The sequence below is a fragment of the Amphiura filiformis genome, chromosome 10, assembly GCF_039555335.1.
Source record: "Amphiura filiformis chromosome 10, Afil_fr2py, whole genome shotgun sequence".
NCBI lineage: Eukaryota > Metazoa > Echinodermata > Ophiuroidea > Amphilepidida > Amphiuridae > Amphiura > Amphiura filiformis.
The window spans coordinates 7,995,385-8,122,689 of NC_092637.1; the positions used below are offsets into that span (position 1 = coordinate 7,995,385).

A 127,305-nucleotide genomic window follows, 5' to 3' on the forward strand; every position below is an offset into this window, starting at 1 on the left:
CCCACATACCATCCATAAATATATATAACCACCCACCCCAACATACACACACCTCTACACCTCGAGATGTAACGAGTTAGGTCATTTCATGGTCGAGTCGAGTCATTTCTAGCAATAGTTCGAGTCGAGTCAAATGACTCGAATCACTGTACAATCGCTATGGGGAAAATGTCAAGATCCGAGTCGAGTGATTAAATTTTTGAAAAGTCGAGTCTCCAGTCATGACTAGTTACAAGTCTAACTACACCTGATAATTGATATTGGTTAATAACAATTTTGACTTTTATCCGAATAACCTGTTCAGTGATCCATTTCATAGAGTGGTGCAATATATAGAAATATATAGCATTGTTCGCTCTTTGTCAACTGAAATTCAGATCGTATGATACATTTGTACATGTGCACGACGTTTGCATTTTTGCAACTACGTAGTCTTCCATTGGCCCGTGCAGTAAGCAAAGGTAAGCTTATACCGTAAAAAATCGCCTATGGGGCCAATTGACATTTTAGGCACAAGCTTAAAGTGATCTCCCGTAAAATTCACACCAACAAATAAGGGCACGGAACCTTAATTCTTGTTGGAATTTCAGAGGAGGGAGCTCTCTATTTGCACATGCAATGTACGCTAAGCCAAAGGAGCCCAAGTGCGCCATTAGGCGCATCTTTACGGCAACATATTTGCATTTGCATGTTTGTTTCACACATCAAAAAGTGAAAATAAGGTCAATGGTATTACCCTTACCGCGTTTACCCTCCTTCTACTTAGACAAATAACTACGTGATAAATAGTAATTAAATGAATACTCTAATACAGTTCTTGATCCAAGATCCGGCAATGTTCAAGATTGTATACTCAAGGGAAACCCCTTCACAGAGTTCCCTCTTAGAACTTCATTCAGCTTATCTAGATAATTTCCTATACAGGCTTTATATATCATTTCGTATCATTCTAGAATAATCTTAGCTATTTATGGCATATTACAGCATTTAATCATCCCATATGTGGCACATTACATTATTTCTTAAAATAGATCATTATACATCACCGCAAGCCAATCAGACTCATGACTCTGTATACATCAGTTCTAAAAATAGCACATTGTTAATGTTCAAGATCATGTATACCCAAGGGAAACCCCTGGTCTTCCACAGTCTCAGTCCAAAGTCCGGATGACTATGTTTTCACTATCCTAGCTGCTACGTTAGCGTCTTCCAAATTGTCTTCTATGTTGACCGTAAACTCCTCTCTCGGGAGATCTCTTGAGCAAGTTTTCTGCTCCACTTGACAGACAGATAACAGACTATGGAGACTATTTCAGTCTGCCGCTTCTTTGAGTCGACAGCTCAATCAAGCACTATTGGCTTTACTACAGCCTTTGGTGTATGTATTTTCTTTTCTCCAAAACAAGAACCGAGAACCGAAGTTTGAAGACTTCAATTATGGTAATTTTTGTACCAATACTGGCCTACATAAATTTTACAGAGTTCCTCTTAGAATTTCTTACAGCTTCTCTAGATTATTTCCTATCCAGGCTTTATATATCATTTCTTATCATGCTAGAATAATCTTAGCTATTTATGGCATATTACAGCATTTAATCATCCCATATGTGGCACATTACATTATTTCTTAAAATAGATCATTACATCACGACAAGCCAATCAGACTCATTACTCTGTATACATCAGTTCTAAAAATAGCACATTACCTCAACACAACCCAATCACCATCATTTACCTGTGTATTGTGATGTACCATGATTATTGGCATAGCCCCAGCACTTGCTACTGTGGTAATCATGACCATTCTATTCGATTCCCTTATGTTCCAGATACTTCTACACATTACTAAATATGGATTTCTTGTTCAATTTAATCATTAGAATTCCAGAATATTCCCTTTTACAAACAAATGGAAATAAATATCAAAACAAGTGAAAACTAATGTCTGATAACAAAATAATTAGCTTTTAATATTATGTCAATATCACTAAATAGATTCATCAGGTTTGTTGGTAAACATTCTAAATGATTTCATTTGAACAAAACCAAAAAGTAACTCACTATTGACGAGGGTGTTTTATCAGACAGGAGAAGATCATACACGTGACTAAAGAAGGAAGTCTAACACCAAGAAAGACAGTACAAATCAGACAAAGGGACTTGTTGTGATCCCGTACGTAGGGGGATTCGCAGAGAAACCAATCGAATCTTCAGAAAGCACGGTATAGCGACAGCCATGAAACCGAACACCACTCTCCGTAAAATGCTAGTGCATCCAAAAGACAAAGTTGACCCACTCAGCACCACCGATTGCGTATAATGAGATTCCATGCACTAACTGTAAACACTCCAACGTCGGGGAGACGGGCCGCAAATTTGAAACTAACTGAATGAGCACCAAAAAGAAACGGCTAGGATGTCAAAGACCAAAACCAACTATACCCGACAATCTCGCAATTCCGCGCAAGCAATCAGCGAGTGAACAGTCTAAGTGCGCCATTGCGGACCATGTGGACCAGCAAGACCATGTCATCAATTGGGACAATGCTAAGATCTTGTGCAAAAAGTGCGATGCAAATACAAGTAGAATCAAAGAATCCATTTGGATCAGGAGAAGAGGCCCGAACGTCATGAACAGAGACGAGGTGGCCCACTTCCTTAGTCACGTGTATGATCCTCTCCTGGCTGATAAAACACCCTCGTCGGCCGGGATACGTCCAACCGGAAGTAAGGATCAACAACCATCATTCTGATGATGCATACCGACCATGATAGGCGAAACCGTCAATAGTGAGTTACTTTTTGGTTTTGTTCAAATGAATTCATTTATAATTATGTCAATATTTTTTGGGTGGGGGGTACATAACAATAATACATAACTAAGGCTAACTTTCAGGCCTTTTTGGTCTTCCAGCCTTTTCCTCCATATGTATCGTGTTTGTATTTTTTTGATGTAATGTAATGTAATGTAATGTAATGTAATATAATGTAATGTAATGATTTTTATGGAAATAAATATGAATGAATGATCATAATAAAGAATAATGATAATACATGTACAATAATAAGTGAAGAACTTACAGTTAAAGCCTGGAAAGCATCAATTTTGGAAAATGCGATTATTTTTGACTAAAAGAATTGTTTTTGGAAATTAAACAACTATGGGAGGGTTGAAAAACGATTCTTCTATTCACAGAATTTTGAATTTTTCAAATCAAAAAAATGTATGTCAAGTTTTACAAAGAGAAAAGTTTAAAATGTTTTTTTTTTGGGGGGGGGGTGAACTCTGTATGGAGTTGTATGTATATGTAATTTGAAATGATTAAACTTCGTACTACTGAAAAAGCGCACATTTTGTAACATGAATACTTAATTTACTGCTATATAAGGGTAAATGCTACTAATAATAACGCACGCATCACCTAATAAATAATGTTAGCTTCACATAAATTATACTGATTTTATTGTGGTATTATAAAAGGGTATAATTCTGGTATACCATGCGCACATGTGTTTTAGGGTTAGGATTAGGGTTAGGGCTAGGGTTAGGTTAGGGTTAGGATTAGGGTTATGGATACAATTAGTGTTGGTTAGGATTAGGGTTAGGGTTACAATTAGGGTGGGTTAGGATTATGGTTAGGGTTACACGCAGGGTATTCCAGAATTATTCCAGAAAAACAAGAGCAGAAAAAGAAAGGTTATATGGTTTAATCCGTCATATAATAAGAACATTAAAACAAATGTAGGAGGTACCTTCGTACGCCTGATAGATAAGCATTTACCAAGAGAGAGTACCCAGCAAACACAAAAACGTTTTAAAAACGTTTTAAATAGGTTATATTTTGGATTTTGGTTTAGGTAAAAACGTTTTAATAACATTAAAATGTTGGGTTATATAAAGGTGAAGATAACGTTTTAAAACGTTTTGTATGAAAACACACTACAACAATATTTTTAAATGTTTTCAAACAATGTTATTGTAAACTATTTTTGCAAACATTTTTGCCAAATATTGTGTCAATACTTAAATAACATTATGTTAAAATATTTGAACCCAGCAAACACAGAAATGTTCTTAAAATGTTCTTTTCAAAACCTTTTAATAACATTTAAATGTCGGGTTATATAAAGGTCATGAAAACGTTTCTAAAACGTTACTGAAAATATTTTGGGCAAACATTTTTCGCAAAATATTTTTCAACTCCCCAAAATAACATTCTGTTTAGAATGTTTTGTATCAAGTTTTCAAGAATGTTTTTGGAATGTTATTAAAACGTTTTTATACCCTTTATATAACCCGACATTTAAACGTTTTCTGTAAAACATTTTTGTTTGCTGAGCAGTAGATTATCAAAAATGTTTTTAAGGTTATGAAAACGTTTTATACTCTTAATATACCCTTTATATAACCCGACATTTAAACGTTTTCTGATAACCTTTTATAACCTTTTGCGAATGATGTCGAAAACGTTTTGTGTTTGCTGGGTAAGCTGTTTAAAATATTCAACAAGAACAGTGTCAAAGTAAGCTATTATAGTTGTATTAGAAATATATATAGGCGCGATCATGAAATCCCGCAACCTGTAAATACCAAACGTAACGCCAGTAAGCCACCCGAAAAGGAGGGTATGCAATGCAACCAGGTAGAGGGCAAAGCAGCACAGTAAACTCACTTCAGAAGAACCAAAGACATACCAAACAGCTAAGAAGAAAAAACAACAAATATTTGGACGAATAAATCTTGAACAACAGTGAAACGTATGGGGTACTTTCCGTTAGACAAACGATCAAGAACTTCAATATGTGTTCTAGAACAAATAGGTCAAAATCAATCAATCAAAATTTAGCCTTATTTGGTCAAAACAATTTTTAAACACAAACAAACAAACAAAACTCGCATTAACTTCTATAGTGTGTTAACAATTATAGGCATATGTTTGTGTGTGATGTTATCAAGAAACTTTTTCACATCACATGTGTTTTATATTTGCATTCATATTCCTTTTTACTAATTTCTAAATAATATATTTACTTTTATACATGAATAATTAAGAAGTTTAGAATGTTTGGATTAGTCATAATTGAGTTTAAGATTGCCATTTTGTCTTCTTAAAGCGGAATCAATACATCTGGAAATGTACCATGTTTAAATCCATTTAATCCAGTAACATTATTTTTATGAGGACAGATTTGTGACATTCACCCACATATTATATGCAGCAAAATAGCCACAATTTCAAACCAGATTATTGTACAGAAATATTTGACAGGAGGGTTTTCTGCAAAGTTGAAGCTGAAATAATGTTGTACATTTGAAATAACGTCCACTTCATATTTTGGGGAGGGGTAATAAATACATGAATAGATTTTATCTTTATACAAGAAATAAAGACATATAATTACTGGCAAATTGAAAACGCTCGAACATCAGTATGAAAAACATGCAAAACACAAGACCCTAACCTTAAGCCACCTCGGTCGCTGTGTAATCCCTATGACGTTAGGGGATGTCATTTTCTTCGGAAGGGGGAGGGAGTCATGAATATGATTCCGTAGTGGTGAAAGGTGACCTGAAGTACGCCAGTATGACGGGCAATGTTTGTACTTTTTGCCGATATTTCTTAGTCTGCTAACTACTAAATTACAATTATAATTAAATTGTAATCAATTGAATATATGAATACAAAACCCACCCAAGTCCATACTTCTGCCAAATTGAGTTAAGCATGGGAAACTATAGACTATGCCATAATCAATTTTTGATAAATCAAAATACCGTAAACGTTCCCCTAATGGCGCACCTGGGCTCCTTTGCCTTGGGGGTAAATTTCATGTGCAAATAGAGTGCTCCCCCCTCTGAAATCCCAACAAGAATTAAAGTTCCGTGCCCTGTTTGCTAGTGGGAATTTTACGGGAGGGCATTTTTAGGTTGTGCCTAAAATAGTCCACTTATGTCAAGGGAGCTCATAGCGCCATTAGGTGAACGTTTACGGCATGTTATTAATCATGATGAACGCATTCAGTTGAACTCGAAATTATACTGATATTTATTACATCAAAATACTAGTATAAAATGGTTATGAAAAAGTTTATATAATTATATTTGTGACAGTAAAAGTAAAGAATACACGTGTAGGCTTGTATTATTGAATGCAACATATCATAATGGCATAACTAGAATGGTACTTCAATACTGATCAATTCTAATTTTAGAATCTGCCAGTTTATTAAACGCGAAAGCCCGAGTTAAAAATCGACTATGTACTTTTAATTTTAAACGGGACTTTGAACGTGCAAAGTCCCTAACACACATACTGTGAATCAAGTACAAGACGCGCTCATGCACCTACTTAGAGTTTAATATTCCCGCCAACACAAAGGGCGGTATAGTTGTGTACCATGTAGTTATTTATGGTAATGGCAGGTGCCCGGAGGATTTAAACCATAACGAGATCTGGGCGACCAATCACAAGCCAGATCCATTTAAGATGCATTACATCATGGCCAATTTTAGTAGGCCAGAAATCCGACAATCTCATCCATAGACAACCGAGTTAAGCAAGTTAACCACAATCCAAAGTAAGTAGTCCACTTGGGAAGCTAACAAACAGAGGGAGTACGGTGACTGAAAAGATCAGATGTGAAAATCTATCAATTGTGCACAAATTAATTGAATCAGAGTTTTAATGCAATAGCCAGAGTATGCACAATTGGCAAGTTGACTACGGAGAAGTCTAAATCAAGGAAAGTGTGTGGTTTATATTACATGGCAGTATGCTTATCAACATTATACATACATGTGTGCTTTATTTTGTATCATTTTACTAGTGGTAATCTCATTCCAACATTGTTGTCTTTGTATATGATTAAAAAACCCACCGAAGTCCAGCATTTAAAATGTACCCCCACGGAGTCCCTGAAATGCTAATCGTCATACCTAAATTAATACAGTTTAACACACTCATTTGCACGTAAAACTTACCACATTGACTAGGTCAATGAAGGAATTAAAATGATACACAGGTTTTTTTTCAAAATCACTTCCCATGGACTTGGGTGGGTTTTTAATTCATGTATTCAATTAATTAATTAATTGATTCATTATTAATTGCTAATTTTGGCTGCTGAGACTTAGCAAAATGAAAGCGAAAAAATAAAAAAAAAAGAATAATAAAAATTACCTTACGCCACAATACAATGAAGCCGGCGAACTGCTCTGCTATCCTTCAGACACAATTAATTTGATTTCATCTTATAAGTATGCTCATTCTTTTGTGTGTTATTATCATTTACAGGACGATGGATGGATTATTATGCTCCATTATACTCGGTTTTCTTTTGTCTAGCTCTCAATACTGGCTTCAAGCAGCAGGACAAGGTAGAGGTGACCGTCCAGGAACAGCACCAGGTAGTTTCTAGTTTTCATCATATGGTAAAAGTAACCCCTTCATAATTATGTTCATTTTGTTTTTAGCATCATTTACCATTACAATGGGTGGATTATTATGCTCCATTATACTGGGTTTTCGGTTGTCTAGCTCATTATCGGAAAGACCAGGAGGGATTTACTAGGTATTTTCTAAATTTAACTAATCTAATCTAAATATCAAGGATCATCACATTCTTCTTATGAAACATATGAAGCGGAATATCAGGTAGATTCTAATTTTATCGGATTATTGGTTAAATGTGAAAGGAAATCAAAATTCTAATATAAATTTACTCTAAAACAAACGTAAACACTTAAACGCATTTATACGGATATGTTAAAATCACATTTTCACCCTTGTGACCCTCAAATGACCTTTGACCCGATCATTATTACGTGGCATGTGTTGGGATTGATTGGTGATTATTGTAGCAAGATTCAATTAAAATCGGACAAAGTACGACAGAGCTACATTATCAAAACAATAATTGGATTAATAAATTGATAAACACTACATCGCGTTGAAGTGTTTATTAAGTGTTATCAACAACGCGTTTATGTTGCCAATATAAACATTTTTGGTGTGTTTATATCGACAACATAAACGTGTTGTTATATGGTTTTCACAATATAACAGTAATGGAAAGAAAAGTGCAAATGTTCGTTCGTCGGATGTTTGACGAAGTGACCAGCTCTAATGACTTCACTGTATAAACAACGTAGAGGTATTATAAAATAATTAATTAGGTAATACCAAATATGGAGGTATCCAAAAGCTAATTAGAAGGTTCAACGAATCAGAATACGATCCTGGTATCCAAAATTAAGCAAATGAGTTGAAGGCGGTTACGTGAACATGTACATTCTGAAGTGAATTTGGGTAAAAGATGTTTTATGCCTTGAGTCATTACGACTCGTAACAGTATTTTGTAAGAGCAAAAACAATATTACCAATCACTGCCTCCAAGTAAGGTGGTTAAATTGAACACAATAATTGACGGTGTTTTCATTAGCCTACGTCATTTGGGCGTAGCCTACGTCATTTGGGCGTAATATGGCTGTTTTAGTGCACCGGATACAAGCTCTGTTAGAGAGGTTGTATTGTGGGAACTCTACACCATCCCAGCCTGGCACCACTACTGGTGACAACACGATTATTATTTTTGGCGCCCGTAATAAGTCTCTGTCACAGATATGGCTTCATCAAATGACAGAAATGATGATTACGCGAAATTCATGTCGAAATGGGGATACAATGTCATGTAGACTACTAGTACATATATGTCCTGTTGGGTGGAGTGAATATAAGTTGAATTGAGAAATTGTTCCCAAAAAAGTACAAAATGTGTTTTGATGTCTTTCAAACCTCCGATGTGCAGACGGCGCCGTACTCCTCGAGGCATCGGTGGAGGACATAGAAAGATTGGCGACAGCAATAGATGTAACTGGCAAAGACATGAATTGAAACTCAATGTGAAGAAAACAAAGCTTCTGGTTGCAGAGGCAGAGGGAAAGGAGAGCAACATCACAATAGATGGAGAGGATTTTGAACAGGTCAACCACTTCAAGTTGGGCTGAGAACATCCAGTGCAAATTGCGCGAGGTATGGTTGATTTTCAGGATCTGTGAAATGAGCTGAAAATGAAACTGTCAAAAATACTGGTGTTTTTTGTAGTCCTTTGTTTGTAAGGGCTGGACTGGCCGGGTGCTTGCTGCTGAGATGTGCCTCTGGAGAAGAATGCTGGACGTTAGTATGTTGATATCAGTATATCCAAGTAAAACATGTAATTCATTGGTGATTAAAGGAGACAGATGTGATGTGCTGCTGCAACAATAGTGATGAGATTGATTGTGAGTGTAATCTGAAGACTAAGGATGCATTACTGCTGATCAGGTTTGTGATGACAACACAGATTGTATTGATGGCAGTGATGAAGAATTATGTGGTGAAACTACTGACACATAATAATAATGATGACAAGGCCCAAGAAATTATCAACAACCATAGCACCAAGAATATATTCGGCTTTTGTATTCTGTATACTATTATACGTTAATTTGATTGAATACTGGCACATTCTCCGATAAAGCGTTCAAGTTTGGTCTCGGGAATTGCAAAATTCCAACCACGAAGAATTCATGAAAATCATTCAGAATCGTAAACGTTCATAGTTTCAGAGCACAAAACAATGCATGGGTGATTTTTCAACAATACTTCATTTTTGAGCAATATTACTTGTACGCATTGGGGGTAACGTATCAGTGGTAACGTATCTGTGAAGCCCTTTCACACTTTTGTCTTAATCGTGCAAGTGTAAAACGTACTGACTTAATACCCATATTTGAGCAGTCCTCACCCAATGTATAAAAGTATGTTATGGTATTTGGCTTCATTTATCACAGCGTTTTTTCCGAGGGAGTAGAATTTAGGTAACGTACCTGTGACGACATGAACGTAACGTCAGGATTTTTGCCATTAATAGACCTGATTTTTTTACTTTGAAACCATTGTGTTATGTGCCACATATATAATATAACTATGGAGCCTGCCTGATCCATCACATATGAGAACATTCATATAGCTAGTTATTTTGACAGATTGCTATCCATTAGAAATATGGTAACGTATCTGTGAACAATATTGGCGACATAGTCTCAAAGACCTGTTGGAATAATTTAATAACCTGCGTTGTGATGTTTTATACTTTATAATAGGGCATGATACCAGCTAATGAAAAGTACCTATAATCCATTATTATGCGCGCATGTATAGCGAACAGGGACACATTATACGGAACGCACCTTGGCTGGCGACATGGAGGAAAACAATGGATATGCACAATCAGCTTTATTGTTTTATACTTTCTAGGCATGTTACAACCTCTAGCCCCACACATTTTATAAAGCAACTCCTAAGTATTAGTTCTATTAATAAAAGTCATTCTGACGAAACAAGTCTGAATACGACTTGAAACTATGGGCGACACAGATTTGGCTTTTTGAACACTTAATCGGAGAATGTGCCTACTAGTATGACATCATAATATGTACTTTTTAATAGTTGACACTTGATTTCCCGTATACTTGTTAATACACAAATTCCATTCACCTTTATAGTGTAAACGGATGGTTTTATTTTAGAGTCTGTTTTCTCACTTACAGTTGTGTGTGCTGAAGATGAATACATGTGTGCTGATGGACAACAATGTATTCCAGAATATTATAGATGTGATTACTTTGATCGCGACTGTGATGACAATAGTGATGAGGCTGATTGTGCATGTGAATTCATGTGCACTGATGGTGGATGTATCCGTGCTGATTGGGTTTGTGATGGCTATACAGATTGCATGGATGGCAGTGACGAAGATTTATGTAGTCAAACTACTGAAACACCAATGATGACAACACCCATGGAACTATCAACAACCACAGAGCCAGGTGAATATGGTTGACTTTGTATTCTGTACATAACAGGCCTATGCGTTAACTTTTTTTAATAGCTGACACTTGATTTCCTGTATACTTGTTAACTCTCTTCACGCGGGTGTCGACTGCAGACGATATGTTTCAATTTTTCTTTTTTTAATTAAAAATTTCAGAAATGTAAATTTTCGTGACCATATTTGGAATCAGCATGAAAATTGCATTAACAAGAGTAAAAACAAGCCTAGTATTGGCTGAGTAGTTCTTAAGATAGCTCTTGATATTTTGAGAAAAATGTCAAAACTTCAACTTTTTCCGTTGAAGCGCATGGCTAGCAGGCAGAGCATTAATTAATACACAAATTCCATTTACATCTTTGAAGTGTAGCCACACTACTGAAGCACCAATAATGACACTATCAACAACCATTACACCTGGTGAATATTTGACCTTTGTATTCAGTATAATACTTTTGTCTAGGTCTAAACCCCATCTTTCATGGCATGGTGTTTACTAATCATATGATATGTGGCAAATGGTAAAATAATACAAAGAATCATTTCCTGACATTTTTGGCTGTGAGTGATAAAATGTCTTGTGACTGTTGTTTAAATCTACTACTGTACTATTTTAAACTTATTTCTTACATCACTCTAACACCAGGTGTGACCACCGCTACTCTAGCGGCAACCACTCTGCCATCAGATGTGATAACTGCCGCTCCAACGACAACCGTTCTACCACCAGATGTGACGACCACTGCTGCAGCAACAACTGTCCTGCCACCAGATGGGATGACCACTGCCCCACCAACAATTGCTCTGCCACCAGGTAATCAATCTGGCACGCGATTAAAATTACAGAATTCGGTTAAAAACATGTTGAGTACGATAATTTGGAGTTTGCATATTTCAAAACCAAAATTTTGACACTGACCTGACAGTTTCGTATGTCTTGGACGACATACTCTTCAGAAGAATTGGTATCCCATAATCCTCTGTGCTGGTAGTAACACAGCTCAATCCCTTTGGGGCGTGGTCTTGAGGACAGGGTCATACAAGTGACTTAAATGGTAGGCCCCTCGTCTCTGTTCATGACGGCAGGACCTCTCCTGCAAATCCAGATTGATTCTTTGATAAAGCTAGTACTCGCATCACACTCCTTCTGTAATCTGGATTCGCAAGAATCCAGATTCAAGGAAAGGAACAACAAGTGCACATTCTAAACTTCTAATTTGGTGACAAAACTTTTATATAGTAAATGAAAAGAATGAAATATAGCTAGTTGAAAACTATTGCAGCCATACGGCACTAGATGGACTATCTAACCTGGGTACCCACAGAAATATGTGTATTCGTTATTTTATATGATAAAGACGTCATGACCTATATTTCAGGTATCACTTGATTCCAGTAAAGTTTTGAGAAATTTTCTTTTTCTACAAAAGCATTTGTTGAAAAATTGTACAATTAAGTGTACATAACATAACATCACATAATTTATTTTTCCTCAGATGCAATTTACAGAAACAATACACAGTAATGGTAATGTACAAAAAATATTAATTACATATTTTACAACTGTACAGTTACATATTTTATTTCATATATTGGCAATGGCGGACTTATGTTGTGAAATATAACTTAACCATTTCAGAAATATCGGTAATTTACGGTATGTTTTGAGTCATCATTTACACCAAACTTGATATCGATTTGAGAGTAGCCGCACATTCATATCACTTCCAAAGTCATAAGCCCCTACCAGGGAAAATCTACTACTCTTTATACAATATGTTAATTTATTGTCTCTTTCTCTTTTTAGATAACTACGTCTGTGAAGGTAGTAACTTTCATCTTGAATGTCCCACTGGTCAAAGGATTTCTGTTTCATCTGCATTATATGGCCGTCAAACAGCCGATATATGTAGAGGACCCATTAGAACAGTTAACTGTGCTTCCGACAATTCACTGGATGTTGTTCGACAACGATGTGAGGGGCAAGAAGCATGTGACATTCAGGCAAGCGATTATGTATTTGGTAATCCATGCTATGGGACTTTCAAATATCTGGAGATACAGTATTCGTGTGAAGGTAAAAAAACTAATGTGGAGCTTTGATGGCCTATTGTTAGTTCACCAAACAGGGTGTCCCGAATAATTAGTACCCAACCACTGGACACTTGAATTGTTATCTATAGCCTTTTACTACATTTATATGATAAGATGAATAAATGAATGAATGAAAAAATGAATGAATGAATGAATGAATGAATGAATGAATGAATGAATGAATGAATGAATGAATGAATTTCCAAAAGTGTAAAATGTGACATGGAAAAACATTTGCATGTTCGACGGAATAACAATTATTTATGGAATTAACTATATATTATTTGCGACGGCGTGTACAGCTTGTTTCATTATCAGGATATAAACTACACCCCTCCTAACATTGAAAAATATTTGTCTGCATAACTTCATATACAAAGCCAAACTTTTCCTGTTTCAAAGCATTCCAAAATGCTGTATTAAGAATTTCAGAATTTGAGGGGTTTCTCTCAGATTTAATTTAACAAATCAAAAGCTAGTTCAACGGTTTCAGTACCACTAGCTTCAACAAAAGTGGACACTAAGACAATTATGTATCCATTTTGATAAAATCGCAATCAATGTCATATAAATTATTGAAAAAGGAGAGGAGTTATTCATTTTCTTTACATGTGTACTTACAGACCCAATGTATCAAATCACGTAAACTTGTAATTTGTGAATATATTTATGCTAATTTATTATACCAATTGTTGGTCAATGACAGGAGTGAAGTTCGAGTACATGACAAGTAAATGGGGATTAAAATCGATTGTATTTCTTTCATGCCTGTAAACCAATCATCACTTTTCAAAGACAAGCTAAACGTGTTTACTAATTACATATATGCCTAACGCATATGTATGCTTTATACTCTTAGCAGCAATCGGACAAATCACATTGAATTACGTGTGGACAAAGTGAATTTTGACCATCGGAAGTAAAACTAGCACCATTTTGTTAATTTAGCTCCTTTTGCTTTCATTTCTTCATCACATACTTTTAGAAAGATATACATTTAGAATATGTAACAATATCATGAATAGCTTTTCTACAATTCGAGCAACTACCCTCTGAAATTGGGTAAAGTTGTTTTGGCCCACACTGTAGGTAATTACCTATTACTACAGCTATAATACAGAAGCAAACATTTTAAATTTAAACATTTTAAAAGTACTTAAAAGTAGCATAAGCAAGGCCTCTAAGACAAGTCTCCACATATATAAATGATAGTATTTGAACCTGGGACCTTGAAAGTATATTTCAGTTTGGTATTTTGGTAAAATGGCCAACTTAGTGTGTGACTCGCGTTACGCTCGATCATTATTTGATAACATGGCTCCAATTTTAAAGTTCTAAACATGCTCAATTTAATTTCAATTGTGGTAAGTTATATTTTAATATAACAGTAATGTAATTCAACTTTAAATGACCTTCTGTTCTGGAGTGGGGAAACTGGGGTGGGATTGTGGTGGTGGTGGGTGTTAATTATGGAAATTCAAACTTTGAATTTGAAATTTGAATCAGGAATATAATTTTCATAAATTTTATCTATAATAACTTGCGTATAATAATGCATGACACTTCATATTACATTTAACAGGTATATCAATCATTTTCTTGCATTTTAATAAAATATATTGTTCATCACTATATTGTTCATCACTATGTTGTTCTTCACTATGTTGTTCATCACTATGTTGTTCATCAAATCATCCCATTTATATATATAATATAGTCTACAGTTCATCAACCATAAGATTTTTCTGAATGCATCCGTAACGTTACACGCAACATGGATATTCCACTCCTTATCCAGTAGTCCGGTAGATAGGGACAAAAATGGTTTCAATTCCTGCAACTTGCTAAGGGATGTATAATTAGTATGAGCCTTGGGGAGGGTAAAATTGTGAGGCGAAATGTTTTGGGCAAGCCATAAGGGAGGGAAAGCAATTTTGGCAGGTCAAAGGAGGCAGGCAGGCTATTTTTGGCACACATTTATGGGGCAACTTTTAAATAAAATAAAATAAAATAAGAAATGCCGAAATGTTCCAATAATACACAATATATCTAGGTTGACAAATTGGGTTGACAAATTGGGTTCCTAAAGATTTTGCATGTGCTAAGGGGCTAGGATTGTTTGACAGGCCAAGAAATTTTTCGCAGGCTGAAGGAGGGAAACAATTTTTGGCATGTCATTTGGGGGCCCATAACTATTTCACAGTTCCTTAGCAAAATATGTCGAGCATTATTTAGACAATAGTTATTTCAAGATGAATTTTATGTAAGTTGTACTCTAAGTTGTTTGCCAGTACACAACTCAATATCCACATATTGTATTCTTTGCTAAACCCTTACTATGACTATCCATACATCACACAACATACACACAACAAATATAGCATTTTGGTGTCGGTTTATTGCTGCCAAACGAGAAGCACACACTGTGCCATGCTATACAGAACTAGGATATCATGCCTACGCTAATACAATAGGGCAGCCTACCACAGGAATCAACGTGATAACTAGGGGCTGCGCAACCTCAAAAAACTTGAACGCAATTTTTTATTTCTTATTTTTTATTTTTGTTGAACAAGAAAAATCTGAGGGCATAGTACTTGGCTCCTGCCTAGGCTATCCCATGCCAACGTGGTGTTGATTCCTTCCTTCCCGCTATAAACAGTCTTAATCGACCAAAATCCCACCCGAGACTAAAACTGGCTTTAATAAAATATTTACTAATGATTCTAAACAATCATGCTTCTGAGAAGAAGCAACTTGACACACACTACTTAAATTCAACTGCGCAACAGAATAGAACGTGTTGCCGTGATAGAAACCGAACCTGAAGTGAGGTTACTCACGCACTCTCCCACACAGGTATAGTCATACTATTACGTAACGCAAAGAACATCAATATATTCTTATTCGGGGGCTCTCAACCGAATATATTTTCATTTCTTTGCTAAACCCTTACTATGACTATCCATACATCACACAACAAATATAGCATTTTGGTGTCGGTTTATTGCTGCCAAACGAGAAGCACACACTGTGCCATGCTATGAAGTCCAAAGTCAGGGCTGCTGGCAAAAAATACCATAATCGTGGAAGTCAAATCCACCGTGCATTCCAACAGTTGGAACCACATCAGAGTCGTCACTCTTTACTAAACTTTACATATGAGCCAAAAATGCCAATCTGGTTAGTCGCTTTGATTAATACTTAGATTAACCCAAATCAAATTTGTGAAAATGGAATGGGCCTATTATTAAATTAAGAAATGTCCATATTGCAATCCTCGAATCGCCATGCTTCACAGTAACATCTGCAAGTCTTCCGCACATACATATCTGCAAAAAAATACACAAATCTGTGAGAAACTTAATAATGTCGTAAATGCAAATTTTGCGACTTTGAGTCTACAATCCTTACCATGCAGAAAAACACAACCCAACTCATGAATTATTGGGATGAGAACTCCTAATCCCTCCGAGTGATGAAGATAATAAAATCAAATTTCAAAATCTTCAGATCGGAATTGTCATGACTGAAATTATTGTCAGAAATAAGAAATTCAGCTCGATCAATCATACTGCCTGATATGACACTATGACCAATATTATCTTGACAAACTATATGACACTGCGCCTTAATACTTGTCTATATGACACTTTGCCATAATACCACATATACTGAATGAAGACCAGTCTTCTGCCTTATGTGGACCATATGCCATGCTAAGAGCTCAGAACTGACAAACCAAAAGTTTGCATAAGGGAACTTCTATTAAATATAGAAGATTCTTAAAAAGAAATAATAAAACGACATATTAGAAATGTACACTATTAACGAACAGTTGTAGCTCTAATTGCAAAGTATGACAACTTCTAAGATATCAATTAATGACAATCCAGGATAATGACCCGATCTTAACATTTTTGACGAACCATATACCAACCTGCTTGAAATTTGGAAATGAATATCAATCTTTGCTCCTTAATCCTTTAAAAAAAGTCCTTTCTCTGACGCTATTATGCGCAAAACGAAACTCCCTTAGGCACTAAAACGTTGACATAGACTACTGTATGACAACCAATCATATTACACGACTTATATAGCATTGATCCATTATATCATCTTGAATGAATTTATATGACAAGTGGGTCACAATACCTGCCTTATAAAGCACATTGTCATAATAACCCGTCATACTGTATGACTACCGGCCTCCTGCCTTATCTCGGACTAGATGCCACTAACATGAGTACATGACAGGATCTATGTCTCTAACTTACCTTGCCATACTGAATGACGATTAGCCATATAGAGCTCGTCTTGATTGTGAACACACCATTATTGATATCAATATCTTAGCATAATAGAATTGAAGTCATAACCTTAATATTATCTGGACTACGACACTATAATAATCTCAGACAAGAATACCAAATGATCGAGACTCCATCTGCCTTACATGGCACTAGGCCTAAGCCACAACCATTAGTAGATGGCAGCCATTCATATGAAGATATTACCCGTCTTTTCTGCCACTACAATATCTTGCTATATCGAATAACGACCAGCCAAAGAGCCAATCCTGTTTACCGTTAGGGCCTACCATTATTATGATCAATATCTTACCATAGTAACTGAGAAGTCATGGCCAGGATATCTGCACTGGGCCACTAATATCTTACCAAATGACCGCAATCTGCTTTAAATGAAAGTATAAGCCACTAGCATCTTATGATACTAAATAACAACCATTCATACCTGTCTAGTATTATAGCATTTAGCCACTAAAATAATGCCATATTAAAATCTATCTTTTCTGTCAGTTTAAACCATTATTAAATATCTTACCAAAGAAAAAGAAAAGAGCCAAAATATCGGACTTAATTGCCCTATCCAAGGACAACCAGTCACAATATTGTTGCATAGGACTATATCACAATATCATTCAAAAATGTGTAAATCTATTTTACAAAATGACAACCAGTCCTAAATGACACTGTGCTACTAATATAATGGCTTAATAGTCTGCACCACTATATAAACTCATATCAAGTGACCACCGGTCATAGAGCCCAACTGTTAATTTATTTTATAAGAATTTTGGTTACAGTAAAATTACACTGTGTGTCTTCTTTGACAATTATGCTGAAAACCAACCCAAAAACGAGGATCAGAAGTCATACAATCAGTATAAACCGCTTATACTTCACATAGGCCTACCTGTTATTTCTGTTTTCTGATAACGACCTGCTGTCTGAGAGCATCGATATAATATGATTACTAAAAACTCGTCAACTGATTGAGCTTATCTCGGTATCCAATAGTGATTGGATAACAACATCGGCTGTATGACATGTCTGACAGCAATAATTTTGCCGAAAACCATGACAAAACACTGATCCAAACTGTTTGGGAAAATCTGCCGTCCGACATCATTACTATTGCCATTAGACCATGACAAAACACCCCGGCAAAACACTCATCCAAACTGTGTGGATAAACCTGCTGCCTAAGAACATTACTTTTGCCATTAGGCCATTACCAAACACCCTACCAAACTGGCTGGAAGGAAAACTTGCTGTCTGACAGCATTACTATTGCCATTATGCCATGACAAAATACTCGTCCAAACTGTTTGGGTAAACCTGCTGCTCGAGAGCATTTACACTTCCGCCTTTATACAATGACCAAACACCCTTCCAAACTGTTTTGAAAAACTTGCTTTCTGACAGCATAGTAAAAAACAACAACTTTACAGATCTACTCACCAGAAACAAGACAGCAATATTTATCATTAAATTCGTGTCAATACATTATGTAGATTGTATGCCAGCTAATGTGGCTTACCTGTTAACACCGGGCTGTTAACTAATCCGAGGAATACACCTCTGCCTATTTCTTTGTTTTACAAATTTAGCATTGACCCTTCTACGAGGCTGAAACATAATTTCCAATGAAATATTGCATTTCCTGAATTACCAGGATTCCTGTAACTCTAGTATAATCACCGGGACATATTTAAGTCCATTTGGTACCGAATACCACTAGGGGCAAATCAAAGTCCCTGAACAACCAATTTTTATCGGATTGACTATCACCGTAGGAATTAAGCTTATTGGTGATGCTAACAATTTTTACTTTATTTGAATATGATGACCATCATGATCAAAAGAGAACACATCTATACCGTCTAAATCTAGAATCCAACTTAAAGGACCCAAGCGTGTCTCCACACAGATCGACCGTTTAAACAAACAAACAAAACAAACAAAACTTGGAATTTTATTATAAAAACTAGGAACATGGTCTAAGGTATGCGATCCTTATTGAAAAAATGTTTGACTCATCAAAACACTAATTAGATTCTGAAACTCATCGCATTCTAGCACAAAATAATAAAAACAATATCTAACAGATCGGGTATAAAAACTACCGCCTACACTTCTAAAATCTACTACTGTGATATTTTTCCAAGTCCTAAAACAATCATTTCTTTGGTTAACTCACCTCTTAATATTGGATTCCACTTAGAATTTGATCAATCCAGATTAAAACGTATTTAATAAATTATTGATCTCTACAAGAGTGACTAAAATGATTGATGCAAGAACACATCAGTGATTATGTAAATTATAATCATTCACTTAACTTGCTCAGTCCCCGGAACATTGTTCCGTCTTTGCTTCGTTAGCTTCGTAATCAACACTCGGTGATAAAGATCACGCTGTTAATTCCACCATCTCATTCTTCATTGTGTACAAACAGCTATCTGTCGTCTTGTATACTGTATGGAAGATAAAACCAACAATCATGAATGAAAATCAGAACTCTTAAATGCATTATTGATGCTGATGTGAGACCTACCTGGCATCTCAGTGGTGAATGCGAATAGTACATGCATTTTTTCCGAACAGCGCCGGGCAAACCTATATTATTACGGAATATTACCGACTTCTTATCCCTTCTCGCCTTATCTTGACTTTCTTGTTACTACAAATCGCCTGTTATGTCGATTAACGTACACATCATCATGCATCGTGTTTGTTAACTGAGATTTTTGTAACTAATGATATATACCTACTCCTTGAAATCTGATCGAAAATAAACCTAAATTAACCATAGGAATGCAAGTAGTTGCTCCATAACAACTGATCTCCAACTACTGTCGAGCCATAATAGCTCATAATAACGGTTTAAATAATACAGATACACCAGTAATTACTGCTATTAAAATAATTACGATACTATGATCCCAATTTAAAATACAGGGATATCGAACTACTTAACTTAATCACGTGAAATCGGAGCGTCTTCTTCCAGCCGCTTCTGAGTAGGCCTACAATGATGAACCAAGAAACTCATCGCAATGTTCAGGAAAAACACTATAAATATAGCGCTAGCTCTGTGGATGTACACCTTGCGTACTTGCAAAATACAGAAATGCTGCACATTTAATGAAATATACAGATGATATCGCCATAAAAACAGTCAACTATGGAAAACCTTTGTAGTGTAAATCAGCGGGAAAAACAACTGCGCAACAGAATAGAACGTGTTGCCGTGATAGAAACCGAACCTGAAGTGAGGTTACTCACGCACTCTCCCACACAGGAATAATCATACTATTACGTAACGCAAAGAACATCAATATATTCTTATTCGGGGGCTCTCAACCGAATATATTTTCATCTATTACAAGTTCGGGTATAGGTACAGTACTGCTTTATTACACAGACCCTAAGGAGGTCAAGGGTCTGTGTTTATAATATCCAATATAGGGAAGTTTTTTGACCATTTTGTATTAAAGTTGCTGATATCCAAAACTGAAATGTAGGTTTAAAACAGTTACATAATTATAAATATTACGATATGTAAAATACTCTTTTATTTGCTTGGACATAGTGAGTGTTATTTTGTAGAGGTAAACGTCAGCAGGACACCGGTCGACATTCGGACATTCAAAAAAGTGCATGTCTAACACATTTCTTTTGAAAACAGAGAATGCCAACCACAAAGAGGTATCTCTTGATAATACTAAAAAAGAACCTGACTATTTTCATGCCTACATGCACAGTGTCGCAGACAAGCTAGGGCAGTGTTATTTTCCAGCTTTCAAGCCCTACTGTACAGTATAATACATGTACATGCGACACTCATTATAATATCGTGACTCGCATTACACTGTGACTCGCGTTACAATTTTGAATAGTCTCTCTCTGGTGGTATAATACGCGGATTTAGGGTTTCTTTACCGGAAGTCAATTTGTGCCGAAATTCCTTCCCAAATGCAATATGCGTATTGCATAACAAAGAATATTGATTAACCTCCGAGCTGTATCTATTGTTATGCAAAAAGCTTATTGCATTGTGGGAAGGAATTTCGGCACAAATTAACTTCCGGTAGAGAAACCCGAAATCCGCGTATTGCAGCGAACCAAAAATCTTTATGAAATACTTATGAGTTATAGTCAGGCGGTTGTTCTTTTGTGACTTGTGTTACATGTTTCCAAATTTGTCATTTTTTATTTTGATAAGCTACGTATCAAACAGCCCTATCACAAAAAAGAAATGTTTTTTCTCATATATTAAATTTTTTAAATCGATGGAAAAAATACTACAGCTGATATTCAAAAAAAAAAATCATTGTAAATTACTCCAGCTCCAGCGACAACCGCTGTACTACCAGATTTGATGACCAACACTCCGTCAACAACTGTCCTGCCACCAGATGGGATGACCACTGCCCCACCAACAAATGCTCTGCCACCAGGTAATCAATCTGGCACGTGATTAAAATTACAGAATTCCGTTAAAAACATGTTGAGTACGATAATTGGGAGTTTTCATATTTCAAAATCAAAATGTTTGACACTAACCTGACAGTTTCGTATGTCTTCGGCGACATACTCTTCAGAAGAATTGGTATCCCATAATCCTCTGTGCTGGTAGTAACACCGCTCCATCCCTTGGGGCGTGGTCTTGAGGACAGGGTCATACACGTGACTTATAGGCCCTCGTCTCTGTTCATAACGGCAGGGCCTCTCTTGCGAATCCAGATTGATTCTTTGATGAAGCGAGTACTCGCATCACACTCCTTCTGTAATCTGGATTCGCAAGAATCCGATTCTAGGAAAGGAAAGCACATTCTAAACTTCTACTTTAGTGAAAAAACTTTTATATAGTAAATGAAAAGAATGAAATATAGCGAGTTGAAAACCATTGCAGCCATACGGCACTAGATGGAGTATCTAGCCTGGTTACCCACAGAAATATGTGTATCCGTTATTTTATATGACAAAGAAATCATGACCTATATTTCTGGTATCACTTGATTCCACATTAGAGAATGAATTTGGAGAAAACCTTCTGATAATTACAAACACTCGCTGAGCAGCAAGACCTTCCTTCTAAGCTTTTAATCCGATAAGCTGATTATCTATTTGTTTTCATGAATTGGAAGACATTCTTTGATGTATTACTGAGCTCAATCATCTGAAATTACTGGAGCGTGAGCCACCCAGGCTGGTGGCTCAGCATAGTATTTTATTAACAGAAGGTTTTCTCCAACTTCATTTCCTAATGAGTAAAGTGTTTTGAGAAATGTTCTTTTTCTACAAAAGCATTTGTTGAACAATTGTACAATTAAGTGTAGCGTAAACGGATGGTTTTATTTCACAGATTCATTTCCTACTTTACAGTTGAGTGTACTGAATATGGCTATAAATTGTCTAATGGAAAAATATGTATTCCTGAAGTCTGGAAATTTGATTACTTCAGTGACAGTGCTGATAACATAACATAACATAACATAACATAACATAACATAACATAACATAACATAACATCGCATAATTTATTTTTCCTCAGATGCAATTTACAGAAACAATACACAGTAATAGTAATGTAAAAAAATATTAATTACATATTTTACAACTATACAGTTACATATTTTATTTCATATATTGGCAATGGCGGACTTATGTTGTGAAATATAGCTTAACCATTTCAGAAATATCGGTAATTTACGGTATGTTTTGAGTCATCATTTACACCAAACTTGATATCCATTTGAGAGTAGCCGCACATTCATATCACTTCCAAAGTCATAAGCCCCTACCAGAGAAAATCTACTACTCTTTATACAATATGTTAATTTATTGTCTCTTTCTCTTTTTAGATAACTACGTCTGTGAAGGTAGTAACTTTCATCTTGAATGTCCCACTGGTCAAAGGATTTCTGTTTCATCTGCATTATATGGCCGTCAAACAACCGATATATGTAGAGGACCCATTAGAACAGTTAACTGTGCTTCCGACAATTCACTGGATGTTGTTCGACAACGATGTGAGGGGCAAGAAGCATGTGACATCCAGGCAAGCAATTATGTATTTGGTAATCCATGCTATGGGACTTTCAAATATCTGGAGATACAGTATTCGTGTGAAGGTAAAAAAACTAATGTGGAGCTTTGATGGCCTATTGTTAGTTCACTATGGTGTCCCAAATAATTAGTACCCAACCATTGGACACTTGAATTGTTATCTATAGCCTTTTACTACATTTATATGATAAGATGAATGAATGAATGAATGAATGAATGAATGAATGAATGAATGAATGAATGAATGAATGAATTTCCAAAAAGTGTAAAATGTGACATGGAAAAACATTTGCATGTTCGACGGGAATAACAATTATTTATGGGAATTAAGTATATATGTTTTTGCGATGGCGTGTAAAGCGTGTTTCATTATCAGGATATAAAAGATTGACTAAAAACGACACCACCCAGCAAACACAAAACGTTTTCGACATCATTCGCAAAAGGTTATAAAAGGTTGTCAGAAAACGTTTAAATGTCGGGTTATATAAAGGGTACATTAATTGTATAAAACGCTTTCATAATATTAAAAAACATTTGTTCATAATTTACTGCACAACAAACACAAATGTTTTATAGAAAACATTTAAATGTCGGGTTATATTAATGGTATAAAAACGTTTTAATAACATTCCAAAAACATTTTTGAAAACTTGGTGCAAATCATTCTAAACAGAATGTTATTTTGGAGTTGAAAAATATTTTGCCAAAAATGTTTGCCCAAAATATTTACAATAACGTTTTAAAAATGTTTTCATGACCTTTATATAACCCGACATTTAAATGTTATTAAAACGTTTTGTAAAAAACATTTAAAGAACATTTTTGTGTTTGCCTGATGCAAATATTTTAACATAATGTTATTTTAGTGTTGACAAAATATTTGGCCAAAAATGTTTGCAAAAATAGTTTACAATGACATTTCGAAAACATTTTAAAAATATTGTTGTAGTGTGTTTTCATACAAAACGTTTTAAAACGATTTCATGACCGTTATATAACCCGAAATTTTAATGTTATTAAAACGTTTTTACCTAAACCCAAACCCAAAATATAACTTATTTAAAACGTTTTAAAAACGTTTTTGTGTTTGCTGGCACTGCTAACATTGAAAAATATTTGTCTGCATAACTTCATATACAAACCCAAACTTTTCCTGTTTCAAAGTATTCCAAATTGGTGTATTAAGAATTTCAGAATTTGAGGGGTTTCTCTCAGATTTAATTTAACAAATCAAAAGCTAGTTCAACGGTTTCAGTACCACTAGCTTCAACAAAAGTGGACACTACGACAATTATGTATCCATTTTTGATAAAATTGGCACATTCAATGTCATATAAATACAATTGAAAAGGAGTTGATTTATTCATCTTCTCTTTCCATGTACTTACTGACCCAATGTATCAAATCACGTAAACTTGTAATTTGTGAATAACTCTATGTAACATTTATTGGCAAAAAATGTGGTTATGACTCGCGTTACGAAAAATTACCCCTTCCAAATTAGGCTTTTACTTTTTCAATATTCCTCCTCAAGAAGAGGCTGCACACAAAAGTTGATACCACTAGGCAATTACCTATTACTACAGCTATACTACAGAAACAAACATTTTAATTTTAAACATTTAAAATACCAAACTGAAATATACTTAAAAGTATATTCAGTTTGGTATTTTTAAAATGGCAAACTTAGTGTGTCACTCTCATTAAGCTCGACCATTATTTGATAACATGGCTCCACTTTGAAAGCTTTAAACATGCTCTATTTAATTTCCATTGTGGTAAGTTATATTTTAACACTATACAAGAGTAATGTTATTCAACTTTAAACATGACCTTCTGTTCTGGGGTGGGGAAACTGGGATGGGATTGTGGTGGTGGGTGTTAATTATGGAAATTCAAACGTTGAATTTGAAATTTGAATCAGGAATATAATTTGCATAAATGTTATCTATAGAGGAATCCAAATCCACGCATTCGGCTACAATGCACCCAAAATGTGAAATGATTCGGCCTTGGCGGAAATTTTAAACTGCATTCCATCACCCGTTGTATACCTTCCGCGAAAACACAGGTGGACAAAAGAATGATTACTGAGTTTACAACACAATACAGTTCCCTTTGTCAAAACACACATATTATCTGTTGAAGTGATATAATAATCGGATTAACTACACGCGGTATCTCTATGCATTGATGGACTTGCGAACAAAAGGAGTATGTATGAATAGATGCGACGAGATTACCTGCGGAATTATCTATATTGTATATATTATTATATAACACTATCAACAACCGTTACACCTGGTGAATATTTGACTTTTGTATTCAGTATAATACTTTTGTCTAGGTCTAAACCCCATCTTTCATGGCATGGTGTTTATTAATCATATGACATGTGGCAAATGATAAAATAATACAAAGAATCATTTCCTGACATTTTTGGCTGTGAGTGATAAAATGTCTTGTGACTGTTGTTTAAATCTACTACTGTACTATTTTAAACTTATTTCTTACATCACTCTAACACCAGGTGTGACCACCGCTACTCTAGCGGCAACCACTCTGCCATCAGATGTGATAACTGCCGCTCCAACGACAACCGTTCTACCACCAGATGTGACGACCACTGCTGCAGCAACAACTGTCCTGCCACCAGATGGGATGACCACTGCCCCACCAACAATTGCTCTGCCACCAGGTAATCAATCTGGCACGCGATTAAAATTACAGAATTCGGTTAAAAACATGTTGAGTACGATAATTTGGGTTTGCATATTTCAAAACCAAAATTTTTGACACTGACCTGACAGTTTCGTATGTCTTGGACGACATACTCTTCAGAAGAATTGGTATCCCATAATCCTCTGTGCTGGTAGTAACACAGCTCAATCCCTTTGGGGCGTGGTCTTGAGGACAGGGTCATACAAGTGACTTAAATGGTAGGCCCCTCGTCTCTGTTCATGACGGCAGGACCTCTCCTGCAAATCCAGATTGATTCTTTGATAAAGCTAGTACTCGCATCACACTCCTTCTGTAATCTGGATTCGCAAGAATCCAGATTCAAGGAAAGGAACAACAAGTGCACATTCTAAACTTCTAATTTGGTGACAAAACTTTTATATAGTAAATGAAAAGAATGAAATAGAGCGAGTTGAAAACTATTGCAGCCATACGGCACTAGATGGACTAACCTGGGTACCCACAGAAATATGTGTATTCGTTATTTTATATGATAAAGACGTCATGACCTATATTTCAGGTATCACTTGATTCCAGTAAAGTTTTGAGAAATTTTCTTTTTCTACAAAAGCATTTGTTGAAAAATTGTACAATTAAGTGTACATAACATAACATCACATAATTTATTTTTCCTCAGATGCAATTTACAGAAACAATACACAGTAATGGTAATGTACAAAAAATATTAATTACATATTTTACAACTGTACAGTTACATATTTTATTTCATATATTGGCAATGGCGGACTTATGTTGTGAAATATAACTTAACCATTTCAGAAATATCGGTAATTTACGGTATGTTTTGAGTCATCATTTACACCAAACTTGATATCGATTTGAGAGTAGCCGCACATTCATATCACTTCCAAAGTCATAAGCCCCTACCAGGGAAAATCTACTACTCTTTATACAATATGTTAATTTATTGTCTCTTTCTCTTTTTAGATAACTATGTCTGTGAAGGTAGTAACTTTCATCTTGAATGTCCCACTGGTCAAAGGATTTCTGTTTCATCTGCATTATATGGCCGTCAAACAACCGATATATGTACAGACCGACGCATTAGAACAGTTAACTGTGCTGCCGACAATTCACTGGATGTTGTTCGACAACGATGTGAGGGGCAAGAAGCATGTGACATTCAGGCAAGCGATTATGTATTTGGTAATCCATGCTATGGGACTTTCAAATATCTGGAGATACAGTATTCGTGTGAAGGTAAAAAAAACTAATGTGGAGCTTTGATGGCCTATTGTTAGTTCACCAAACAGGGTGTCCCGAATAATTAGTACCCAACCACTGGACACTTGAATTGTTATCTATAGCCTTTTACTACATTTATATGATAAGATGAATAAATGAATGAATGAAAAAATGAATGAATGAATGAATGAATGAATGAATGAATGAATGAATGAATTTCCAAAAGTGTAAAATGTGACATGGAAAAACATTTGCATGTTCGACGGGAATAACAATTATTTATGGGAATTAACTATATATTATTTGCGACGGCGTGTACAGCTTGTTTCATTATCAGGATATAAAAGATTGACTAAAAACTACACCCTCCTAACATTGAAAAATATTTGTCTGCATAACTTCATATACAAAGCCAAACTTTTCCTGTTTCAAAGCATTCCAAAATGCTGTATTAAGAATTTCAGACTTTGAGGGGTTCTCTCAGATTTAATTTAACAAATCAAAAGCTAGTTCAACGGTTTCAGTACCACTAGCTTCAACAAAAGTGGACACTAAGACAATTATGTATCCATTTTTGATAAAATCGCAATCAATGTCATATAAATTATTGAAAAAGGAGAGGAGTTATTCATTTTCTCTTTACATGTACTTACAGACCCAATGTATCAAATCACGTAAACTTGTAATTTGTGAATATATTTATGCTAGTTTATTATACCAATTGTTGGTCAATGACAGGAGTGAAGTTCGAGTACATGACAAGTAAATGAGGATTAAAATCGATTGTATTTCTTTCATGCCTGTAAACCAATCATCACTTTTCAAAGACAAGCTAAACGTGTTTACTAATTACATATATGCCTAACGCATATGTATGCTTTATACTCTTAGCAATCGGACAAATCACATTGAATTACGTGTGGACAAAGTGAATTTTGACCATCGGAAGTAAAACTAGCACCATTTTGTTAATTTAGCTCCTTTTGCTTTCATTTCTTCATCACATACTTTTAGAAAGATATACATTTAGAATATGTAACAATATCATGAATAGCTTTTCTACAATTCGAGCAACTACCCTCTGAAATTGGGTAAAGTTGTTTTTGGCCCACACTGTAGGTAATTACCTATTACTACAGCTATACTACAGAAGCAAACATTTTAAATTTAAACATTTTAAAAGTACTTAAAAGTATTATAAGAAAGGTTTTTAAGACAAGTCTCCACATATATAAATGATAGTATTTGAACCTGGGACCTTGAAAGTATATTTCAGTTTGGTATTTTGGTAAAATGGCCAACTTAGTGTGTGACTCGCGTTACGCTCGATCATTATTTGATAACATGGCTCCAATTTTAAAGTTCTAAACATGCTCAATTTAATTTCAATTGTGGTAAGTTATATTTTAATATAACAGTAATGTAATTCAACTTTAAATGACCTTCTGTTCTGGAGTGGGGAAACTGGGGTGGGATTGTGGTGGTGGGTGTTAATTATGGAAATTCAAACTTTGAATTTGAAATTTGAATCAGGAATATAATTTTCATAAATTTTATCTATAATAACTTGCGTATAATAATGCATGACACTTCATATTACATTTAACAGGTATATCAATCATTTTCTTGCATTTTAATAAAATATATTGTTCATCACTATATTGTTCATCACTATGTTGTTCTTCACTATGTTGTTCATCACTATGTTGTTCATCAAATCATCCCATTTATATATATAATATAGTCTACAGTTCATCAACCATAAGATTTTTCTGAATGCATCCGTAACGTTACACGCAACATGGATATTCCACTCCTTATCCAGTAGTCCGGTAGATAGGGACAAAAATGGTTTCAATTCCTGCAACTTGCTAAGGGATGTATAATTAGTATGAGCCTTGGGGAGGGTGAAATTGTGAGGCGAAATGTTTTGGGCAAGCCATAAGGGAGGGAAAGCAATTTTGGCAGGTCAAAGGAGGCAGGCAGGCTATTTTTGGCACACATTTATGGGGCAACTTTTAAATAAAATAAAAGAAAATAAGAAATGCCGAAATGTTCCAATAATACACAATATATCTAGGTTGACAAATTGGGTTGACAAATTGGGTTCCTAAAGATTTTGCATGTGCTAAGGGGCTAGGATTGTTTGACGGCCAAGAAATTTTTCGCAGGCTGAAGGAGGAAACAATTTTTGGCATGTCATTTGGGGCCCATAACTATTTCACAGTTCCTTAGCAAAATATGTCGAGCATTATTTAGACAATAGTTATTTCAAGATGAATTTTATGTAAGTTGTACTCTAAGTTGTTTGCCAGTACACAACTCAATATCCACATATTGTACTATTACAAGTTCGGGTATAGGTACAGTACTGCTTTATTACACAGACCCTAAGGAGGTCAAGGGTCTGTGTTTATAATATCAATATAGGGAAGTTTTTGACCATTTTGTATTAAAGTTGCTGATATCCAAAACTGAAATGTAGGTTTAAAACAGTTACATAATTATAAATATTACGATATGTAAAATACTCTTTTATTTGCTTGGACATAGTGAGTGTTATTTTGTAGAGGTAAACGTCAGCAGGACACCGGTCGACATTCGGACATTCAAAAAAGTGCATGTCTAACACATTTCTTTTGAAAACAGAGAATGCCAACCACAAAGAGGTATCTCTTGATAATAATAAAAAAGAACCTGACTATTTTCATGCCTACATGCACAGTGTCGCAGACAAGCTAGGGCAGTGTTATTTTCCAGCTTTCAAGCCCTACTGTACAGTATAATACATGTACATGCGACACTCATTATAATATCGTGACTCGCATTACACTGTGACTCGCGTTACAATTTTGAATAGTCTCTATCTGGTGGTATAATACGCGGATTTAGGGTTTCTTTACCGGAAGTCAATTTGTGCCGAAATTCCTTCCCAAATGCAATATGCGTATTGCATAACAAAGAATATTGATTAACCTCCGACCTGTATCTATTGTTATGCAAAAAGCTTATTGCATTGTGAGAAGAAATTTCGGCACAAATTAACTCCCGGTAGAGAAACCCTAAATCCGCGTATTGCAGCGAACCAAAAATCTTTATGAAATACTTATGAGTTATAGTCAGGCGGTTGTTCTTTTGTGACTTGTGTTACATGTTTCCAAATTTGTCATTTTTTATTTTGATAAGCTACGTATCAAACAGCCCTATCACAAAAAAAGAAATGTTTTTTCTCATATATTAAATTCTTTAAATCGATGGAAAAAATACTACAGCTGATATTCAGTTGAAAAAATCATTGTAAATTACTCCAGCTCCAGCGACAACCGCTGTACTACCAGATTTGATGACCAACACTCCGTCAACAACTGTCCTGCCACCAGATGGGATGACCACTGCCCCACCAACAAATGCTCTGCCACCAGGTAATCAATCTGGCACGTGATTAAAATTACAGAATTCCGTTAAAAACATGTTGAGTACGATAATTTGGAGTTTTCATATTTCAAAATCAAAATGTTTGACACTAACCTGACAGTTTCGTATGTCTTCGGCGACATACTCTTCAGAAGAATTGGTATCCCATAATCCTCTGTGCTGGTAGTAACACCGCTCCATCCCTTGGGGCGTGGTCTTGAGGACAGGGTCATACACGTGACTTATAGGCCCTCGTCTCTGTTCATAACGGCAGGGCCTCTCTTGCGAATCCAGATTGATTCTTTGATGAAGCGAGTACTCGCATCACACTCCTTCTGTAATCTGGATTCGCAAGAATCCGATTCTAGGAAAGGAAAGCACATTCTAAACCTCTACTTTAGTGAAAAAACTTTTATATAGTAAATGAAAAGAATGAAATATAGCGAGTTGAAAACCATTGCAGCCATACGGCACTAGATGGAGTATCTAGCCTGGTTACCCACAGAAATATGTGTATCCGTTATTTTATATGACAAAGAAATCATGACCTATATTTCTGGTATCACTTGATTCCACATTAGAGAATGAATTTGGAGAAAACCTTCTGATAATTACAAACACTCGCTGAGCAGCAAGATCTTCCTTCTAAGCTTTTAATCCGATAAGCTGATTATCTATTTGTTTTCATGAATTGGAAGACATTCTTTGATGTATTACTGAGCTCAATCATCTGAAATTACTGGAGCGTGAGCCACCCAGGCTGGTGGCTCAGCATAGTATTTTATTAACAGAAGGTTTTCTCCAACTTCATTTCCTAATGAGTAAAGTGTTTTGAGAAATTTTCTTTTTCTACAAAAGCATTTGTTGAACAATTGTACAATTAAGTGTAGCGTAAACGGATGGTTTTATTTTACAGACTCTTTTCCTACTTTACAGTTGAGTGTACTGAATATGGCTATAAATTGTCTAATGGAAAAACATGTATTCCTGAAGTCTGGAAATTTGATTACTTCAGTGACAGTGCTGATAACATAACATAACATAACATAACATAACATAACATAACATAACATCGCATAATTTATTTTTCCTCAGATGCAATTTACAGAAACAATACACAGTAATGGTAATGTACAAAAGATATTAATTACATATTTTACAACTATACAGTTACATATTTTATTTCATATATTGGCAATGGCGGACTTATGTTGTGAAATATAGCTTAACCATTTCAGAAATATCGGTAATTTACGGTATGTTTTGAGTCATCATTTACACCAAACTTGATATCGATTTGAGAGTAGCCGCACATTCATATCACTTCCAAAGTCATAAGCCCCTACCAGGGAAAATCTACTACTCTTTATACAATATGTTAATTTATTGTCTCTTTCTCTTTTTAGATAACTATGTCTGTGAAGGTAGTAACTTTCATCTTGAATGTCCCACTGGTCAAAGGATTTCTGTTTCATCTGCATTATATGGCCGTCAAACAGCCGATATATGTAGAGACCGACCCATTAGAACAGTTAACTGTGCTTCCGACAATTCACTGGATGTTGTTCGACAACGATGTGAGGGGCAAGAAGCATGTGACATTCAGGCAAGCGATTATGTATTCGGTAATCCATGCTATGGGACTTTCAAATATCTGGAGATACAGTATTCGTGTGAAGGTAAAAAAACTAATGTGGAGCTTTGATGGCCTATTGTTAGTTCACCAAACAGGGTGTCCCGAATAATTAGTACCCAACCACTGGACACTTGAATTGTTATCTATAGCCTTTTGCTACATTTATATGATAAGATGAATGAATGAATGAATGAATGAAAAATTGAATGAATGAATGAATGAATGAATGAATGAATGAATGAATGAATGAATTTCCAAAAGTGTAAAATGTGACATGGAAAAACATTTGCATGTTCGACGGGAATAACAATTATTTATGGGAATTAACTATATATTATTTGCGACGGCGTGTACAGCTTGTTTCATTATCAGGATATAAAAGATTGACTAAAAACTACAACCCTCCTAACATTGAAAAATATTTGTCTGCATAACTTCATATACAAAGCCAAACTTTTCCTGTTTCAAAGCATTCCAAAATGCTGTATTAAGAATTTCAGAATTTGAGTGGTTTCTCTCAGATTTAATTTAACAAATCAAAAGCTAGTTCAACGGTTTCAGTACCACTAGCTTCAACAAAAGTGGACACTAAGACAATTATGTATCCATTTTTGATAAAATCGCAATCAATGTCATATAAATTATTGAAAAAGGAGAGGAGTTATTCATTTTCTCTTTACATGTACTTACAGACCCAATGTATCAAAGCACGTAAACTTGTAATTTGTGAATATATTTATGCTAATTTATTATGCCAATTGTTGGTCAATGACAGGAGTGAAGTTCGAGTACATGACAAGTAAATGGGGATTAAAATCGATTGTATTTCTTTCATGCCTGTAAACCAATCATCACTTTTCAAAGACAAGCCAAACGTGTTTACTAATTACATATATGCCTAACGCATATGTATGCTTTATACTCTTAGCAATCGGACAAATCACATTGAATTACGTGTTGACAAAGTGATTTTTGACCATCGGAAGTAAAACTAGCACCATTTTGTTAATTTAGCTCCTTTTGCTTTCATTTTTTCATCACATACTTTTAGAAAGATATATCAATTCAATTCAATTCAAGAAACATTTATTTCACAACTTCAAAAATACATAGTATAAATGACAAATGCCATAATTTTCAAACCAATTACATACAAAGCAAATATATACATTTAGAATATGTAACAATATCATGAATAGCTTTTCTACAATTCGAGCAACTACCCTCTGAAATTGGGTAAAGTTGTTTTTTGGCCCACACTGTAGGTAATTACCTATTACTACAGCTATACTACAGAAGCAAACATTTTAATTTTAAACACTTTAAAAGTACTTAAAAGTATTATGAGAAAGGTTTTTAAGACAAGTCTCCACATTTATAAATGATAGTCAGTGAAAAATTTTCACTGACCATCCAGGATTTGAACCTGGGACCTTGAAAGTATATTTCAGTTTGGTATTTTGGTAAAATGGCCAACTTAGTGTGTGACTCGCGTTACGCTCGATCATTATTTGATAACATGGCTCCACTTTGAAAGTTCTAAACATGCTCAATTTAATTTCAATTGTGGTAAGTTATATTTTAATATAACAGTAATGTAATTCAACTTTAAATGACCTTCTGTTCTGGAGTGGGGAAACTGGGGTGGGATTGTGGTGGTGGGTGTTAATTATGGAAATTCAAACTTTGAATTTGAAATTTGAATCAGGAATATAATTTTCATAAATTTTATCTATAATAACTTGTGTATAATAATGCATGACACTTCATAATACATTTAACAGGTATATCGATCATTTTCTTGCATTTTAATAAAATATATTGTTCATCACTAAAAATATCTTGTTCATCACTATTTTGTTCATCACTATGTTGTTCATCACTATGTTGTTCATCAAATCATCCCATTTACATATATAATATAGTCTACAGTTCATCAACCATTAGATTTTTCTGAATGCATCCGTAACGTTACACGCAACATGGATATTCCACTCCTTATCCAGTAGTCCGGTAGATAGGGACAAAAATGGTTTCAATTCCTGCAACTTGCTAAGGGATGTATAATTAGTATGAGCTCTGGGGAGGGTAAAATTGTGAGGCGAAATGTTTTGGGCAAGCCATAAGGGAGGGAAAGCAATTTTGGCAGGTCAAAGGAGGCAGGCACATTTTTGGCACATATTTATGGGGCAACTTTTAAATAAAATAAAAGGAAATAAGAAATGCCGAAATGTTCAAATAATACACAATATATCTAGGTTGACAAATTGGGTTGACAAATTGTGTTCCTAAAGATTTTGCATGTGCTAAGGGGTTAGGATTGTTTGACAGGCCAAGAAGGGAGCAAGCCATTTTTCGCAGGCTGAAGGAGGGAAACAATTTTTGGCATGTCATTTGGAAATCGGGGGCCCATAACTATTTCACAGTTCCTTAGCAAAATATGTCAAGCATTATTTAGACAATAATTATTTCAAGACGAATTTTATGTAAGTTGTACTCTAAGTTGTTTGCCAGTACACAACTCAATATCCACATATTGTACTATTACAAGTTCGGGTACAGGTACAGTATTGCTTTATTACACAGACCCTAAGGAGGTCTAGGGTCTGTGTTTATAATATTAAATATAGGGAAGTTTTTTGACCATTTTGTATTAAAGCTGCTGATAGCCAAAACTGAAATGTGTGTTTAACAGTTACATAATTATAAATATTACGATATGTAAAATACTCTTTTATTTGCTTGGACATAGTGAGTGTTATTTTGTAGAGGTAAATGTCAGCAGGACACCGGTCGACATTCGGACATTCAAAAAAGTGCATGTCTCACACATTTCTTTTGAAAACAGAGAATGCCAACCACAAAGAGGTATCTCTTGATAGTTTAATAATAAAAAAAAACCCTGAATATTTTCATGCCTACATGCACAGTGTCGCAGACAAGCTAGGGCAGTATTATTTTCCAGCTTTCCAGCCCTACTGTACAGTATAATACATGCTACACTCATTATAATATCGTGTCTCGCATTACACTGTGACTCGCGTTACAATTTTGAATAGTCTCTCTCTGGTGGTATAATACGCGGATTTAGGGTTTCTTTACCGGAAGTCAATTTGTGCCGAAATTCCTTCCCACAATGCAATATGCGTATTGCATAACAAAGAATATTGATTAACCTCCGAGCTGTATCTATTGTTATGCAAAAAGCTTATTGCATTGTGAGAAGAAATTTCGGCACAAATTAACTTCCGGTAGAGAAACCCTAAATCCGCGTATTGCAGCGAACCAAAAATCTTTATGAAATACCTATGAGTTATAGTCAAGCGGTTGTTCTTTTGTGACTTGTGTTACATGTTTCCAAATTTGTCATTTTTTATTTTGATAAGCTACGTATCAAACAGCTCTATCACAAAAAAAATTGTTTTTGTGCCGTATATTAATGAGAAAAAAGTCGATTACTTTTGATTATCTGCTGTTAACAAAATGTAGGAAAATATATTAAATCCTTTAAATTGATGGAAAAAATACTGCAGCTGATATTCAGTTGAAAATTTCTTTTTTGTTAACTTTAAAGCGTATTTATGCAAAATATATCATCAATCATTGTCAATTACAAAGATGATATTTTTCAAAATATTAATTTTAACATGGAATTGCCCATAACAATATGTTTTGAATATACTTTATCTTCGTTACAATAGTTTAAACAACCTCTGGATGTAACCCCATCTTCATTTGTGTTTACTAACAACATAAATGACAAAAATGATATATTGCAAATTATAAAAGATTACAAAGAATAATTTCCTGGCATTTTTGGCTGTGAGTAATAAAATGATTGGGCTGTGTTTATCTTATTTCTTACATTACTCTACCACAGATGTGACGACCACCGCTCCAGCGACAACCGCTCTACCACCAGATGTGACGACCACCGCTCCAGCAACAACTGTTCTACCCCCAGATGTGATGACCACTGCCCCAGCGACAACCGCTCTACCGCCAGATGTGACGACCACCACTCCGGCAACAACCGCTCTACCACCAGATGTGACGACCACCGCTCCAGCGACAACCGCTCTACCACCAGATGTGACGACCACCGCTCCAGCAACAACTGTTCTGCCACCAGATGTTACGACCACACGTGACTTAAATGGTAGGCCCCTCGTGTCTGTTCATGATGGCAGGACCTCTCTTGCGAATCCAGATTGATTCTTTGATGAAGCGAGTACTCGCATCACACTCCTTCTGTAATCTGGATTCGCAAGAATCCAATTCAAGAAAAGAAAGGAAATAAACAACAAGTGCATATTCTAAACTTCTACTTTTGTGGAAAAACTTTTATGTAGTAAAAGAAAAGAATGAAATATAATGATTTGAAAACTATTGCAGTCATACGGCACTAGATGGAGTATCTAACCAGGTTACCCACAGAAATATTTGTATCCGTTTTTTTTATATGACAAAGACATCATGACCTATATTTCAGGTATCACTTGATTCCACATTAGAGAATGAATTTGGAGAAAACCTTCTGATAATTACAAACACTCGCTGAGCAGCAAGACTTTCCTTCTAAGCTTTTAATCCGATAAGCTGATTATCTATTTGTTTTCATGAATTGGAAGACATTCTTTGATGTATTACTGAGCTCAATCATCTGAAATTACTGGAGCGTGAGCCACCCAGGCTGGTGGCTCAGTATAGTATTTTATTAACAGAAGGTTTTCTCCAAATTCATTTCCTAATGAGTAAAGTGTTTTGAGAGATTTTCTTTTTCTACAATTTGTTGAACAATTGTAAGTGTAGCGTAAACGGATGGTTTTATTTCACAGACTCTTTTCCTACTTTACAGTTGAGTGTACTGAATATGAATATAAATTGTCTGGATATTTGATTACTTCAGTGACAGTGCTGACAACATAACATAACAGAACAGAACAGAACAGAACAGAACAGAACAGAACAGAACAGAACATAACATAATGACTTAGGTAGTTTTGTTATGAGGGTAACGATATTGCATTTGGTTGCTTAGTTCTGGAGTTATAAACATAGGAACTCCTGTACAACACAAACGGCAACCTTGAATCTAATGGAAAAACATGTATTCCTGAAGTCTGGAAATTTGATTACTTCAGTGATAGTGCTGACAACATAACATAACATAACATAACATAACATAACATAACATAACATAACATAACATAACATAACATAATTTATTTTTGCCATAATTCCAATGCTGCTAGAACATTTTTTGCAAGTTCATCAATATGATTTTTCCAGGATAGATTTTGGTCTATAGTTACACCTAAAAATTTAAATGCAGTTACATTCTTTATTTCATATATTGGCAATGGCGGATATATGTTGTGAAATGTAGCTTAACCATTTCAGAAATATCGGTAATTTACGGTATGTTTTGAGTCATCATATTACACTAAACTTGATATCGATTTGAAAATGTGGATGGATTTTTTTGAGAGTAGCAGCACATTCATATTACTTCCAAAGTCATAAGCCCCTACCAGGGAAAAATCTACTACTCTTTATACAAGATGTTAATTTTCTTCGTTTATCGTTTCTCTTTTTAGATAACTATGTCTGTGAAGGTAGAAACTTTCATCTTGAATGTCCCACTGGTCAAAGGATTTCTGTTTCTTATGCATTATATGGCCGTCAAACATCCGATGTGTGTACCAATGGACCCATCCGAACAGTTAACTGTGCTGCCAACAATTCACTGGATGTTGTTCGACGACGATGTGAGGGCAAGAAACATGTGACATCCAGGCAAGCAATCGTGTATTTGGTGATCCATGTAGAGGACCTGTCAAATATCTGGCGATAGAGTATTCGTGTGAAGGTAAGAAACCTAATGTGGAGCTTTGATGGCCTATTGTTAGTTCACCAAACAGGGTGTCCCAAATAATTAGTACCCAACCACTGGACACTTGAATTGTTATCGGTAGCCTTTTACTACATTTATTTGATAAGATGAATGAATGAATGAATGAATGAATTTCCAAAAGTGTAAAATGTGACATGGAAAAACATTTACATGTTCGACGGAATAACAATTATTTATGGGAATTAACTATATATTATTTGCAATGGCGTGTAAAGCGTGTTTCATTATCAGGATATAAAAGATTGACTAAAAACGACACCACTGCTAACATTGGAAAAATATTTGTCTGCATAACTTCATATACAAACCCAAACTTTTCTTGTTTCTAAGTATTCCAAAATGGTGTATTAAGAATTTCAGAATTTGAGGGGTTTCTCCCGGATTTAATTTAACAAATCAAAAGCTAGTTCAACGGTTTCAGTACCACTAGCTTCAACAAAAGTGGTCACTAAGACAATTATGTATCCATTTTTGATAAAATCACAATGAATGTCATATAAATACAATTAAAAAAGGAGTTGATTTCATCTTCTCTTTACATGTACTTACAGACCCAATGTATAAAATCACGTAAACTTGTAATTTGTGAATAACTCTATGGCAAAAAATGTGGTTATGACTCGCGTTACGAAAAATTACCCCTTCCAAATTATGCTTTTACTTTTTCAATATTCCTCCTCAACAAGAGGCCGCACACAAAGGTTGATACCACTAGGTAATTACCTATTACTACAGCTATACTACAGAAGCAAACATTTTAATTTGAAACATTTTAAAATACTAAACTGAAATATACTTAAAGTATATTCAGTTTGGTATTTTTAAAATGGCCAACTTAGTGTGTGACTCATGTTACGCTCGATCATTATTTGATAACATGGCTCCACTTTGAAAGCTCAAAACATGCTCAATTTCATTTCCATTTTGGTAAGTTATATTTTAACACTATATAACACTAACAGTAATGTAATTCAACTTTAAACATGACCTTCTGGAGTGGGGAAACTGGGGTGGGATTGTGGTGGTAGGTGTTAATTATGGAAATTCAAACTTTGAATTTGAAATTTGAAATTTGAATCAGGAATATAATGTACATAAATTTTATCTTGAATAACTAGTTTATAATAATGCATGACACTTCATTTTCTTGCATTTTAATAAAATATATTGTTCATCGCTATGTTGTTCATCACTATATTGTTCATCAAATCATCCCATTTATATGATATAGTCTACAGTTCATCAACCATCAGATTTTTCTGAATGCATCCGTAACGTTAAACGCAACATGGATATTCCACTCCTTATCCAGTAGTCCAGTAAATAGGGACAAAAATGGTTTCAATTCCTGCAACTTGTTAAGGAATGTATAATATCCAATATAGGGAAGTTTTTTGACCTTTTTGTATTAAAGTTGCTGATGTCCAAAACTAAATCTACATCTACATCTATCTTATACTCAAAAACGTTGCCGAAGCAATATCTAATTGATAAGCAGTGCGGTGGCATTGCATGAAAAAAACACATAAACATATAGACACTAATAATCTTACAAAAATATTAGTTGTAACTTAAAGCTCTTTTGAAAGCTGAAATATTGGTGATGTTGAGAGTATTTGTATTTACTACTGTACTATTTTAAACTTATTTCTTACATCACTCTAACACCAGGTGCGACCACCGCTACTCTAGTGACAACCGCTCTACCACCAGATGTTACGACCACTGCTGCAGCAACAACTGCTCTGCCACCAGATGTGACAACTTCACCTCCAGCGACAACCGCTCTACTGCCAGATGTTACGACCACCGTTTCAGCAACAACTGTCCTGCCACCAGATGGGATGACCACTGCTCCACCAACAATTGCTCTGCCACCAGGTAATCAATCTGGCATGGCACGCGATTTAAATTACAGAATTCCGTTAACATGTTGAGTACGATAATTTGGAGTTTTCATATTTCAAAACCAAAATTTTGGACACTGACCTGACAGTTTCGTATGTCTTCGGCGACATATTCTTCATAAGAATTGGTATCCGATAATCCTCTGTGCTGGTAGTAACACAGCTCCATCCCTTGGGGGTGTGGTCTTGAGGACAGGGTCATACAAGTGACTTAAATGGTAGGCCCCTCGTCTCTGTTCATGACGGCAGGACCTCTCTTGCGAATCCAGATTGATTATTTGATGAAGCGAGTACTCGCATCATACTCCTTCTGTAGTCTGGAATACTCCGATACAAGGAAAAGAAAGGATATAAACAACAAGTGCACATTCTAAACGTCTACTTTGGTGAAAAAACTTTTATATAGTCAATGAAAAGAATGAAATATAGCGACTTGAAAACTATTGCAGCCATACGGCACTAGATGGAGTATCTAACCAGGTTGCCCACAGAAATATTTGTATCCGTTATTTTATATGACAAAGACATCATGACCTATATTTCAGATATCACTTGATTCACTTGAAATTTTCTTTTTCTACAAAAGCATTTGTTGAGAAATTGTACAATTAAGTGTAGCGTAAACGGATACATAACATAATTTATTCTCAGATGCAATTTACAGAAACAATACAAAGTAATGTACACAAAATATTAATTACAGATTTTACAACTATACAATTACATTGTGGAGGAAAACTGAGAAATAAGACCATTTGCCTGCCAAGTCCCAGACTCCAAAATTAATTCTCAATTGTAACATGAAATAAAAGAGCATTTATAAGTATCCTTAAGGGAGGGGGAATGGGCAGACTCCAAGACCCCAATAAGTTTGTCCAAACAAAGTTTTTGGTCATATATTGATGAAAGAAATTGTAAGCTATCGGGTCAACCAGATAACATTGGAAATTTCCTCCTCCAAATGCCAATTTCATCTCTTTCATTATTGCACTAACGCGTTTTGGATCGAATGGCTTGCCATACTTGAAAGTTTTTGAATTTTTGATTGACACCATAATATTTAAATATTTAGCTTCATTAAAGGTCCGTAACCCGATCGACAGCATCATCCCCCCGATATTTTTCATTGTTGATGAGGTTTTGGTATCACATAATAGATACTATTTTTCTCATTACTATCCTGAAATTTGACGCCCCAAGTCGATGTATTTCCGGAGAAATCATGAAAAACATCGGCCTTTACAGGCTACCAATTTCTAAATAATAAAAAGTACTTTGGATTTCTGGGTAGGGAATTATGAATGAATAATCAGTCTCCTCAACAGCTACTTTTGTTTCGCGTCATTCACATTCTGTGAAAAGAGCGAACCACACTAACTGCTGAGGGGACTCCCTGGGAGACTCCAGCTTTACGGCGATAGTATAATAGCTCCAAAAATTCCGTCATGTAGGAAGCGGGTTAAATAGCTCAATTGGTTAGCGCGTTATGTTTTACCCATGAGGTACCCGGTTCAATACCCGGTAACAGTTCTCTTTTACCTCTCCATTTTTAACCCAAAGTTTTTTACATTCATTTGAAATGTACATATTGCAAGAGGAAATATATTTTGTTTCCTTTTTTTCTGAAATGGTACGAAAAAGAGTTAAAAACAAAAAAATCCGTTCAATATATGTGCATTTGCAGCATTGTCGTCAGGTTTGTTTTGTTTTCGTCGATAATGGCATGGCTATTGCCATGATTTATACACAAAAATATATCATGAACGATATAAAGACGAAACTGGTTGTGGTTAGTGGTAGGCCTATTATAATTATTAAAACTAGTGTCACAACTTAGCATTTGCTTTAGTATCGGAACGTGACTAGTGGAGCTTGATTGTCATGTCAGTGCACCGCACGCACGCACGGCACATGACGAAGGGAATTACGGCACATGTTGTTGTTGCTTGCCTGCCCAGAATGCAATTCACGCATACCAAGGTATTGGATTGCGAATTTTGCTATTTATTCACATTTACGCTGAAAATGCTCTCGTTTTTTCACGAAGCAGCATAAAGGGGACGATATTTGATATTATTATGTAGTTTTAAAGACAATCTATATCCAAAACCAATAGGGTTACCCCCCTTTAACAGTAAAGTCTAATTTAAAGACTATGCGCACACAACTTTACTGCTTTTCCCGGCTGCTTTTAAAGCTTTCTTCATAATATGGACGGTTTTCCATTGTGCAACGTGACATCTCACCATCTGATCGGCACATTGATCATGAATTTGCTCTGTGAATTTTGTAAACACAATCCAACAGCTGTTTCCCACTTCCGGGTCAATCAGCATAAAATTCATAAATTAGTCGCCCACCTCATTTTAGTATTTCAATTGTACAGGTCCACTCATATGGATGTAAGCTATAGATAGTCGTCAATCACAGGACGGCTATAAACTAGCGTATACACGAGACTAATTTTATAACCATATTGGGGGACGATATAGAAGAAGATAGAAGAAGAATTATGATTGGTGGAATATTTCTCAATTAACCAAATTGACCAATAGAGAAGCAAGTCTCATCGAATCTGGCCTGGCATGAAAAATGGATAATGGCGTGGTGTTCAAAACATTGTGGACAGTTTTCCGACAAGGATTAGCCTCCAAATAAGGCAAAAGGCAAAGTCAAATCATACAATGAAATAATCGCAAGATTCCACGTCTCATGCAGTAACAACAGGGTAAGTAAGAAAACGCGAATAAACAAATTGGCCTCAGAAATCTAGGTTTTAATCCAATAAGTACAACCTCGGGTTTTTCGAAATATGATGTTATATACTGCGCCAATAAAGTATCCTTACACTTGGGAAAATAATCACAATTTCAAAATTGAACAATATTGGGATAAATTTGTTTTTTTTATAGATGCACTATCTAATCCTGCACATTATGACACCACATTGAATCCAATGTAACCTCAAGAAGTAAAGTTACAAGCAATTGAATAGACGAAGGTCCAGTTTTAAAAGTGACAAACTGGCCTATACAAGGCGCAAAAGATTCCAACAAGCGAAACAAAGAGACAACACAGTTTCTTCAATGAAGCGTTATTTAAAGCAGTTTTATTTCAGTTTTACTTCTCTGTACTTTTCATAACTTTCATTTTATTTGTCAGTTCTTTTGTTTCAGTTTTCTTTTGTTCCTTTGTTTTTAAATTAAAGCCAAACGCATAAATTAGCCATTCACCACTCTCAAACCAAATGTCTAGTCTGCGGAGTTATGAATAGGCAGGTTTGTCACTTTTAAAACTGGACCTTCGTCTAATCAAATGCTTGTAACTTTGCTTCTTGAAGTCACATTGGATTCAAAGTGGTGTCATAGTGTGCAGGATTAGATAGTGCAGCTATGAAAAAAACAATTTTACCCCAATATTGTTCAGTTTGGAAATTGTGATTATTTTTCCAAGTGTAAGGATACTTTATTGGCGCAGTATAGCTTGTACTCGTTGTTTTTATCACTTGCAAACTTCGATAACAACCAAAGTGTACTTGGAGAGTGATTTAAAATAAATGCGCATGTAGTCAGCATAATGTTTTCAAGAATTTCTGACGGTCAAACCAAAATTTTGAGCATGCCATTGTGAAAAATGATTCTTAATTCAAGTACACGTGTAAAACCGTCAGAAAACAGTGACATGGGAAGACAAATCAAAGTGTAACAGTAAATTGGGAAACGCACAGCTGCTGAAACCATACTGAAATTTTGTGTATATGTATGTATAACAAATGCCCAAAAGCGATTGTGTCTGACATTTCTCTTGTTTGAAAAATGTGCAAAAACCCGATTTTTCACTAATTTGCCCCCAAAATCTTACCAGATACAAAAGTTAGTAAAAAAAGAGTACACATGTCATGTACTGACCCATGGTACTTCTCACACTAAATAGTAGGTGTAGGTCATGCGAAATTTGGATATCCAACTAGATTGCCCCGCAGAGCTACAAAAACCACAATCATTAAAACATAATTATCTTGCTAAGTCGTGGCACTTAGACGCTTCCGTAGTATAAGCCTTGCTACATATACGCGCATTTCTCAGATACAGGGATCTACTGAATGAAGCCAAGGCTTCCTATCATCGATCGCAAGTTGAAGACACTGATCAACGCAACTTGTTCCGCGTCATCGACAAGCTTTCGAAGCCAAAGGTAGAACAAGTTCTTCCATCGCATGAAAGTCCAAAAATATTGGCTAATAACTTTGCCATGTTTTTTGATGACAAAGTCAAAAAACTGCGAGCTGGCCTTGAAAATAAGATCTTCACACCAGTTTACATCGAGATTGGCGAGAAATGTTCCAGTTCTTTCTCTGAGGACGATGTTTTGAAAGTAATGAGGTCTTCATCCGTAACATCTTGTGGACTCGATCCTTTACCATCTAAGGTGTTTAAGATGTGTATGGGGGAACTCGTACCAATCATCAAAAGGATAGGAAATACATCATTGTCCTCCGGTAACATGCCTGATACTCTCAAACACTTAAACATTGTGCCACTATTGAAGAAACCTGGACTTGATCGAGACGAGTTTGCCAACTATCGTCCCATTTCCAACCTCTCCTATTTGAGCAAGTTGGTCGAGAGAGTTGCCATTTCCCAGTTTCAATCTTATCTGACGATCAACCACTTCCACGGACGCACACAATCTGCATACAGGCGTTACCACAGCACGGAGACGGCTCTTTTAAGGGTACAAAATGACATCCTATGTGCCCTCGACAAACACAAGGAAGCGCTGTTAGTATAGCTGGATTTTTCAGCAGCGTTCGATACCATCGAGCAAACAACTTTACTCGAACGTCTTGCCACTCGTTATGGTATTACTGGTACAGCTAGTAAGTGGATCAAGTCTTATATGAGTGACCGAACGCAATACGTGTGTGTCAGAAATGTTGAGTCTGACAGCTTGCCTCTAGTCTATGGTGTTCCTCAAGGGTCTGTCGCAGGACCTCTCCTGTTCACACTATACAGTGCTCCCCTTCAGGACATCATCAACGCTCATGGCATCAGTAACGTTGTTTACGCGGATGATACACAGCTGTATCTAATGTTTGAGCCAGGAGAATGTGACGCTGTACTTAAGAAGATGGAAGCCTGCATCTGTGATATTAAATCCTGGTGTTCTTCAAACAAATTAGTTCTAAATGACAAGAAGACAGAACTCCTGCACTTCTCATCACAATTCAAAAAGTCTACGCTACATCCTACCCTGACTATCGGCGATTCGGTAATTTCTCCATCTCCGCGTGCTCGAAACCTTAGTGTCATCATGGACTCCTCTTTGCGTATGAGCAAACATGTTGATAGTGTCTGCAAATCTGTCTTATTCGCAATGAGGAAAATCGGGCAGATCCGCCAGTACCTGGATAGCAATACCACTCAAACGCTTGTACATGCCTTCGTAACATCCAGACTTGATTCCACCAACTCTCTACTGTTTGGATTGCCACAATGTGAGCTCGCAAAGATACAACGCGTGCAAAATACTGCTGCCCGTCTTGTTTTATGTGTACCCAGGCGTGAGCATATAACACCGTTCCTCCGCCAACTGCATTGGCTTCGAGTTGAGTACAGAGCACTTTATAAGATCTTGCTCGTCACTTACAAGGCTTTAAATGGCATGGCACCCGTGTTCATTAGCGATCTTGTTCACCGGTATGCTCCAAAGCGGACCTTAAGATCATCTTCTGAAAACTTGCTTCAAGTTCTCCGTTGGTCCACACAATCCTACGGTGCTAGATCTTTCACTGCGGCAGCAGCAATCGAGTGGAATAGTCTACCAAGTGAGATTCGACATGCTGAAACATTATAAATTTTCAAATCGCGTCTCAAAACGCATCTTTTTCGCAGTTGCTACGCTTGAAAGGCTTCTTGAATCCTTAGCATATCTTGGGATACTGTTCCAAATTTTAACACCTTGGTAGCAGATTGATTTGTTGCCAAGTTGAAGTTTGCCATCAGTATATTCAAAATCAGACGCAAATCTGGTATTATAATTATGATTTTCTGCATTGGTAGTAAACATGCTTATTTTGAGTTGACTATGGTTTATAAATAATGGATTAGAATTACTTCTGTTCTTGTTATTACTATAGAACATTCAACTACGCTTATTACTCCGCGACTAATCATGCTAACTACACGCGCATACAACGCTGCTCTACGCGTCCATATTAGCGAGGCTATCTGCGTACAACTGCTTACTACGCACAGCCACACAAAGAGTATGTTCCACGATGTACACGAATTTGATAATTTTTCTGCCCGTAGGGCACTTTTTGTAACACATGAAACGTATTTTTATCATTTCTACCTCACTGCTCCATTATACGATGTATTGTTGGTCGAAGCGGCAGAAAAAAAGTAGTTCACAGCATCTTGCGAATGATGAGCTTTAGCAAAAATTGCATAGCTCAATTCATAGCGAGGGTGTAGAAGAATTCAATTATCACAGATATACTTTTGTATGTCCTGTGGTTCTTGAGTTATGTAGTAAAGAGGGCTGAAACAACAACACTTTTGTAAAACGTACATAACTCATTAACAACAATAAATTAAGTAAGTTTTCAAAGTACATGATTTGTAGAATGAACTTTTGCAAAACACCGGTGTGTTATTTTTCAATAATATATTGATTTAGATAATGAAAATCGATTTTTTGCTGCTTCGACCAACAATACCTCGTATACCCTTAACATGTAAAAGGAATAGTGTGTTGTAAAGACTTATAAGTGCAGTTTCTGGAAGCCTGGAAGGTAATTTTTAATTTCGTATAAAATTCCAATGCTGCTAGAACATTTTTTGCAAGTTCACCAATATGATTTTTCCAGGATAGCTTTTGGTCTATTGTTACACCTAAGGATTTAAATGCAGTTACATGCTTTATTTCATATATTGGCAATGGTGGACTTATGTTGTGAAATGTAGCTTAACCATTACAGAAATATCGGTAATTTATGGTATGTTTTGAGTCATCATATTACACCAAACTTGATATCGATTTGAAAATTGCATGGACTTTTTTAAGAGTAGCCGCACATTCATATCACTTCCAAAGTCATAAGCCCCTACCAGGGAAATTCTACTACTCTTTATACAAGATGTTAATTTTCTTCGTTTTCTTTTTAGGTGACTACGTCTGTGAACATGGTGAACCTAATAACTTTCATCTTGAATGTCCTACTGGTGAAAGGATTTCTGTTTCTTATGCATTATATGGCCGTAAAACATCCGATATATGTAGAGGACCCATTCGAACAGTTAACTGTGCTGCCGACAATTCACTGGATGTTGTTCGACAACGATGTGAGGGACAAGAAACATGTGACATCCAGGCAAGCAATGGTGTATTTGGTGACCCATGTATAGGGACTTTCAAATATCTGGAGATAGTATATTCGTGTGAAGGTAAGAAAACTAACGTAGGACTTGGATGTCCTATCGTTAGTTTCAAACAGGGTATCCCAAATAATTATTACCCAGCCACTGGACACTTGAATTGGTATCTGTAGCCTTTTACTACATTTATATGATAAGATGAATGAATGAATGAATGAATGAATGAATGAATGAATGAATGAATGAATGAATGAATGAATTTCAAAAGTGTAAAATGTGACATGGAAAAACATTTACATGTTCGACGGGAATAATAATTATTTATGGGAATTAATAGGTAATTACCTATTACTACAGCTATACTACAGAATCAAACATGTTATTGTCAATATTTTAAAAGTACTTAAAAGTATATTTCAGTTTGGTATTTTTAAAATGGCCAACTTAGTGTGTGACTCGCGTTACGCTCGATCATTATTTGATAACATGGCTCCACTTTGAAAGCTCTAAAAAGGCTCAATTGAGGTTAGTTATATTTTGACACTATATAACAGTAATGTAATTCAACTTTAAACATGACCTTCTGTTCTGGAGTGGGGAAATTGTGGTGCGATTGTGGTGGTGGGTTTTAATTATGGAAATTCAAACTTTGAATTTGAAATTTGAATCAGAATATACAGCCTGTGTCAAAAAAAGTGCAAGTAAAAGCGCTCTCTATGGCAATTACGAAATACCGTTGTGACATGTTGCTTACATCACCGTCAAGGGCGCAGTCTTAGCTCTTAGATGCCGTTTGTTCTGTTGAATTTGCTTGTTTTAATCTCGAGATATGTTTAGTTAACCACGATAGGGTAAAATCACAATTGTGCCACTTTTACTAGGGAAGAGGGCTACACAAGTAGACTCTAGATCAATGATGATAGCTGATGTTGAAGTGTCTAATGCACTCCCCTTCGGGGCTCGTGCATAAGACGTATCAACCTCAGCGCACATGCATTATTTTGTCTAATTTATCTCCCAAGAAATAATGCGCGTTCATTAACCTATAAGTTTGCAATATTTGTTCGTCTATTAACATGTCTTGAGTGACAATAGAACAGTGCTATCATCGATTTACATGTACAGTCCTCTTGATCTTCCCTAGTAAAAGTGGCACTATTGTGATTTTACCCTTTCGTTGTTAACTAAACATATCTCGAGATTAAAACAAGTAAATTGAACAGAACAAACGGCATAAAGAGAGCTAACACTAAGCCCTTGATGTTAATATAAGCATCATGTCACAACGGTATTTTCTAATTGCCATAGAGCCTAGAGAGCGCTTTTCACTTTTCACTTTTTTTGAGACAGGCTGTAATTTACATAAATTTTATCTTGAATAACTAGTGTATAATAATGTATGACACTTCATAATACATTTTCTTGCATTTTAATAAAATATATTGTTCATCACTATATTGTTCATCACTATATTGTTCATCACTATATTGTTCATCACTATATTGTTCATCACTATATTGTTCATCACTATTTGGTTCATCACTATGTTGTTCATAACTAATGATCCCATTTATATAATATAGTCTACAGTTCATCAACAATCCGATTTTTCTGAATGCATCCGTAACGTTAAACGCAACATGGATATTCCACTCCTTATCCAGTAGTCCAGTAGGTAGGGCCAAAAATGGTTTCAATTCCTGCAACTTGCTAAGGGATGTATAATTATTATGAGCCCTGGGGAGAGTAAAATTGGGAGGGGAAATGAAATAAGGGAGGGAAAGCAATTTTGGCAGGTCAAAGGAGGCAGGCAGGCTATTTTTGGCACATATTTATCAGGCGGCGAATGGCATGATAGAGCCGGCAACTTGTGAAACCGCCCGGCCGTATGGCATTTTCCATATACTCAGTTAGTTTTGTGGGGTTCATTATCGAACCCCAACGGTTTTAGCATGTATTTATATTATTTATTAACATAGGCCTATTTGTTTTTGATATTTCAAGCGTTTTAAAATATCAAAATAATCCCATTCAATTACACGGTTGACGATGAAAATTTACTGAATTTAGAGAATGCAATGCGACCACCACCTGATATTTATGGGGCAACTTTTGAATAAAATACTCTTGGGAAATAAGAAATGCCGAAATGTTCAAATAATACACAATATATCTAGTCCATTTTAAGGTTGACAAATTGGTTTCCTAAAGATTTGGCATGTGCTAAGGGGCAAGGATTGTTTGACAGGCCAAGAGGGGCAGTAAGCAATTTTTCGCAGGCTGAAGGAGGGAAGCAATTTTTGGCATGTCATTTGGAAATTGGGGGCTCATAACTATTTCACAGTTCCTTAGCAAAATATGTCAAGCATTATTTAGACAATAGTTATTTCAAGATGAATTGAATGTATTGTTGTACTCTACGTTGTTTGCCAGTAAACAACTCTATATCCACATATTGTGCTGCTTTATTACAAAGACCCTAAGGAGGTCTAGGGTCTGTATTTATAATATCCAATATAGGGAAGTTTTTTTGACCATTTTGTATTAAAGTTGCTGATATCCAAAACTAAAATGTGTGTTTAAAACAGTTACATAATTATAAATATTACGATATGTAAAATACTCTTTTATTTTGTTTGGACATAGTGAGTGTTATATTTGTAGAGGTTAATGTCAGCAGGACACCGTTCGACATTCGGGTATTCAAAAAAGTGCATGTCTGACACATTTCTTTCTCGAAAACAGAGAATGCCCACCCCAAAGAGGTATCTTTTGATAGGGCTCATGAATTGTGCACAATAAAAGTCAGTTATTTCTGTTGGCTTTGTTTTTTGTAAGCATTGTACAATAGGTCTTTTTCCTGTCGTAAACAAAGCTAGTGACAAAACTCAAAACATTATTCAGTAAGACATTTCGGATAATATCGTGACTCGCATTTACTGTGACTCGCGTTACAATTTTGAATAGTCTCTCTCTGGTGGTATAATACGCGGATTTAGGGTTTCTTTACCGGAAGTCAATTTGTGCCGAAATTCCTTCCCACAATGCAATATGCGTATTGCATAACAAAGAATATTGATTAACCTCCGAGCTGTATCTATTGTTATGCAAAAAGCTTATTCTATTGTGAGAAGAAATTTCGGCACAAATTAACTTCCGGTAGAGAAACCCGAAATCCGCGTATTGCAGCGAACCAAAAATCTTTATGAAATACTTATGAGTTATAGTCAGGCGGTTGTGTTACATGTTTCCAAATTTGTCATTTTTTATTTTGATAAGCTACGTATCAAACAGCCCTATCACAAAAAAGAAATGTTTTTTCTCATATATTAAATCCTTTAAATCGATGGAAAAAATACTACAGCTGATATCCAGTTGAAAAAATCATTGTAAATTACTCCAGCTCCAGCGACAACCGCTCTACTACCAGATGTGACGACCACCGCTCCAGCAACAACTGTTCTGCCACCAGATGTGACGACCACCACTCCGGCGACAACTGTTCTGCCACCAGATGTGACGACCACCACTCCGGCGACAACTGTTCTGCCACCAGATGTGACGACCAACACTCCGGCGACAACTGTTCTGCCACCAGATGTGACGACCAACACTCCGGCGACAACTGTTCTGCCACCAGATGTGACGACCACCACTCCGGCGACAACTGTTCTGCCACCAGATGTGACGACCAACACTCTGGCGACAACTGTCCTGCCACCAGATGTGACGACCAACACTCCGGCGACAACTGTTCTGCCACCAGATGTGACGACCAACACTCCGGCGACAACTGTTCTGCCACCAGATGTGACGACCAACACTCCGGCGACAACTGTTCTGCCACCAGATGTGACGACCAACACTCCGGCGACAACTGTTCTGCCACCAGATGTGACGACCACCACTCCAGCAACAACTGCTTTGCCACCAGGTAAGCAGTGTAGTACGCGACACAAAAATACGAAATTCAGTCATAAAACACCAGACAAAGTCCAGACTATAGTTCAAGACAGAACGAAACTAGGTCCAACCAGCTACGGCATATCGTTGATCAATTATGATGCAAATGATGACAAGGCCGCGATTAAAGACCTATTCAGTGATTTGCTTATCCGGACGATCGTAAAAATCATCAAAATTCAGATTTTGGTACCTTTGTCATTGTCAGAGATGAACTTTAAATAATGAATCTGTAATTTATATACGGACAGTATATTAATTAGCTACATGTATTTGAATGGGCCCTTAACTTTGGCAATACTGCTGTTTTCCTCATTTTTGTCCATTTTTGTCAATTAAAAATACATAATTACAATTTTAATGACTTTTCCTTCGCTTTTAGGCAATTTACAAACAATTTTAATTTGTTTGCACTTTCGCCAGGGATCACTGAAAGGGCCTTTAAGGTACTAAATTGAGCTACTCTTGCTAAGACAACTAAGACGGTAAAAGTTGGTCCAATAAAGAAGCAAATGTCAAAAAAGAGCTGGATACCTTTAAAAAAAAGGGGAGCTATCATCAAATTGTTAGCACGATTATGTAGAATGAAACTGATGGTGCAAAAGTGAAGTAAATTCGCGCGAAACGCGCAACAATTAGCACTTCTGGGGCTATAATGGCCAAATATATGGTTAATTTGGTCAGAAACCCACATACAAATGTCAACATTGGGGGGATGATTGTATGGAAAACCCTCCTATCAAAATATTGGTGGGGGATTTATTCCCCATCCCCCGACATATACGCCTATGATTTTTAGATGAAAATGTGTATAGATGCAGATAACTAATGATATTAATATATACATTTTCAACACTGAATAATAATTCCATCTTCACTGTGTTGTGGTTTGACTATTTGCTCCTGAGTTGTGTGAAGACTGAAGAGGTAATATTCACTATTCTTTCATCTGACTTAATTATAGTGACTGGTAGCACAGTCGAGTGCAAGAACGGCGGCGTCTCCTTAGCTGTGACTGGTGTATGCATTTGTCCACTTGGGTTTGCTGGTGACGACTGCAGTGTCGAAGATGGAGGTGCGTAGAGCAAAACTTGTGTCTTAAAAGAAAATATGATATGTTTTTTTTCCTAGGGGTAGAATGGTCGATCAAAGTTCAAGGGTAAGGAGGTTGATGAGACAATAAGTGATAGTGACTTAAAACTTGATATTGACGTTAGATTTATTTGTATCTCTTATTGAGCCATATTATCCGGTGAAAATATAAAAATTTTTATGAGCAAGTACAAGTCTACATACGTCAGTGATAACAAGTGAAAATACTCATTGACAATCCATTTAATTTAACACATAGTTTAACTGCCTTTCTCCGTCTCGAATTTAATTTCGGAATGATTTTCAAAACCTGTTTCTAAGTTTATTTGATGAGAAGATGATAGAGGGTATGCTGACTCATTAGTTGGAAGAATATCGGTCAGGTGATCTGAAGGTCCCAGGTTCAAATCCTGGATGATCAGTGAAGTTTTTCGCAAGATGTCATTTACGTGTGTGGAGATTTGTGTTAAAAGCCATTTCTCATACTGACTTATGTTATCATGTATCTATATGGTACTCATTTTAGTGATAACATGTTAAACCACCTCCTTAGCAGTGGTTAATCCACCAGTCAAAGCCGATCATGTGGGTGATGATGCCCAACATTACTTTCTAAGTAAAACCTGTGATTTTTATTTTACTCTTGTGAATACATTCCAAGTGATAACGAATGTGGACTTAAAACTTGGTATTTAAAATAAACATTCCTATCCATATTTAGCAGACAATATTGTGCAAATTTCATGCTCGTAGGATAAAACGATTCTTAAGTTTCAAACTCACTATAGCCAATACATTCGTTAAAAAAACAAGATATTGGACATGCTCTAAAAATCTTTTGTTGACAAAGTATCTCAAATCCTTACTCCTCTATTCTCATTTCTTCGAAAACATTATTTATGTTTTTCTGGCGGGCACATCTCTGTATTTGTCTTGAAGGATGCAAATGTTTATTTATTGCAATCTTCTTCATTAAACATAATCATTAAGCGACGGGCGATTGGTATTTCACCGAACGCAAGAAAAGGAGTCCTATCTGATTGGCTAGAAATCGATCGCTAGATCGCTAAGTACAAACTCAAAATGTATTCAATTCTATTGAAATCAATATTCTATTATTGACACAGATAAAGAAAGTTTACATATGCATTGTGTTATAGACTTGTGATTGAAAATTCTATACATGCACCTGGATCTTAGGTGAATGGGCTAAATGTGTTCCTTTACATAATTGTAATTCTCAAAATTAAATATATCACAATTTTGATTTACGATTTAAAAATCGTCACGCATAAAATGCAGTAAAATATATCCACAGCAAACAGCAATGGCCGCTAATTAGTGTATTGCATTTAAAGTTAGTGTATTAAAAACCAAACCTGGGTTTTACCTGAAAACAAATCGAATTTTCTTGTAATAGCAACATCATATGGGGTACTAGAGCATGCGCAAATCGTAATAATGTGTAGAATAGAAACTTGGTGGTATCTCATATGATAGTCGTATGGTGTAAATGGTATGCTTAGCCTGAGTCGCTCGGCCTATCTTGAACAAAATCGCCATTCGTAGCTGTTGAAAAACGAGAAGATTCGCCGTACTATCACGGCAATTTTTGACACGAAGATATAGGGATGATGATGCTGTGTGGCAGGATATTGTTTTCTGAGCATGTTGAGTTATTGTTTGAATATGCTTTCCTCTTTAAGTTTCCTCTGTTTCCTCACTCCTCTTCCCCCCTCTTCTTGTAGGGGTTTGTTGCTCTATCCTCTTCCTTCTTCGTTTTTGTTTCCTTTTTTCTTCTCCTTTGTCACCTCTTATTCTTTCTCTTCTTTTTCGTCGTTGTTGTCTTCTTCTTGCTTCTTTTTTAACTATATCTTTATTATTATCCATCTCTTGCACAGGTCTGGTGACTAGGGGGCCGTTTAGACCCCCTACTAGTACTGGTGTCATATTCTGGGATTGGAAAGTAATATACAACGACGTAATCTCGGGGTTTACCATCCGATATAAGAGGGAAGAGTCTGAAGATTGGACGAACACGACTACTGTGAAACCAGAAGACAGAAGTGTTTTAATAAGGGGATTGATACCTCGTGTACGCTACATATTTGAAGTGCGAATTAATGGTTAGTCAGAGCTCATAAAACCAAACTGTTCATCTTTACAAATCATTGTCTAATGCTGTCGTAGTCAAGCAATAGTAGTAGTATTGTATACTGCTGCCCTCATTCGTCAATTCTCTGGGTTGATGACTGAGAAAACTATGTGGAAAAAATGTGACGGACTTTGCAACGGGATTCTTGTGGCATAGAGCATTCGCACTTGTGTCCAAATTGACCTTTTGACTGAGTTTGTTGTTTTTAGAACTTCATAGTGTGATCTTATCACAACGGCGCGGCGCGGTACAGCTTGTCAGCCGTACTATAGTGCACAACCAAAGTCGCAGCGAATATTTTCAAAAGTCCGACACGATATGGCCTGTCAGTTATTCAGTCGTCACTACGAAGCATAACACAGCTTAACACAGTATAGTACATAGTAAGCGTGTTCAAACTTTATTAAAACAATTAAAACATAATAATGACTAATAAAAACAGAAGCAAAAATGTCATTGGCGACGCGTCCTTCTGGTTTGTATCTGTTTGTGAAAATGGTTCAACTCAATATCTTGTATGCCCACCATTACTCCCTTTTCCAGAAAAAACAGCACTAATTTTTTGGGAATTAAAAAAATAATTATCTTGAGGGTTCAAAGGGAGATGTACCGGAGTAACCACTGATCTGCTACTAAAAGAACATTCCCGGGACAAATGTGCGCAAAGCGCGCGAAAAAAATTGCAATTTCATTGTTAAAATTGGAAGGAAGGTGCATAGGCCTTGATCCAGTTATATGCTTTTCCTGATTTACATGATAGAAAGCATGGAATTGTAACTCTCATTTTTGTTCAAGTTTAAGATGAAAAAAGGGAATTTCAAAGGGGACGTCTCGCAGAGGACGTCTCGCAGATCTACTCTACTCACAGAATGGTTTCATCGAGATAAATGTGCACGAAGCACGCGGCAATTTGGCATTTCAATATCAAATGAGGCAAAATGGGGTTAATTTTGGGTCTAAAATAGACAAAAAGGAAGATGCAAATCGTAAATGTTGTCACATCATATCTGTCGACTGAGCAGGGGGAGGGGTCTTAATTGGTGTTGTTTGACATTGAGGAGGATGGGGTTGGACAAAATTCTTGAAGTATAGTGAATCCATCACCTTTTGGCAACAGAATAACCCAGCAAACACAAAACGTTCTCGACATCATTCGCAAAAGGTTATAAAAGGTTGTCAGAAAAGGTTTTGAGTGTTTGCTGGGTTCAAATATTTTAACATAATGTTATTTAAGTATTGACACAATATTTGGCAAAAATGTTTGGTTTGCAAAAATAGTTTACAACAACATTTTTTGAAAACATTTGAAAATATTGTTGTAGTGTGTTTTCATACAAAACGTTTTAACACGTTATCATGACCTTTATATAACCCGACATTTTAATGTTATTAAAACGTTTTTACCTAAACCAAAAGCCAAAATATAACTTATTTTAAACATTTTTAAAACGTTTTTGTGTTTGCTGGGAAGTTCGTGTTACAAATGCGCGCGAAATGTTTACCATATTGAAGCAGAACTGGTGAAATATGGTGCAAATTCTCTCGAAGCGCACAAAAATGGGCACTTTTGTGGCTAAAATGGCCAAATATGAGGTCAATTTGGTCAGAAACCCACATACAGGCGTCAACAATACCTGTCTCGTAAAGATGTTTATAAAGGATTGATGCACTGCAACATTTATATTGCTGTATTTTTTACAAATAAATTGTTTAGTATCTCCTCGAGAGCAATGATCTAATATTTATCAACGAAATTACATGTTAACACAAATGCAACTTCAAATCATTACCATAATATCAATTTCATAAATTATGTCACGCATATTATTCCAATTCTGCTATAAATGTGCTTGGACAAGGAGCAATTAAATGAATATACAACGGAAAGTTCACGTGGCCGAGTGGTTAAGGCACAGGTCTCGAAAACCTGAGGTCCTGGGTGCGATTCCCAGACGGGATCACGTTTTTACTTTCCTCCTTTATAATATGCGACGGCGAGCCTGGTGGAAAATTATGCTTAGATGTCTTTACCAATTATTCACATTTGTTGTTGATTTTCGTTCAGAAGCAGCCGCTATGTTTTGCCTTGTTTCCTGAGGCATGCGAGCGAAAATAGGCTATGCTCATTTTAATTCTGGCTGCGACACTTCCCAGATTGTCTGCTGTTTGAAATAATCTGTTCTCTTCTTGTTCTAGGTCGATGTGAAGCGGGCTACCACGCCTGTTCGCGTGATTCACCGTGCATGGAAGAAAGACGTTTTTGTGATGCATTTATAGATTGCAAAAACACAAAGAGAGATGAACTTTTTTGTGAGTAAAATGATAAATTATCGATATTAGATAACAGTATGTTGAACAAAGATGTCTGTATTTTTTAAAATCTACAATGCTGGCCATAAGTGTTGAGACGGTTTTGATAGGGTAATGTAAAATAAGACCCCACTCCCCGATCAATGTTGAATCCTACTTTTATGGTCACGCACGCCTAGTGACACCCAACATTGATTGGTGGGGAAAGGGGAGGATTGGGGTGTTAGGAAAAGGTATAGGCCTGACACCAAAGAAAACCCCATTTCACCAAATTACAGAAATAAGGCCATAATATAGTGTACGTTTTCCGTAAGTGTCCCAACACATTTTGACCATGGTTGTAGTAAGACCAAGGCAAAAACATTTCTTACCCGCGTATATGGAAGCATAAGTGTATCATTTCGAGCAAAACCCAAGAATCGGTCGCCATACCCGGGTTTCGCCAGCCCATTCTTGGGTTTTGCTCCCCAAACTAAGGAATGGGTAGCAATACCACGGTTTGGCGCGCTAAATGATACTCTTGTGCCGCTAAACCCAGGTTTCGGTAGCGAATCTAGGGTTTCGTGGCTAAACCCAAGAATGGGCAGCAAAACCAGATAATGATACACTTGTGCCGCTAAGAGTGCACACCAGTAAATACAAGCCTCCTACACCCTGTGAGGAAAAAATCAGTGTTTTAAACGAGGAAACGTGCAATATGACTGAATTAAATCCATTAGAAAAGGCTTAAAACCCAACTATTATGCCCTTATTCATATTTAATCCTCATTTAGGCCTGGGAAATAGATTGTCTGTGAAAAATGAGCAGGATCTGACTTTTTATTACAATTTGGCTAAACTTTCAAAATGTGTTACATTTCAGAAACACCAAGCTATTTGTGAGGTGGCGTACGCTGTATGGGCTATAGGGTGATCTAGTCGGCATTTTCCTGGAAAAAAATGCTGGACTCCGTATATAATTTCTACAATAGATGACTTCATCTGACCTTTGACTTGCAGAAAAAGTAAGTTTTGAAGAACTGAGTCGCTCTGGAGTCAAGAAAATGACGTTTTCCTGGACCCTGTTTGTACAGAAAGTCAATGGGAGCTATTTACTGGTGTGCACCCCTAAACCCCGGATTCGCAGCTGAAAAGAAGTTTTGCTCGTAAACATGGTAAAGCCGAAGCACTACGAACTTACACACTATACTGTTGTATCTAAATACTCGACAGCTTTATAAGGTCAAACTTTTCACTGTGAGGTTACCACGCTTGCGCGGAAGCTGTTTTGTGTGACCTTTATGCTAATTCAGTGACCCGTGTTCACTCAGGCTGCCCTGCACTTCCCGACGTGAATCAAATCATCCTCCAGACACGCTCCATAAGATATGCTAATGCATGGAGTACAAAGAATTACTTTGATCAATACCAGTTAAACAGGTGATTGGTATTGTACTCCATGCATTTGCATGTCTTCTGGAGCGTGTCTGAAAGATGATTTGCCAGTAAAAATAAAAACATGTTTCTCGTCCGGGTTTTAAAAAGGAGGAAGAGGCCCTTTTTATTTTATTGTTCTGGTTTGTACGCACCCGCTAGTGATCACAGAACCATCCAGAATTGTTTCTTGCATATTAGCAAGGCTATAGAAAACATCTCAACTTCCAAGACATCTTTCTTCAAAAGATTTGACTGAATTAAACAAAACTGAAAATAAATTTGAAGCGGCCTCAAAAAAGGAAGCGGGAGGGGACGAGAAACATGTTTTATTTTTATTCGGCCTTATGATCTTCCATGCAGTAGAAACGAGAAAATCCGAAATATTACTCAAAGTTGGTCCAACTTTGGCTTAAATGTAACACAAAACTAGAAAATGTAACACGTTAAAACTTGCACAGTGTTATACTGTGTAGTTTTCCGATGATGGAAAAATCAAAGTATTCATCGAAAAATCCAAGAAATTGTGAATCTTGCGATGAAATTTATACCTCAAAATGTTTCAGAATTGTCAACTTGCCTAAAAATTCCGATGATCAAAAACATGCGTGCTGAAAAATGTCATTATTTTCCTTATCTCTTCACCGATTTTCAAGGTTTAAAAAACTTCGTGTAAATTGCCATTTTGTCTAAATGCGAGTAGAAAGTTGTCAGATTCAAAACATCATTCAACCCTCAAAGACCTTTCTAAAATCCCCGTGCCGAACACACGAAGATTAAAAGTTTGGCTGGTCATTCGGCAAACATCGGCAGGATCTTGCTGAGTCGACTGTGATTGGTCCAGCGGCTGGAGCATGCGCGAGTAATTTAACAAGCATTTGGATACAGTAATATTTGTAGTGCGAAGGACTTCTAATTATGTTAATACGAGATACGGTAAAATTCCGCAAATATCATTTAATTAACTAACCTTGTAGTGTCATGAATGTTACTATGTGGACGGCCATGCCCAATTAAAAAGTGTATTAAAAAGCCATGCCTAGTAAATAATCGAGTAAAATACATGTTTTAACACATGAAGTGAATTGTTGGATTGTTTCCCCGATTGTTTCACGATATTGTTTTTATCATGTTATTCACTGACAAGACGGCCTGCTATTTATTTAATTCGTTCGTTCTTTTATTCTTTCTCTTTCTCTCTTTCTTTCTTTCTTATTTATTTACGTATTTAAATAAATAAATAAATAAATAAATAAATAAATAAATACATGTGTCATAAAATTATGATTACGCCTACATCCCTCCCTGTTTTAATAGACTCTTTTATTTTCACTTCAGCTCAATTTAGTTGTATTTGTATGATGATGATGATATAAATGATGATGATGATGATGATGATGATGATGATGATAATAATTAATACACTAACGACAAAGAGGAACAAACATGCATGCATACCTAACATGTCATAATATTTTAAACATAGAAATGACCTCTTGTATTCTTGCAGAATATGCTGGCATATCATACATGCTGTTCGACACACCGTATATGATAAGGATAATGAACTGAGTGCAATGCATTAGTCAAGATAATCGCACGCGCCGTGGAGTTATTGCATTTAGCTCGAGCTAAATGCAATAACTCCATGGCAAGTGCAATTATCTTGACGAATGCATTTGCACGTGTACATTATCCGTCATACACTTTGAGTGTATTAAAACAATAGGCAATATTAATTGCTGCATTCATTATATTAGTTTTAATATTAGGAAAATATCTTACATTTTAAAAACACCGTCAGGTCATTGACCAGCTAGGTAAAATTTAACTGGTAAAGAAAATCAATCCCTGTATAAGTTAACTATCAATGGTATCGATTGCGCCATACGTCATACTTTAGTAACTTATTCACGCATGGTTTGTAACCAATTGACTTTATGAACACAGAGAGCACTGAACCAGTTTACTGGAAACGATCAATTTAGATGTCTGACTACATGTAGTACTACGGTGAATTGAGATGAGAAAAAAACAACATATCAACTGGACTTTATAGCTCTATAATTTGAACTTTAAAAAATCTACTTATATTAAAACACACGACATTGGGATTTTACAATTTGTTCAGTATTATAAAGCATGATCATGATATTATGCGCTAGTGTGTTTTCCCGGGCCCGGCCATGTTATTTTAGATATAGGCCTACATGTATTTCATTTATGAAATGCTGAATTTTTTGCAATAGTGTCATCTTGTATAATTATGATCCACCTGTTTTTGGCCCTTTTTAATTAATAGAAGCTCGATTATTCTCATTTGATGTTTGATTTATTTGAGGTCATTAATCATAATTTATGACAATGATATTTGCAAAATAGAACACCGTTTGTAACTATACCATTTTAACACCACAGAATGTATATTCGTACTTTTTTGATGGTATATATACCGAACAGACAATTATATAGTTATGTGACCTCTGTGTCGAAAGCGCCACCTAACTCTACTATATAGTTGTGTGAAAGGAGTATTTCTAGTATTTGAGCGTGCACGTATTATCTAGAATCTATTGTTTAGCGTGCGGTTTTAGATAATGCATTGTTTAGCGTGCAGGTTTATATAATTTGGGCTATGAAGGGTAGTTCGCAAAAATAATGCACGGGAGAAGAATACATAACGATGAATAGAAACGGGCACTAGAAGTGTATTACAAGATAAATATTTAAGGTCACGAATACTGTATCAAATTGCGAAATCACAACTGATTCAGTTTTTTCAGACCCGATTCAGGGTTTCCAAGCCCGTTCAAAGTTTCCATAGATAAACCCTGGAATGGGGAGCGAAACTAGGGTTTTGCGGCTAATCCCTGGTTTTGCTCGCTATTCCTAGGAATAGCCCAAAACCATAGAATCGCTACCCGATTTGAGTTTTACCGAGATAAACTTAGAATTCGGAGGCTATACCATGGTATTGCTAGCTATTCCTAGGAATAGGCTTCAAAACTCTAGAATTGCTCCCCGATTTGAGTTTCACCGTGCTAAACCTAAGATTCGGGGGCTATACCCTGGTTTTGCGGGCTTTTCCTAGGAATGGGCTTCAAAACCTGAGAATAGCTATCCGGATTTGAGTTTTGCTTGGCTAAACCCAAGATTCGGAGGCTATACTATAGTATTGCTGCCCATTCTTAGGAATGGACAGCAAAACCCTAGAATAGCTACCCGATTTGAGTTTTGGTGGGCTATTCCTTAGTTTGGGGAGCAAAACCCAAGAATGGCGACCGATTCTTGGGTTTTGCTCGAAATGATACACTTATGCTTCCATACGCGTAGACCTAAGAATGCAGTTGCAAAACACACTGTTTGTATAAGTCAACAAAACCGTTTATTTCTAGATACAGTAAGCATGGATAATGTATGTACATTCAACATCTACATGTTACATTAGATCCTTCCTAATGTATACAATTCACATTACAGTAATGTACAGAATGCAGACATCAATGCTAGTTTCTTTTTCTGATGAACAGTTTTTATTAAGGGATCTGGAATGAGCGTTTCGACAGTATTTTTGTGGGACATGCGAGCACATCAGACATATCGCATGCATTCTGAATACGAAGAATGTCTTTCTGATATCAAATAATTTTCATATTTTGAAATTCAAGATATAATGCAAATTTTATGACAAATTATTAAAATTTGATATTTTTCACATTTTTGATATATAACAGTCCTCGAAGTAAATTTTATAAATCTAATGATATATTCTTAAAGTGTATGCAGCTGGGAGAAAAATCTGACGATCAATTGAAAATTTTGACCTTTCATATTGAAGATATGGATTTTTTCCCAAAAAGACCTATTTTTTTGGTGTTTTGGGAAAAAAATCCATATCTTCAATACGAAAGGTCAGAATTTTCAATTGATCGTCGGCTTTTCATCCCACCTACATACACTTTAAGTATAAATCACCAGATTTATTAAATTTACTTCGAGTACTGTTAAATATCAAAATATCAATTTTAATCATTTGCCATAAAATGTGTATTACATTGCGAATTTCAAAAATCAAAATTATTTGATATCAGAAGGACATTCTTCGTATTCAGAATGCAATTCGACATGTCTGATGTGCTCTAATGTCCCACAATAAATACTGTCCAAACGTTCATACCCAATCCCTTAAGTACATGTGAAATATATTTGCCTGATATAAACACGTTTTTTATAATGTTATCTATCATCGAAAGATAAAATTCAGTAGTTTCGCTCATGTAACAGTGTTTACGTTACAATTCGTCGGTCGTAACACACAGTGACGTAGAGTGATTTTCCAAATTTTCCGTTTCACATAGTGGCGCATAAGTTTAGAACTAGCTATTATCCAATAATAGTTGTTCCTTGTTAACTAATAAAGATACAGTTTAATGGTTTGAACCTTAAACTTTAATTTCAAATAGAATCGGGCCACTGAGAGATAACATCCTTCAAAAACGTTTTGCTCGGAAGCACATTTTTGTCCTTCACGTACGCTACTATGTGTTGCGACCGACGAATTGCTCTCGAACCTTACTACAAGTATAATTAAAATTAATACTGCAAAAAATTTGTTATCGTTTATTTAGGAAAATGTAAGTTTGTATTCCTGTATTGTGTGTATTCCTGTACTTTATGAAGGGTTATTCCCTACACATATAAACGCAGGAATAAACCGTGTTATTCTATGAAGGTAACCCCTGACATTTAATGTCATTTAAAGATATTATGCTGTTAAAATAATCTGCGCTAATGCCCACTAATTTATCAGGTCAAGTTCGATTCTCAGACAACCTTTCCAACAATTATTACCAACTCAACCATCCAAATATTGCTTATGTTTGATTATACCTGAACTGTTCTTATTTCTATACCTCATAAATATTTATTAGGTAATCCAGGTTATTGGTTATGACGCCTCGGGAAGTAGTCAAATCTTATTTTCCCCCATTAAAGAGATGCTGCTGATTGTATTCTTCTTCTTTGTATATAGGTCCGTGCTTTAACGAATCCTACTTCCGTTGTGCCAACTTACGGTGTATTGATCCTGACTGGATATGTGATGGGAAGGATAACTGTGGAGACAACTCCGATGAAACAGATTGTAAGATTGTTCTATATTCATAACCTCATTAATAAACGCGATGCGTGCGATCCAATTACATTTAGTTATTTGTGAAAACGCGAACGCAAATCGAGGTCATTAATATCTCACAATTGACCGCAAAATGCGTAATTGTTCCAATGTCGCACACAATTGACCGGCGTTTGCGTGTTGTTGTTCGTCGAACAAACTTTGCGCGCGCTGGCTGCCGTATTTGGATTGCGCGATACCATATTTGCACAGATTGTGATACGCACTTTTGTTATTGGTCGTCATGATTTAGCCTGATCGATTTTTGGAAAGGGACGATGTAAAAATCATCTATTTTTTATAAACTTTTGAGCAAAATTTTGTGTTATTTTGTAAGGTGAAGAGATTAAAGTGACGGTTATGAATGAGGTTAATAACTTTGCATCGGTAATATGTCGGGCATTGTGAAAAATCTAAACATTTTGCTTTGGACCTCGGAATATCCCTCGGGGCTGCGCCCTCGGGATATTCCTCGTTTCAAAGGCAAAATGTTTAGATTTTTCACAATGCCTCCAAATAACCGATGCGCAGTTATTAACCTCTAATTATACAAATATTAACTGTCTATGAGTGTGATAGTCGAAATATAATCACGAGGTGAAAGATGGATTGTTCCATTCCACGAGCCGAAACGGCGAGTGGATTGGAACAATACACCTTTCACCGAGTGATTATATTTCGACCATTACACGAATGTAAGACAGTTAATATTTGTTTTATATCACTCATACATAAATTCTATTACTTAAAAGTACTATTTAAGATAGGGAATACACTTTTCATCAACATAACACCATGCTTTACCGTGACATACTTCATATTTTGGTGTCCACCCCATAATTAAATCGGCGAGTCTAAGAGTTAGCGCACGGCCTGGCGCAGGCGCACTACGGCGCAGCACTATGATGGTAAAAACTATCACACGGAGAGGCTGATGGTAAAAATGATTAATGGCAATCAACCACTGAACTGTCTAGAATTTATGTATGAGTGATATAATTTTGCTTCACATCTCTTATAAATTTATAAAACCTGTGACATCAATTTACTATCTAGAGAATTAACCGCAGCCGACATGAATTACAGCATATTATGTTTTTATGGATTGGAAACTTTACTGTATTTTATATAGAATGTTTTTTTTAATTTTAGTCTTTTTTTAAAAATTATAGGTCCCACAACACCAGTGGCTACTACGATGGATCCAGGTAGGCCGCACTGTACACCTTCTGATAGTATTGATTCTGTATATGATCGATCACCACAATGTAGGCCTATATATTATCGGAAATGTCATTATGATTCCAAAGCAGCACATTAATTTTTTTCAGATCCATGTTATCCAGATGAATTTGCTTGTTCAGATGAGGGACCATGCATACCACGCATATATGTATGCGACGAAGTCCCGGATTGTGTAGACACATACAAAGATGAATTGGATTGTGAGATCAATTTTTTTATTGCCAAAATAAGTGAAATAGTAATTTTTTTTTTTTTGAAAATAAGACTTCTATATATTTTTTTAATCAGACAATACTTAATTATAGAAGGTAGCACTCATACTATAGTCAGTTTTCCAAAGATGTTGAGTTACGTATTTGGAGAACTTTGACTTAAAAGGGCATTTCGTGATCCACAGCCTCATCCCCCCACTTTTCTCAAAAAAAGTTGAGATTTTCATATCACTGGAATACTCTGGCTACATAATGTTTATGTACAAAATATTTCTTGCAGATTAATTCGTTTAGCAAAGATATCGCGAAATTTGAATTTCGTTCTGGTGCACCAGAACGAAATTACAACGTAGTGTCTATGGAGCAGTGTAATACACATACATGTATTAAATCATGCATAACTCACAAACGCAAAATCGGAATCAACTGAAATTTTGGGTATATGCTTTTATCGTGGATATGTACTGAAAAATGTCATAAAAAGAGGATGCTAGGATCACGAAATACGCCTTTAATACATAATTTCACATATTATCACTGGAGAAATTTACGACAGAACAAAACAAACGGTCGTAATAATAGTTGATATTTGGGTAAGACATGTACACGCTCTATGTCATAATGCATAATATTGGAAAGTATGTCGTTAGTGGATATATTTAGCAATAAGACTATATGAAAGGGTGGCTTGGCACACTTTTAACTATTTTGCGCTTACGTTATTTAAACGATACAATGTTGTCAGGATGAATATTAGATTTTCGACTAGTTGAGGGTTAATGAGATAATAATTTGACATAGGATAAGTCAATAGAGGGCATAGTTTCCATCTACTTTAATTTATGCTCATGAAATGCTTAAATCCCCAATCAATCTGTATGGACAAAAGCAATACGGCCAGGGTCATGTCAAGTCAAGTAAAATAATCTTAAGTTTTCTTCTTAAAGCCACAATATACAATATCCGTCAAATTTGTGTTTTTTATTCATCAAAGTAATCATATCAATATCTTTCCGAAAAGTCTTCTGTCCACTGTTCAAATCCCAGAATCGACTTTTTATTGACTTTACATCTTCAACTAGATTGAATGTTGGTATGCGATATAAAACTGACTTTATAATAAGCCTTTTTGAAATATGGCGGGTACAAAAGGAGAGGGCGTGCTTTGAAGTGAGTAATCTTTTGTCAGCTGAGAAGCATACAAAAGATTACCCGCTTCAATGTGCGCCCTCTCCTTTTGTGCCCGCCATATTTCAAAAAGGGTGATGACCACTGTATCTAAAGTGATGAACACCCAAGCACTGCATTTAGGGTCATTCAAGTACATACTTTTGAACTCAACTCTTTTAGGTCCGTGTCTGCAAGTAGATGATTTTCGATGTACTAATTTACGATGCATTTCTCCTCACCGGAGATGTAACGGGAAAGATGAATGCGGAGATAACTCGGATGAGATAAATTGTAAGATCTATTTCTTTTTTTTCATTAGACTTTAAAGTCGGATGATGTTCTGATCATACCTGCGTTAGACAAATGCGACGGTTCGCACATCTGGCCTTTGTTACCCCTTTCCCCTTTGAGATATGCGGAAAAGGTTCGTAAAAACGCCAGGACATAGCAACCATACATGGCGCATGCGTACATGGGAGTTTTCGCCGCGTTTAATGACTTTCTAACGTCAGCCCCACCAAGATAATGTGCCCTGAGAGCACTATTAGTACGAGCCTTTATCATACCACTAAGGGAAACATCAAAGAACACCGCTAACCTGATATATTTTCGTATCTAGTCAGTGAGTGCGTATTTAACGCTTTATATCTAGTCAGTGAGAGCGTATTTCGCAAGTCCGATACGCGTGTACGGCGCGGTACGCGTATAAAGGCGATTCGCGTAAACCGGGCGAGTAAAATGCACGCAATATGTAATACGCGGAACGGTCATCTATTTTTTGTAATGTTTTTTCTATTTAGCAGCAATTAAAATGTTTAAAAACGTAATTATTTCAATATTTAGAATGACTTAGTGGTATGATAAATTCGTTATTAGGTTAAGCGTCGGTATGGTACGGGAAATTATAGTGCGCTCAGTGTCATACTGGGTTCAGCCCTCGGCTTCACCCAGTATGACACTTCGCGCACGATAATTTCCCGTACCATACCTCCGCTTCACCTAATAACTAATAGTATTTAAAACAAAAAGTACTACGTATGCTACACTATAACATATAGCCCAGCAAACATTAATGTTTTACTCCAATTGTATTTAGATCAGTTTTTTATTAACTGCTTCTTTTTCTTGTTTTTGGCTTTGTTCTAATTTAGGCTCAACAACGCCAGAGGCTACAACGGAACCATACACGACGTCGGGTACCACTGAGTCATCAAGTACCACCAAGTCATCAACTACTACCGAGTCATCAACTACCACCGAGTCATCTGATCCTGGTATGTTGTTCCTTTGAGCCTACCAATGTCTTTTACGTATACTCTGCTACAATGGCAATGCAAACGTTATCATTGCTCTGCAGTGCTAATAGACGAGTCTATTTAAGTAGAATAATGGGCGCACCTAGACAAAATTGGAACACCGGTTTTTTTGCTTGCTAGTGACTCTAAAAACCACCCTGAACTAAATATCCAAAAAGGACAAACAATCACTCAGTATTATGTGATAAACCCGCCCAATAATGTAATGTTTCCCCGATATCTCAGGCAAATCTATATTTTTTTTAATACAACGTGATGAAACCGTGCAAATATCGTTTCAATTGGACTGTACAAAAACTGAGACAAAAAGATCATGACTTTATTGCAGGGATAGGTGACATACTGATTTTGTTGCTCTTAGTGTAAATATGGGTATTTAATGTGTCATGTTTCGTTTCAGGTCCATGCTATCCTGGATTCTTTGCCTGTTCAGCAAGGGGACCATGCCTTCCAGAAACACTTCGTTGCGATTCATTAATTGATTGCAGAGATACAAATACAGATGAAATGGGATGTAAGTCTCTATTTATTTTCAAATAACAAATCCAATATACTTTATACATTTAAAATTACGGGTAACCGATATTCTAAAATAGGATGTAGATTTGATTGATGTGCGTGGGATTCAATTTTACTGAATAAATATTCAGTCTATGCCAACCCAGAGATGGTCCTACGATTTCGTGATATAATACATGTACATGGTCCGAGAAGGCATAAAGACAAACAACATGCGTATGAAATGGTCCAAAATCTATTGTTGAATTGAACAGGTTATGATATTGCGCTTTCGGCTAAACTTTATCGAATGTGGTACGTGTGTATATTATTGGCCGATATGTTCTATTGTAGATATAATCGTCTTCATCAATCAACATATTTTAAGATCACATTATGAAATACATAATTTATAGGAAAAAGGAAAAAATTGTTAGGCGACTAACAAAAAGTCATGCCACAAATTGTCTGTACACAATTTTCAGTGACAAAAAAGGTAATTTGAAGCATGAGTTTCTCATACATGTAACTTTCACAGTGAAAAGACATTGTTATCAATTAAGAGTAGAAAGTTGAAGCTCCAAATGAAAATTTCAACATATGATGACCTGAGACTTTTTTTTACAGTGCGCCCGGGGGGTGGGGTGGGGTGGGGGGGGGGGGGGCTAAATAGTAGTACAAAATGGAGGGGAATCTATGTACAATGGATGAATTTCGGGAAACGGGGGGTGCATCGGCTGAATCCAAAATTACTTATTGCCAATCAAATAACACTAGTACATGCTCACCGCCAATCACTAGCACTTCAGGTAAGTTAGGAGTGCAAGGATTGGATTCATAACTTTTTTAATGGAACCAAACATCATGTTGTTCATATCAGTTTCATTGCTTTCTATTAATTATGATCAAAATTATGCACACTCAACACCAAAAATGATAATTCGGTAAAACTGTGTTGGATCCCAAATTTCAAATTGCCCAGTTTAACATTTTATCATTTCTAATTTGTGACATTTCCTAACTACAGACTTTAACAATAAAAATTATACAATTGCAATTGGGATTTTACGAAGAAAAAATAAAAGAGATCATTGCAATAATGTTGGAATCAGTGACATCTTGGCTAACAGAAAAACTTTGCTTTTCACTTTGTTTCTTTCCTATTTTCTTCAAATCCTATGGCCGCTTTTACTTATTCGCCCGAGTTGGACCACTTTTTACCATGTTCACAAGTATCAAGTTTGAAAAGCGTTAAATGAACTTCCGTGCTTATCGTAGAAGATTTCACAAAAAGATGCTTTTTTTTCACTTAATTGACATTAGTAAATAAAGCGACATTTAAATTAAATCTTAAGAGCACCGACCAGGTGGTTCATGATTCTACTCAATTCTGGTACACAAACCCAGCAAACACAAAACGTTTTCGACATCATTCGCAAAAGGTTATAAAAGGTTGTCAGAGAATGTTTAAATGTCGGGTTATATAAAGGGTATATTAAGAGCATAAAACGTTTTCATAACCTTAAAAAACCTTTTTATGATAATCTACTACTCAGCAAACAAAAATGTTTTACAGAAAACGTTTATTTATCGGGTTATATAAAGGGTATAAAAACGTTTTAATAACATATTCCAAAAACATTCTTGAAAACTTGATACAAAACATTCTAAACAGAATGTTATTTTGGGGTTGAAAAAATATTTTGCAAAAATGTTTGCCCAAAATATTTTCAATAACGTTTTAAAAACGTTTTCATGACCTTACTAAACATGTTCTTCAGGACTGTTATTGAAAATAAAGACGAATTTCATAGTTCTAGTCCAATAAAACTGCACTTACTGTGGACGTTTCGGAATCTGTCAGATTCCTTTATCAACACTGATGTTGTTGTGACGACCTTCTGTGTACAACTCGTTGTTGCTTAGCAACTTGGTTGCCAGTTGGTTTCTTCAGGAGATCGTCAAATACGTGAGTTAGGTTGTATTGCCCCTCGTCTCTGTTCATGGTGGTGCCCTGCTGTCTGATTTTCACTGCCTCTTTAATCCATCGTTTGTATCTGACCCATTGTTGACTACACTGCCACCATTGGTTATGAAACCTCGAGATGGTTGGCGGACATTTTAGGTCCCATGGTTGGTAACTCCGTCCATCACGTGGTCAACTCGAAACAGTTGGCGGAGGAGTTGGTTAATGTAGTCATTGAAGAGGGAGACATTCTGAACTCGCACGATGTAGTCTCTCTTTTCACCTGTACCCCTATCCACAAAGTGTTGGAAATTGTTAGGGAGAGATTAGGTAAAGGTGCTTTGAAGGACTACAACAAGTTGCAAGGGTTCAGCCTAGCTGTTAATGATGTGGTAGAATTGCTGGACTTTATATTATCGACCACTTATTTTACCTTTAGAGACAAGATTTATAGGCAGCGATTTGGTGCGGCTATGGGCAGCCCTGTCTCTCCGCTAGCGGCCAATATTTATATGGAATTTTTGGAAGAGTCCGCTATTGCCACAGCCCCCCTCGCGTGTAAACCCAAGATGTGGAAACGCTACGTCGACGACATTCTTGAGGTTGTTAACAAGGACGCAGTACCACCGCTCACAGAACATCTTAATCAAATTGATGATACCAACTCCATCAAATTCACTTATGAGCAGGAAAAAGATGGAAAGATACCGTTCTTAGACACTTTGATAGTTAGACGCGACGATGGCACAATAAAGTTATTGGTATATCGGAAAGCCACCCACACCGACCAGTACCTTAATTTCAGCTCCCACCATCCGCTACACCAGAAATTGGGTGTTGTTCGTACGCTCCTAGATAGAAAAAATAAGATCATAACCGAAGATAAAGACAAGGAAGAAGAGGAAGTCACTATCAAAAATGCACTTAGTAACTGCGGCTATCCTTCATGGAGTTTTGAAAAAGTCAAACAACAGATGGATACACCAAAGCAGAAGAAGAAGGCAGTTAAGAAGGATGAAACTACCAAGTCTAAAGGCCTTGTCGTTATCACCTATGTAGAGGGCGTGTCGGAGCGTATCGCGAGAACTTTAAAGAGCTACAATATCTCTGCTGCCATGAAGCCCCATTGCACTTTAAGAAACATGCTCGTGCACCCTAAAGATAAAGGGACCCGCTCAACACCACAGAGGTTGTTTATTCCATCCCTTGCAAGAATTGCAATGAAACTTATGTCGGTGAGACGGGGAGGAAATTTGGTAAGCGTCTGGAAGAACATAGGGCAGAGGCAGATAAGGCGTGTGTTAACGTTCGTACCAGAGCAAACAGAAAAGCATCTCAATCAGCTACCAATAAATCAGCCATCACAGATCATGTTCTAGAAAAAGACCACATCATTGACTGGGAGGAGGCTAAGATTTTAGGCAAAGAGGCAGACAGATACAAACGATGGATTAAAGAGGCAGTGAAAATCAGACAGCAGGGCACCACCATGAACAGAGACGAGGGGCAATACAACCTAACTCACGTATTTGACGATCTCCTGAAGAAACCAACTGGCAACCAAGTTGCTAAGCAACAACGAGTTGTACACAGAAGGTCGTCACAACAACATCAGTGTTGATAAAGGAATCTGACAGATTCCGAAACGTCCACAGTAAGTGCAGTTTTATTGGACTAGAACTATGAAATTCGTCTTTGTTTTCATGACCTTTATATAACCCGACATTTAAATGGTACGTTAAAAGGTTTTGAAAAAAAAACCATTTTAAAAACATTTCTGTGTTTGCTGGGTTTAACATAATGTTATTTAAGTATTGACACAATATTTGGCAAAAATGTTTGCAAAAATAGTTTACTATAACATTTTTTGAAAACATTTAAAAATATTGTTGTAGCGTGTTTTCATACAAAACGTTTTAAAACGTTATCATGACCTTTATATATCCCGACATTTTAATGTTATTAAAACGTTTTTACCTAAACCAAAAGCCAAAATATAACTTATTTAAAACGTTTTTAAAACGTTTTTGTGTTTGCTGGGAAGACACGAAAATGGCCCAGGCTGTTTTAGGACTACTTTACACAATTGGCCATATCTTCGCTTTCAGACCACCGATTTGATTGAAACGAAGCTTATTCAGCTGTAGTAGCTGTATGAAAATACCTTGACGACCAAGTAAAATTAATACAATCAATAAGTAACATGTTTGCCTAATACCAGTTTCTAAATTGTATAAATTTTGTTTGTTGCAACCTGTATACATGTATTATTTGTATGAACAATTAAAATGCTTGCCCATTGTTACGATGTCAGTTGCATGTTTGTTACCTTGTTACCATTCTATAGTGTTATGATAAATATACTACTTCAGTGACCCAAGACAAGCGGTTTGTTATTTATGATAAGAAATAAGGTACCGCTAGGATGTACCTCGTTTCCTATCATATATACTGAACCGCTTGTCTTGAGTCACTGAAATTTCAGTGTAGTAATTGGATTCCTTGCCCCAATAATATGTATAACTTTTGTTACCAGTGTGTTATTATTTTTTGTGTAAAATTCATAAATATTCACAAATTTACCACAGTGGTGTAGTACCCCCTTAAAGTTTAACTCAATCATATTGCATGATTTAGGTCCATGTCGAGAGGAAGGCTATTTCCGGTGTGCCAACATACGATGTATTCCTCCTGACCTGATGTGTAACGGGGAAGATGATTGTGGCGATAACTCCGATGAGAGAAATTGTAAGAAGGTCGTCATGTCTTTCTTTGTTTTTGATAATCTCTTTCAAAAGATTTATGGACAATAAACCACACCTAGGCTACATGATGTTAGATGAACAAATTTTAATCTTTCCCCAGAGTAGGCCAGTGCACATAAACGTTAAAAAAACACAGTGCATCCGGCCGGATTCGAACCGATGACTTTCGTATTACTAGCACGACGCTCTAACCAACTGAGGTATAGAGGCACGTTGGAGAAAAGCGGAAGATATAAATATTAGGTATTAGGTTCGAATGAACACTGGACTACTCTGGGGAAAGATTAAAATTTGTTCATCCTAATAACCCAGAGAATTATAAAGTATAATAATTTTTCATACATGATGTTAGATTCGGAATTATGCCATTAATATATATTAATTTTGTTGAAATCTTGAATGAAGAGCTGTGCTTCTTCATATATGGAACGAGGGAGACTGAGAAATGATATATCACAGAGACACAATTATAAATAGTAAACCATGCGAAATTCGCATTTTGTACAATCAATTTTAATTTGTTTTCAGTTTGTTCTCGGCCATAATTTCTATGATTTGCAGGGTGTTCGGGTCATGATTTCTAAGATTATTCAAGCATTATTTAGGGAGTAATCGAGAAATTATTCAGGGGTAACGAAAATGTCGACAATGAACCGATGACGATACGTATAATCCTGAAAATAATTGTTGTGCTTATGATATTGTGAAAAGTTTAACTCATTTATTTTCAATTTAGGCCCAACCACGCCAACGGTTACGATAGAACCAACCACTACAGGTACGTAGCTATTTCCAAATATTTGTTACGTTTTCGTCCTGCTGTAGAGGTCTAATTCTAATGACTGCTAATCACAATTCCTCACTCAGCGTGACCTTAAACTATATCTCTTCCCTAGCAGGTGTTTGCGATAACGGTTACTTTGCCTGTTCATATAATGGATCATGCATAGAAGATATATATGTGTGTGATGGCATTCCAGATTGCATGGGATCAGCTCTAGATGAAATAGATTGTGAGTATTAATATCGACGCAAAACTGTGACAAACGAACCAAACCCACTGTTTACAAAATGCAGTATGATTTCATTGACCTGATGACCTTTTGGCTTATTGAAAGATGTACAAGTGACCTTTTCGGTAAATCCCATAAGGTTTTGTGAGTACATCTGAGATGACGTCATTTGACGTCACGCCGATCTGCGCCGATGCGCACGGATTATTCCCACTTGGTCCAATCCCATTTGGTCCAATCCCACTTAGTCCAATCCCATTTGGTCCATTCCCACTTGGTCCATTCCCACTTGGTCCAGTTCCCACTTGGTCCAATCCCATTTGGTCCAATCCCACTAGGGCCATGTCCCACTTGGTCCATGTCCCACTAGGGCCATGTCCCACTAGGTCCATGTCCCACTAAGGCCATGTCCCACTAAGGCCATGTCCAACTAGGTCCATGTCCCACTAAGGCCATGTCCCACTAGGGCCATGTCCCACTAGGGCCATGTCCCACTAGGGCCATGTCCCATAAGGGCCATGTCCCACTAGGTCCATGTCCCACTAGGGCCATGTCCCACTAGGGCCATGTCCCACTAGGGCCATGTCCCACTAGGGCCATGTCCCACTAGGTCCATGTCCCACTAGGGCCATGTCCCACTAGGTCCATGTCCCACTAGGTCCATGTCCCACTAGGGTCATGTCCCACTAAGGCCATGTCCCATTCGGACCAATACATAGGCCTATGTGTACTTGAAAAGATGACAAGATTTAGAAGAACAGAAAGGAAAAAGGAGATAAGAAAGAAAGAAAAGGTGGAATAAGGCTGATGAAGGGGGAGAAGAATAGACAGGGGAAAATTTGGCAGAAATTTGTGCAAGAGGGGGCAAAGAGTTTGGCCCACTTATATATTTTGCTTATGTTATCATCCAAAAGTTTGTTTCTTTCTTTCTTTGTGTGTTGCAGGGTTCAGTTTTTGCCAGCAAAAACATGTTTTGCCGGTGAAGTGGCAAAACCCTCATTTTTGCCCGGTTTAAACCGGCAAAACTGGCAAAAACTCACTATAGTCACTCAAATATGAAAACGTAACATAGAAAGCTCATAAACAGTATAACACAAAACTTTTAATGAATCATTCAACAACACTATTTTTTTTTTTTTTTTTTCCTAGGTTTTTGAATTTGATAAATGCCACATTTCTGTTAAATGCAAAACGCATGCCTTTAATTTCTTAATAATATTTATGTTACTTATAATTATAAAATCTGGCCTTGTTACACTCAGAAAATTATTTTTGCAACTTAATAATTTGTTTTGAGATGAAAAACACTGATCTATAAATCACCTTTTTAGTGTTTGCTATTTTTGCCTTCAAAACAGTTCTTGCCAAGCGGTTAAAACCGCCATTAAAACCGGGAATCTAGCTCAGACATGTCAGATAAAAAGTTACACTTTCGGAGAGTACAATAATATTTTTTATCCAAGAAGGTCTAAATTAAAAAACAAACCTCTAAGGGACACTCAACTTTAGAAGTGATGGGTATGTGCCTCGGCAAAATTGGGAAATTTTCTATCCGATGACGTCCGGGGATGACGTGACAATGTGTTTTTCAAAAATTGTGTACCCAATGACCCTTTTTTTTCAAAATGTTGTACCAAATGACCACCTTTAGATTTTTTTATAACAATCCCATTTTTTAAACAACATAAGGCCCCTACTTCCCGACTCCGGTAGGCACATACCTGTCCCTTTTAAGATATCAACCTCCCCAGAATAATTACAAAGATACCACTTTTTCATGTAAACTGTTCAAAATAACCCACAAAAGCATTCCTTTTCTTGGATAATTCAAATGAACTTCATGTAGTGTACACTACATGTAATATACTGTTGTGATATTTAGCCAAACCATAGATAGTGAGAAACAAAAAATTAATTTCTTTTGCCATCAGTAAAATGACCAAATAGAATCAATCAAGAAGAAATATTTATAATATAAAATTAATGAAGACATACAAAATTACTTGAAATTCAATTTATATACATGACACAAAGAAGTATAGAGTGAGAGAAAACATGGCCTAAGTGAGGACATGGCCCTAGTGGGCAATGACTTAAGTGGGACATGGCCCTAGTGGGACATGGACCTAGTGGGACATGGACCTAGTGGGACATGGCCCTAGTGGGACATGGACCTAGTGGGACATGGCCCTAGTGGGACATGGCCCTAGTGGGACATGGCCCTAGTGGGACATGGACCTAGTGGGACATGGCCCTAGTGGGACATGGACCTAGTGGGACATGGCCCTAGTGGGACATGGCCCTAGTGGGACATGGCCCTAGTGGGACATGGCCCTAGTGGGACATGGCCTAAGTGGGACATGGCGTAAGTGGGACATGGCCTAAGTGGGACATGGCCCTAGTGGGAATGACCTAAGTGGGAAATGGGCTAAGTGGGACATGGACTAAGTGGGACATGGCCTAACTGGAACTGGACCAAGTGAGATTTGGACCAAATGGGATTGGCCTAAGTGGGATTGGACCAAATGGGATTGGACCAAGTGGGAATTGCCCGATGCGCACATCGTTTATCGCACAATCGTTTCTGCGCATAACAAGTCAAATGACGACATAGCAGGTGTACTCGCAAAGGTCTATGGGATTTACCGAATAGGTCAATTGTATCTTTGGGCGATTTACAAGTTAAGTCGCATTTTGCTTCTTCTTTGTATACTTTTGTCTGAGTAAACATTAATAAAATATGATCAATCATGCCATCGTTGTCATCGCAAAGAGTCGATTGAACAGCAAACATGTATTTAAGCATAAAACATGTACCAATCGCAACAATATAACGTAATAATAAAGGGTTCACAAAAAATAACTCCCCCCTTAAAATGACAAAACATTTCTTTGCATAACTTGACATACATTTCGTTGATTTGACAATTTTTGAAACCTGTGAATAAAGGAATCATTTTCCTATCCTCCCAAAGTTCTTTAAAAATAATCAAATTTTCCAAAAAAGATGCTTGCAGAAAAGGTTGTACTTTTCCAAAAAATCCTATACATGTAATGTATATACAAAAACATTCTCGATATCAATGTTTTGATCGATTTAATGGTGTTTTTGTTTTCTTTAGTTTTTATGTATACGATAACCCAGTCACCCATGCAATCATCTTGCAGTATAACACATTCATTGACATGTACGGGGTATTTCTAGAAGGTTTTATTGAGCCGGTGTTTCAAAAATGGTAAAATCAATTTAGGATTTTTGTTTTGGTAAAAAAAAGTCACATTGCACTTTTCAACATCCCATACATGTAATGTACAAAACTTTCTCGATATCAATGTTATGATTTATTTAATTGTTTTGTTTTCTTCACATTTCTGTCTCTGATCCCTTAGTCACCAATGCAACCATCATGTAGTGCAAAATAATGATTCGTTGCAGCTAATTTTGACATAAATGAGGATGTTGAAAAGTGCAACCTTTTCTGAAAGCATCATTTTTGACAAATGTGATTATTTTTGGCCAAAACAAAAAGATTTTTAGAAGAAAAAACTTCGGGAGGGTAGAAAAACAACTCCTTTATTCACAGGTTTTTAAATTGTTCAAATCAACGAAATGTATGTCAAGTTATGCAAAGAAATGTTTTGTAATTTTAGGGGGGAGTTATTTTTTGTGAACCCTTTATAACTCATTATGTATATACTTTTACTAAACAAGGTGCATGTCCAAAAGAAGGCGATCTCCGGTGTCCTAACGCACGATGTATTGCTCCTGAACTATTCTGTAATGGGATAGATGAATGTGGCGACAACTCAGATGAGGCAAATTGTAAGCTCATTGTATTTGTATCTCTACGTGATATCTCAATAAAAATAGGCACTGCGGATTGGAGAACTTAACTCCGGCAGTAAAATTTAAACTTTCTTAAATATTGAAAAACATGTGTCTTCCTTAAAATTTGTGCAAAAATCATCAACATCGTTCAAGTTTCACTGATATAATTAGGATTGTACAAATAGATTCATTTTTGGACCATTCTAATTGGGCAATACACATTAACAATTTCAAAACAGTATATAAGATGAATAAAGAATTTAACTTTAACACTACATTTTCGCTTAGCTACGTTATTTAATCTATTCCTATTCAATTTCTAATAGTGTTTAATCTATAACTCGATAATATATTTCCACCAGATATTCTACGTAACATATTATCGATTTTACGCAATAAGCATTCAGTTGAACTTAAACACTACTGGCAATATAATGGGATAGATTAAATAACGTAGATATGTTACATCAAATATTCAACGTCGAATACTCGGAGTCTGTAGCGGCCTTAAATATGGCTAGGCATTTATAGTTAGAGGTTAATAACTGCGCATCGGTGATTTGGAGGGCATTGTGAAAAATCTAGACATGTTGCCTTTGGAACCGAGGAATATCCCGAGGGGCGCAGCCCCGAGGGATATTCCGAGGTCCAAAGCAAAATGTTTAGATTTTTCACAATGCCCGACATATAACCGATGCAAAGTTATTAGCCTGTTATTAACCTCATTCATAACCGTCACTTTGATCTTTTAACTTTACAAAATAACACAAATTTTTCCTCAAAAGTTTGTAAAAGTAAACAATTTTTACATCTTCCCTTTCCCCAAATCGATCAGGCTAAAACAAAACGACCAATAACAAAAGTGCGTATCAGCATCTGTGCAAATATGGTAGCGCGCAATCCAAATACGGCAGCCAGCGCGCGCGCAGTTCGTTGGACGCACAATACGGCGCACGCAGAAGTCAATTGTGTGCGACATTGGAACAACTACGCATTTTGCGGTCAATTGTGAGATATTAATGACCTCGATTTGCGTTCGCGTTTTCACAAATAATAAAATATGATTGGATCGCACGCATCGCGTTTATTAATGAGGTTATGAATATAAATTATATAATAGCTCATTATGTCTAAATGCGATTGTGTATCTTATCTTTTAAACTGAATTTAATACCAGAGTAACATTCGACTTTACTCAATCTAGTATGGATGGCGGAAACCTTCAAAATACGCCTAAGAATACGCCTAAGAATACGCCTAACCTTAGACGTCTAAGATGCAATCTTAGACGTCTAAGATGCATTCTTAGGCGTCTAAGATGCAATCTTAGGCGTCTAAGATGCAATCTTAGGCGTCTAAGAAATTCGCGGTAGACTTAAATCAACGAATCACAGGACCAGAAATCCCAAACAACCAATCATCTTAGGCGTATTCAATTATTGACCAATGAAATCTTAGACGCCTAAGATTTTACACGCCTAAGAATTCTTACACGTCTAAGATTGATATTTTAGTGATGGACGGTATCACCAATGCGATTTTCTCTGAGGACTTGCAGCAAAATTGATTAATTGGTTTGAATTTATTTTCGTTGGTTTGGTGTGCTGTTTTGGTGTGGCTAGTAGTAGTCAGGTATGAATGTTGATGAGCATGATGACGGCGACGACGACGACGACGATGATGATATGATGATGATGATGATGATGATGATGATGATGATGATGATGATGATGATGATGATGATGATGATTATGATGATGATGAAAATTAATACACAAACAACAAAGAGGAACAAACATGCCTAGCATATATTTATATACCTCCATGATTCTATTTTTAACATAGAAAATTTGACCTCTTGTCTTCTTGCACTTTGCAGACTGAAATTATGCATATCTGATCTCTTCAATTATAAAAGACCTTGGCCCGGGGGCATTGGCGAAAATATGTCACACGCTGTTCGAATTATAAAGACATAGTTGGTTGACCTTATAATGTGTGTGCAGTAATAACTTGACCTCTGAACGTATTGGATATAAACGCATCATACCCTACACCGTCAGGTTAACTTTCTTGTTGAATGGAGGTATCGAGGTCTCTTATCTGTGTATTTTGGCTCAGTCATAGCATACGTGTTAAGAAAAAACATACATGAAAAGTGAGCAGGGTGACACCATAGACACGTGCTCTTTGTTTAAACATTACAAGTAACATGAGTGGCAAACATTAATGTTTCATATTACTTGCAACCCCCTCCCCCCAATCAATGTTGGAGCCAATACTAGTCCGTTCCTATCTCAGTATAAAAACAACATTGACTGGATGGGTGCGGGGGGGGGGGGGGTGAAAATTTCATACTAAATTTAATCCCTCATCACTGCCATCATCATCACCACCACGACTCTAATAATCATCTGACATCATTTGTATTATCCATCATCATCATCATCATCATCATCATCATCATCATCATCATCATCATCATCATCATCATCATCATCATCAACAACAACAACAACAACAACAACAACAACACCATCATCATCATCATCATCATCATTATCATCATCATTTACACTATAGCCCCACCTGAATTGTCAAAAATTGGCTGAAAAGAACAAAACAATGGGCCATTGTGCCGAAAGGTGGGAGAACATGTACCCTATCCCTCTCCCACCCCATCACCCCTTTCTCTTTGGGATTGACGCGGGTGGCTATGGAGAGAAAAGGAGTTTATTAAAAACACACCACCCAGCCATTGTTCGAAATATTCTCTAACGCACAGCGTCCGTTGTACGTTTTGATCGAATTTGCGATACCGTCCATCACTAGTCACGGTCAAATGGTCAATCTAAGACGTGTAAGAATTCTTAGGCGTGTAAAATCTTAGGCGTCTAAGATTTCATTGGTCAATAATTGAATACGCCTAAGATGATTGGTTGTTTGGGATTTCTAGTCCTGTGATTCGTTGATTTAAGTCTACCGCGAATTTCTTAGACGCCTAAGATTGCATCTTAGACGCCTAAGAATGCATCTTAGACGTCTAAGATTGCATCTTAGACGTCTAAGGTTAGGCGTATTCTTAGGCGTATTTTGAAGGTTTCCGCCATCCATAATCTAGGTCCGACAACGCCCATGGTTTCGACAGCGCTACCAAGTACCACAGAGGTGTTCATGTCAACTGACGCAGGTAATTTAAAGCTTAAAAAAATACTTACAATGTCTTTATTTAATAATTTCACGAAGTTTGTGTTCACCTCCTTGTAAAGTGTTCACATCTGTTTTTTTTTCTTTTTCATTTTCTTTCTTTTTAGATTCTTGCAGTGAGGGTTACTTTGCATGCTCACCTGGTGGACAATGCATTGAAAACATATTTGTGTGTGACGAGTTGATAGATTGCGAAGAAACAAACGAAGATGAATTAAATTGTGAGTCATATAATATTTGTATTAAAACAGCATTAAAAACGCATACGTGTTTTATCTTTGGAATAATTTTTGACTACACTCGGTTTCAGATTGTCCCTTGCTCAGATTGTCGCGAGCGCCCTGTTAATGAGCGACATACGCGGAGCTTTGTTTCCGCCGACCAACGTTTTGACGCATACTCAACCAATCAGATACCCCGTCTGTTGTTATGATTGTCAGACGATTAAATCAGTCAATCAGAATCCCACTTTTGTGTTTACGCCGTGCATGCTCTCAATATGTAAACAACTACCGTTCTTCTCTGGCAGAAACTGTAAATTTATCGAAAGTTGTTACAATTTGTTAAGCAATAAAGATCACTGTCTTTGGAAACTGTTCGGAATATCTTTCATACTTTTAGTGTTTGGGAGTAAAGAGTCAGGATCTAGGAAAAGGGTTACATTCACCGCTAACGACAAGTACAAAGTGTTTCCAAACTTGACCTAATAAGTATAAATGTTGGATCGATGAGTTTTGAACCCTTACCGCAACGCAAACTTGGAAGCTGTTCGGAATATACTTCATACTTTTAGTGTTTGGGGGTAAGGAGTCAGGATCTAGGAAAAGGATTACATTCACCGCTAACGACAAGTACAAAGTGTTTCCAAACGTGACCTAATAAGTGTAAATGTTGGATCAATGAGTTTTGAACCCTTACCGCAACGCAAACTTGGAAGCTATTCGGAATATACTTCATACTTTTATTGTTTGGGGGTAAGGAGTCAGGATCTAGGAAAAGGGTTACATTCACCGCTAACGACAAGTACAAAGTGTTTGTCAAACGTGACCTAATAAGTGTAAATGTTGGATCGATGAGTTTTGAACCCTTACCGCAACGCAAACTCTAATAAAGATTCAAACATTTCAGTGCTGCTGTGTTTTTCCATTTTGTCAATGAGATTGCTGCTAGTACATCTAAATCTGTAGTAGCTTCATGACTTGCATCTTACCATAAAAGTGTACTATGCCCTTTCATTCAACATTGACAAAACAAATCATGAATATGTATAAGTACTAATTTCAATCAAATTCATATAGGTTTATGTAAGAACGAAACTTATTTCCGATGTGATAACGTACGATGTATTGCTCCTGACCTGGTATGCAATGAGGTTGACGATTGTGGGGATAAATCAGATGAGAGAAATTGTAAGATGGCTGTAAAACTTATTTCTTCTTCTTTTTAATAGTATCTGAGTATAAAAATCCCAAAATGTGTATTATAGAATCGCACATGCACTTATCACTGCAAATAGAGACATAAAAGGGAAGGAGAGTACGAGAAAGCTTTTTAACACAAGTCAACACATACATAAATGACAGCCAGTGAAAAAAGTTCACTGACTATCCAGGATTTGAACCTGGCACCTTCGGATCACCGGACCGATGCTCTACCAACTGAGCTAATAAGTCAGATGGAGAAGAGCATTGATGTTATTATCTATAGGCCTTCAGTTCAATACCCGCCCTCTATCATCTTCTAATCCAAGAAGCTTTAAGAAAGAGGTTTGGAAATCATTCCGAAATCATATTCGAGACGGAGAAATAAAGTTTAATCTATGTGGTACATTAAATATGAGAAAGCTTTTTAACACAAGTCAACACATACATAAATGACAGCCAGTGAAAAAAGTTCACTGACTATCCAGGATTTGAACCTGGCACCTTCGGATCACCGGACCGATGCTCTACCAACTGAGCTAATAAGTCAGAGTAATAAGGAGAGTACAATAATTGATTCTGCATTTTACTTCCAACATAACTGTTATGTGATCAAGCAAATCAGCCCGCAAATCAGTCGAAAGTCGAAAGTCGATGGCTATGTCAGTCATCAGTATGTTTAAGATTATTATCGATTCTGTTAGACATATTACTAATGTTTTTCAAATTTATACAGGTTCATGTAAAAACGAAACGTATTTCCGGTGTGATAATATACGATGTATTGCTTCTGACCTGATATGCAATGAGGTTGACGATTGTGGAGACAACTCAGATGAGAGAAATTGTAAGATGGTTGTAAAATTAATTTCTTGTTTTTTTTTCAGAACTTTTGAAAACAAAATATGTGCATTATAATGGGCTAGTCCAGAAATTAACGGCACCTACCCTAAAGAAGACATTGGTATCCCAACAAAGTTTGAGTTTCCCCAACAAAGTTTGAGTTTTCCCATGTCTTCTTTAGGGGTAATAAAAATTCCTTTAAAAAGGAATAGGGCGCCCAATGGGAGCTTTGACGTGATGTGACGTATGTACGGAGACCCCCCTTTTCACCATCGCTGTTACCAAAAGACCCCATTACCAGCACATGCTCTGTCACACAAACACCCCATATTTTTCCTTTAGATCTGTCACCCAAAGACCTAGACCTTTCCATCTGAACAGCAACGAGTCGTCTATCACTGATTTTCGAGGCTTCTTTTGGCTCTCACCCAAAGACCCCATTAAAATATTCTAAACCAATCCCCCCCAATTTAGATCCAAACGGTCCCTCTCTCACCCAATGACGCCATATTTTGTACACTAATTTTGCTCTCACAGCATGCCATAAATCATGCTCTCATTTGCAATGACCTTATATTTTTTATATTTTGCTATCACCGGATGCCCCTTACTACAGCTATATCCATTTCCTATTAAAGTTCTAACCCCGGGGCTGAAATGTAACCGTTTGGATACATTAGCATAGTAAGCAAAGAAAGATTAGGAACAGTAAAGCATTTTTATTGCAGTGAGAGAGGTGTAAACTCGTACTGCATGGGACGAAAGAGGGTTGGTTTCAAACCAAGGAATAAAGATCTTACCATTTCAGTTACTATTGTTAGGAAATCATGTTGTGGAGGTTGTTGGGCAGAATTATTTTATTTAGAATATAGGTTTGTTAAGGATTGTTTTCCAGGTGGACATATTATGATAATTATAACTGTCGGTTGTAATACCTGACAATATTGCATTCCTGGTTGTTGATTTAACGGATCGCCGCGGATATCAGGTTTTAAGAGCATTTGAACTTGTTTTTCACGCTTAATAAGCGACGCAAAAGTCACGGTGTATTGGGTGATTTTATTAACCCAATAATTTTGTATTTCAAAAAACATGCTTAATAAGCGACACAAAAGTCACGGTGTATTGGGTGTTTTTATTAACCCAATAATTTTGTATTTCAAACAAAGATGACAAACCTATACGGGATTTAATGATTTTCGTAAACATGGTAAAGGTAACTGTTTTAAATAACACGCGTCACTCTCACCTGGATCATAGGTCTACTCTGCGATCGTAATAGCGCCATCTCTCTATCAGGTTCTAAGAGGCGGTCAAAGGTCTAGGTTTATTTGGTGTTTTTATCAGTCCATTAATGTTGTATTTCAAACAAAGATTATACACACAAGATTTCATCCCGTGTATATTTGTAAACAATAATAAAAACAAATCCAAGCAAATTGTGGTTTTATTTCTAAGCTGGGCATACTTTAAGCAAAACAATTGCGAAGTAAATCTAGCAAGAGTGAAATTAGAAGCTTTTTACAAAGTCATGCCAATAAAGTGCCCCAGCCGTAGCTGGCGCCCTAAAAAGCCGTTCTCGGCAATTGCGAGCATACTAACATGCCATACACACACACACACACACCCCCACTGGTTTTTCCCTTCAATCGGGGATACACACATTTTACACAGGTTGCGTAACCATGAAAATGGGGACACCCAGTTGGCACATAATAGAGCCCGATCTTCCCCAGTTGACTAGGAAATTGTCAAACATTCCTGACTTTTTACAGGGCAAATGGAGACATCACCCCCTATTGCCCTGTAGAGTGTCTTAACACGCTCTATATCCCCTGTTACCCTGTATAAAGTCCTTTTAAAAATCGGGGATATCCCCGGTTGGCGGTATATCCCCAATTACATGTAAAAAAATTGGAATATATCCCCGATTGAATGCAAAACCAACGCCCCCACCCCCCACACACACTTTGGAACATGAGAGTCCGTGATCAATATTTGTAGAATTCAATTAAATATTCATAGCTGATTGATAATTGATTATCGGTTATCGACTATCGATTAACACCATCTCAAACGCTGCTTACCAGCGTGCTATGGTAAGACTGTGATGAAATCCGTAGGCATGATACTCTATGTACTGCTGGCTATGTTCTTTCCTTTGTTTTCTCTTTTTTCATTTGCCTTATGATTTATGAGTTCAGATATGTCAAATTTGTCTTCTTTAGGGGTAGGGCAAAATATCTGGAAGCGCACAATAATTATATCGTCGCTGTACGCAAAATAATAAATTGCCAAAGAACGGCATCTGTACGTCCGCCGAGGAGCATAAATACCGTGAATGCGTTTTCTTCACCCTGTTATTGTTTACTGTATGCTTATCTAATCCCCAAACTGTCACAATTTAAAAGAAACGAAATAAACCAACACGTTCAATAGAACCTATTATTATCCTAGGTTCATGTAATGTAGACGAGTTTGCCTGTTCAGGTGACGGACCATGCATTCCAAATACCTTTGTTTGCGACTCCGTACCTGATTGCATAGCTACAAATGCAGATGAAAAATATTGTGAGTCACGTTTCTGTTCCCATAATGATTACTCATAGTATTTATAATAATTCAAATTATTAATCAGAGCGAGCAAATCAGTTCATATGTATGCATCAAAGGTGAGTCATTTGTGCAATGTTTCATTCGCTCGTTCGTTAATTCATTCATTTATTCATTCATTTAATCATTCATTTAATCATTCATTTAATCATTCATTTAATCATTCATTTATTTATTCATTCATTCATTCATTCACCCGTTCATTCGTTCATTATTCATTCATTCATTCTTTCATTTATCCATTCATTCATACATTCATTCATTGATTGATTCGATCATTCATACATTCGTTCATTCATTCGTCCATTAATTAATTAATTAATTTATTTATTTATTCATTAATTTATATATTCATACATTCGTTCATTCATTCATTCCCATCACGGAAAACGCAAAAGCCTGAATTTGCGTTGCATTCCCTTTAACCATGTTAACAATAACCAACAGATACAAAACAAATGTTACCCAACCTCTTTGTATCCAATGGCTGCGTTGTGTAAAAACCTGTTTGAAGTCTTCTATCAAGCTTTATTATCTAATAATAGTTATAAAAAGAGGATTTTTGTTCAAATAGATACCAAGTCTGTATAACCATCAAAATTTAAAAAAGAATGCACAAATTATTTTTAAATTCGAATAAGTCATATATTTGTCTATTTAAATTCTGAAATGCTAGTAGAACATACGCAAGTTACAATATGCAAATTATAATTAACATACTGCATTTATTTGATATAACCAGTTATTATCAGTTATGTTTATATATGTTCCAATCCCATACCCTATTTACTTCATCGATTACTTGCTCATTACAGATTGATGTGATGGTATATAGTAATTTAGAGATTCAATCATGTTTCACCGTTGTCAACCACCGTTTTAAATGCTATCAAATATTTGAACAGGACCCAAACACCCCAACACGTTCATAACATATATTTGTTATGTATGTAGGATTTACTCTACATGTATACTGTGATAACACACATACTCTATTTATTACATGTCATTCTGCTATTGTCTCTTTAGGTCCATGCCCAAATAGAAACCATTTCCGATGCGATAACTTACGGTGTATTCCTCCTCAACTCATATGTAATGGAAGAGATGACTGCGGAGATATGTCTGATGAGATAGATTGTAAGATAATCTGATAAAATTACGTATTCCCCAGTGGACACACCTGACGTTGAAATCACGTTGAAATTTCGACGTCGAAATCAATTTTGACGTTGAAATTAGATTGAAATCACGCTATATTCGCAAATAGACTTCAACCTGATGGAGTTCAACCTGATTTCAATCCGATTTCAACCTACAGGTTAGCTGAAATCAGGTTGAAATTTCAACGCTGTATCAACGTCGAAATTTCAACATGATTTCAACTAACCTCTAGGTTGAAATCAGGTTAGGTTGGAACTTCGACGTTGTATCAACGTTGATTCAACGTCGAAATCCTAATAACCTGTGCCCACTGGATCTCTATTTCACTTACCGTTGAATGAAAAATACATAACCTACACATATACATACCACTCTCAAGGCTTAGAAAAAAAAGTTAACTTGCCCTTTAGGTTCCAACACCTGGGTCGGTCGGTCGGTCGGTCTGTCGTTTTTTCATATTTTGGGTCGGTCGATAAGGGCAAGTCAACTTATTTTTTTAAGTCTAACCGACGGCAAACTCGTAGATACTATAACTTAAAAATACATGTAGTATACTTATTAATACGTGATGAATGTTTGAACTCAAAAATCGAATTTAACGATTATTATTATTACCATTGTGTATACCGTAAGTATATGAATAATAGGCTGCGCTATTCTTTGGGAAGTATTTGAACACCTGAGCGCAAGAAGACCGCAAGTCCACTTGGCCTCTCAACATGTATACACTAAAGTTACGTATAGTTTCTTAGGGTTGTATATTGTTTAATACATGTTCCAGGGTGAAAACATCATGAAAGGTTATGAAAGATTTGTTTTGGCCCCTGAACATGTATAAAACGTTACCAAACTATACGAAACTATACGCAACTTTAGTGTATACATGTTGAGGGGCCAAGTGGACTTACGGTCCTCTTACGCTCAGGTCTTCAATTTTAGTTTCCGTCGAACATGTGGCAGACTGTCATGGATATTTTGACCATGTTTGATCGATTTACTAAAGATTTGTTCCTACACTATTTTTGCATTAAGTAAATGGGAATGATGTTTAAAAAAAGATTTTTGTACTTAGATATTGCGATACGTGAATAATGATATTTTCTGTTTTCAATCAAGGTCCAACTACACCTGTGGCTACGACAACGAAATCGCCAACTACCACCTCTTTACCCATGACAACTGAAGGTATGCACTCCTTTTGAAACTACTGTTATTCTTTCAAAATACATACAATGTCATGTTCACTTATAGTTGATCAGCTCGTAATCGGTGGGCCTTATAACATCGCGGATTAATAACAATAATATTTAATTCCGTGAATTGTCTTGTACAATCTCAGCAGAAGTATCAGGAATTATTAGTTCTAGACCAATTTATTTTTCTACTTTATTTAACACGCACAATATATATAGACCAAAAAGGCAGACTATATCAAAGAGGGTCTGCTTTTCGGCGTAGTGGTAAAAGCCTAACAATTCTCGCCGATCAAAATATGTCTCTAAATGTTTAAAATAAAAAATGCATGTCTTAATATCTTTTCCCCTTTCTGTTCAGGTCCTTGTCTACAGGGTTACTTTCCTTGTTCACGTGATGGACCATGCATTGACATCAGCTTTGTCTGCGATGCATATATAGATTGCACGGAAACGAACCAAGATGAACTTCATTGTGAGTCAAAAACGTAGTCACCAAATAATCACTGGTTTTCAGAGAAGAAACTTTACGAATTCATAGATGAGACTCGGTCGGAGATAATGACACTATCCTCCTCACTCGAAGGGGCGGTTGTAGTGTCAGAATCTCTGATTCCATATCCACTTTTAAAGCCTTAAGGTGGCTGTGTACTCTCAGACATGCATGTAGTAAAAGTGCAATAACTTTGTAATTATTCGCGCAAAACATATAAAAGTATACATTTTTATGAAGGCAAGATCTCAATAAATCTTAATATAAATTTGGGGGTAAAAACAACAATTTTGAAGAAAATCACAAAAAAGTGAGTTTTTGGCATTTTTTTTATAGGACAACAAAAGAAAAAAACACTCTTTCCAAAATATTTTATTTTGTTTTTAGCTCAATCTTGAGGCTCCATTCCAAAAACGTTTTTTATTTTTTTGATATTGGCCTTATTTTTTGAGATATTGACCATATAAGGCATCAAAATGAACTTTTTAAAATTCAAAACGCCTATTTGCACAAAATGATGCCCAAAATCGGAAATAGACCAAAATATAAAAAATGAAAAACCGTTTCTTGAGTCGATCATGCTTTTTACGATGATCATATTTGCTTACCTATAGATGCTGTATTTATTGAGTTATCGTGTACCTAAATCGTCATTTTACCGAGAAAATGAACATTGAAATAATGGCCGTTGAAGTTTAAAGTGGTCACATTTTGCACTTTCATCGAATCTCACAGGAGAATGCGACAGTTTTCGTTTTTGCAACTTATATTACGTAAACATCGGGTAAATCCACAGCCCCTTGAGAAGTTTGAGCGAAATCCATTCATAACTTGATATTTAAATCGGGGAAAGAACTGAAAAAACCCACATTTTATCAGCTAAAACGGAGCCATTTGACCACTAGGTTTTTGTGAAATCAGTGCTTCCGTGGTGTTTCCATGAGATGCGCCGCGCATGCAGATAAGCGTCGCGTATTTGTGCGTTAACAAATTGCGCGATACGTAACGCGATGAGTTGTTGCGCGCGTGTACCTTGCTGGTACAACAAAGATTTTCTTTCCTTTTCAATTTCAAACACGAGTGGAATAGTGAAATAAAATCCTTAAAATATTGCAGTTGGAGTTTACAAATCTGGATTTTCATTCCTTGTATTTATAAAAAACATAACAAGGTACAAACATATCATAAAAACTCAATTTTGAGAAAGAAACAATGGCTAGAGTACACAGCCGCGTTAAGGGAAGGGGTATGAACGTTTGGACAGTATTTATTTTGGGACATTAGAGCACATCAGACATATCGAATTGCATTCTGAATACGAATAATGTCCTTCTGATATCAAATAATTTTGATTTTTTGAAATTCGCAATGTAATATACATTTTATGGCAAATCATTAAAAATTGATATTTTTGATATTTAACAGTACTTGAAGTAAACTTTATAAATCTTATGATTTATACTTAAAGTGTATGTAGGTGGGATGAAAAGCCGACGATCAATTGAAAATTTTGACCTTTCGTATTGAAGATATGGATTTTTTCCCAAAACACCAAAAAAAAAAAAGGTATTTTTGGGAAAAAAAGTTACCACAACTTTTACCTAAAAAATGTAGTAAAACGGGATGATTTTCTGTTGGTCCGACATACGAATTTTCAGATTATGATAATATGTCAGAACACAGTCGCAAATCGTAGTCTCCTACAAAGCCAGTTTGGTTACGCTCCCTCCACATGTAGAGGGATTCGAGCGCAACCAAACTGGCTGCGTATGAGACTAACTCTGAGGCCGCACTTGCCGTCCAAATACAAAAAGTGCAAGATATTTCGAGTGATAGAGGTGAAGTTTATGATGTTGTTTCTTTGCAAATTCCCAATGTTTTTCGTGTCCAAATGTATTGGGAACTTTCATAATGATTGCATATTATCATCTTGGAAGAAAAAAAGAAAAATCTAAAAATTTAAAAAGATCGTACATTAAGGCTTTAAGAAGTCTCCCAAGACTCGGTTATATATGCATTAATTGTCTTTTTATTCCATTGTTGTTTCCTGTGTTTCTTGTGTTTCCAAGCGTATCGTTCTTGATGTAGATGCGCTATGTAAATGCTTGTAATGTATGTAATGTAATGTAATGTAATGTAATGTAATGTAATGTAATGTAGTGTAATATGGATCTTGGAAGTTAAGACAAAGGACGCATTTTCAGGATTTCAGCAATATTTTCGGTTGATTATGAAAATGTAAACAAAAATGGTAATGTTTCAGTACATACCGACCAAACTAAACTCCAACCACTATTCTTAAATACTTAAGAACGTTCCTGCAATCTTATTGGTTCTTACCTGTGTGATATAGCACGATATCACACGGGTCAGCGCGTGTAGATCAACGCGATACGCGTACTCGCTATTTGAACCAATCGGAGGCGCATAGCAACGACGGGACTGATCGATTTTAAGCCCTAGATAGTTCCTTGTAAAATGTAGGATTTAATTCGATTAAAATTTGTAATACTTTAACATGATTCTATTTGAATTGAAGTGTTTAAGAATGAGAATAAAGGTATTGTTTTAGCCGCTGTCGTGCATCTATCGTCTCATATAACACGGGTGTACATCATTATTTTTGGCGTAAGACAACTCGGCGAACTTAAAATAATGATGTCGTCCATGTTATATGAGACGATAGATGCACTTCAGTGGCTAAAGCCAATACCTTTATTCTCTAAATCTATGTCTTTAACTACGTCTTGTGTTTTAAATACCCGACTTGTATTTTTCAACCGTAGCACATTTGCATGTTTTGGATAACCCCTTCTTACTCAGCAAATCAAGATCACCTCTTAGGTAGTGATTCTTAAAAGTGGGTTGTAGAACTTTGCTATTGTCTTTGAGATTGTTTAGGCTCATATCTCTAGGAACTGACGTTGGTAAAGCTTATTCGATTGACACTCTATGTTGATATGACCAATCATTTAATAATACCTTCTAAAACTATCATAGGTCCATGTCCAAACGAAGGCGATATCAGATGTGCTAATACACGGTGTATCAATCCTGACCTGGTATGTGACGGGAATGATGATTGCCTGGATAACTCCGATGAGGCAGATTGTAAATATCGTTTCAATCACCTGTGATGAAATCAATTCATGTAATTTAAGGAATAAATATAAACATCTTTTACAGTGATTACATAATTTCTCTAAATTAAATTTCGATGCTGTGATGATATCATGTCTATAAGCTGGATAGTTCTTTCTAGTAAAAGGACTATTCTGATTGTAGACAAGATATCATCACATCATGGTATTGTGCCCTTTTATGAATGAATAAATGATACCTGGCCATTTAATATTTCCCCTTCATACTCTCCTAGATAGTGAGAACCAATCAGGGCATCCGTTAGTAAATTACTAGCCATGCATAAATGTTGTACAATTGCACGGGTGCACACTCCGCGTAGTAAGCGCAGTGCTTTCGGACGCGTTCATTTTGCTTGCGGGTTGTTGCATTTATATTTGCCTGCATTTTCCAAATTTTTAGTGGCAATTTTTTTAAATAAAAATGCAAAAATCACGGGATTTTTTTCTCGTGTATGAAATAAGTCAATAAATGCGTATCACAAAATAATGCCTTCGAGGCTCGTGCATTAGACGCATCAACATCTCAGAACAAGTGCGTTATTTTATACAATTTCACTGTCAATGAACGAGTGATTTGCATGTATTAACCTATAATTATAATTAACCATAGTTTGAGGGAAGAAAAAGAATGGATACAGTTAATATCTCAAATGCTATTTACGATATAATTTAGGTCCAACTACACCAGCAACAGACCTATGTAATCCAGGTTACTTTGCCTGTTCACCTGACGGACCATGCTTTGAAGAAAGACACTTTTGTGATGCTATAGTAGATTGTATCGACACGATGGAGGATGAAATTAGCTGTGAGTACACCTCGCACATCTGGGTTTTTTGTTGTTGTTTTTTTGGTCTTTGTGATGTTTTTGGGATACTAACAAACTTTTAATCTTCTGGAAGCATAAAATCTCGTGAAATACAATGACACATATTTCACCTACTTAATTATATTACTTTCATTAAAATAGCTTGAAAGGTAAAAGAGGTTGAGAAAAATTTAACAGATGTCGCATCATCAAGTATGTCGTTGTATCATATATCTTAATGTTTATCAAACCTATATAGGTACATGTCCAAGGGAAGGTGATTGGCGGTGTGCTAACACTCGATGTATTCCTCCTGACTTTATATGTAATGGGGAAGATAACTGCGAAGACAACTCTGACGAAGAAAATTGTAAGATTTTTGTATATTTAATTTTGATCGATTTTATACTTTAATAAGACGAGTCGGTGATTAATGAAGACGTGGAGATAAATAATGCTCGGGAAGCTAAAGCTGTCCATAATGCAGTAGAATCCACCACGACCTTTGCAGGACTTAAACCCCATTAAAAGCTATTAAACCAAGATAACACTAATTGAAAACAGCTCAACTGATTAAATCAGATCTTCTCTGGTTAAATCCACACTATACATGTTTCTGTTTTACCTGTGCAATGAGCAATGAGCTGGTATTATAGCTTCAGTTGGGTGAACGATTATAAAGCAAACGCAAGGTAACAATACTTTGTTTACGAAATGAGACAATAGTCTGCTTATTGTTAACCAGCGTTCTTGAAAATGAGAAGCATAATGGTTTGCAGACTTAACACGGTTTGGAAATAATTTCATCATATTTTTTGGTGTTATCTGTCGTTTACATATCCTTCCTTAAAGTGCGAATATTTCCAAACACCTAAATTAGCTAAAAATTTAGGACATGTTACAAAACTATATTTTCTAGAATTTCAGAGAATATTTTAGATATTGGCCGGTTATTTTTCACACAGTGACGTTAACTAGGCAATTGCTTATACTTCTAACATACACTACTTGTAGAGGCCACGCGTCAATTGTGAGAGCTCTGTGTATTGTGTATAGGAAAACGGACAGTAACTGCAGTATGCCTCGCCGAGTAAACTACGCATCCTTGTCATGTTTGTTATTTTTCACACAGTGACGTTAACTAGACAATGTCCTATTACCTATAACATACACTAAAACACCAAAGTGCGAATATTATCAAACACCTAAATTAGCTAAAAATTTAGGACATGCTGCAAAACTATATTTTCTAGAATTTCAGAGAATACTTTAAATATTGGCCGGTTATTTTTCACACAGTGACGTTAACTAGGCAATTGCCTATACTTCTAACATACACTACTTGTAGAGGTCACGCGTCAATTGTGAGAGCTCTGTGTATTGTGTATAGGAAAACGGACAGTAACTGCAGTATGCCTCGCAGAGTAAAGTATGCATCCTTGTCATGTTTGTTAATAGGCAATAAACAACGGTGAAACATGATTGAATCCCAATTTCAAATATTGTTGCGCGCATTCTGCAATGTTTGCTCTAGACTTTAGGTACGGCTTTACAAGCCATAAGCTAGGTATATATTTATTGAAAACAATAAAACCGGCAAATGCACAAAAAAGCTGGTGCTTGTAATGCAAAAAACTCCTTGGAGGCAATTGCATTGGACAATCATCAACATTCAGCGCAAAGCTACATGATTCTTCAGTTAAGGTTGGTCTGAACCCTGGAATTATGAAAACTTTCGGGCCTCATAACTGCTAAATTATTAGTCTAAACAATATAAAAGTATACATTTTTAGAATGGAAATGACTTGATGAATTCATCTGTGAGGTCCAATTTGGGCCAAAATGCTCATTTTGGAGAAAATCCCAAAAACGGGTTTTTGGCCCAAATTTTTTCGTGCAACGTAACAAAAAATTGTTTGGCCAAAACAATTTTTTTATTAATTTTTAAAAACTAGATACAAATATCTAGGGACCGTTTTTTCATTTTTTTGAATTTTGACCAACTTCACCAAAAATATTAGAAATTTGGGCGAAAATCAGGCTTTTTATGGGTTTTTTGAAAATTTTGCGTTTTTGACCATTTTTGTGCAAATTTCTCAAAGTTGGTCAAAATTCAAAAAAATAAAAAAACGGTCCCTAGATATTGTTATCTAGTTTTTAAAACTTAATAAAAAAAATTGGGATTTTCTCCATTAATGAGCATTTTGGCCCAAATTGGACCTCACAGATGAATTCAGCAAGTCATTTCCAGTCTAAAAATGTATACTTTTATATTCTTTAGACTAATAATTTCCATAATTCCAGGGTTAAGACCACCCTCAAGCAGTGTATGTGGCATAACACATGTAGTAAGACTGACACGAATGTAACAAAACAATACCAGGTTAAAGACAGAGGCACAGCGTCAACACCAGGTAAATAATGATTTTAGTACAGGCGGGAAACTAACCAATAGAAACACGCCCTGTATCGAATCACCTGTATCTACTATCACAACACTAATCGCCAGGTACAAAATAGAGTTGACTTTTCAACTCAAATCTTATTGTTAGTAACGACCAAATAGAATAAAATCCTATTGTTGAGGGGACAATAAAAAATGCAGTGTCTCACTGCGAAGCAAATCGAAGCAACTTTAAGTTTTTTTTACAGCCTGAAGCTAGGCAAACAAGTTGAAAATCGGAGCAACTTTAATTTTTGACCCCTGTACAACTTGGAAATTGACCTTCGATACTTTTCGGCACATAACTCCGCAACCACAGGTTGTACACGCATATATGGCCTATGGGGTTATTTCTGGTGTCGTTTTGAGGGTCATAGATAAAAAATAACGCTTGCTCCCCGCCATTTTTTTGGATTCAGCAGGTCCAAATTAGTAAAGATACCTAGGTAATCAAGTTTTACTAATAAATGCCTTACGAAACCTGAATTATTGAATTTTTGTCTAGTCTAGAGGTCTAACAAGGCCACAACGGTACTTATAGTACATGTATCATTGATAGTCTTTGACCTCTCCTCATATCATGTTTTATCATTGTATGCCTGATTGATTTGTTATGATTGTTTCCCTGATTTAGGTCCAACGACAGTGGCTACGACAGAATCATCTACTACAACAGAACAAATGATTACCACTGATTCATCTACGACAATAGAATTGATGACAACTAAGCCAGGTACATAATTAATATTGGCCTAAAATGATGGGAGGGGGACTGAAAATTGGAGAAAAAATTGGTGGACCACCCTGGGGGTGCCTGGGGGGGTAGTTCCGCCTTGAAGTCAGAAACTTTTGCAAAATATAGGTCACAAATACCTATTTCCCTTCTATTTTATCACAATGTTATGGAAGGGGGGTTGAAAGGTATTCCAGCCCCCGCAGCAAAATTATTGACGGGGCTGAGCCCCACAAGCCTCACTGGTTCCTAAGCCTATGATCAAAATAATATTATCACATTTCCCTAATGTAATGTTTAACTGGTTCCGTACATTCTTCAGATTTTGGTGCTTTTTCTTTGTATTCCCATTCATTTCAGATCCCTGCCCAACAGATTTCTTTGCCTGTTCATCTGATGGACCATGCATTGAAAAGATCCTTGTATGTGATGCGTTTGTAGATTGCCCTTCGACAAAGGAAGACGAACTTCATTGTGAGTCAAATTTCCATTTGCCGATTTATTTACAATATGCAATCAGGGCTACTAAATGTAATTATATCATATGAATACGCATTATTATGCATTTATTTATGACTCCTATGCATATAGATATAGGTTTTATTTTAAAATAGTATTGTCAGTTTAACTTTCCCATGTACGCGTTAACGCGAAGATTCGCTAAAGTTCGGAAAATATGTCCATGAATGATGATCTTGTTGATTATCTTTGCAAGATTATAATGTAGATCAAACAAATGATGACAGAATTCTACATCTTGCATGATAAAATATATCTAAATATCGTATGATATTTTTGCAAGACGCTATTTTATATAAATTCCTATCATGCAATGAGTTCATGGTGATGTTATGTAAAATATTGTACTTATTACTTATAGGTCCGTGTCCAACAGGAAATGATACAAGGTGTGATAATACACGTTGCATCGATCCTGACCTCCTTTGTGATGGGAAAAATGATTGTGGCGACAACTCCGATGAAACAAATTGTAAGATTAATGTTACCTTTAAAGTACCACAACCCCACCGGATTCTCCTTATCTTATACGTTGCCTGTCAACGTGCTTTTCAAAGATTTCAGAAGCGTTGTGCGGTTAGGGTACAGGAAGGGTATGGAAGAGGACCTTTTTGTACCCGTAAGCAACGCTCTTTTCGTTGTTGTGAGCAATTTTACCGCATTGATTGATTTGTTTGATTTCGTAAATTTTGTTTTAAAAGGAACATGATATCAAAATGATGGAAACAAAATTTTTGAACACATTCTAATATCTAATCTAACATTGATTTCATGTTAAGTATTGTGATTTGAGGCATATGTTTAAATAAATTTTGACTCTAAGATATTTAAAAAAATAAAATAGCAAACCATGACTAGCTCTACGACAAAGAAAGTGTACTTGTTCACATCAAATGTTGCACTTCGATGGCGTTCATTTTGGTCATGGTTTGTTGATGCCATTTTCAGGGTCAAATACTCATTAAATATCGTTTCATTCGTATATTGTATGATATAAAAGCTTAAAGTGGAAGATATTGAAGATAAAAATGGAGAACAAATAAATTATATCTCATGATTATGATTACTATTTTAAAAGTCCTTTGACATGCTTTTGTTTCTTCTAAGGTCCAACAACGATGGTAACAACAGAATTTCCGATGACAACTGACTCAGGTACATTACAATTACTTCTCCTCTCTTGTTGTTTGCATGATTTGTGTTGTTCACTGATCTTCAAAAGAACGCTGTTGTAAGAAATGTTCATCTACATTCCATTTCAGATAAATGTAACGACGGATACTTTATATGTTCAGTTGGACTATGCATTGCAAACAGATTCATGTGTGATGAATACATAGATTGCATAGACACAAAAGTGGATGAGATAAATTGTGAGTATGGGTTTCAGCTGCCAAAATAAATACCAGAAAGTAGTAACTTGTAACAAAATTAAACATCTTTAATGATTATTGAAAATGTATTTCGAGATTCTGAACTTTTACCTAACGCTATAACAGGTCCATGTCCAAGGCAAGGCGATTTCCGATGTGCGAACACACGATGTGTCGGTCTTGACAAGGTTTGCAACGGTGAAGACGATTGTCGAGATAACTCCGATGAGACAGATTGTAAGATGATATCATATTGTATTCTTGATTTAAATTGTATTTCAATGTAAGAGTTTGTGAAGTAAATGTTAAGAATAGGAAGAACATAAAATAGCGAGATTGCAGATGCAGCAGAGAAAAGACTACATATCTACAGTTACTGACTTGTATACTGACGATTTAAAAGGAAAACATCAAATAAAAATCCCTGAGAATGCTAAAATTACGTAGAAGTTAGAATTAAAAACAATTAATTGTGCTTGGTACAGACAGTGGCGTAGGGTGGGTAATCATGGGGGGGGGGGGGAGGGGGGCGGCACATGATTGGGGGCACCGAGTCTGATTGGGGACGCAAGCGGTTTTTTGGCAATTTTCCTATAGGATTTTCGAAATGATGCCCCTATAACGTAACGCCATTGGGTACAGATCATTATTGTTTGTTACATTTAGGCACTTTAAACTAAATTTATATTACTTTGTGTCGAATGCAGGTCCAACAACCAGGCCAGTGACAGAACCACCCATTACGACCGCATCACCCACGCAAGGTAAAACTATTATATGCCGATTTGTCTGATATTTCTCGTCTTGGTGAAATGTTTCTCAATCCATTGTATAGGGTGTATCAAAATGATGTCCATCAGCTTTCAGTGATTATGGGCAAGACTGAGACATCAAAATGCCACATTGACGAATGTCATAATACGTTACGTTCATAAAATATCCTCCTCATTTTAAGAGGATCCAATTTTACATATTGAAGAAGCAGACTTGTCAATAAACTCTAAAAACTGGTGGGTACCAAACATTTTGATACAGCTTGTCCTATATTGTCCACTTACATAATATAACAGACATAGTGACATAGATATAGATACCAGTGACTCACCTGTAACAGCAAAACAATCTACGACTGACATTTAAACGACAAAGGAAGAGTTTGTATCCAAAAGGCGATGTGTCCTTATTGAAATGAACAGTATGCCCATTGCGGTAGACCTACATACATGTATAAATCATTTTGTTTTCTTCTAATTTATTTCATGGTGTTAATTAGTGATGGAAATATGTGAATACTGTTAGTGGTTTTATTTTACTGTAAATTTAATGTAATTGCAGAATTCACTAATAATCGCTAATCATGATATCGTTATGATATGCCTGTATTCTGCCATAAACATGATAAACCAGTATAAGTATTTGAAATAAAGAAAAAACAACTTGCAGTGACGCGATCTGTTTCTCGTCATTTCATTTTCAGCTCCTTGCCATCCAGGTTATCTTCCTTGTTCATCTGATGGGCCATGCATTGAGGAGAGTCGATTTTGCGATGGATTTGTAGACTGCCTAGAAACATTTATAGATGAAAAGGATTGTGAGTAAAATTTCCGATCGCTGAAAAAATTGGCCGATACAAAAGAAGATTTAAGCATTCATTCCGAATTATATTATTTTACTGTAACATATTTCTATTTTTACAAAACAAACAAATCATGGCGAACACTGCATCTAATTATACGTTGGAGGTAATTATGTAATTTGTCCAGCTTTACTATGTGGGAAGCACGGTGACCTAGTGGTTAGGGCGTGAGCTTCATAATCCAAAGGTTGCGGGTTCGAGCCCCACCACGGCCAGTGTGTTGTGTCCTTGAGGAAGATAGCTTATTTCCCAATTGCTTCACTCCACCCAGGTGTAAATGGGGAGCTGCTGGGGGTAATCACAATCTAAGTCGCTGAAAGTACCTCCGCATCGGTTGCGGACTTGGTGAAGGGAAATGATTATGATGTATTCTAACATGTCTAATGGCAGCGGAATAATTGTTGAAGTGTGCTGGTGCTTCGGCGAAGCGCACGTTATAAACAACCAACATTTTAAATTATATACTGTGCAGGTCCGTGTCCAGGAAATGGTGAGAAGCTTTGTGATAATACTCGTTGCATTTATCCTGACAAGCTGTGTGATGGGAAAGATGATTGCGATGACAACTCTGATGAGTCCAAATGTAAGCTCGTTGTAAATCTTTAGTGCGTTTAAAAGACAAATTGAATATTCTGTGACAAAAATATAGTAGGCAATGTATCACTGAATGAGAACCAATGTTAAGGATTTCGACATAAAATATCTGTTTTTGTTCTTCTAGTATCATATCGATTTTAACCATCGCCTTACAAAGCGGGTGCCTATAGGGATTGTCTAACTTGAAACCCGACTCCAGGATAAGGGGAGACATCTCAGACATAGTATACACACAGTATTGTGACCAACTGTTCAAAATGATCTCTAAACATGTGTAGATCTTTTTGCTAAAACGACCCCTAAACAAGAATAACAGCGCAAACAACGACTTTGATCCCTTCCAGTGGCGGCGCTTGCCCCCCCAGTTTTTCCCCCACTTTTGAGGTAATGACCCCTACAATTACGTAAATTTCCACTTTTTGCGGCAATCATGAAGAAAAGGAAGTATGAGCATATCACCCCCGTCATATATGAGCTTCACTGGCTGCCTTTAGAATTTCGGATTCAGTATAAGTTAGCTGTTTTTGCTTTTCGGCACTTTGAAGATACTTTACCAACTTATCTGTCTGCTACGCTCTGCACGTACAAACCAGCTCGACCACTTCGATCTTCTACTGAAAGATTATTGAAATCTCCCCGTGTAAATCTTAAATCGGCTGGTGAACGCTCCTTTCATTTCGGTGCCCCGGCTGTTTGGAATTCGCTTCCAAACAGCCTCCGTAACACACATTCGCTTACTCAGTTCAAAAAGCAACTTAAAACTAATCTTCTTTTCGTGCTTTTCCGGATTCACATATGTAACTTGTTTGTCTTTATTGCTTGTGCGCCTTGAGTTCTTTTGAAGATTGCGCGCCTACTAAGAACCCTCCATTATTATTATTATTAATTTTGCGCAAAATTGGTCGATTTTCCCTCCATGAAATTCACTTTGGCTCCCCCCCCCCATGACCCCACCGAAAAAAAAATCCTGGTGCCGCCACTGATCCTTCTAACACGCATACGTTCATTCACACTCCAAAATATCCCTTTTCACGGGTTTTTGGTCACGCCAATAAAGCCGAATTACTACCTCTTCCTGGGCCCCATCAGACATTTATTGTTGCCTGTACAAAAATATTCAGATTGATATTGATATTAGATTTGTGATTGGCTTTCACATTCATTTTCATTTTGAAATAAAATGGCATGTTTTTACGATTTTAGCCTAACATAAATTGTTGGTGGATAGCTAAAATAGCTATAGCTATAGACTTTGTAGATAGCTATAGCGCAGCTTGTCAGTCCAGATGAGTCCCAACTTAAGCTATTTACTTTAATTAAAAGGTGGCAAGCAAAGGGTTGCTCGCTAGTCACTATATCGAATTCAGTAATCACTGAATCTGAAACCTTGGAAAGTAGACTTGTCAAATTAAAAAAATTACCCACCACTAATTGATATAGAGTATTATACTCTTTATAAGACAAAGGGCGGCGAATGAGTTGGGAAAAAACTCTGGGAAAAAAACTATGAATTTCTGTAATGGGTTAACCTGTTCATAAATCGTCTTGATCTAATTTACTTTGGCTCACCTCAAGTTCCTTGTAGCGCAAACGCGAAAAAGTATTAATGCCATAACCGAGCTTGAGGTGAACCTGATTATAACACTGTGTATACTCTCAGTCATCTGGGAAATGCTCAACATCAAACCAAAAAGTGAGTTTTCTGGTTGTCATGATTTAATTAACCACAATTTGAACCAAATTATAGTTTATATTATTTCGTTCCTTTGATTATTCCATTATAAGGTTCGACCACAATGCAAATGGAGTCTACAACGGAATTACCCAGCACAACTGATATATTGAGTACATCCATGACGACAGAGGCGACTACCACAATAGAACTGACAACAGAAGCGGGTACTTTATTATTTTAAGCTTTTCATCTGTAATGATGTAATGTTCTACTCACCATCTCACTGATTTGTTACTAAATTTATCTATCTCTAAAAAAGTCACTGTTTCAGAAACTTCAGCTTGTCTCAAAAATTTTTAAATACTGTTCCAACCAAACTTAGATATAGCTGCACTATGTGTGATGCTAACTTCTCATAAACACCTCAAATAAAGAAAGTCCGCACTTATGTAACCCATCCTACACCAAAACCTGGTCTTTTTATGACAATTTGACGATTGAGAGATCGTGTGCAGAATCTTGTTAGCTCCATTTTCAAACTAAATATGCTACCAAGAACTCTACATTTACATAGATTGATACCAATACCAGTATATGAAAATTTTTCTGATGTCTCAACTTTCATATACTAATATGTAGCTGTCAAGTTAGCTCAATCGATAAGGCGTTCGACTATGGTGCGAGAGGTTGCGAGTTCGAACCCTGGTGGTGCCTAGTATGCGCTCGTGGAAAAATTGAGTCAGCTTGAAATTCCCTTGGACAAGGAACTCACTGCTAATTTGTCTCGTTGTAACCCGTACGAAACTCGGGGAGCTGATCCTGGTTGCGATGGTTATTTGTGGAATGTCTAGGGTGTGCGCTCTTGAAGCAGCAAAGTCCCTGAATTGTTGTTTATGGAATGATGTGGGGCCATAGTGGTCAGCGACAACCTGTAAAGTGTGCTGAGGCTTGTGGATCAACGTCTAGGCGTTGTGCCTGTGCGTAGCGCACTATAAATCAATGCGCTTTTTTTTTTTAAATATGAATATTTGTTAATATAGAGTGTTTGGTAGCAAATTTGGTATCAAATTGCAGCTAACAAGATGCTGCACACGACCGTATCAATCAAATTGTCAAAACAAGATCGGGATTTGGTGTAGGATGGGTTATATAAGTGCGGACTTTCTTTATTTGAGATGTTTATCTTTTAGCTCACTGGTCAAAAATTGTATCCTGTGCCATGAAATCAACTCTCGGTGATTTGTCTTTCCCAAAAAGCGGGCGGGGGAGGCTAGGGGGTGATCGATGTATCGACTTGCCGCTGGTCACCGCTGGCTTTTGTGGCTTTATAGCATACTGACGTAAAAAATCGTCATCAAAGCGGAAAGCGGCATGAAACTCTGAAACCAGCCTAAGATACTCAACGGGTTCTATATGACCGATTTATAATCCCTCCGTAATCCCTTTCCCTGATGTAATTTTCGTTGTTTGCACACATTTCTTAGAAGTGTTACTTACAACAAATAAAACCTCGATCTGTTGTCTCTTCTTTTCAGATCCTTGCGATCCAGGTTTTCTTCCTTGTTCATCTGATGGGCCATGCATTGAAGAAAGTCGTTTTTGCGATGCATTTGTAGATTGTCGAGAAACATTTAAAGATGAAAAGGATTCTTGTGAGTGAAATAATTGATCAATTTCCTACCCAAGCAGTTTTGAACGTTAATCACGACTTCTTAAATTGTAACAAAACCGCCTTATGATTAGTAGAAAAATCGAATTATATAGTCTTATCAAAGTTGTATTTGACTTAACTGAACTCAGTGGAATCGTTCTTACAACTTTAATTTTACTTTTGCAAGAAACATAACTGAATACCTGAACAAGGACACAACCCGAATAAAACAAGTTCATGAAACATATTTTTGTTTTTTAGGACAACAAGTCATATGTGCAAATACACATGTTTAAACAGTATTTTGCATGATATCACTTGGATTTGAGTTTAGTAATAGGGGTGTTTAAAGATGTTGGACTTGGGATCATTTTTTGAATCACATAAAGTTTTATCTCACTATTCAACTACACATTCACACACACCCCACACAACCACCCAACACCCCCACACACCTCATTTACCACCAGACCCAACACCCCTAAAAATATATAGAAATGCGTCATTATAGCAATAATTCCTATGCATGGATCGTTTTTGCTGAGCTATGAAATGCAGCCTGCAGAAGTATATCTTAAATACTTGCTTACTAACATTTATTACTTGAAATGCCACGAAGGTATGATCTCCACAGTAGTGTCAAACAAAAAGCAAAAAAGTAAAATATATAATAGAAATATTTTACCACCTGGAGGTGACACTCCTCATAAATATTTATTCACTCTGTCAATCGTATTTTGGTCTTAAATGGACATATATATCGAAATATCATGAAGGACTGAAGGTATGTCCCCAGGGAGTTGTCAAATGAAAGAGAAAAATAAATAAAGATAATAAAAATATTTCTTCACGTGGGGTCATGTAAATATTCGTGTACTCTCTTACTCGTCTTTTGGTTTCAAATAGACATATCTTGAAATACCAAGAAGGTATGACGACCCCCCTGACACTCCTCACAAGACAACCCCCTGACTGACACTCCTCCTCACAAGACAACCCCCTGACACTCCTCACAAGACAACCCCCTGACACTCCTCACAAGACAACCCCCTGACACTCCTCACAAGACAACCCCCTGACACTCCTCACAAGACAACCCCCTGACACTCCTCACAAGACAACCCCCTGACACTCCTCACAAGACAACCCCCCTGACACTCCTTACAAGACAACCCCCTGACACTCCTCACAAGACAACCCCCCTGACACTCCTCACAAGACAACCCCCTGACACTCCTCACAAGACAACCCCCTGACACTCCTCACAAGACAACCCCCTGACACTCCTCACAAGACAACCCCTGACACTCCTCACAAGACAACTCCCTGACACTCCTCACAAGACAACCCCCTGACACTCCTCACAAGACAACCCCCTGACACTCATCACAAGACCCGGGTCAATATCTAGGTGTTTTCAAATTCAATATCTCGCAAACTAAACAAGGTTTTACTCACCGTGTGGTGTCAAATAAAAAGTTTTGATTTTGTGAACTGTGCATGCATTTACGTTTGTTTATTTTCAAGCGTATATTAATACTGTCAAATTTTTGAAAAACTATATCTAATAATCGTATGATATCAAATTTAAGGTGCTATATCATGTACGTTGCAGGTAAGATCGTATCGTAATATGTCCAACTTCTATAATGTACAGGCCCGTGTCCACGAGATGGCGATATTCGGTGTGATAATGCACGTTGCATTGATCCTGACAAGATATGTGATGGGAAAGACGATTGCGACGACAACTCTGATGAAACAGCTTGTAAGACTATTGTTAATATGTTATTGTAACTTCAATTGGATTATTCTGTGACAAATTATTGTGACAAAATTGATTATTATATCTCCTACTTGACGATTGCGACGACAACTCTGATGAAACAGCTTGTAAGACTATTGTTAATATGTTATTGTAACTTTAATTGGATTATTCTGTGACAAATTATTGTGACAAAATTGATTATTGTATCTCCTACTTGACGATTGCGATGACAACTCTGATGAGACAGATTGTAAGACTGTTGTTAATATGTTTTTGTAACTTCAATTGGATTATTCTGTGACAAATTTTTGTGACAAAATTGATTATATCTCCTACTTGACGATTGCGATGACAACTCTGATGAAACAGCTTGTAAGACTATTGTTAATATGTTTTTGTAACTTCAATTGGATTATTCTGTGACAAATTTTTGTGACAAAATTGATTATTATATCTCCTACTTGACGATTGCGATGACAACTCTGATGAAACAGCTTGTAAGACTATTGTTAATATGTTTTTGTAACTTCAATTGGATTATTCTGTGACAAATTTTTGTGACAAAATTGATTATTATATCTCCTACTTGACGATTGCGATGACAACTCTGATGAAACAGCTTGTAAGACTACTGTTAATATGTTTTTGTAACTTCAATTGGATTATTCTGTGACAAATTTTTGTGACAAAATTGATTATTATATCTCCTACTTGACGATTGCGATGACAACTCTGATGAGACAGATTGTAAGACTATTGTTAATATGTTTTTGTAACTTCAATTGGATTATTATGTGACATATTTTTGTGACAAAATTGATTATTATATCTCCTACTTGACGATTGCGATGACAACTCTGATGAAACAGCTTGTAAGACTATTGTTAATATGTTTTTGTAACTTCAATTGGATTATTCTGTGACAAATTTTTGTGACAAAATTGATTATTATATCTCCTACTTGACGATTGCGATGACAACTCTGATGAAACAGCTTGTAAGACTATTGTTAATATGTTTTTGTAACTTCAATTGGATTATTCTGTGACAAATTTTTGTGACAAAATTGATTATTATATCTCCTACTTGACGATTGCGATGACAACTCTGATGAAACAGCTTGTAAGACTATTGTTAATATGTTTTGTAACTTCAATTGGATTATTCTGTGACAAATTTTTGTGACAAAATTGATTATTATATCTCCTACTTGACGATTGCGATGACAACTCTGATGAAACAGCTTGTAAGACTATTGTTAATATGTTTTTGTAACTTCAATTGGATTATTCTGTGACAAATTTTTGTGACAAAATTGATTATTATATCTCCTACTTGACGATTGCGATGACAACTCTGATGAAACAGCTTGTAAGACTATTGTTAATGTGTTTTGTAACTTCAATTGGATTATTCTGTGACAAATTTTTGTGACAAAATTGATTATTATATCTCCTACTTGACGATTGCGATGACAACTCTGATGAAACAGCTTGTAAGACTATTGTTAATATGTTTTTGTAACTTCAATTGGATTATTCTGTGACAAATTTTTGTGACAAAATTGATTATTATATCTCCTACTTGACGATTGCGATGACAACTCTGATGAAACAGCTTGTAAGACTATTGTTAATATGTTTTTGTAACTTCAATTGGATTATTCTGTGACAAATGTTTGTGACAAAATTGATTATTATATCTCCTACTTGACGATTGCGATGACAACTCTGATGAAACAGCTTGTAAGACTATTGTTAATATGTTTTTGTAACTTCAATTGGATTATTCTGTGACAAATTTTTGTGACAAAATTGATTATTATATCTCCTACTTGACGATTGCGATGACAACTCTGATGAAACAGCTTGTAAGACTATTGTTAATATGTTTTTGTAACTTCAATTGGATTATTCTGTGACAAACTTTTGTGACAAAATTGATTATTATATCTCCTACTTGACGATTGCGATGACAACTCTGATGAAACAGCTTGTAAGACTATTGTTAATATGTTTTTGTAACTTCAATTGGATTATTCTGTGACAAATTTTTGTGACAAAATTGATTATTATATCTCCTACTTGACGATTGCGATGACAACTCTGATGAAACAGCTTGTAAGACTATTGTTAATATGTTATTGTAACTTCAATTGGATTATTCTGTGACAAATTTTTGTGACAAAATTGATTATTATATCTCCTACTTGACGATTGCGATGACAACTCTGATGAAACAGCTTGTAAGACTATTGTTAATATGTTTTTGTAACTTCAATTGGATTATTCTGTGACAAATTTTTGTGACAAAATTGATTATTATATCTCCTACTTGACGATTGCGATGACAACTCTGATGAAACAGCTTGTAAGACTATTGTTAATATGTTTTTGTAACTTCAATTGGATTATTCTGTGACAAATTTTTGTGACAAAATTGATTATTATATCTCCTACTTGACGATTGCGATGACAACTCTGATGAAACAGCTTGTAAGACTATTGTTAATATGTTTTGTAACTTCAATTGGATTATTCTGTGACAAATTTTGTGACAAAATTGATTATTATATCTCCTACTTGACGATTGCGATGACAACTCTGATGAAACAGCTTGTAAGACTTGTTAATATGTTTTTGTAACTTCAATTGGATTATTCTGTGACAAATTTTTGTGACAAAATTGATTATTATATCTCCTACTTGACGATTGCGATGACAACTCTGATGAAACAGCTTGTAAGACTATTGTTAATATGTTTTTGTAACTTCAATTGGATTATTCTGTGACAAATTTTTGTGACAAAATTGATTATTATATTTCCTACTTGACGATTGCGATGACAACTCTGATGAAACAGCTTGTAAGACTATTGTTAATATGTTTTTGTAACTTCAATTGGATTATTCTGTGACAAATTTTGTGAGAAAATTGATTATTATATCTCCTACTTGACGATTGCGATGACAACTCTGATGAAACAGCTTGTAAGACTATTGTTAATATGTTTTTGTAACTTCAATTGGATTATTCTGTGACAAATTTTTGTGACAAAATTGATTATTATATCTCCTACTTGACGATTGCGATGACAACTCTGATGAAACAGCTTGTAAGACTATTGTTAATATGTTTTTGTAACTTCAATTGGATTATTCTGTGACAAATTAATTATTGTGACAAAATTGATTATTATACATCCTACTTCATTATCTCTCTCCTTTATCCACCGTCTTACAAAAAGGTGCCTGTAAGAGTTGCTGAAGCCCAACTCCGGTGTTGGGGCACTGAATCATAATAGTGCACACGCGCTTGACCAACTATTTTCAAAATGCTACCTACACAGATTTTGTTTAGAGAATGCTCTCTAAACAAATTATTTTAATGAAAATCGATGTTCAAAGACCCATAAACACAGAACGTGCATTCCGCATTCATGAACCAAAAAATACTTTTTCACACGCTTTTTGACACGCTTGTGTTCACCAATATACCTCCCGGGCCCAACAAATATATTTATTTTTGCCCTTACAAAATATTAATAGTGATATTTGATTTAAACTTTATATTCATATTTCGTCTAGTATACTTTGTACGTAGCTACTGAGCCCAGATAAGTCCAAAATTTAGTTGTTAAACAGTGATCAGAGTGTTAACTCTAGTCACTATACAGACTTTAGTGATGACTAGAAAATGTGTCATCTCATGAGGGTTCTAATTAATGGTCAATGGTTCGAATTTAACACATTTCATTTCTACCTCATATTGATGCCAATCACTAAAACAATTTTATTCCAAGTTCCAAGTTTTTCCAAGTAAAAATGTTTGTCACCATGGCACAAAGAGCAGGCTGATCATATACCGCCTAAACGAAACATATTGCCCATATTCCAGGCTAAAAATTTCACTGTGGTTAAGAGAAACTTATGAGCTTTCTTGGAACCAAATGCATACCGTAATAACACAAGTTGGTAGTGTTTGCACCACAGAGAAGAAAGAAAACAGAGAGCGTGCCACCAGTCAAAGTCTCCGCATCATCCGATAATGAGGGCCGATTGTTCCATGACGTGCGTTAGACGAAATTACTACGCAATTACTGCGTATTTTTACGGTCTATCGCGTAATGGCGAAAGTACGCCCAACGCTTATGGCAAGCCAAGGGGTCCAAAAGCGTGGAACTGCTACGCGTAGCTTCTTTCTCGTTACGAGCAGCTGTTTGACCAATCAAAATAGTCACGTGGTTGGGTCGTTAGCTGCGCGTAGTATAGTGCTCGGTATCCTCTTTCACAATTATTATCTTGTAATTAATTTACGGAATTAGCATAGATAACGAGCGGGTAAGGAGGCCAAATCACAGCACGTGTCACGAGAACATGTTGCTAATGCCTGGCTAAAATGACACAAAGCATATTTATTTAGTGTTTCCAAGTTTACACCGTGTTTAATAGCAAGTAACTTTATACTCGGGCTGTATTAGCGGTGCAGGGAATATGAAGGTCAAACAACAACTACTACTGATGTAAAGCGCTGTGAAAAGATATTGCAGGGAAAACGATAGCACATGCCACTGTGTAAATTTGAAGAGAGAAAAATGGGTCATCATTTTTTTTGGACCGGGGGGGTTCCTAAATTTACAAAAAGTCGGCGTCAATAAAAGTGCGGCCCTCACTATTTCGGCATCAAAATGTTATGACCCCCGACTCCCACCACCGATACACCTAACCCCCTAGACAGGCTAAAATTGTATTTTGAATACAATAAACACACTATCTGTAGTTATCTTGTGACTCCCTACATTTTTGTCATAATCAATTTATGACCCCCTCCCGCTTATTTTTCTTCCCAAAAAAGTATGACCCCCTATATTTGGGATCCCCTTCCGAAGAAAATGATAGCCCCCTAAATATAGAACAATCATCATTCTGTTCAGATATTACTTTAATAGCACCTATACCATTTTTTGCTGATATACTACAGATATTTTCATTTACAAAAATTAACAACGTAATATTTGTGAGAGAGGATGTTTACATCAGCTCCACGTGTTTAAAACCGCGAATCTGATTGGTTAATAAGCTGCACGTAACGAGAAAGAAGCTACGCGTAGCAGTTCCACGTTTTTGGACCCCTTGGCTTGCCATAAACGCTGGCGTGAATGTTAGACACGGCACGATCGAACAATCGGCCCTCGTGAATATGCGAGAACTCACCGCATACAATACACGGGGACTTTGACTGGTGGTACGCTCTCTGTTTTCGTCCTCCTCTGTGGTTTGTACATAAGCATCCACATGTCTGAAAGGTAGCAAAATCTCAACACAATATCCATAAATCAAACAAATGTGACCATCGCTAAACAGCAATTATAATTAACTTTAACAATGGTGTGCTTACACTTCTTAAATATTTTATACTTACTGGAATCAATTGTCGAATTGATGCGTTGCTGTGAAGCAAATCACACATTATGGCTTTAAGGTGAACCAAATTGATATAAACAAAAAGATATTTATTATCTTTGATCGTTTTAAATCTTCTTTGTAATTACAAGGTTCGACTACAATGCCAATGCAGCCTACAACCGTATCACCCACCACAACTGATATATTGAGTACATCCATGACAACAGAGGCGTCTAGTACAATAGAACTGACAAGAGAATCGGGTACTTTATTATTTCAAGCTTTTCGTCGTACTGTAATTATGTAATGTTCTGCTCACTATCCCACTGGTTTGTTAATATTTATCTATAAAAAAAGTCATTGTTTCAGAAAGGCCGTCTAAATATTTGTTGTTGTTTTTCCCGTTTTGTTTAGATGTATGCGGTCCAGGTTACTCTCCCTGTTCTGATGATGGACCATGCTACGCAGACCAATTTTATTGTGATGACTTTATAGATTGCACAGAAACCAAAATCGATGAGAAAAATTGTGAGTTCCGCGGTAAAAATTGTTCCTATAACATAGGATGCGTTACAATATTTAAGAATTCGTCAAGTGACCATGGGCACCGATATTAGAGCTCTTAGAAGACTACAACGTGAACGGCTATGGACCATGCACACACACAGTAGTTTTATGATATTAGAGAGATTGCGATTTCCAAACGTAGGTATCGGACGTACGTTGATATATTCAAAACCACTCTCCTGTATCGAAGCGAGGTCCATAAGAAGGAAAGTCTAATTACTATTATGATCATTTTTGTTTGTAACAAATCATTATAATAAAGGTACAGCGATGTGTTGAAAATCGACTAACTTTATACGCGATGTCCATACGCAGAGATTGCCCATTGAAATGTGTGTGATACTTTGCGTACAAAAAATGACATTGCGATTTCCCATTTTGGATTCCAACGTAGTATAAAACGCAGATGCTACGTTGAAATATATGCTGATTTTACCTTATGTCGAAGTTCATGCAACGCGCCCAGTTTTCAGGACGAAAAAGTCTCATTTTGAAAGTTAAGTCATGATATATGGATGTAGTGATCTTTAATCTACCAAAATATATGTTTTGGGGCAACTATAAAATACAATTAAGATTAAGCAGCATGTTAAGTCAAAATTTTAGTCAAAATCAAAAGCGGGCTGTTTGAATTAGGCAGAGACACAGTAGCCTGCACTTACTGTTAATTTTTCAATCACTATGCCCTATATCGACCTAGAATATATTAAATCAGATTTATAGTCTTTATTCCAGCCGACTTGTTCTCCTTCATGACGAATAAGTACAATCCAGTTTGGAACCGAGAATAGTAATATTTAACACCGTATTAACGTACGTAAAAACGTACGTGCTGCGTTTGGAACATCACAATCTCTCTTATTGTTCGTATAATTTACTTACAACTTACAACTCTAGCTACTTTATTATACAAGAGCGAGTTCTGATTTTTTTCAAATGTTAAAATCAACTTAATTTAAAAAAAATTTACTGACAGATATTTAAAAAAAATCTAGCGACGAAAGGTATTGCTATACACTCATAAACATAGAAAACTGCTACATATTTTGGTCTGAGAATGGTCACGTTACATATCTCCTATTCAAAAGTACAGGAAAACCTCCAACAACATGGAGGTCACGTTTCCAGACTTCCTGTCTACAAGAAGTAATGTCAGCCATTAGTAATCGTATCAATTAATTGTTAAACACGAATTAATCAAATCGATGTTGCTGACTGTTAAATTATCAGTTGATTAAAAATGTAGTTCTATATCCAACAGGAGTAGCATGCAAAACACGGAATGTCATCACAGCCCTGCACCACAGCAGTGAATTATCATTTCTAACTCGCCAATTCCAATTCGGCAATAACATTAAGTACATTATAAGAGCACCAAAACAGTAATAGAAATTACCATTTGTTAAATTTATCAATCTAGGTCCATGTTCAAATGCAAGCCACATCCGATGTGATAACATCAGGTGTATTGCTCCTGACCTGGTTTGCGATGGCAAAGATGATTGTGGGGACTACTCTGATGAGACGAATTGTAAGTTGATTTTATATATTGTTTGCTGCAGTAAAAATTACACCTAATACTTTTTACCATTTACATTTTTAATGTGAAACAACTAACGAAATGGCAGGTGAAATGGATTGATGAGTCGGAGGAGGAATAAAATTTATGATAATAACGATTCCTGCACATATGTATTGACAATAACCAGTGTATTATAGGCTGTACAAAAATTTTGGTCAAAGGTCAAAGGACAATAACCAGTGTCTATGAGTTGTTCACTGATTTTGAGTCAAAAGGTTCAAAGCGTTCATATGTAGCACGACTGTGTTCGTGCTCTATGAGCGCACGTTTAGACAGGACGGTGAAAGTGCATAGGAACAATGCCGGAAACTACGTCACGCTATTGTTCGACTAAGGCTACATCATTTTTAACGCATGCGTGTTCGTCAATACAGCTTTAGTCTCCTCCACCTTCGCAACACGGTACGTGGAGTGACTGGAATCACACTGACGGCGGAGGAGAATACTAGCTGGTCAGACAATTTAATTCTATCAAGCATATAATACCTGAACAATCACCGTCATTTGACCGATTTACTACAGAATATATTGTATACACAAAATATAATTTTAAAATTGTAAACCTGTTAACTTATATACTTGTGTACTAAAGTATAAGGACACGTGAATAAAATCATGTAGAAGACAAAATGGCCGCTAATCCGCCTATTGTCTAGACTTAGGCTACATCTTCCGGTTTGTTACGTAATACTAGGATGCCCATCCCTTTGTATCGATCCCTGGTTTAGAGTCATTTTGTATCAGTCTGTTATTGTGCTGCGCATTTTATATAGTCAGTCGATTTAGATTAAAACTCATTACAAGCATCACTGCCCATGTCCATGAATACAAATATCACAACCAATTTGAGGTCAAAGGTCAAACAAAGGTCAGTAGACCGAATTTCATTTCAAGTGCATTTCTTCTACATAACATAGGGCCTACATGATTTGCACATATAAATTGATTTAGCCAGTGTCTATATAGGGTGTTCGTAGAATTGTGATCAAAGGGCATTTAAAGGTCAATTTCGATGTATTTTCGAATACCTTCAAAATGCTTATTTTTCCAAAATTACATACGTGACTACCGTATCTGACGCCAATATGTTTAGAGCACCCTCATGAAAGTGGGAAATTCTTCATGTACGCAAAAGTATTGGCCAAATTTATTTTCGGCTATTAATCTAATTCGTGCGTTTTATTGTGGACACCCCGATGTTTGATAAGTGACATTCGACCTTACCAAAGGATAAGATAGGGATAACATTTTTATCACCAAAATAAAGGATGAATATACGATTAACTCAACTAATTTAGGTGTTAACAAAAGCGCTTTAGTATGGCGGATGAAAAACCTTAAGAGTTTACAACACCCCACCCCCACCCCACCTCTTAGAATACGAACTTAACACAAGGTTAACATAAGCGTATGGTGCCCATAACAATTTGACAAATTGTGAAATGCCAACTTTTTTTTTTGATGAAGGCAATTTTTAGTTTTGTTTTCCATTTTAGGTCCGGTGGCTACAACAGAGTCATCTACTACAACAGGTGAGCCAAGTGTAACATGCTATAAAGCGGTATTTTTCTTTAAACACCTCCCAGATGAGATATTGAACTATTTGTGTAGAAGTTAATGTCCGCTTATCCCACTAATGCCACGATTGTAAAGAGGACATGATTGTATCCGATTTTCTTCTTTTACAGACCCATGCGTATTAGGTTACTTTGCTTGTTCACCTGGAGGACCGTGCATTGGAGACTGGCTTGTGTGCGATGCCTACCCTGATTGCAGAGAGACAAAGAGGGATGAAATAAACTGTAAGTCAAATTTTGATAAAATAAACCCTAGTCAATAAACCAACCTGAACGGTATAACAATTGAAGATGGCTTCAGATGACAGAGGGACAGGTCTCTAGATCGATTCCACAACCATTTATACCTATCACCTGTGTTTTGTATGATCATAAAATGCTAGAGGGAACAATAGCCCATGAGGAGTGACGCAGGTGAAGAACTTATATTAGGCACCTAGGCACCATAAAAGACTACCACATGGGCCAATCAGTGGTTCACAGCAGCGTAGGAACAACAAGAGTGAAAGGGTACAGTAAAGCATCAGACACGTGACATAAGATGCTTATGCACTGAGAATGGTGCGCCGTTGTCAGATATGTCTCCGACTACTCCATCTGGCAGACTATTAAAAACGTGAGCTGCAGTGTGGATGAAGGTCCTGGCAGTAGATATGGTTCTACAAACTGGTACTGTGACAGGCTGACAGCATGGCAAGGCATGGACAAGCTGGAGCGGGTAGCTCTTCTGACTACAAATGGCTTTCGTAGAAGTGCTGTCAGATCTGGTGGGTACAAACTGCTGTGCATTTTGTAGAGGACCGTTGCTGCAGCCACTTGACGCCTTGACGTGACGGAAAGATGTGATGTTCAGCATTATACTTGCTTCATCTTCGCTCATGCCTATGATTCGAAGAGTCTTCCGCTGGATGGAGTCTAATAATCCTAGACTGGTGGCGCTGGCACTCATCCAAGACAGTGAGGCGTATTCCATCACACTGCGAACTTGAGCATTGTAAACGGTTGCTCTGCCTCTCCTCAGAGCGCTCAGCTTCTTTCCTGATCTGGATGATACCTTAGAAATGTGCTTTGTCCAGGTCAGCGTACCATAACAAAAGGTTAAAACAATTTTTGAATATATCCCTCTGCCATACAAATAGGTTGCACTCATTACCTGTGTATGTCTGCAATCATAGATTGAATACAATACCGCTCTATTCAAAGATACTAATCTTACAGGTGCGAGTGATCAGCATGATATGAATGTTATATAGAATTACGATCCATGTCTTTGTCCTCGTTCTTTGACATCTATGGTTCAATTTAGGGGTACTGCGTGAACGTACTAGCGCGGTGCGATATATTCATAAATTGTTTTAACCTATTGCTATGGTAGTTGATCCTGTTACATCATCACTTCTACGGCGAATTGAACACCCTATATAGCGTACCCTTTGTGCGTTTTGTTGCCATGCACATATACTCTCGGGCAATTCCGTTTTTGAACTACGTTTCTTTACGTTTGTACACTTAGCTTTGAAAAATGTAAATGTAGTATACCGTAAAACGTCCCCTACAAGCATATAGAGTGCTTCTGATGAAAGTTATATTAACCCAAGCGCCATTATGGAGTTTGAGAAAATAAATTACGGGTCCAAGCATAATTATACAAATAGGTATTATTTAAGACCAATCTATTGTTATCTATCCCAGCAAATGTTAAATCAGGAGTTCCTCAAGGAACGGTATTGGGCCCTTTAATGTTCCTCCTATATATTAATGATATTGCAGACCACATCGATAGTTTAACAAAAATACGATTGTTCGCTGACGACTGTCTTCTATACAGAGTCATTCACACATCTCAAGATAAAGGACTTGACATCTCTTTGTAATTGGGCTGAAAAATGGCAAATGCGCTTCAATACAGCTAAATGTATAAAGACACTCAGAATCACAACCAAGAAAAATCCCCTCATTAGTACATATACGATGTGTAATGATGAGCTGGAATATGTCTCTCACCATCCCTACCTTGGAGTAAACATTTCGCATAATTTATAATGGAGCATCCACATTAACAACATCATAGCTAAGGCAAACAAAGCTCTCTGGTTCTTGCGTAGAAATCTTTGGAGATGTCCGCAGAAGGTAAAGGAACAGCTATACTTCATGCTTGTAAGACCTCATCTAGAATACACCTGTGCTGTATGGGACCCTTTTACATCATCGGATATCCATCGTCTTGAGATGATACAGCACAGAGCAGCGCGCTTTGTCACAGAGAACTACAACAGAACAGAGGGCTCCATGACACAAATCATCAACAAATTACAATGGCCTACACTGGAACAAAGAAGGAAACAAGCCCGGCTTACCACTATGTTCAAAATACAACATGAATCGCTTGCAATTCCAAAACCAGACTACGTCCAACGTCAGGTTGATAACAACACTAGGCAATACCATCTAGCTAAATACAGAGTTATGAGAACCAGAATCAACAGTTACAAATTCAGTTTTTGGCCACGTACAATAGTTCAATGGCATGATCTCTCACCAAACACTCTCAACATCACCAATATTTCAGCTTTCAAAACAGCTTTAAGTAACAACTAATTTTGTTGTTGTTGTTGTTGTTGTTGTTGTTGTTGTTGTAAGATTATTAGTGTCTATATGTTTATGTGTTTTTTCATTCAATGCCACCGCACTGTTTCTCAATTAGATAATGCTTCGGCAACGTTTTTGAGTATAAAATAGATTTAGATTGTATTGGCAAATTTACGCTTGTTTTGAATTAATTTACCTTTCATAAAAGCACTATATGCTTGTAGACGAGGTTTTACAATATTGTAGTATATCTTGGCCTAGGCAGTTACCTTATACGGGGAAAGCAATATTAAAGGAGTATTTCGTCATCCTCTATTTATGCCATTTTTCATTAGATATCCAAGAAAAAAACCTATTCCCGAGATTTCAGTTGATTCCGATTTTGCGTTCGCGAGTTATGCATGATTATGTGTATTACACTGCTCCATAGACAATGCGTTGTAATTTCGTTCTGGTGCACCAGAACGAAATTCAAATTTCACGATATCTTTGCTAAACGAATTAATCTGCAAGAAATATTTTGTACATAAACATTATGTAGTCAGAGGTTTCCAGTGATATAAAAATCTCAATTTTTTTTTAGAAAAGTGGGGGATGAGGCTTTGGATCACGAAATGCCCTTTTAAGTATATTGTAATCGTAAAATTTTTACAATATTTTTGAACAAATATTATATCGTGATATAATTCCATCATGTAATGTCAATTTTGTCACATTACACAGGTGGTGAACGCATTGCATTCTCTAAATTCAGTAAATTTCCATCGTCAACCGTGTAATTGACTGGGATTATTTTGAAACTTTAAAACGCTTGAAATATCACAAACAAATAGGCCTATGTTTAAGAAATAATATAAATGCAAGCTAAAACCGTTGGGGTTCGATAATGAACCCCACAAAACTAACCGAGTATATGGAAAATGCCATACGGCCGGGCGGTTTCACAAGTTGCCGGCTCGATCATGCCACTCGCCGCCTGACATTACACAAACATTAATTAGGCATATTATCACTATCCTCGATAATCGTATCATTAATCTGCCATACGCCATTGAATAAAATGTAAATCACACTGTTAATATTTTTGTCTCAATAATATATAGGTCCATGTCCAAGAGAAGGTCACGTCCGCTGTGCAAACCTAAGGTGTATTCCACCTGCCCTCATATGCAATGGAAGAGACGATTGTCGTGACAATTCCGATGAGATCGATTGTAAGATAATTAGATTTTTACAATTAATCATAATTGAAGTCTTCCACTAAACAACATAATAACATTGGTGACATCTGCATTGAAGAATAATAGCCATTAACCAGTGCGGAAGAATTGCTTTCTACATGGGCCCTCTTTTGGATGTAATCGGAACGAATTAAAGTCCCTTCCGAAGAACAGAGTACTATCATGGTTCATTTTCCTAATTCTAAACAAGCCATGAGGATGGTCTAAATTTAATCTACATATGTTGCCAAGACTTACTTTTTGCCAGTCAATACCGCAGCAAGTTCCTAAGGCTGGGAATTGAACTCGAGACCTTTTGCTCTGGAAGCGAACACTCTACACACTAGGTCATGCTCTCCCACATATTTATGAAAGAGGGATCAGGAAAAAACCATTATGTGCTCATAATTGTATAATTTTATTAGTATTGTTTGTTTAAAATATAATGATAATATATAATAATGATGAAGATGACGTAGATATTAACGATGATGATGATGATGATGATGATGATGATGATGATGATGATGATGATGATGATGATGATGATGATGACGTTGCTAAAAATTGTCTCTTCTTTACTCTATTCTACAGGTCCGTGAACTATATAACCACATGGGAACAACCTGCCGCAACGCAATGAGTATAAAGTCGCAAGTTGGTAGTTTCGAGACACCCAGGCTGACTGACCTGTTCAAGTATCTGTGTACCTTTGTGAATGTGGGCACAATGGGCCATTCAAGAGGGAAACAAAGGACACCAACGCATTAGCCAGGGCGTTTCGAAACTACCAACTTGCGAACTTACTATACTCGCGCAGGCACATATAACAATAGCTGCATAATAATACTCAGTAATCAAAGAAATAAAGTCCATACTACTTTGAGGGGCCATAACTTTAAGCCCAGTAACAATATTATTGATATGAACGTGTGGCGAATTTACCGTATGATATCAAACTTTGTAAAACGATATCGAAAAATTGGAGAAATAAATGATTGAATTGAATATTGTTGTGATTCGAAAAAAGTAACTTGGTAAAAGGTGTCTTGTTAGGGAATGTCATTTTCTGCGGAAGACATAGGGGTAGACTATGCCATAGTCGAATTTTATTAAAAATATGTTACTATTAGTCATGATGAACCCATTTCGTTGAACTCAAAATTATACTGATGTTTATTAAAATTTAAGTATTCAATAGTAAAATGGTCATAAAGAGTTAAAAATATCAGATGATTAATGAAAATAAAAGTAATTGAATGCAACACTATCTTGCATAATTATAATGGCTCACTTTAATACTGAACAATTCTGATTTTGGAATCTACCAGTTTATTGATAGCGAACCCCGAAAATCCTATGCCATAGTCGAATTTTATTAAAAATATGTTATTATTAGTCATGATGAACCCATTTCGTTTAACTCAAAATAATACTGATGTTTATTAAAATTTAAGTATTCAATAGTAAAATGGTCATAAAGAGTTAAAAATATCAGATGATTAGTGACAATAAAAGTAATTGAATGCAACACTATCTTGCATAATTATAATGGCTCACTTTAATACTGAACAATTCTGATCTACCAGTTTATTGATAGCGAACCCCGAAAATCCGACTATGGACTTTGAATTTTAAGCAGAACGTTACCCCGGGACGTTGCTCTCTAAAAACACACTGTCAAGCATACTTGTTTATCAGTCCATTAACCACAAGTACTAAGCATGGGATAGTACAAGACGCGCTAGATGTTTGATGAGAGATTAACTTTCGCGTCAACACAAAAGCGCCGCAAATACCACAGATAGTTGTGTACGGTGTAGTTAATGGTAATGGCGCGGGCCCGGAAGATTTAAACCATAGCGAGATATGGGCGACCAATCACAAGGCAGATCCATTTAAAGATGCATTACATCATGGCCAATTTTAGTTAGGCCAGAAATTGGCCTAACTCTCCATAGAGTCTCGTGTTAAAAATCTTAACCGCAAGGCAAAGTCAGTAGTCCACTTGGGAAGCTAACAAACAGAGGGAGTGCGGTGACTGAAAAGATCAGATACAGATGTGAAAATCTATCAGTTGCACACAAATCAATATAAATCAGAGTTTTATGCTTAAATGTGATAGCCAGAGTATGCAAAATGGGCAAGTGGCTGGGAGAAGTCTACGGAAGGGGGTCATGAATATTGAGTCGAAAATTTGTATGACCCCCTTCCGGCTACACGTAAAAATTTTGCATTATATAACTAAAGATTTTGAGTCACCAGCCCTTAATCATTCTATAACCCCCGCTATTTTGGGTGTTAACAGATTATAACCCCACTATTTTTGGTCCCAAAATTCTATGATCACCAGCATATTCATGACCCTCCCCCTTCAAAAGGAAATGACAGCCTTAAGGGCTGGGGTATGAACGTTTGGACAGTATTTATTTTGGGACACTAGAGCACATCAGACATATCGAATTGCATTCTGAATACGAAGAATGTCACTCTGATATCAAATATTTTTGATTTTTTGAAATTCGTAATTTAATACACATTTTATGGCAAATCATTAAAAATCGATATTTTTGATATTTAACAGTACTTGGAGTAAACTTAATAAATCTGATGATTTATACTTAAAGTGTATGTAGGTGGGATGAAAAGCCGACGATCAATTGAAAAGATATGGATTTTTTTTCCCAAAACACCAAAAAAAATTATGTCTTTTTGGGAAAAAATCCATATCTTCAATATGAAAGGTCAAAATTTTCAATTGACCGTCGGCTTTTCCTCCCTGCTACATACACTTTAAGAAATTATCATTAGATTTATATAATTTACTTCGAGGACTGTTATATATCAAAAATTTGAAAAATATCAAATTTTTATAATTTGTCATAAAATTTGTATTACATTGTGATTTTCAAAAATGAAAATTATTTGATATCAGAAAGACATGCTTCGTATTCAGAATGCAATTCGATAGGTCTGAGGTGCTCTCATGTCCCACAAAAAATACTGTCGAAACGCAATAAACGCTCATTTTAGATCCCTTAATGGGGATCAATATTTGCTTGCACTCCGAAAAATTTGAATGAAATAAAGCGAAGCAAATTCCATTCGATCGTAAATTGTCGTTTATGCCGATTCAGTACGTTTTACACAAGCGTGGTATCAAAGTAGAGTTAGAAAAGCTCGGTTTGTTTCCTTTAAATTAATTTTGCTTAAAGTCATGCCACCTGAAATACCCTTTTTGCATGTTTTTATTACATTACAGTGTACTGCAGTCTTGTACATTAGCTGAAAATACCGACTTTTAAACTGATAATATAATTATGATGATTGGAATTCGAGGTGAATCACCTCGAAACCCAACAGTAAGGAAATGATGAAGCCCAGGGGGCCCACTCAAGTATGATAGTGTACACATGCGTGACCAAATTTTTTTGAAACACCCCCTAAATGAGTTTTACCCTACCAGCAAATTTAGCCGTAAGTTAAAATAGAATTTACCCCCAATTGAGTTTTTGGCTAGTAAAAATGAAAATAATGCACCTTTTTGGACTCGTAATTTACCAAAATTTGAAAAGGTACCCTAAACAAGTTGTTCAGTTTCAGAAAACTACCCTTATTCTTGACAATCAGTGTTTTTTAGACCCTAAATGCGTCACGCGCGTAACTTGCCTTGCCTAAAAAACCACCCCTTTTTACTTGTACAGACCATTTATGTGAGTGATCCCCCGGGTGATGAAGCCGTACTTGACTTGACATATTTTCATGCGATTCCGTTGACGCTAATATTTATCACAGTTGAGAACAAACTTGTATGATGATTTAACTTTTATTACTTTTCTTATATCATGATTACAATAAAGTACCTTAAGTTGACATGTTTGCTTTGTGATTTTGATTTAACTTTTGATCCAAACACAATGAATTAATTCCTACCTCGGACTTTTCACATGGTACTCCATCTTTCATCAGCGGGTGAGTGACTGTATCAGGTCGTGATCTTTTTGACCTTTGACCTGATAAGAGACTCGTAGACTCCTGAAAGTTTGAACCGGCCCCGTCTTTGTTGAGATATGATGTGAACTGCTTCTTTAACTGCAATTTTTGACAAGCCGAGAGAGGGGCAAGTGATTTTTGGCATACGATCATTGGGCGCCTTTAAACACTGTTTAAATAAGCGCTTTAAAAAGGCATAGGAAAACAGTACGGAAACGCTTAAATAAGCAAATGTTGCTGCTCGCTGCTCTCGCAACATATGTCTAGATCCTATAAATTTGGTATGTGCAAAGGAGGGGGGGGGCAAAGATTTTTGTCCGGCCGAGAGGGGCAAGCGATAGTGGGGAGGGGCTGAGAGGGGAAAAGCGATTTTGGCAAGCCGTTTGCAAATTTTACCCTAATTTGGTGTCATATTTGAATTTTATTAAGCATATAACATGTACATAAGTGGCTGCGGTCTGTATTTGGGTTGTACCGCGATTCTGATAACTCGACGATAGAGGCTCACTGCACCTTGTTTCAATGAAATAGCACGTCAATAATGGTATGTTTCAGAGTGTGACCAACCGTGTGTTTAATCAATAAAGGTCCTAAAACCATTTGGTGGCATGCTCAAATTTGTATTAATCATGTATGTGGACATTTGCGAGACACAAATTAATATATGCGAGGATCGGAAATAAACGATGTATGCTCGAGAAATTATTACTTAAAAGACGTGTTTGGGGTTCCAGCAATCTGACATATGAAAATACTGAGAAAGAAAAATCAGGACTCAGCGGGGATTGAACCCCGGTCGCTGGATTACCGGTTCAGCGTTTTACCACTGTACTACCTGAGTTCACAGTCGGTACTCGGGCACTACCTGAGTTCACAGTCGGTAGGCGACCTATATGCTTCACCCTGCTAAGGTGAAGCATTTAGGCCGCCTCCTTCTTCATTATTTAATATACACCAGGCACAAAAAGAAACTCGTCAGTTATATTCATCCTTGCTGTTCAATAACTTGATAATATTGGATTATTCTGAAATATACATTTTGTTAATTGGACTTTGCTTTCTCATTTGACAACCTGTTCGTGAAAAACGAACAAGAATTGACCAAGATATGCGCCTCCAAAGCCTCAAACCCCAAAATCAAAAGTTGCATTTTCAACGATTTTCAATGGGAACGCATCGTTGTATTGCACCCAAGCGCCACAGGCCAATCAATAAAGCACACAGTGTAACAGGCATGATTGAATCGTTCAAATTGCAACTTTTCATTTTGGGGTTTGAGAGTTTGGAGGTGCATATCTTGGTCAATTCTTGCTCAATGTTCACGAACAGGGTGTCAAATAAGAAATTAAAGTCTAATTAACAAAATGTATATTTCAGAATAATCCAAAATTATCAAGTTATTGAACAGCAAGGATGAATATAACTGACGAGTTTCTTTTTGTGCCTGGTGTATAATTGGCCGCTGAGACACAATGAGAGAGTTATCATGGGGACTTAAGTTGTGATTGTCCGAGTACCGACTGTGAACTCAGGTAGTACAGTGGTAAAACGCTGGACCGGTAATCCAGCGACCGGGGTTCAATCCCCGCTGAGATTTTTTCCCTCTCAGTATTTTCATATGTCAGTTTGCTGAATATTCAATTGTAGTAGAAAATGGAAATGGCAAGGATCTTCTATTGTCACTCCTCCCTATGTTCATAACTTGTATTTCTTGCGGTTGTTATTTAGACACTTCTATTAAACACGTTTATGTTTTTTGGCGTGTTCTCTGTTCTATTAGCCTTTTTGAAGTAGGAGGGCAGTATTGAACATGGGTAAACCCGCCAAATTCAAAAGCCTTTACCCATTTCGTGGAGCACCATCCTATTGTGTCCGCCATACCTCTAGAAGGCTAATGGTGAAGGGAAAGAAAATACTGATGGATGCTACAGGCTTATTATAGTTTACTCTACAGTTTCATATTATATAAAAGGTTGTCAAAGTACCCCAACAGTTTTTGCCGCACACAAGACAATAGGATCTTCTTTGCCTTGTAGGTCTTCTTTTACCATGTAATGGGGTGTAGAGATGCATGGATATGGCACAGTGTTGATGACGGTATAGATTCTTTAATTGCTTACATGGTCAGTGAGCTTGATGTTTCAAACTCTCCAAAACAAAGAGCCTAGTAAACTTTGGTAAAACTGAATACCGAAAACGTGTTTCCAAAGCCATCTTTATTATGTAATTAGGCGCATAATATGCCAGGCGATAACAAATGCCAAAATGCTAAAACTGCAAGCACAATAATAATAATAATAATAATAATAATAATAATAATAATAATAATAATAATAATAATAATAATAATAATAATAATAATAATAATAATAACTGGTTCAACCGAGGTGTAAGGGAAGCCATCAACATCAGATGCCACCCCAGCACTCTCAACAAGGACAAAGGCCGCCACCAGCTACCACCGGTTTCAGTCACATGACATCGCCAGCTCGTCATGTGACAACCAAGATCAATAACCAGTTTCCATCAGTTTGAAAAAGACACAGATGAGCTGAAATGAGCTGAAAGAAAGATTATACTATTTGATCAAATCTCAACAGCTTCTAACCTAGGTCGATAGAGGGCATAGTGATTGAAAAAAAATAACAGTGAGCTGAGTCTCTGCTTAAACTCAAACAGACCGCTTTTGATTTTGATTAAAATGTTGACCTACATGCTCATTAAACCTAATTGTTTTTGGGCGAGAAATGCGCAGCATTTCTCGCCCATTTGCGATGGGTTTTGGCCTACTTATTCCTCACAGCGTTGCAGAAAATAATCGTGCTGTCTATATAATCAGGAAACTACAGAGGCGATAGTGTACATTTAAATTTGTCATTACTACTTCATGTTGATATTCAAACAGTGCTATAAAGTTGTCTTGCCAAGGAACGTGTTTGTATTAAAAGAAATAATTGTTTTACAACTTGGATGAACTAGAATTACTTTTATGCAAATCCGCAAATTGCAACAGATATTTTCATTACTTTAAGATTTAGCGGTATTGCCAGATTTTACGTACAGTTGGGCTACATTAATAGCCTCATTATAGTTTTATTAATACTGGCAAAATACTTGCTTGTATGTGTTTGCTGTTCTACTATAGCATATAAAATCTGTTAATGATACTAAACCACACAGTCAATTAATTTATGTCAACATTTTCTTAATGTTTGAGATCGCATGCAAACATTACCTTATTTACATAATGGTTTTGACCTCGAGTCATGAGTGGTGATTCATTGTTTAGGCCAAGTAAAATAAATAACGTGTATATCGCCCCTGCCCTCTCCGATTTTTGGAGATTTTCAAATATTTTAGTTATTTTTCCTATTTGCTTCCTTACTTTGTTTATAAAATTGTTGTGATGAAATGACATGTTTAGAAGTTCTTGGTTATCATTTATAAACACATTGCAAACACTTTCTGCAAGCTAGGGGTAGGGCTTTGGGGAAATAACAAAAATATTCGGGGCCTCCCCGATTTTATGATGTGTTGACAAACATTTGCCATTGCAATTTTACACAGAAATGAATGGTAAAACAATAACACAATAACAAATAATAAGGACCTCCCTCACCAATTTTTGAAAAAGTCCGGACATATACATTTTTTTACTTGGCCTTAATTGGCATACTCCTCTAAATATTTTACCGCAAAGTCCTATGGTGGAGGGCTATTTTGTTGTGTAGTCCTACAAAGGTGGGTGACTAAAAAGTAGCCTGTTGGTACATGTTTTACCGTACAGTCATATGGTGTGGGTTTTTATTTTTTTATTTTGTTGTCCTAATTCGATTGCTCTCCTTGGTCTCTTCGTTATTTATATAACTTCAAACACAAACCTTCTTAAGGACGCACCATTAGATTCTCAGGGTGGGCAGCCTCGTCAGTTTTAACCATGTTAACCAAGGATGATAACATCATTGTAGTCCTAGCTGATAAAGGTAAATGCTTTGTTCTTTTGAATCAAAGTAATTACGGTGACAAGTGTAATGATTTGCTCAGAAAAACATACAAACCGGTAGGCTACAACCCAACCAGTGGCTACAAAACTCGTATTGGTCAACATAGGAGACCAAGTACCAACGAAGCGCAAAACTCCTCTGTTTTTGAGTTAGCTTGAAATTCCCCTGGACAAGGAACTTACTGCTTATTTGTCTCGTTGTAACCCGTACGAAACTCGGGGAGCTGATCCTGGTTGCGAAGGTTATTTGTGGAATGTCTAGGGTGTGCGCTCTTGAAGCAGAATTTGTTTAATGGTTTATGGAATGATGTGGGGCCCTAGTGGCCAGCGACAACCTGTACAGTGTGCTGAGGCTTGTGGATCAACGTCTAGGCGTTGTGCCTGTGCGTAGCGCACTATAATCACTGCGCTTTTTTACCCTCATTTAATGGACACTCAATTAAGAACGAGCAAGTCGTTATTCTGGATCAGGAGGAACAATGGCATAGGAGTGGCATAAAAGAAGCCATTTGGGAGCGCATTGAGCAACCATCACTGAATAAGAAAGGTGGACTCCGCCAAGGAGGATAGATAGAAAGGAGAAGAAATAGATTACGTAATGCTTTGTTCCTTTGATGCCGATTAGAGATTGCGACAGGCTATTCATAAAAGTGGTACCATTGTTTCAAACAAAGGGGTTCCGCCATTAAATTGGTCACTGATCCGGCATGATCATATTAACGCTTTACCCAACAGGCGAGTATAAATAAGTGACCACAATACAGTCATGTGTAAGGGCAGTCATGTGTAAAGTGGTACCATTGTCCTGACGTATCCCAAATGTGCGCTTGTGCGGGTCTGAAGTGTATAAAGGAGGCTTTAGTTGTCGATATAATCTTTTTATCACCCACCTGACTGTAGGCGCTTCATTTAAATAAATTGAATGCCCCTGCTGATCGACTACACATCAGAATGTATTAGCTGCCAGGTCCAAATTGTATAGTATTCTATAATGGTAATCGCTGCGTATACATGTAAGTATAAGTATAGGCCTATAAAGGTTTTTTTTCACAAATGTCCATTTATTTTTATTTTAAGAAGGAGATTGGCATAGAAATAGCGGCGGTGGAAGGGGGTGGAGCAGATTCTCCCCTGTGAGAAGTCTTGAGATGGGATATGAGGGAGGGTAAGAGAAGGAGGGATATGGAGATTGAGGGGGCCTACAGGAAGGGAGAAAGAGGACAAATGAAGAGAAAGAAATAATGAGAAGTAAATAAAATAATAGAACGATAAGGGCATATTTATATTGGAATGACTGAGAGTGAGAGAGGACAAAAAGAAAAGAAGGAGGGGGAAGAAGGCAAGAGAGAGAAGGATAGCGAGGGAGTGATAAAGTTAGTGTAGGTATAGGAAAGAATAAGTACAGAGAAAGAAAAGA

The 127,305-nt window shown here is 36.4% G+C and overlaps 1 protein-coding gene and 2 long non-coding RNA genes across 3 annotated transcripts; 2 read left to right on the plus strand and 1 right to left on the minus strand.

Moving 5' to 3' along the window:
- Positions 1 to 372: 372 nt before the first annotated feature.
- On the plus strand, positions 373 to 104,981 carry LOC140163340 (uncharacterized). Its single transcript, XM_072186738.1, has 44 exons — positions 373 to 461; positions 7,299 to 7,411; positions 10,595 to 10,873; positions 11,522 to 11,689; positions 12,683 to 12,952; positions 21,626 to 21,736; positions 23,144 to 23,413; positions 25,882 to 26,049; positions 27,039 to 27,311; positions 30,608 to 30,718; positions 32,117 to 32,389; positions 50,956 to 51,486; positions 52,480 to 52,590; positions 54,509 to 54,733; positions 63,518 to 63,628; positions 64,990 to 65,103; positions 66,466 to 66,576; positions 67,437 to 67,559; positions 68,002 to 68,115; positions 72,703 to 72,813; positions 73,730 to 73,843; positions 77,556 to 77,666; positions 80,794 to 80,862; positions 80,987 to 81,100; positions 82,178 to 82,288; positions 83,037 to 83,147; positions 86,786 to 86,896; positions 88,037 to 88,105; positions 88,475 to 88,588; positions 91,607 to 91,717; positions 92,423 to 92,557; positions 92,817 to 92,927; positions 95,635 to 95,733; positions 96,094 to 96,207; positions 96,614 to 96,724; positions 97,360 to 97,407; positions 97,515 to 97,625; positions 97,752 to 97,862; positions 98,333 to 98,389; positions 99,103 to 99,216; positions 99,734 to 99,844; positions 101,644 to 101,757; positions 103,069 to 103,185; positions 104,842 to 104,981. The coding sequence occupies exons 2-44, from the start codon at positions 7,303 to 7,305 to the stop codon at positions 104,979 to 104,981; spliced, it is 6,111 nt and encodes a 2,036-aa protein (XP_072042839.1). The 5' UTR covers positions 373 to 461; positions 7,299 to 7,302.
- Positions 15,348 to 20,004, minus strand: LOC140162459 (uncharacterized). Its single transcript, XR_011860293.1, has 2 exons — positions 19,616 to 20,004; positions 15,348 to 16,301 (listed from the first exon to the last, which is right to left on the minus strand). It is a non-coding gene; the product is annotated as an uncharacterized lncRNA (long non-coding RNA).
- A 5,795-nt stretch (positions 104,982 to 110,776) lies between the features above and the next one.
- Positions 110,777 to 118,830, plus strand: LOC140162098 (uncharacterized). Its single transcript, XR_011860188.1, has 6 exons — positions 110,777 to 110,885; positions 112,345 to 112,455; positions 114,003 to 114,038; positions 114,195 to 114,308; positions 117,776 to 117,886; positions 118,487 to 118,830. It is a non-coding gene; the product is annotated as an uncharacterized lncRNA (long non-coding RNA).
- Positions 118,831 to 127,305: the final 8,475 nt, after the last annotated feature.

Bases quoted from the DNA above. Each gene is read 5' to 3' on its own strand.
- LOC140163340 (XM_072186738.1), top strand. From the start codon at position 7,303: ATGGATGGATTATTATGCTCCATTATACTCGGTTTTCTTTTGTCTAGC. The intron at 96,208-96,613 runs GTGAGTCAAATT...TATTACTTATAG, and splicing joins AAAGGAAGACGAACTTCATT to GTCCGTGTCCAACAGGAAAT. The intron at 97,408-97,514 runs GTACATTACAAT...ATTCCATTTCAG, and splicing joins TCCGATGACAACTGACTCAG to ATAAATGTAACGACGGATAC.